Source organism: Hesperophylax consimilis, chromosome 9 (assembly GCF_061612785.1).
Source record: "Hesperophylax consimilis isolate HC1 chromosome 9, BYU_Hcon_1.0, whole genome shotgun sequence".
NCBI lineage: Eukaryota > Metazoa > Arthropoda > Insecta > Trichoptera > Limnephilidae > Hesperophylax > Hesperophylax consimilis.
The window spans coordinates 32,254,114-32,398,292 of record NC_142844.1 but is presented as its reverse complement, the minus strand read 5'-3'; the positions used below and the strand labels follow the sequence as shown (position 1 = coordinate 32,398,292).

General features: G+C 33.6%; 1 protein-coding gene across 1 annotated transcript; it reads right to left on the bottom strand.

The window, feature by feature from the left end:
* Positions 1-43,091: 43,091 nt before the first annotated feature.
* Positions 43,092-46,566, bottom strand: kek1 (leucine-rich repeat, immunoglobulin-like domain-containing kekkon 1 protein). Its single transcript, XM_089635442.1, has one exon. The coding sequence runs from the start codon at positions 46,063-46,065 to the stop codon at positions 44,014-44,016; it is 2,052 nt and encodes a 683-aa protein (XP_089491568.1). The 5' UTR covers positions 46,066-46,566; the 3' UTR covers positions 43,092-44,013.
* Positions 46,567-144,179: the final 97,613 nt, after the last annotated feature.

Here is a 144,179-nt window from a genome sequence, read left to right as displayed (position 1 = left end):
TTGTTTTTTTACATCACATACTCTTTGATTTAGGTAATCCTTTTTTATTTCTATATTTTACACTTAAATTGTTGCAATTATGATAATAATTACATATCCAAGTTGTTTTTTTTACATCACATACTCTCTAATTTATGCAATCTTTATTTTCGTATTTTTTATTTATTGAATTTAAAATTATATCAATTATAATAATAACAGAAACATTTACTTATACATATATGTGTATAGATTTTGTATAATGTACCTATGGTAAGAATAATGTGTACTGTAAATGATTTAAATATTATAGTGTTTCGTGAACATCTCCTTAGGGGAACCGGTGCTGCTGTATTCACGTATTATAATACAAAAAGGTATACGGTGATCAATCTGCATTTAAAAAAAAATATCCTTTCATAATTTTTTAAAAGATCCTCATCCTCCGTAAAAAGTGAGGGAAAAATAGCATTTTACTGGAATAGGCTTTTTTATCGTATTGCATTACTTAAGCATTAACTGATTAGCAAAGGTGGGCGATGTCCACTTAAAGCAGTGGATACAATTTTTTTTTAATGAATATCCGGGTTTTAATGGAATGGGTAAAAGGAATTTTAAAAGACTTGATCTCTCCGCGATATACGGGGGACCCCAGTAACCCCCTTCATTTTTACATTCATGTACAAAAGCTGTAAATAATATTTTAGACGCAGAGAAAGTTTTATTTATATACTGGCTTCATAAAAGCCGTATTTTTTTTAATTGATATAATATAGCCTTGGCTATAAGTTAAAAATATATTCAAGCTGAAACAAATAAACTCTTATTTTGATGAAACCATAAGGTCACACTTCAAAGTGCGTACCTACCTGCTTCTACAAAAATATTAATAAATAAAAGTCGTACACGGGTGTTTTCCTCACAAATTGTAACACGAAATTCATCCTTAACTAAATCAGCAAAAAATCTTATTGCTAAAAACAAGTAGGTACCTGCCATAGGTACAAGCTTTATCGCATTCCTTTACGGACATCCTGTTGAATAGAACTTGGAAATTTGGAAGTATTAATACATTAAGGCATCGTAAAATCCAAGGGACGTGTCTGAAGAAGAACATAAATGTTGATGAAGGGAGATGCTCTCTATTTGTTCGGCTAACGTCTGCTGGAGATGCTGCGTGGAAATATGCATATAACATGAGCTGAAACAGCCAAACTTGGACGTATACTAGGAATGGACATCAATTTGTTCTATTTTTTTAAATCAACTGTGAAAATGAAGTTTTTTTACTATAATACATGTATGTTAAATGCCCATCTCTTGGGCAACTCTTAGTAGCCCAAGTAATTTGAAAGGTTTTTATTTTTTCATTTGACTGAGGATTGAGTCTTCCTTTCCAGGAAGTCAACCGCGCTAACAACCTTGCGAAATGCCGATCAGGCATATTAACTGCTTGGATGTCATACGATTTCAGAGAAATGCTTGTATTTCCGCATATGTGTGGGTGATTGCAACCAAAAGTTGAGTATAGAATGCTATGTCATAGACAATAAGTTTATCTGCCGACTTTCAGCTCAATCGGTTGTAGGGAAGTGGGTTAATTTCCGCTTCCAAGATTTGCATTCGTTCATTTCCTAAAACAAAGGTGAAATTCAAATAAACGTATTGAAAATAAATTATGAAATATTTTTAACCAGCTGTCGTTCCTGGCACAATTTTTTTACTAGTTTAATGTTTAAAAAAATGCATTTGTTGTTGTTTTTTTCTTAAATTAATTGCAGGATAAAATCTAGGTATCTGACAGAACAGTTCCTCAATTTGACGGAAAATGTCAAATATTGTCCTTGTTCATTTTCAAGTCGTGCTGGCATGAGCGCATCATCCAAAATATCACAAGTGTTCTGACGAATGTTCCCGGGTACGAGTAACTTGACAATATTTGAAAATCTGTTACTGCCACTAAGCGGACACATGTTGCTGGTGTCATGATGGAGGACTTTGCCAGCGCGAAGGACCGATCAACCAATGACCGGTCAAAATCAAAATAAAGATTTTGCACTAGTGTAAAAATTTTATAAAATCCTACGAAACTAGATATGCACGCATTATGTTTAGGTTTTAATATTGCCTCGTTGCAAACCCGTCAGTTTGATGTGTCAATGATGTTCAGCGTCGTTTACACAACGAACTCACATTTAAAGCAATTACGTTATGTTATATTTTACTATAATTTGACATGGCACGACCAAATGAATCAGATACTTGAGTCGGGCCATGTCAAGAGTCAGTTGTTTGGCGGTCCGTCTACCTACCCCTGCGGGGAAACGGCTTGATGGATAGTTAGTTATTTAGTTTTATTTTACTAAAAAATCGATGCTGGATAATTATTCGGATATTAAGTAATACGTTTTTTCTTACAATTTTTATATTATGTAAATCTGTAATTTCGGGTATCCTTCAAGTTTAGTTCGTATTGCGAACTCTAAAACTAGAATATACGTACTGTGGCCATCTATCAACCGTAGTACATTTTGCGAATTCACAAAGAATCAACAGTGTGTGGAAAATCTTTCCAAATGCACCGTGTAGGAACCTACCATAAAAATCAAAAAGGAATTGCTTTGAATACTAAATAAACAAACAAAAAACTCAACATTGATGAACAAGTCTAAAAAATGGCCCTAAATACAGAAAATGACCCGATTCGAATAGACGGGACGTTCCAGATGTAAATTTTCTTAGTATCGACCTGTTAACATACTTTTATTTAGAATCAAAACTTTAATTGTGTAGTGGTACGCAACTACTTCATTCGAACAAAATTCTAGAAGTCTCGATTTTTCCAAACAAGCTTCTTGGATGTTCTTTTATTTATTTGTTTGGAAAATTCTACATAGCAACCAAATTGTTCCAGAAGCTTCTTCACATTTTAAAAGCGACAGCATGAAGAATCTAGTTAGTCAGTCAGTCATCAATCTGCCATCAGTTAACAAGGTGCTCAACGAGTGATAATCCGCGCACCTCACTTGTGCGAAGGACATTCTTCCCGGCTCTGCTCATGGACTCCATCGGGACATCATCATAGCGCTTTGGCCCAGATCGCCGTCCCTGGCCAACGCTACATGGATTACAGCGCCCTGGTTCCAGCGTCTCTGACCAGCGCTTCATCCACTTACCATGACCACCACGAAGACACGTAGCATCCTCACTGGTCTACTCAGCTCCCTCTCAACCGCCTACAAGGTCCACCGCACCTTCGGCCTTCCCGTCAGCACTGGAGTACTGATTGCCAAGATCGCCAGTGCCTGACAGTCGACGAGTCCAGTCACCAGCGCCCGGCGTCGACTCACAGACCCGCGCTTGATCAGCCATCACAGCCAGCATCCGGAGAATACTACATCTGTCCTACGTCCACTCTCATCACAGCTACCTGACTCATCAAATAAATCACTGTGACCTTCACAACATCTTTCATTTCGTGCCTCCTCACAAGATCCCCAAACTTGAAATGATCTTATTTGATGACCAGATCTGAATAGCCTAGTACCTCCGCTCTTTTCTTTTCCCACCTTCTTTCCGTTTCCACCACCCTCTAAATCATGCCTAAATAGGGTATTTTCCCAAACTATGAATAACGTTAAAAATGTCTGGAAGACTTAAAGGTCATTTTTTTTTATTAATTTTTTAATTAAAAATACGTAATTTTAATGTTTTCATTCGTAATGATTGATTTCAAAAATAATCTGAAACCGCAGATTCCGGCTACAACGTCATCATGACATAGAAAACACCAATGTCTGGTAAGACGGCTATCACCAACGTCACCCGGCTTGAGGTCAACGCCGCCGAATTCACGAATAAAACATCGTTTCGGCGGCAAATTGAAGATGACTCATTTTAAATCGCTAATTTACTATAGATAATTTATTTTTCAACATGAAAATATCTGCCTGCATCACCGTATTATTTCTTTTATTTCGAAAAGCAATACTCCACCAATATTTTTTTGTACGTCAAATATGTTCCTAATCGATTTTTTATTATATTTACAAAAACATGTACGCAAACAACTGAAATGACCCACTTTAACTATAAATGGAAAGTACCTACGCAATACAAATATCAGTAGCCCAATCTCTGGGGAATGTTTAGGGGTTCGTACGGCGTATAGACCATCCATGTTCGAGTGAATCATTCCAAAAACAATAAAAAATTAAAATGGTTGTCCGCGGAATTTATCGAGTTGGGTCCCTAAACAAAAAAGGCATCGCAACCCTAGAAAGTAATCTCAGCAGGCCAATACATTCAACCGTTTGGCAACCCGTTATTTTACTGTGAATTGCCTTTTTTATTGTTAATTATCTGAGTAAATATGCGGTAATGGATTCCGTGCGCCGATTCGAACTTTTTCGAGTACTTTAATAGGGTGGTTAAAATAATTACATCCCTAAAATGCCGGGAACATTTGAACGCTTTCAAGCTGTTCAACAATCAATATTCTCGAGTTATTTGATTGTGGAGGGAGTGCTGTGCAGAAACGGACTGGCGCGTTCACTTTTTGAAATCTCCTATGGCCCTCAGTTAGATTAGAAACGTTCTGCTCGATGAGAATACTTTGACCTGGGGTTATAGTATCCGGTAAACATTAATATTCATCATTTTCTTCGTTTACATATGAACATGATAGAATACGGATCGGTTGTAAATATTTCATCTTAATTTTATAAAATTCGTATTTAGTTCACCTCTGGATGTTTAAGGATATCAAAAATATAACCAAATTATTATTAGAGGCTAGTACTCCCAGACCCATGAAAAATTACGGGATATTTAACTCAAATTTTGAAAGGAGCGATTGAATTAAGTTTTCTTAAAACATTATATCATAGGTAGGCAACTTACTTTATCGCTTTTCTGCAGTATTATTATTCTTCACACAAGCAGTTTGAATTTTAAAACGACGCTTTAATTCAAAGCAAATTTGAATTCATTGAAAGTAAATAATATTACGCAGGAATTTTTTACATTTCACGCACCGAAAACTGTATTCTTATTATTACATTAGGCAATAGGCATACCTACAGGGAAGTTTTAAATAATAATGGTAATCTTAGTAGGTACCCTTAATGAGCAGTAGGTACTATTGCTAAGCACGGTTACAAATCATATAAAATAAATTTATTCAATAAGTTTAATATTTTGGCCAGTAAATCGGCCCTAAGGAAAATAATTTCCCTAGGAAAAGAAGGTAAAAAGTATGAGGGTTGGGTAGGAATCTATGGATCAGTGTGTCAAGGAGTGACGAACATATAAATATATTTCTACCACTGTGGGGCATGGCGATGGGTCGAGACTCGAGAGACTAGTTGGAGAGATCAAGGGGTCTCACCAAACCAGCCTATAACCTCAACCAGGGTGGGGCAGGCGCATCCTGAACACACCTAACCTGATAAACCCGGGCACCCCTAGTAATTCACCAAATGTAGCGAACCTCTTGGGGTAACATATGGCAGAGGTGTTGGTTATCCAATTAATGGTTTCCGGGGCGGTGGTACAAAAACCCAAATTAGGAAATAATTATTATTTTAAATAATAAATAAAACTAGGTGGGTATATATAGTTATGAAACTAGTAATATTTTTACGATAGCAAGCTCTGGATGTTTATTAAAACATCAATTTGCTATAACCGTCCTGACTTGAGCGCGGGACCACTGTGCGTAATATACTCGTATATACCAAAACTTTATTGAATCCTACAAATTAAAGTAGCGTTCGGAATGTAGTTTTAGTGATTCGTCTTATATGTAGTGGTATTGTTCTAGTTTATATTATATTTTATATATATTTTCATGTATATTTTCTGTTACATGTTTTACTAATATTTAGTTTGTGGGCTTCATATTATTTCATGCTTTAAAAACTTTATGTATAATTGTCGAAATCTCACTAGGTTCTAGGTTTTGTTCTTATAATTAAAGAAAAGGAAATAAAAATAAAATAAAATATTGTAAAAGTATCTTGGAAAAGCTTCAAAATGTTAATCAACAAATATACCGTTTCTAAGTTTAGTTAGCAGTTTTCAACTAACGAATTAGGAAACCACATTTCCAGACTACCCACTATTTCACACAGTTTACCGTGACTTCACGTCGATTTTATCTGATAGGCAGAATTCTCACGTGACTAGTTAAAATATCATGTTTTATTGTCTCTCATATTTACATGCTTGAGACATTCATTTTCAGAATTGAAATATGACATCCTGGCATGATTTCTATTTACAGTAAAAACTATTTTAACAACAAAGGGCAAATGATACTTTCATTATTATTTGTAGCTTTTGTAGAATTGCGAACTTAAAATAAAGTACCTATTCTAAAGGACGATTCGAGGAAATGTGAGTTGAGCAGAACTGTGTTTAGCGTGAGACGAGAAAATAAACGACATGAAATATGAACGCTTCCTCTAATAAAGCAAATAATGCCAACAAGTAACACTTCCACAACTTACAATGTTTGAGCAAACTGGCAATGTTAACGAATCATATTTTAAATTTGTTAAGATACAAACCTAAAATAATAAGTCATTTTCCGACCGTTACATTATAGATATGTTTTCGAGATAAACAAATACTTTGTTAATGAGAATATGAAACGGACAGACACAAAAAACAAGCAACCGTCGCAACTGTGACACGAACGATCTTCTTGTTTTAGTCTCTAGTCTAGTCCAGTGTCGGTAAGACTACAGGATCTAGATTTGTGTCCCAGTTGAGACCATTACATTTTGATTTTATCTGTCTTCATGTTGTTGACTAACCATAATTATTATTAATATTCATTATCTTCGTCAATGACCAAATTTTTGATAATTTTGGTTTATTTATTTCAATATTTGTCGAAAAGTGCATAAAAAGGGAAACTATTTTAATTTTTGTAATCATATTTTTTCCGGCACAGGCAATAAATTGAAGACATTATTTTCGTATTTTTGAAACCATAACCATTTTCGAAAAATTTTAATCCGCAATATCAAACCATTATCGACAAAACCGGATATTATTATGAGTTTGCAAAAAAAAATTAATGTGCCAAAAATTCACACAAATGGCAGTCATACCTTAAAAAGTATATCTCTTAATTATTTTTTTCCTTAATCCATCCATATCGGGACATTATACAGGCTTTTCCAATAAGAGGTGTTATTTTTATATTCAATCGTAAAAGATCAATGGTTTCGTTGCTTGTGTGGCACGTAGCACCGTTTTATTGAAAATAAACGTTGACCAGATCAATACCATCCAATTTCGGCCATAAAAAATCATTAATCATCTCTTGATAGCGATCCATTCACCGTAAATGTTGCTCCAGCCTCATTTTAGAAAAATTAAGGTCCAATGACTCCGCCGGACCATAAACCGCACCAAAGAGTCACACGTTAAAGATAGAGAAGCTTTTCAACAATAATTCTTGGGTTTTCCGAGCCCCAGATGCGACAATTTGGCTTGTTGACGAAGCCACCGAGGTGTAAATGGGCCTCATCACTCAAGATGATTTGCATTTGATTCACTCAAGTGAATTTTCATAATTTTAATGCGTTGTTGAAGCGTGTATCGTTCCATTTTTATTAATGACGTAGTTTCTACTTGTCAAATGTCAAAAAATGACAGCTTTAAAAGTAACATCTACTGAAATAACGGGCTATTTATAATAACACCTCTTATTGGAAAACCCTATAGTTGACCTGGCATCGAAGAAATCTTCACCGCCAACAAAAATATAAATCTCCGTGAATACTCAAAAAAAAAAATCTTTTGCATCTAATCTTAGAAAACACTTCATTCAATCAATTTGCCAACTGAACTTAACTTAACCGACAACTGGCTGGTTAATAGTTTTATTTACCAAACAGGTATATTTATTTTTTCGAAGTATTTAATTTTTTACAAAATATTTCATACTCCACACATCAACACAATTATAATTTTCTTTAAGATGGCGCGTTATGACTTTTTTGTGAAATCTTCTACAATTTATTATAACGTTGTACTCCTTATTCAGACAATCATTAAATAATCCAGATTAAACATATTTATGTATTAATTATAAAGCTTGACTAATATATACTTCTTAAACAAAACTAACGCCACCCCTTAAATATCCAGATTTCCATCGTACTTTATTGTGAAAATAGTGTTTTTAGAATTTTGTTAAGGTACCTCACATAATGAAATTAGTTTAAAAAGTAATAATTAGATTCCTATCTTAGCTTTGATGTCAATTTCATGAACTGTTTTATTTTCTTTTTGTAATCGTATTGTTTTAATGGCTCTTTTTCACACCAATCTCCTTTTACTTTTAATGTTTTCTTTATTTTTATTCACAGCATTAGCAATACACAATACAAATTATTATTGTTTGTAATGATGCTATTTTGAAAAGTCTCCGAGTCTCGTTAAAAGACATTGTTGGCAGAAGATGTCATTAAGATTATCTGTGAAAGCCGAGACCATTTAACGAAATAATTGTTAAGTATGTTAACGACTGTTGTTGTCAGTAAACTGTACATTTCTAGGCTGAGCCAGTTCTTCGCTGACTGTAACTTAAAAGTGTGCATTTTGGTAATGCTCCGGTGTCATGCGCTTCAGAAAACAGTTTTAAATTTTAGTTTAGTACAAATAGTAGTTAAATTTCTAACAATTTAGTTATGTATGTTTGCTAATTGATTTTAAATATTGAAACATTACTGTTTTCAAAAAAATAGCATGACAAAACAGCACGAGAAACAAGGTTATTTATTTTTACATACATTTTTAGAAAAAAAAAATCACTTACGTATAGAATGTAAAACAAAGTCAAGTAAATAACCCACTAAGGTACTTATTGCCTGTGTGTGGATAACGTAACAAAAGTTTACTAATAAAATAAGTAATACTTTTTGAGTATCTGTATCAAAATAAGATACTGAAATAAATCATCTAGCAAGTTATAAAGTAAATTTTCAAGTGACGGTATAATATTTTACCTAATATTGACATTATTTTTTTAAAGTACAACAACAAGTAAATATATAATGTAAATTTTGAAGTTATGTTACCATAACTTACTTTGGTAAAAAAATGAAAAGTTTGCTAAAAATAGAAAAAATGGTGTTTGAAAGTCTTAATTGTTCTGCCATAATTTTAATACTTTTACCTTTTATGATATTTTATTAGTCATTTTCATTTCTTTTAGTAGAATATTAAATGTACCGGGACCAATAAAACTTCTACGTGTATGCAATAATTTTATATCGATTTGGGGGGTGTAAAATACATTATTAGTTCTTCTATTATTAATTTTTGTTTCAAATAAATATTGCATGGTATTTACGAATATAAAATATGTTAGTTTCATTGTATTTCTATTGATAAATGTATCAAGCGCACCAACCCAACCTATAATGCCGTAAATGATTGAAGATTGCTCAAGATTGCCGAAATCGAGATGTGAACGCTGAAATCTTTAGTTTACGGGACGAATGCTTTAAGTCACTAGTTTTAACCCTCTAACGCATACTATTTTTTCTTCACCTATAAAATCGGGTGATTTATCTTACAGAGAGGTAATGAATATTGTTTGCACATAATATTACTATCTGAAGTGAATGTTGTTTTAGTATTTTAAATTTCACCGGCGCGCTGTAAATAAAATAATGATAAAGTTAATTGTAAAAACTTTAATTTTGTTTCTTTGAATAGTTATTTAATTTTCTAACGGTAGGAAACTTAGGAAGATAATAATTTTTTCCCACTCTAGTAAACTACTGTTGCCTGTTTCTACATTAATTTTATGATTTTTGAAAAAATACATGGATAAATATTCTCCATATGAATAATAAAATAAAACGCTTAACTTTGAAGCCTTAGAAATTAAGAAATCTCTTAATAATATTGAGAGTATACGGGACGTGTTTGCCTGTACAAGAAAATACTGAAAATAATAAGCACGGACACACATCAGCCCTCAACCTGGGTAATTGTTTAAGTAAAATACCGTGAAAAAATAAAATTCTATCCAAATTATCATAAAAACACAGACGATTTAAATCAAAATTCACATTTTATTTACATGTATTGTACTGGTATACAGAACGAAAAAAGGGGGTGAAGCTTATAGGTATCATTTCACAAGAAATAGTTATATGTATTTCAATACAACTGTGTTTTAATACACAGATAGTAGAAACTGAGACAATCGGAATGCTTTCAGCGATGATTTCAGATTGGAGCACATTGTGCACCAGCGCGCCATACGATTCAGCAAATGGCGCAAGCGACTGCTACTGCAATTGGCCAGTAGTAGGTGGCCAGCAGCAATGGCCAGCAGTTATTGGTTAGCCTTAGGTGGCAAGCATTGGTGGCCATCAGACGGTAGCCAGTAGGAATTGGCCAGCCTTTAAGTAGTCAGCAGTAGGGGCCAGTGCAGTCGGTAGCCAGAAAGAATTGGCCAGGCTTTAGGTTGTCAGCATCAGTGTCTAGTTCAGTCGGCAGCAACAGGAATTTTTCAACCTTTGGGTGATCAGCAGCAGTGGCCAGTTCAGTCCGTAGCCGGCAGAAATTAGCCAGCAACGGCATGGTCATTTGATTGTAAGGGCCGGCACACGGAGACGCCCCGCTATTGTAATGTCTTGAGAGAAACGCGTCCGGCTCAACTGATGGAGTGCCGACAATAAATAGCTCGTTGCACATAGTTGTAACCTTTAAAATGATTGTGCCGTAATGGAGGAACTGAATCTAATACAGCTTTCGGTATAGAATCAGGAATGGTAATTTTAAGTTATAGAAAAGATCGCGTTGTCACCGGCGATGTTGCTTCAACCATTTGTAAATATTGAATATTACAAAATATTTTGTTTATGTTGTCAACGAATGCCCGCTCTATTCATTCCCCGGCGGGATTTATGAGGTTCACATGGTGACGCCAGAGGTCCCAGAATGGCTCGCAGACCTAGATGTCTCCCTCTGACCCCCCCATCATACGACAGAAGAAGAAGTGTATGATATCTTTTACGAAGGAACGGCTGCTCCGAAGCCGGTCGGCAATGATATTTTAAAAAAATGTTCCCACAAAGTAACTTTTTTCCCTTAATTAAGTTAAACAATTCGCAGCAAGTTTTTTTTTACTCTCACTATTTTTAACCCAACGATCATTTGGGCATCACCATCTTCTTCAATATTGTTCTTAACTACGTTTAATGATGGTCTTTACATTCAATAATTATCCTTATAATATAACTTTGCAGTTCTCTTGGGCAGACTCCATGGGTTTAAGCCCAGCGGACATGTTCGGAAATCCCTTCGCTGTTAATTATTTGTAGACAAGAAGACTTAAACGAGGATTGGGAGTTACCTATAAACCAACAAACAGTATTACATAGGTACTCGTACTTTTAAAGAAATTTCTCTATGGTACATTTACTAAAATGTTCTAATTGTAATCTAACTATTTTTATTCCGTTATGTAGGCATTCTATTAATTTCCTGTTTTAACACGGCTGTTTGCATTTCGTTTCTTTAATTTTTTATTGTACATTCTGTTCCCGCTTTCAATTTTTTTTTTTTTTTTTATTATTTATTAACCAATAAATTAACATACATTTTTTTGGTATAATCCACCTCACTAGGCTGAGCCTGTTCCAAATAAAAATCTTTTTCGAAATGTTAAATTTTTGTGTTTGTCCGAACTTTCTTATTGGCTTTGTATTCAATGCTCTTGATTTAATTTTATTTTATTCATACTTATTTGCGTTAACAGTCTTTTTACGATATTATTTTGTAATGATATTTAAAATTTAAGACAAAATAAAATAAAATATTCATTCATTTTAATCCAAATTTATAAATAGTTTTGATAAATTACAACTACTGAAAATTGCAAAAGTATTTTAAGAAAGCTGACATTTAATCGAGGAATGGGAATCAATAATAACAATTAGAACAGTATTGTTATTTACTTCCAAACTGAAAACAAAAAATCAGCAAAATAATACGTTTTGTGACAAATTCGGATTGTAATTTTTTAAAGAATTTTGTGAGGTTCGTGTTAAACATACCAATGTGTTTGCATAATCAATTAAACGTGTTATTGTTTTTTGTTACGGAATAATTAGTATAATCTTAAGAATACAAAATGTGTCCGGAGATCAATTGAATTCTTAATAATAATAATAATAATAAGTGTTTTATTATATTTTTTTGTGTAACAAATAGATATAATGATATCCTCACTGGGATCTCCCGTGCTGAGGATTTCATTTACATATTATGTATAATTTAATTACAAGAAAATTAATATTACATCAAAGTTACAAATAAATTTAATTATGAACAAATATCATGCAATATAATTTTTTTTTTAATAATTTTAAAATAAGTAAGATGTTTTTTGATATATATATATGAAATGTTTTTTGGTATAGTTATATACATGAAGTGTTTTTTGGTATAGTTCAGTTGATTCTGTTTTAGTCTGTGTTTGATTTCAGTAAATTTTCTATTTCAGATCTCCCTATCCAGCTTTTTATTTCAGATTCAAATGTTAAAGTGTTGAGGTTTTTGAGTGTGAGTGGTATTTTGTTGTAGAGTTTAATACTATGATATAAGAAGCTTTTTTGCCCAAAAGTTGTATTAGTAATTATTTGTTGGATAAGTTTTTGACCATGAGATCTAGTGTTTCTATTGTACGTGTTTGTTGTTATTTCTTGGGTTTTGTACTTATAAATGTAAATGAGTATAGTTTTAGAATATAGTTGTTTAATTGACATGATGTTAAGATTGGTGAAGATTTCGTTAGTGCTAGTTCTTACAGGAACTTTCAGTATAATTTTCATTATGGCTTTAATGGATATCTGAAATTATTTTTTTGTAATAGGTATGGGATATAAATAAAATTATGAACTATCTGATAAAAAAACACTAGTTCTGTAATATCTCGGCGTTTATCAAGAGAGTAGTTTTCTAGAGAGAGAATATATATATATAGAAACAGTATGGAAAAAGTTTTTGAAATATGCGTATCATCTATTATTGGATTTTTTTCTGTGTGGAGGGTCTTTTTTAAGGAAAGCCTGGAGCGGAAGTTCTGGGAAGGTAAAAGGTATTAGGATTGGGTAAGAAGCGAAGGATTAATGTATCCAGGAATGACGGACATCTATCTCTCCCACTGCAGCGCAAGGCGATGGGTCGAGAGACAAGTTGGAGAGGACAAAGGGTCTCCCCAAACCAGCCTCTCCCGATCTGATACGCCACGCAGCTGGTGGGCAGGCGCATCCTGAACACATCTCACCTGATTAACCCGGGCACCCCTACTAAATCACCAAACGTAGCGAACCACTTGGGGTGACTTATGGCAGACGTGTTTGTTGTCCAATAAATGGTTACCGGGGTGGCGGTACCCAAACCCGCCTCCCAAACTGAAGATTATGTTATTTGATTTATGTGTAAAACAATGAGGGTTACACACTGTTGAAGCGTTCTCTATGTGGCTTTTAGCATATGTAGAAAATCTTAAATATTTGTAGAATTTTGAAACTTTAACTAACGCCAAGTATATTCTGGCATTTTCAAAGCTTTAAACATGATACGCCCGACTTGAGATTGAAAAAGAAGCTTAATGTCTAATATAACTCTAAAATCTTTAATTACGTTTACCCTATTTAAAAGGTTGATCTTAATTATGTAGGTATAGAATATTGTGCTTTTCTTTCGAGAATAAGATATGACGCTACATTTATCTGCAATCAAAATAATGTGAATTTTTAAAAAATTTGCATTCACCAGAGAGTTCAAGTCATTTTGGACCTTGATACAATCCGTCTGACTTAATTTTGACAGTCATGTCATCATCATAACCTGAGAATTGTGGATAGTTTTGTTAACATCATTCATAAAAATATTAAATAAGAGAGGGCCATGGTAAGATCCTTGGAGAACTACCGAAGTTACGGTAATTTAACTAGAGCAAAACCCTAGTACAGTTACAGATTGTATACAATTGTCAAGACAAGAGGCTAACCTAGGAAGGAGGTCACCGTATGTACCCATTGCTTCAACTTTTTCAATTAAGATACTGTGTGGAATTTAATCAAAGGCTTCAGGATGGTCGATATAGACGTCATCGACTTGACATCCGTTATCCATGACATCGAAGAGTGTATAAAAAATCTAACACAGATTGATTTCTGTTTATTTTTTGGTCACGAAGCCATTTTGATTCGAAATTATATGTGGTCGTATGCAAGGAAAAATGTTATCAAAAACAATTCTTTCGAAAAGTTTACCCATTACATTTAATTAGAGATCGGTTTATAATTTTCAATGTTGAGTTTGTCTTCTTTTATATTGGCGCAACTATGAACTTTTCCTGCGGAAAAAAATCAGAAAACAATGAAATTCTGAATATTTGACAAAGCGGATGACATAAAACACTAGCGAAATTCTTTAAAAAATACCAGGGGTGTACCGTCAGGCCCACAGTCCTTGGTAGGGTGTAATGATTTAAGATATTTACGAACTAATTCAGTGTCCAAATAATCATTATTAAGATTGAGTACTGAGGTGTTTGTATTATGTATTTGATGGTGAATAGACGAGGTGCGTGGGGCGAGGGATTCAAAGTAGGATTGAAAATGTCTGTTGAATAAGTTCCTTAGAGCTGGTACGTGCTGAGAGTTGAGAAACATATTACAAGGCAGTTCAGAGCTTTTTTCTTATACTGAACACAGGTCCAGAAAAAAGTGTTTGTGATCAGTATTGATCACAGCATATTTTCTCCATACATCTTACAATTACTTAATGATACTTACCTACTTAAAGAAAGTTTGATAACAGAATTGTAATTGCGATAGTGACATTTCTGTGGACAAATATAGTTTCTTCATTGGAATACTTACCTGATCAAGTACAAATTGAAAATATCTCCCGAGTAAAAATAAATGCCACTGACGGGAATTGAACCCACGCCTTCTGACGTCCCGTCAGATGCTCTGGACCACCTACTACTTATATGCTATACCTACTACCTTATACAGTATGCAAGTAAAATACGTAATTTATAAAATTGGCTTCAAAGCTACCATAACTTGATTTGGCCTGGGCTTTATTTACTTAAAGAAAAATTACAAAGAATAACATTTAGAAGCTATGAATAAAACCCGCTCAGTGGTATGTTTACATTCGCACATTTTCACAAATTTTCTCTAAAAATTTACATTTATGCGTTCACTGTAAACGAATAACGCGTTTATCAGGGCGTGAATTGATAACGCCTGCGCTGTGCTCAAAATAGGAGAGTTTCGTCGATTTATTCGTTCAAAGTAATTTATAATCTTTTGTTCATAATTTCACAATAGTTGATTTAGAACAAGAAACTGAAACAACAAAGATAAATTAATAAAATTAATGTTGTGTTTGTAAATTAAGCTGAACAGGAAAACATTATTTTTTATGATTTTTCTTGTGATGATTTTATTCAGTCTTATCGTTCTCCTTTGCGAAAATGTTTAAGAGTGTATTTAAAAATACATACGTTACCGTATAATATATATTAACTCTTTTTTAGTTAATTCTTTGGCAGGTATTTGTTAGTTTGGTTAAATAATATGTTCACATTGGTAGGTAAGTTCATAATCTAAGTCATATGTACTAATTTTTTACTAACAAACTGTAATTTAATTTGAATTACCTCACTTGAAATGCAGTCACGCTCTAAAACTCCCATGTTACGGAGTAAAATGTATTCATTAATTTGTTGTCTTCGTATAACCAATCATTGACTTTGAAGTTTCGAACATTATTTTGTCATTCTTACGGCATTAAAACAAGTAATTAAAAACTAGGTAATAAAGTATCTTAAAATTATAAATTATTTCGTAGAGTTAGATTCTAATTCAAGCTACACCCCTGTACCACCATAAACTGATAGATTCATCGTAGCTAACTAACTAACTAACTATAACAACTCGGTCTTGGAACACACGTCTTGTCTCATTCACATTCATACATCGTCTCATACATGTTCTTCTATTATTCTGACTCATAGCCCTTTTCGAGTATCTGATTAACTTGATCGTGCCAAGTCTTTCTCGGGCGTCCGCAACTTCTGCCACCATCCGTATTCGCGTCTTATATTCTCTTCAGTCTTTTCTTCGCTCATTCGCTCTACATACCCTAACCATCTATGCGTCCCTCACACTAATATTTCTCATTACACTTACATCAGCCTTGCACTGTAGCATCGTAGCCCCTCCCATTTTTCGAATATAAAGCTTGAAAAACACAAGAGCTTTCGGTGACTACAACATATTCTAGAGTGAAACAAAAAAAATAATGTTTTATTTTAAGAATCTTCCACCCCAATTTCAGTTCTCTTAAAAATGTGATACATTAACGTTTATGTAAACTATTCCAACAGCCGCATTCGCCAAAAGCGACCGCTAATTTTACAGAATCGATGAAACCAATAAGGTTCAGCGCAATTTCTGCCACAAATATTTATATAGATTGACCGACTTCCAGTAATATGTTCTTTTTATCTCTAAAATTTAATAGCAAAAGGATGAGGTGATTACCTTCATTCTTAGAGCTGTGCAGTGTAAACAGTTCATTACCTTTCAAACTGCGGTAATTTCGTTTGAATAACATCGGGTGTCGGGGGGATTGAACGAAAGATGCAGAGATTCGATAACCCGGCTATCCATATTAAACGATCGCTGTTAGCGAAGTAATAATGGCCATGGGGAGGGACGGGTGCGGTGGGCGGCATTTCAGGGGGTGGTTACACGGGGAACACCATGACAAAACAGATATTCAACGTCGCTCGGATTGAAACGTTGTGGATATCAAATGACATCGAAACGGGTAAATACTAAAATTTAATTACCCGTTAAGGGCAGTTTTACATGATGTTTTGGTAATAAACAACGTTGTTCACAACCGGGTTTATCATAAGAATCAGAAGATACTGAATACAAAAAAAAAGTACAGTACGTATGTAAAAGTAGTATCACTAAAATTTTATTTTTAAATTTATGTGAAACGGCACAAGGGTCTGCTCCCAACCGTCTGGAGCCAGTGAGACTGTGGCATCCCCAATTGGGGTATATTATGAGGCTGATCGTAGTGGGGAGAGGAAGGAGATGGGTAAGAGGAAGATGGGAAATTACCTGGCTATTCAGATCTTGTCACCAAACACGGCCGAAGCCATTTCGAGCAACGTTTTAATTCTGAATGGTGGTCTTAAACCAAGGCGATACTGAGAGTATCTTCTTCTCAGGAACGTACCGCAAATAAAACAAAACTTTCATGATTTTTTTTCTGAATCGATTCAATTTTGTATAAATAATTTATAATTTTTTTTTATATTATAATGTGCTATATAATATGAATGAATTGAAACCATGAAGTCGTTGCAAACTCTTAATGTCTTCATTCATGTGCAAAGTATAGTTGTTTGATTAGACCGGTCGGTGGCTGAGTTGAAATCGCGCTAGGTTCCACCCAGGCGTAGTGTGTTCAATTCCTCGGCTGGCTAAGTCCTCCATCACAACACAAGCAACATTATGGTGGTAGTAGGAGATTTTAAAATATTGTCAGGTTATTCGTAACCCGGGAATGTTTGTCTTTCTTTTTTTTCAATAAAAAAAAAATTAAATTATGATAATCTTTATGAAATATTTTGTATTTCTTGTTTTTATACTAGGTATTTCAACTTATTATCTCTTACTGAAGTTCTCATTTAACATATTATTGATTTACTTACAATTATGAAAAAAAATGTTATTTCTTGAACCATAAAAAATAACTGGTTATTCGGATAAAAAATAGATAGCTACGCTACGCTAAGTCACCTGTAATTTGATAATTTATATAATTTGGTAATAACGGTTATTTATGGGTTTGTACAGATGGAAAAACAAAATTTCATTACTACGTCATTAAATTATTTTAATTTTAAATTCTCTTTTCTTTTGTATTTCTCTATTTTTAAACTATGTATCTATGTTAATGGCACATGTTGTGTTGTTCTCGACAGAGAAGTTAGAAGCTTTAAGCTTGCGAGAATTAAAATTGAGAGAAGATAAGAGCTTGTCATAAAACACCCTGGACCACTGACGTCAGAATACATAAACATGTCCGAAATGGACCTGTTCGACGGCCTTGAGGCAAACCAGGTGACAACCTATTTAGCACCAGAGGGGTTCGTGTATTTCTTGAATAAACTACGTCATCAATCGTATTTTGACAATGAAGCAATTACCGTTCCCTGTGTATTTCAACGGTGATTCAGAAACCGTAAAGAGTTCAATACTTCATTTTAAGGCAATGCACTACGTCGTGTAATATTTTATACTGAGCCGCTATCAATAACAACCCTTACATAGATGGCGATAAGGTTTAAATTCCAGCTTAACACCATCCGCCTGTTTTGATTTATGCAAGAAAAAAACATGGCCAAAAAGTGCCTTTTATTTTATTTTGTTCAGGCATAATTTTTTTTTTCGATCATTTTATAAATAATTTAATTTTCCACATTATACAATAAAATCATAACCGAAAATGGGTTTGTAAGTAGGAGATTTTGAACTTTTAAGCAGTTTTCATAGGCCTTTACATTATTTTTTTCTGGGCTTATAAAAAGGCTTACGAAAATACTCGATTATTTCAAAGGCCAACATGTATTCTACTCGCAGTATTTAATTAAAGCATCTAAAACATTTTTAGGTCACCGAATTTTCAAACCAAAAACACATGATTTTGAATTACAACGTATGGCATCGCCTTAACGCGACATAAAAGTGTAAATCTGAAAGGGGTTTGCTCGACACTCACATGTTAATTATTTCTGATGAACGTATTACTAAAATCACAAATGTTTCTAGAGGGATCCCTACGGATGAAAGTTATTTATATTTAATATTTATAAAAACAGGACGTTACGATTAAAACATTTTATGTAAAAAGGTTTGAAAATTTTATAAAACGTTTTTCAACTATAAAATTCCCTCTAGAAACATTTCAGATATTAGTAATACGTTCATCAGAAATTATTAAAATAAACCCTACGTCAAAACGATTTTCTAGGCCTGCTAGGGCAAAGTCGGGCCGCGCGCCGAATATATTTTTCACACGAATTCATCACTTATGTCGTTAAGATTCTCATTTTATTTTATAGATTTGACCAACTGCAGGTCTGTCCAATACACGTGCACGGATGCTGCTTATTTAAGGGTATTGTCTCGCCTTAATCTCGTATTCAATATGAAAATTAAAATATTAGTGACAGCAGAATGTATAGCAACGAAAAATACAAAGTGGTCGTAAATAAAATAAGTAAATTGTAAAATGGTAAAATTGAACAGGTACTTTTTAAAGATTTTGTTTTTTTTAAATAAGCCGAACCGTTTTCATCCGATCAGGTATTTGTAGTTACGGCTAGAGACGGATTAATCGTGCACAAGCGTAAAAGAAAAGCAATGAGCCCAAAGATATTAATATCTTTGAATGAGCCCCAACTGACAATTTGGGAGGCGGGTAGGGGTACCGCTGCCCTAGGAACATCTCTGCAATAGGTCACCCCGAGTGGTTCGCTACGTTTGGTGACTTAGTAGTGCCAGGGTTCATGGGGTAAGGATTGTCAAGGTCTTGGCGGTGGAGCATCTACCCACCTGCTGCGGACCGTCAATCTAATTCTGCGCACAGTCAATTTTTTATGTCAAATTATGTCAAATCAAGTCAAACATCAAAAGCTTTTTAATCCACCAAAATTGGTTTCCCATGTGATTTTACTAGTTTCCGGACACCGTGAATATTCGGCTATTTAAATCTTTCAATATGTTGAGTTCTTTCAATGTAAGACTTTCATTGGAATATTTATTGCCAAATAATGAAATAATTAAACATTAAGATAATGGTTACCCTACACTCGATGATTTAGTTGTTTCGAATCTGAAATGCCCGGGTTCCACGAAGAATACCTAAAATATTTGTACCCGCATTATATTCAGGATGATTGTACTGGGTTTATTGAATACAAGACCTGTGTCGAGGTTCTGATAGGGGCATATCGCTGATAGCCTCCCTATAGCCTCTCATAATGAATGTAACAGAAAGAGAAGTTTCAAGGGAGCAGTCGTGGATAGGACCTTAGCAAGGGAAGATTTTAGCCAAGACCTTACTTACCTGAGGGCGCCGTTATATCTTTTTTCTGTGAGTACCGCACAAGAGTCCCAACTGTTCCCATCTGTCTTCTCAGCACCCAGTTAAAGCTACTATTCCGCAAAAAATAACTTTTTGACGACCTCCGTGACCAAGAAGTAAGTCTCTCGACTAGCAAGGCGGATCTCGCGGGTTCATATCCCGGGGTGCGCAGATAAATTCGTAAAAGGTAAATTGATAAATTTCTGTTGTTTCATAATTTACTCATTAAAAATAATACATATACAGTATAATTGAGGCACGTTCCAGAGTGAAAGATACTCTCAGTATCGTGTAAGAATTGAAACGTTGCTTGAAATGGTTTTATCCTTGTTTGGTGACCAGATCTGAATAGCCAGGTACTTCCCCACCTTTTTGTTTCCCATTTTCCATCCTCTCAACACAACCTTCAGGCTCACAACATATCCCAATCGGGAATGACATAGTCTTATTAGCTCCTCTTGAGTAGTTGTCTTAAAATCGTCTTAATGATCCTTATTCCGGGGAGTACTAAATTATAATTATTAAATCCGACATTTCTTTTTGTTAGATGAATATTTTTCGTCGAACGTAGTATCTCGGCAACATTAAATCAAATACGTTTTATCCCTTGTCCGTTGCCCGCCACTAATGAGGAGAAAATGAGAACATGGCACATTGCTTAACCGCTTAAGGTCAGTTGGAGAAACCGAACAGGTGTTTGTAACACGAGCTTTCGGGGGAGAAAAAGAGCTTTGGTGCTACAGCTTTCATTACACTCGGACAGCCTTCGCAAGAAAAGGTAAAGCTTTCCGCATGTCGCAGTTAGTGCAAAAATGAATATTTCGCAGAAGGGCGCACAAAGAACTAGAAGCGAAAAACACGCGAGAAGGGTCTGCCCACTTTTTGCTTTCAGAAGTCCAGTTACGGAAAATTGATCTTTTTGCAGAACTGGAGATATATTATGAAACTTTCTGATATGATATTTTAAACTGCGAAAAGTGGGGAAGAGGTTAGCGTGTTTGGAGAGGAGGTGGGGTGGAATTGTGAGGGCACGTTGACTGAAATTAATCGCTGAAACCACCCACCCTCAGTCTGGGTTTTTGATGAAAATTGTAGCTACGGTTAAACCATTCCATTACTTGGTGATAAATTTTATTGCTTCTTTGCAGAGTTGCGGTTGCTCCATCTTGTTATTTTAATTGAATTGAATTTTAACGTTTAACGAATAAAAGTTGAATAAGTTTTAACGGTTTTCATTCACTAAGGGTTATTATTTTTAATTTTTGGTTACCTTCGACGTGATATTTATTCATAGGATAAACCTGTCTCAAATTTCTATGCCCTATGTGGGATGATTTATATCTACATGGGTACAACATATCGGGAATTAACATAGAGCGAATGAATGAAGAAAGTAACATACAGAGAATAAACGACGCGAATGTGAACGGTGGAAGAAGTCGTGGGCGCCTGAGGAAGATATGGCAAGGTAAAGTGAATAAAAAAATACTTGAATCGGCCCATGTTTAGTGTCAGTGGTATGAAACGATATATGAATTCGAATGAAGCAAGAAGTGTGTCTCAAGATCGAGTTGTTTGGCGATCCACCCTCTCTCCTTGTCCCTGTGAAGAAACGGTGCAATAATTAATAATGGTTAATTACAATGTACCATGTAGTTTTATAAATTTAACCATCAAAATACTAGCAAATCTGTTTTTTTCTTCAAATGTTTCCGACTTTTGCCCTTCAACAATGTTATTGGCCAGCATTTCAAATTATGGAGAGAGGAATGGTGAATTTATATATTAATTTTGTTTAAGTGGGCAATTTTCAAAATTATATGGAAGAGTTGAGTTCTGACTTAGAAGAGATGAGATTGTTACAGTATACTAATTTGTTAGAGAAAATTATGAAGAGCAAAATCGGTATTCTTGCATTGTTTATGAAAAATACATTTGAATTAATAAAGTGTGGAATTAAGCATTGTGATTTTACACAAAAAAACTTTAACGAAGAATTAACTTTGTATGTACTATGTAGGTCAATAATATTTTTAAAATGCAAGGCTGCTCAAAATGTATTTTTTAAAGATATTCGTTCTAAATCGATTAACTGCAGCAACAAATCTGTTGGATATTTAAAAAAGATTAGGCCGTGTAAATTATCAAAATATTTTTAATTACCACATTTCTTTATTTAAATACTTTAACTGCATAACACGCCTACTCACTGAAGAAATATATTTATTAATTACCAAATTTTATTATATAAATACTTTAACTGCATAATTACTGACTCAATGATGAAATATATTTATTAATACCGAATTTCATTGTGTAAATGTTTTCAGTGCATAATATACCTACTCACTGATGAAATATATTTATTAATTACCAACTTTGACTATACAAATACTTTAACTGCATAATATTCCTGCTCACTGATGAAATTTATTTATTAATTACCAAATTTTATTATATAAATACTTTAACTGCATAATTACTGACTCAATGATGAAATATATTTATTAATACCGAATTTCATTGTGTAAATGTTTTCAGTGCATAATATACCTACTCACTGATGAAATATATTTATTAATTACCAAATTTTATTATATAAATACTTAAACTGCATAATTCACCGACTTACTGATGAAACATATGAATTATTTACCACCTTTTAAAATACATATACTTTAACTGCATAATATTCCTACGCACTGATGAAATATATTTATTAATTGACACATTTTATTATATAAATACTTTTACTGCATAATATACCTACTCACTGATGAAATATATTTATTAATTACCACATTTCATTGTGTAAATACAACTACATAATATACCTACTCACTGGTGAAATGTATTTATTTCGAAATCGATAAAATGCGTGTTTCCTTTGGATGGGAAAGTAAAATTTTGAAAAAGAATTCGAAACACATCATTGTAACAGTTCTACAACACTGATAAAGCCACGATTGAAAAAGTTGTCTTTATAAAAATGATCACGTCGAATATTATAAAATTGAAAATAATCTTCCGACGCCAATCAGAAGTTATTAATAAAGTTACCAAACAAATAATTTCACAATCAATCATTTACGTCGATGGAAATGTAAAAAGGGGAGGCAACATTCAAGGAAAACGCAAAGAAATTATTTGTAAAATTTAACATTTCAATTCTTTTCAAGTAAATCGAACTCACTTTTGCAAACTTTTAACAGTAGAAACATAAATGACACAGATTATGAGAGGAATTCATTTTATTTACCTTTATTGGTAATGTCAAAAACACCCTCATGAGATATCACACATTAAAATCGAAAAAAAAGCTCAACATCTAAACACCGGGTGGTCAGAACAAAACTCAAGCAGCTATGATGGGGGTACACACAGACCCACATAAAGAATCCAATCTAAGTGATTTTCATGCAATTTTTATCGATAAATTAAATTTATTTTAATCATGATATGGTACATTTTTTTATGTAACCCACCTATTTCCTATAAGGAAATGCTGTTAAGTTTTAAAAATAAATATTCCAATTTCGTTAAAGCAAGCGAGACAGTGTTTCGACGACTGTTCAAATTCTATAGGGGCATTTTTATACATAATTATACTTATAACTCACTAGAATCTTGTCCAGTTATATTAAGTTTTACATCAAATTGTGGGATAATTTAAAGATAGACCAAAGTAAATTAGCCTCAACGAAATTTGACTTATTAATTAATTATTTTATTTAAATTATTTTTTAATAATTTGTGATCAAATCTGAATAGTCAGGCAATTCTTCATTTTTCTTCTCTTCTACTTGCCCTCTGCCGTTCATGGCATTTCCAAAAATGACGATCCCATAGATCATCTGGCTTCAGAGTCCCAATTATATTACTACAATTTTCTTTTAAAAATGTTTATCATTTATTTATAACGTTGAAAAAAAAGTTAACCCAATTCAGCGTGAAATATTTTGTTAGCGAAGGTCACATCTAGTGAATATTGTATCGTTATTCGTTCGTTGTATTGTATCAGTACACGTACAATATTCTTTGTGTTTAAATGCCTGTCAAAAAGAATTAATTATTTAAAAGCAATTTGGAAATGAAACTGGTTATAAAATGTTTCATTGCGTTACTGTTTTTAATGAGACGAGTAAATCCTTTTCAAGTGCTTTAATGCTTCAATCAATTTTTGCTTATTTTGATTTCAAGAGAATTTATTATATGACTTTTACGTTTCTTTGTCGGATTTACTTCGTTTGATTAAACATTGGTTATTGTTAGATAAACTTTTTTCTGTTAATTAAAAATACGGTAGCCATCACATTTAACGTTTTACGTAATTTGGATAACAACATAATATTTTTTCTTGCGAATAATGTCCTTCCTTTTATGTATATTAATATATTAATATAATATATAAATGTTTTAAATTTTGTGATAGTATTTAATTCGTGTTCACAGCTTTTCGATATGTTTGCAGGTATGTCTGGAACCTCTTTTGACAAAATCAAAATAACTGGCTCACAATTACTGAATATGGTTATATAATTAACTAAAATAATAGCATTTCCACGCAGGGTTAGAGAAAGTGGATTTACTGCCAAAAACACTCGGTCTTAGCACACTCTGATCTTCCTTCTCCCGTCTTTCTCGGGAGTCCCCTACTTTAACTACCATTCACATTCGTGTAATAGATTCTCCATTCGCAAAATGATTAAATCAAACAAACAACGCAAGAAAGCCATCTCGTCCCCATTCTATTCCTTATATAAATGACATCAAAAGTTGTTTACGACGAAGAATTTCTGCTTTTTGCCGATGACATCAAATTATACAAAGAAATATGCAATATTAGCGACTGCCTAATCTTACAGTCAAAAATCGACAAATTACACAATTGGTGTATCGCTAACAACGTATTCCTCAATGTCGTTAAATGAAAGACACTTACATTTTGTCGAATCAAAACCCCGTTATCATTTAACTACAAAACAGACAACAAAATCTTGGAAAAACTTTACGAAATTAGGGATCTTGAAGTTATGTTCGACACTCAATTACAAATGTTAATGACAAAATTAAAATAAAATCTTGAAAAAAACTTTCTGCCTAAAAAACATAAGCACGTCTATTCCGAATTCAAGTAAATAGTTTGGCAAAAAAATATATACTTTGTCGCTTGAGTGGTAATCCCGATAGGATGCGATACGATTGTGCCACCCCATCCGGGATCACTCCTGTCCCGGTTGGACCGTTACACCAGGTGCACTGTTTTCCTAGGACTTGGAGCACGTTTTTTTGGGGATGGTCGGAGAGAAGAATCACAAAAGTCGGAAATTCCATATCCAAGCTTTTATGCACAAGAACTAGATATTATCAGCTTTCTCCTAGATACAACGGTATAATTATCACGAGAACTGAATAAACAGTAAATTCAGGTTTTAAATAACGTTTTATTAAATAATAAATCATAATTTGAATGTGACTGCTTATAAAAAGTATGACATTTGTAATATAACCTGTAAACCTGATAATAATGTATTACCTATACAAGGTAAGTAACGTTTACTTCATGTGTAACTACTAAGGGCTTTTTTAATAGATGTGCTTTAACGTAATATTCAAATAAGATTCCGTCTGTTGATATAAAAATGTCGGGTCAGCATGATTGATGTGTTAGGTTCGCAGGGGTTACCACAATTTGTTAAGCTTTCGACTAAATATTATTCAAATGGAACCGTACTAATTAAGGCAGAATATTCCGGTGCTTTTCGGTGTCTCATTCCATTCGATAAATAGCGGACATCCAGCTTACTGGCATAATGATAAAAATGACCATTTTTTTTAGAAATATATTTGCAGAATTTCAATAGATTCATGACTAAAAGGAAATTAATAAATTTAAATGTCAAGGGATCCGATTTGCGTGGGAGAGATAATAGATTCTTTACAAGTTCAGTAGACGTACTATTGAAAAACGCCCTAAAATTCTGAAGAAAGTATTTGATTCAGATTGATTTATAATTGTTTTGTTCGTTGAGAGGAACCGACATCAGAATTAAGTGTATTATATCGAGTAATACATTTATACTTTGAAGTTGTAATTAGGTAGATTGTTGTGGATCCTAGTTCCAAACTTACAATATAAATCAATGAATTTATACCTAAGCTACATAACTGTGCTTTGTGACTCAGCGAGGAAACTGATACATTAGTATAATTTAATGATAATTTGCTACAAAGTACGTTTAAATTGAATATACAGCATGTTGGTTCTGCCAACATCTTAAAATATGCCTAAAGAGTGAATAGTTAAGAAACATCCTAGTTGTTTTACTGCGTGGTCTAAAATATTTTCGTTTTCTAGTATAATTTTTTGGTGTAGAATTGAAGTACAATGTTTAAAAAAAACTAATTCTTTCCCCGCCGTGAATTCTGGTTGAAAGTGGTATGTGCGCACACTTTGCAACGTAGGAAATAAATGTTTATCTTTTTATATCATTATTCAACTCATTCAAGTCGTAAACCTTCCAGCCGAAGGTAGCGCTTTTACTGTAAATTCCTTCTGAACGCCGGAGCTTGGTTACCCCAGACCCAGGAGGTGGGTGGCCGGCGCCGGCTCAACCCCGGTAACCTATAAAAACTACCCCTGTTTCATATACCCACAAATCGTGATAAAATCGAGCGGCCAAAGCTTGTTAGGTAACACAATATAGCGGGAAACAGATAAAGCCTACCCTCGCGGTACGCAGCCTGAATGCCTACAGCCTATAAGGACATCCCCAATTCCTTATTCCTATTCCTATCTACATGCTTAATTTAAGCCACAACGTGCTTCGAAAAAATCGTCCGTCTAAACACACCAGTAAAGGTAAAAATCGATACAACATTTTGGAATTATTGTATACAATGAAATAACCGTAATGGCATATTTGCTAAGAAAATATCTTCATAATGATCCTTTGTAGAATAAAACAATAATTTCGGTAATAAAAGTAGATTTATTTTTGCTGACGAGTTTTAGTGTTGAAGGCCCAGCTTAAATAATGAAAGTGATCGTGACGACATGCCGCACGTAAATCATTTTTAAATCTGTAATTTTTCATGAGCATATTTAGGAGAAACTTTTCATTAACTATTTGTAATCTTTTATGGTGCTAAACATTATATTTTTAATTATTGTATTCCCTTTCAAGCCCTTGGTCGAAAAACTAATCCTGAAAGCATGAATATTACTGTCTCAGCTAAAATATTTCAAATGGTTTTATCGTTTCTAATCATAAATGTTAACCATCAAAAAATATCTCGATATCATTGTAAATTATTTTACAAAGTTGTAGAAAAAGTGTTCAAATTTAACTGTATTAAATGTAATTATAACCTGTAGCTAATACCAGTACAGTTCTAAGTTTTTAAAAATTCAACAATATTGATGATGTTTAGGCCAATACGATACAATATATACCGCCAATACAGAATTTAAAAAAAAGACTTTTCAGCTACAAAAACATCAATAGTGTCTTTTTTTGTAATATTAGCTCTCTAATACACCCAAAAGTGCCACCATTGGCTAATACCAAATAAGGCGTATGGAAAATGTTATATTACCGTCCATTGAAACCGACTTAAAAGACTCGTAAAATAGAGAGAGGTCGTGAAAATACTCAAATTGGTTAAGCAAGAAAATAACGAACACGTCAAGTAGTTTTCAGTACTGAATGATGAGAATGATTTTTTATGAAAATCGTTGGATTCATCGATTGTAATACTTCATGGTGGTTTTAATACTTCACCCTAAAAATTCATCTAAAAAAAAAGATTAAAAACTATTTTTATAATAATTTGATCTCTGAACGTGAAGCTTAAAACGGTTCCATGATAACTCAACACAGTGACAATTCAACACACTTTTAAAAAGTGATATAAAGTCATTAAAACGATGAAATTTTTTTTTTAACCTAACCTAACCTAAACTAACCTACTTAACCCAGTTTTTTGTTTCATCACTTTCCATGACTTTATATAACTTTTTAAAGATATGATGAATTATTTATCCGGTCACCGCTTAAAACATGTCTTATTTGACTGTTAACAGAAAATGAAGAGGAATTAAAATTATTCACAAAAATCCTACAAACCGCAGAATCCAATTGGAAAATACTGTTCATTTTAAATCCAGTTTGATTCCCAAGTAAAATCTGAAATGTGAAAAACAGTCCGGGAACATGGATTTTCAAAATAAATAATAAATCTCATATAAAGCTAAAAGCTCTGCCTAAATATCTTTGATTTTGGGAGCACGTTGAATTATCTGTATTTTTTCAATATTTTAAGAAATAAATATCTACTTGGTATATTGGATGAGTGGATTTACAAATCTATTTGATTCCACTCTGAGTGCTCACAACTCTGCTAGAGTATGACATAAGTTCATTCTGCAGGATCGTGAATTTCGTTCGGCAAAAAATTACAATTGAATACAAAATGTAAACATGGAGATCGGGAATAGTGAACTTTTGTTTGTGTAATAATTTAACAATTGAATCTAGCATCTCTGTATAATTTCATTAGAAAATATACCTCAAATGTATTTTGTTATGAACATAATCATGTTTTAAGGTCTGTTCTCTGCAAATTGAGATGTATAAAAAGTGATTGCAGAAAAGATAAAAATTAGATTATTGATATTAATTATTAAAAAACAGTTGGTAACTCGTAGATATCGTAACCTAGCGTTTTTAAAACTAACTTAAAATTATAAAAAAAGTACGGAAATAATTAGATATTGTTAGGTGAAAAAGAAGGAGGAATCAAAATACGAAAATATGGTTGGTAATGGTGAGAGTTAGAGGGTGAGGGGTAGAGTGGGAGGAATTAAAATAAGAAAACATGATTAGCAATGGTGATTATAGGGTACTATTATTTTGATTACTTTGTAAATTTTATTTACGTTAATTAAAAAAAAAACATTATGAATATAAAACTCTTCTAAAATAAAATAAAAAAATGTTTTTTAGATTGCAGATAAGAAAGCAACACGAATGAGAGTAAAACCCATATTTAGATATAATTTGTTGGTATACCTTACTAACATATTGTCATGAAGTGTGTTTTTTTGTCTTCATTCGTTCGGCTGCATTTACAGTGCGAACTCTATTCATATATAAATCTTAAAAATGTATAGGTAAAACGCGGTCTTAAATAGGTATTATTTTAGGCAGGTAATTCAATACAAAAACTGTTTTTTTCTAAAACGTTATTATTGAGTCCTCCCGGCTTGTAGTATTTAAGTAAAAAAAATATTAAGAAACTTGATAAGAAAGTTAAAAATAGAGTTAATCTATTCTATCAGCTTCTTTGAATAGAATAATTCTCGGACGAAAATGAAAACAAAATGTTTAACTAGAAAAATTTGTGAACCAAGACTGATTTTTTTTAACATTCAAGACAAGTGAAATAGCAGAAAAAAATATCCTACGACGGCTGTCCTTTATATTCTTGGCAGATAAAATATTTACATTATTGTAATACAATTCATCCAACAGTGTTTTTACTGTATATTTTTACTGTGGAAAAAAAATTAGGATGGAGATATTATTATTATTTTATTTTTATGTTGACGAATAAATTTTCTGTAACGATTTAAAATGTGTCGTTTTCGATTTTCCACCAAAATGGCATGTTCATTTTTATTCATGAATTCGGCGGCTTTGACGTCACGCCAGGCGACGTTGGTGACAGCCGTCTTACCAGGCGTTTTCAATCTCACAATGATATTGTTGCCAGTTAAAACCGTTTCGGAATGTGTGGTTTTAGTTCGTTTTTAAAATAAATAATTCAGCATGAAAATATTGTTATATTTCATTAAATTCGAATTCTGATGGTTGACTTATCCAAACATCCCTAACTTTGTAAGGGTAGTAAAAATATTCAAATTGAACTGTCCACATACATAAATAGCGGCAAATTCATGTGTATTTTTCATAACAAAGTTGAATGATTATGTAAACACGCGAACTCGCTTTTGAAATATTTATAAAAGTTATAGCATAACAAAAGAAAGGGTTTCTCGAGGACATTATAAGGCAATGAAGATATTTCAATGTTCTTTGCCTAACATTGGTTATGAAGCAAATCGATATAATCCAAGAAGACACTGAACATTGAGATTTCTTGGTTCAACCGTGAAGATAACTAACTAACCATCACACACTTTCCCCGCAGGGGTAAGCAGAAATGACGGACCGCCAAACAACTTAGTCTTAGCACACACTTCTTGCCTCATTCACATTCATTCATCGTCTCATACATATTTTTCTGACTCATGACATGACCCGACTCTAGTATCTGATTCACTTGATCGTGACATGTCTTCCTCGGGGTTCCCCGAGTTCTGCTACCATAAGAGGACGGAACCTGATTAATGTCGAATTGGTACTTAGAACCGTGAAGGTTATTTGGTTTATTTAACTGAATTGATTTTACGAAACCCCAAGGCTATAGGAAAACTTTCACACGAAAGAGACGCGTGTATGTTGGATTTGTACACATTAATATTACCAACAGAAAGAGTGTGAGAAAGTGACAAGTTGATAATAATAACTAGAAATTGCTACAATATAAAAACAATTCTAACTGGGAGAACCGTCCGCTTACTAAACCAAAACCATGCGAATAAAGTATTTTTTGTGAGTTTGTTAGGAATTTTAATCAGTTATTATCATTATTTTACTCCGACATTAGAGATTCATGAAATTTTAATAATAGAAGCTCATAAATTTGAAAACCGCGAAGGTGAGATTTTTTCTAAGTGAACTTTTTCCTTTGTGTACGTACTGTCTGTATAAAAGTACCTAACATCTATATATAATATCTGCTATGTATAAACAGTACAATTCAAAAACAGCATCTTTTAATGAGAGCAATTTCAAATATATGAACTGTGATTGCTTTTATTGGGTGATTAGGAAAATGGCATGCTGTCATACAAATAAGATAAAAATGTGTGACTTGTACTTTTAAGAATATTGTGTGGAATGACTTATCCACTCCAGCGATGGATGTTCAGTTTTCGGTTTGGCCATTCGATTTAATCTAATGGCCAAATCAAAATATTAATAAAGAAACATGGTAACTGCTTACTGCGGTTTAAAGCCAATGAATTCACCTAGATTTCACCATAATAATATGGAAACATATGAACTGCTTGCTGCGGTTTAAAGCCAATGATTTCACCTAGATTTCATCATATTAATATGGAAACATATGAACTGCTTAGTGCTTACTGCGGTTTAAAGCCAATGGATTCACCTAGATTTCATCATATTAATATGGAAACATATGAACTGCTTACTGCGGTTGAAAGCCAATGAATTCACCTGGATTTCACCACATTAATAAGGAAACATAAAAACTGCTTACTGCGGTTTAAATCCAATGAATTCACCTAGATTTCACCACATTAATAAGGAAACATATAAACTGCTTACTGCGGCTTAAAACCAATGTATGCAACTCGATATCACCGTTTGTCCAATATTTATTGGGATATAATATGCCATAAATTTGGCATATTATTGCAAGCGATCGTTCAAGACGTTTTACAAATTTGCAATAATATGCCAAAAATAGTTCGGGTACTTAAACTGTGGAGCATAAAACACATACGGTTAGTACTACGTCATTGATGTATTGGTTTATATACTACGTAGATCAAGCCAGTCAAGGATTTTTATACTAAAATTCGATGAAAATGATTTGATTTTCTTTAACATAGTATTTTAGGTTTTATTATGTAGATTTAGTTTTCAATAAATTCTTTCACATCCGAAGATGAACTGTGAGTGCCAGTAGACGTCTTCAATATTTTATGGAAGTCGTGAAATATCAGACTTATCAAAGAATGGAAGTCCAAAATATGTTTTTTCTCTCTTGAAATTGAAAGTGAAAACAACAACAATTAATATGTACTATAGGTTTAGATTTCTTTTTCTTTTTTCTTATGATTGGGAATGGTTAGTGGAGGTCAAAGTGCAAGGAGAAAAAAGACCCTGATAAAATATTTGTCATTCAGAATATATAGAGAACACGTGTTCTTTTCCTAATAGATATCACGACGGAATGTTACATTTTAAGTATGTCTGTATCAATATCAGTATTTGTATGAACACGTTTTTATTTGTATGTTCGCTGTCCTCACAAAACATTTCCTTTTGACAGATACTTTGTTAGGAACATATAACATATATATATTGTTAAGATATTTTGCTAGGAATATATATATTGAATGAGTCTATATAATAAATATATTATCATATAGGCCCGCAGTCCTAATAACTAGGTAACTAATAATTTGACCAGATTTTTAATAATTGAACAGTTTTTCATATCAGAAAATTTTCTCACTTCAAATGGGATGTTGAGATTATTTAGCCCTTGTATATATCATATAAATGCAGTCATAAAATGCAGATTATACTTCTGTTAAAAATACAGTTATGAAGAAGACCAAACAATTGTATTGAAAAGGGATTCTTTCAATACTTATGTAGTAAAAATTCTTTGTGTAAAAACGTATGTTCAGAATGGCAGTCAATCAGGTCTTCCCAGCATGTCGTGATTAACATCTCTAACTAACTAACCATCGCACCGTTGCCCTCCAGAGGTAGGCAGAGAAAATACACCGTCGCATAACTACATATTGCAGAAAGCGTTTTATATATTTATGATATCATGGTGAACTATCATCTTATTTCCGACACAAAATAATAATAAGATAATTTAAATCACCACCAACCCTAAACAATAATAACATTATTTTGATTCCTCTAATACCACTGTATAGCATTAACTCGCCCCACGGGCACTGAATAATGATTTTTTTTAAACATCTGAAACTAAAAATTTTCCTTGATCTAATAATGGAAAGAGATATTATTTTTTTACGAAGGCAGACGGTGCTATTTTTAAGATATTTTATAAAAGAACTATACAAAAGTGGCGTTAGAAGGCAACGTAGTGTTGAGAAGAAAAAAATGAATAGCTTAAAAATATTATTTTGTATTTCAATTTCATCCACGACAAAATACAAAAAAAAACAGTAAATTTGTCCTATTTTCATGCTCGGCACTAGAATCGTTGGAGAGTCCTAATCGCCTTTAGACAATACCCTCACAACTCTTCTTCTCCTTCTAAAACCCAAAGATGTTGTGTAAGCCTCACCACTGTTCAGCTGTCTTAGTCTAGAACTCCCAAAACTCCTTCGTACCCCTTTTGTGGTCGGCATTTTTCCATCCTTCCATCCTACAAGACCTCCCAGAGGAGCCGTTCTATTGCTAAAAATCTTGTTATAGACGGCTCTTACAATTGGTATAACTCGTGCTTTCACCTTGACCACAAGAAACCACAAGTCCAAAAGATATTTTGTTAAGATATTCTTTAAAGATTTCCACTTTTTGCAATTCTTCGTGAGAGAGCCCTCACGGCCGTAACTTATTACCGGATTTGTTGGTAATGGTTGGATTAGTTCCTCTTCAAGAGACATAATTATGATTGCATGGTGTTTCGAATTATTTAATCGTTCCGACACAGACGTGTTAAGTAAAAAAATCGATCCGAATTTTCTCTTAAAAAACATACCACATCGACAATGAAATTTTTGAGATGTTTTAAGACCACACTGTCTCATGGAATATCATGTTCAAAACGATTTATTCGATTGCAACACAGTGGAGAGAATTTAATTTCAATAGATTAAAGATCGAAAACCAACTATTTTAATGGAATCTGCGAAACACACTTCATGTAATATAATGTTTCACATTCCATACTTAATTTTATTATTATGTTCAATGTTTCACTATAACTTAATGTAATTCATAAATAATAAGTTCGTTCGCCATAACACAGGGATATCCCTAGCATGCCGGTGGAAACAATACTATAAAATTGCAGGAACTTCGGATATCATTAAAGTTAAGAAATATATGAAAAAAAATGTTTTTAAAAAGCAACTATTTCGACTATTATAAGAAATTAACATCTCGATTATGACTATCGTACTTATGCTAATTGTATTCACTTCCCATTTTCCTTATGTTCACTTCCTTTTCCCCTACCTCCCTTCCATGCATGTACCAACAGTATACGAATAGGTACATATACCATTTAATTGTCAAGAATACATAATATTGAACAAAAATTTTTGACAAAGGTCTCCACAATAGGTGGCTTAGCGCAAAAATAAACAATCAGGTACTTACGAGAAGCGATGAACATTAAATGTTATTTGTTTTGTTATCTGATATCACAAGAAGACGTAGGAGGAGTTCGAAAATATACACCTAAGAACAGTAGCCACGTTTGACATCACATTATCATATCGTTATTTTTTACGTTGAACATGTAAAACACGGAGTTTTTTTCAATGATTTCAAGTCAGGTTGTTGTGAATATAATCTGCCGAAGAAATAACTGATAAACTTTCGAAAAATCAACTTACAAAAATTTTATGAAATATCTAAATTATTATTGATTTGACAGAGTCAAATGACAATCTCACTGTCTACCCCTGCGGAAACGATGTGATGGTTTATTAGTTGGTAAGCAATCGTTTTTTTATTGCTATTACTATGTGACCTACTTTATCTGTGCTTAGCAATCTGACACTTAAAAAAAACTTTACTTTTGTCTTTTTATTTACATCGCCGAATGAAAATTAATCTAAAAAAATATTTAATATTATTACTTCTCGTAGTAGGTAGTAGGTAAACTTCTTTTCGGAATTGAAATATGGCATATTCTTCTTGTTATTTAAAAGATTTCGTAAATACTTATGTTATCGTAAAATATTTTCCAAATATAACATCTCATTATGGCAAACACGTTGAAGGCTTGAGCATTTATGCGAAGGTAGTATGTAAATATTAATGTTAATATCTCTCATCCATAATGATAATTTAAATGTATTTTTTTAACATATCATACTGTACATATAATGAGATTATAATATCCTTATTAAATTATCTAATGAATCTGTAGAAAATCTGTGAGCTCTGTAGCCAAAATTTATTTTAAAATATTTAGCTACTTATATGAAGGAGATGTAGTAAGTACTTAATAATAGCGACAAGCAGAGGGCAGATGAAGAAAACTCTCCAAGTTTTAATTATCATTTAAAATAGTCATGTTCACAATCTAACGGAAATAAAATTTACGTTAATTGAGCCAATTTAAAAAAAATATATACTTTAGACAGGTAAACTCGATACATGTGTATATTTTTAGGAACTCATTTAACCACACCGTAAAATGCAACTTTAAAAACTTATAGCGGTTTAAGCTGTTCCTGGAATTTTTGATTAAACGTGAATTTAATTCGAAAACCATCTTTGATATAATATTATATAATTACACTTGAAGGCTTTTTTTATGTTCTTTGGATATGTAAGCAGCTACTTTGCAACTGAGCATATAATCTTAACTCAAATTGCAGAACATGTCTGGTAAAAAAAAAAAGTTTCTCAGTCTTAAAATTCACGACCAATGCATTTATCTTCAACTTGGATTTCCATTATGAGCTATGGAACGATCATATATAAATTTAAATTAAAACTTAATTACATTTCCGAAGTTATACGTATAAACATCTCACGAAAGTACCTACACCCCTCCCAAACCCGAGAATTTCTCAATTAGGGAGGCATTCATTAAAAAATCTTTGCATGACTTTTAGATTTTAAAAAATATTTATTTTGTGTGTGCTCACATAACTAGAAGAATATTTCCCTTTTTTTCATAAAAGTCATATTTTTCGGTAAAATAATAATAAAAAAGCATGAAGAGGAGTAATCAAGTAAAATGTATTTCAATTGTGTTGTTTATTTTCAGAAATTGAAAGATTTGAACACTGGCACGCAAAAACCAACTTAAAATGTGACATTGGCAAATCGCAGATAAACTTATTAAATATATACCTGTAGGTATAAAAACATATTTTCACAAATATAGGGTTTTATTTTGCATCGGTATGCAGTCCGATTGTATTTTAAATCGATAAAAAATCGGGAACAATATAATAATGGTGTGTTGTTGTATTATTAGACGCATTGGGTTAGACTCTAAATGAAACTATGAAGATTGCAGTAAAAACAAATTTTAGTATTAATACATATAAATATCTACTACTAATGTCATTTAAGCAATAGGTATTGTTAATTATATAGGCATAATAAAAAATTGTTTTAATTATGAAAAAAACGCAATTGAGTTGATGTTCACGATAATTACTGCCCTAAAACATAAGTTAAAAAATAAGAGGTCATGTCATAGTGTGGTGTGTTTTTGTTCGTCGATTCCGTCAGATTCCGAGATTCCGAATTCTGTCAGATTCCGAGAGAAGAGTGTTGATACTCGGGCGAAGCCGGGTATGAGCTACAAGTAGATGAAAACACGGTATTTTCACGAAAAATGAGTCATTTATAATTAATACTAACGCAATTATTGTTTGTTACGAAATTTAAAGACTTAAGTTTACCGAAGTTAAAATGATTATTTAATTTAACATATTTTAATTGTATAAAAATATTATTTCAACTTAAATGTCTAATGTAGACAACTATTTAAGTCGGGGGTTTAAGTAAACACGCACAAAATAGGTTTTTAGGTAGTTAGGTTGGTTATTTTAATAATTTATGCGTATTTCTTAACCTTCAAACTGAAAAAAAAAATTAACTTTAATGAACCTTTTACCAACTCCCCCAGAATAATTATTTATTTCTTGTAGTAATTAAAATGAAATCAAGGGCTTTGTTTATTTTTTTTGCTTACTAAGCGTGCGGCGGAATTCTTTAAGTTTATCAAAACTTATTTAAAGACTCACATACTCCTGCGTGTGCTTCAAACCAAGTAAATTTGAAAAATTATTATAAAGGTTATATTTATGGTGATACAAATATAAAATTGTTGATTTGACGTTTTTTTATTAACTTTTCAACGACAAAAAAAATTCTAATATTAACATTATTTTTCCGGGTATAAATGAAATTGATGAAAACCAATGTCTACAAGTCTTCATCATAACATCACCAAAATTATTCAATCTGCAAAATAAAAATAAAGAATATTGTAAAAAAATTAAGTAGTAATAGTTTGACGAATGGTTTTAAATTTTTTGACTGAACAATTTTTTACAAATTATTAAACACTAATTCTAAAGTTTGATTCCTGTAATTTATTTATTTTTGAACAAAATATCCCTACGTCAGTCATTTACTACATCATTATTTTGCAATATATATTTGCTGGTTATATATTTTTTGGTAAAGTTATATTGTCGACAAGACGGCGCCATGGTTTTCATCAGAAGTCCATTTATATGCGTAAAGCATAATGTAAATATTAAAAAAATTCTAAAGTTAATAAAAAATGTGAAACCAACAATTTTTATTTTTTCACCATAAAACCTTTAACATAATTTTTAAATTTTCTCGTTTTTCAGCGCGCGCACTGATGTGAGCCCTAAAGCCCCGCATACCAAATTTCTACTGATTTATAACAAGTTTCTCGTAACTCTTTAAGTTTTCAAGTTCCAATAAAAATGAAATTCCCTCGATAGAAAAAATAGCAAAGTAAGTTCCGAAAATTATTAACAACACGTTTTTTCTATTATTTAATATCTCATAGGCATGAAAAAAATCACAGTGTATCTTTATACGCAACTAAAGCATTTGTCAAGAGATTTTTGCTCTATTTCAAACGAGTCGTGTTTTATTAAATATTTTCACCATTTTCGCTTCATTATTATCGTTTTATAATATTAGCACACTCACTCTAATATTCGTATTTACATATCTCCCTTTCGAGCCATCTTTGAACGCTTACTACGGGCCTTAAGTAAAACCTCAAATTGAAATATTTAATCATTGAAGAGAACATTAACCACTCTCAAACAAAAATGTGAAACAGAAAAAGATGCTGTTACATTTTTGTTTAAATTTTTTCCTACTGTCTACAATGATTAGATTTATTTAATACCCAAACTGAAGAAAACCATGTTTACTTGAATCGTGGAATACTGGCTCAATAAAACGATTCTACGAGATTACTTTTTAGGTTTGAATTTGGATTCGCAGCGCCCTAGAGGCGATTTTTGAAGAAAAATCTTGTGATACAAATTATCCAATTTTTGTTATTATTATTACTAATCTGTGAGATGTTTTTTTTATATAAAGATTTATTTAAATTAGAATTAAATTGCTAGTTAAAATTCGCAAAAAAATATTTTTCCATATTCATGGGGAAGAATTAAGGAAAACTTTAAAATGTAAACCCTATTTCTAATTTTTTGGTTAGGTACTCGTAATGTTGTGAAGGTTTGTAATGTGAGCGAAAAAATAGTTTACTTGATACATTCTGAGTGATTCAATGTCTCCAACTATAAACGAATTAATATAGTTATCTTGATGCATTTTATCTGAGTGATTTAATGTCTCCGACTATAATCGCCTTGATACATTTTATACGAGTGATTGAATGCCTCCAACTATAATCGAATAGTTGCCTTGATACGTTTTATCTGAGTAATTCATGTCTCCAACTATAATCGAATAGTTGTTGCCTTGACGGATTTTATCTGAGTGATTGAATGTCTCCAACTATAATCGCATTAAAATAGTTACATTGATACATTTTATGTGAGTGATTGAATGTCTACAACTATAATCGAATTAAAATTGACATCAGAGAAACAAAAAAAAAGCAGTATAATATATGAGAAGCTCTTGTTAATTTAAAAATATGAATACGAAAATGCACATGACGTAAATGTGAGTCGTAGAAGTAGTCGGGGACGCCCGAAAAAGATATGGAACGATCGAGTGAATCAGATACTTGAGTCGGGCCGTGTCAAGTATCGATGTATGAATGCGAATGAGGCAAGGAGTCAAGTGTGTGTCAAGACCGAGATGTTAGTCCGTCCTCTCGGCTTACCTTTGTGGGAAACGGCGTTATTGTTAGTAAGTTAATTTAAAAACATATTGTAGGTACCTACCTATTTTTTGTATAATATGCATTTACAATAGACCTAATTGTGTTGGTTTTACTAATATATGTAACGTAGGTATATATATATTATAACATACGCATATATTTTCACATCGAAACTTTTATTTTTTGACGTACTTTTGTAGGTACATAATATGTTATTTTTTAGTATTTGGTAGAGTGAAAGATACTCCCAGTATCGCTCTGGTGTAAGACCACCTAAATGGGTTTAGCCGTGTTTGGTGACCAGATCTGAATAAACAGATATTTCCCACCATCCAGTTCCCCATCCCCTTCCCCTCCCCACTACATTTAACCACGCAACATACCCTGATTGGGGATGCCATAGTCTCACTGGCTTCAGATGATTGGGAGCATTCACAAAAAAAATGATGAAAAAATATTTTACCCAGTATCTTCATTTTTATCATGTTATTATTTTCTTCAGATCTTTCCAATATTCGTATGATAACGACATTCCATTATTCTTAACCCATTCATGACGAAGGTGCCATATGGACCTCGAAAAAGTGTTGGACCTCAATTAGTCACATCATGCCGATATATTAAAATGGCGATGCGAAATTCAGTTTTATGTAGTCTACAAGCATGTACGAACACGTTTGTCTTAGAGGCGCTCAGTTCGTTTGCATGTGCCGGCGTGGACAGACGTGTATAAACGGAGTTTGAAAAAAAGTGCAAATTTTTCAAAATGTCAAAGCGAGTGAAGTAAGTAATCCAATAAACTTATGTGTAGATTTGATTTTTTTTTTCCAAAACCGTTTATGATCCGTAAAGAATGAAATTTACTAACTATTTATAGACATATTGTTACAAAAATAATCCTTATTGTATCAAAGAGAGTACTTTGAATTGAAGGTTTTGATTTTTGGCTCCATATGGACCTTTCGGCAGATCTCACTATACATAAATAGTAATTTTTCGCAGATTTCATTGTTTTTTCGTGTTTTTTAGGGGTCTGACTGTTGAAGAAGTGATGTTACTGCTTGAAGAACAATCGGATACGAATTTGGAGGATGATGAGGTAGTGGATGTGGATGTGTATGTGGAGCCGCCAAATGAGAGTGATTTGTCCGGAGCAGATTCAGCTGATGAAGATGACGGTGGAATAATTGCCAATATTTCTCGAGCGCAATTGTTTTCTAATTGCCAAATCGTAAATCGCCGTCGACACAAAAAGGGACAAGATACGCCCGATTATGATTCAGATCAAGAGAACCCTAATCTAGAGCATTTCGGAGACGAGCGTTTGGATTCAACTTTCAGTGACTTCGACATAAATTTATTCGACGCTTCAGCATCACACGGTCAAGCGTCTGCAAGCACTTCTTTCGAGCCTCCTTTGAAACGATGCCGTGTTAGTACTGGAGACAGAGTGAATGATCCCGCTGAACCACCTTATCGCATTCCAAAACGTATGCCTGGTCCGAAAACTATGTTTCAATGGAAGTCTAACGATGTGACGCCAATTGTTTCTAGCATATTTCCCGAAGGAAATTATACCGACGTAGCTGCTTTATCACCAGTGGAATTATTTGAACTAAATTTTGACAGCGAAATGTACGAATTCATCGTTACAGAATCCAACAAATATCAGACCAAGCAAGACCCTGAAAATAGTCATAAAGTATCACCTTTAACTGTCGGGGATATCAAAGCGTACATGGGTATACTTATAACATCGGGATTATGCCCGATTCCATCAACTCGATTGTACTGGAGCAGCTCTCGCCCTTTCTACAATAAGCAGATTGAGTCCACCATGTCTCGTGATAGATTTGAACAGATACACAAAATGATACACTTTGCTTCACCAAATCAGTTCAATAGTGCAGACCGGATGTGGAAGTTACGTCCATTTACAGATAGGCTTATTGAACGGTTTATGCGAAACTTCCACCCAGAAGAAAATTTAAGTTATGATGAATCGATGATTCCATACTATGGCCGCCATGGATGTAAGCAATACATAAAAGGCAAACCCATTCGATTCGGATATAAAGTGTGGAGCCTAAATACACCCTCCGGTTACTTGATCAATTTTGAGATCTACCAAGGCAGCAATCCCCGGATTCCAAAGGAGTATGGTGTTGTAGGCTTGAATGCTTCACCACTACTTATGTTGGTCGATCAATTGCCAGTGGAAAAGCGCGAATTGCCATATCACTTCTACTTTGATAATCTTTTTACGGGTATGCCATTGCTGTACTATTTGCATTTTTATGGATACAATGGCACAGGTACAATTCGAGACAATCGGATTCCCAGTTCATCTCCTATCCCCAAGAAGAAGGCAACAATGTCAAAATACAACAAAGGTGTGCTTTCTCGAGGACATACTGAAAGTGCGCAGACATCATTTGGCAAGACCCCCATCTACGTTACTCAATGGGTTGATAACGCTGTTTGTTCTGTAGCTTCAACAAAATACGGAAAGAATCCATTGGATCTAGCAAACCGTTACTCACGGAAGGAGCAAAAAAAGATCAGTATACAGAGGCCATATGGAATTCATCAATATAACACGAATATGGGCGGAACTGACAGAATGGACCAAAACGTTGCATGTTATCGCATTACTGTTCGCCAACAGAAATGGTGGTGGTCCATTTTTACCTGGGCCATTGATGTAACCATTCAGAATTGCTGGCTTCTGAAGCGCAAAGCCACGGGCAATTTTAAATTGGGGCATTTAGAATTCCGTGAATAAATATCAAAGCATTACTGCGAGAAGTATTCTATCAAGAAATACTTCAAGGCACCCGACAAACTCACCAAAATAGGTCAAACGGCGATGCAGTATGATACCTCCGTCCCCCATTATCCTGGGCCAATACCGATAACTGAGACTAATAAGGGAGGAAAACTGTCATGTGCATCTTGTAAAAGCAAGCAGCGCATCCGTTGCATCACATGTAAGGTCGGACTATGCGTGAAATGCTTCGAGGGCTATCACACTAAATAATGTTGTTGAAAATTACACTTTTTGAACAATAAAGATGAAAAAATGAAATTTCTGACTAGTTATTTGCCGAAAGATCCATATGGACCTCATCCTTCTCAAGGCTCCTGGGGGATGAGGAGACGATTTTTTCAAATTCCGAAAAAAACGTTCTTATTCTACTTTCAAAACCAACCACTCTGTGAATTTTCTGCGCGAAATTCGAAAAAAAAATAGTTCGTCATGAATGGGTTAAATTGGACTAGGTAGAACAAAAACAAACATAAACAATAATTTAGTCAGTAGCGAGTACTCGAGTAGTGGCAGGAGATGGAGAGGAGTGACTGCCTCTACGAAGGTTCTGTTAAAACAAACATCAACATCAATAACCTGTATGAAATATCAATTTCCTACAAAACCAAACATAATATAATATTATGTATTTATATTCCATAATATCAACATTTCTTCTTCAAACAAATTATGTAAATTGGCTTACCTGGTGGAGAATTCGGCAGTACGCAAAGAGGCATTCGATTATTTCGATTAAATAATTCTGTTGAACCTTAAACAAACCCTTCAAACTTTTCGGTGTTTCATCTCTTTAGCATTGGTATTATTAGGTATTCACTAAGGTATTCATTTCACCAAACTTTCTTTTATTAAATGCTCATTAAGTGAAATCTATAAATTTATCGGAGAATCCGACTAATCAATCCATCAAGAGAAAGTTCTACAAATGTACCCAGAATTGGATCACCTTGTTGTATCAACCCTGGAGTGTTTGGTAATTGTTGGGTAGACTCGAATCCTCATTTTTGATTGAGATTGACGAGAGTATTAGGAGATAGATTGCACATAAAAATAAGAACAAACATGATTAATTTGGTTCATAATAAAACATTTATTTTAATATTTTCTCCTTCTCTTACAAACATTCAAATGTTAACGAATAAATATATACAGAGCGACATTAGAGAACATCAGATCGTTATATTGTATTATGGTACTTTAAATATAGTTTATATAAATAATATTATTATTTGGCGACCATATTGTTTAAATTGTTTTTAACGTAAATAAATTAATAATCGATATTTATTTACAACTCCAAGCATTCATATACGAAATTTACTATCAGTCGTTTGCGTAAAAGCCTGGCAGGCTTACGTCTGTACCCTAATATTATCCATTACTCCCTTCAACTCATATTTACACTACTCATTAAGGTAACTAGCTACGGTTGTCTAATTAAAGATCATTACGTACAGGAGACTGGGCAAGGGCATCAGCCCTTAGTCCATCAAGGTATCACACCAATATTATTGTTATATTATAGTCCATCTCATCATTTCTACCACCGATCCGAGGAGCAGCGACAACAATTATTTTAAAAAGTATTTTTAACACTCCTTTACCAAATCAAATCACAACTAAACACTTATAGCAACAGAATATAACAGAATTTCAAATATAAAAGTCTCACCAAGATGTAGTTATCAAACGCAGGATGATACATGCAAAGTTCACTTCATTTCCGTACTTTCCAGTTCAAGTAAGCCTGGCAGTCTTACTTGAACTATGGTATTGCTGACTAAGGGAGATAAGACGCGTACACTTAGTTAGGTCGTCGTATCTGATGCTGGTGAATAGTGAATAGGCACCTGAGAGGGCGCCAGTATCTCTTCCTGCTGTAGTACCACCCGAGCGGTGTACGCTGCCTCAGGCACGGCAAACTACCGGCTTTGAAATGTAATTGCTGAATAGCTTCTTTGGTTTCTTATGATGTGTTCAACTTTAATTTACACATCCGTACCGCAACCCTCTTGATAACCTTCGTCTGGTGAATTTCTACTGTTAGCCAAAGCTCTTTTGAGTGCGGTAACTGGAGGCAAGACGGGGACGCCACCCCTCTGCCACACGCGTAGTGTTTTCGCAGGCATCGGGGCGCCCGGCACTCTAGGATCTATGCCGGAAACCATGGGGAGGCCGTAGTCAGGAGGATACCCATTGTGCGTGGTGTGAGCGCGAGGAAACGTTCGGCTAGCGTAGCCGAGCTCTTCTTGAGAGCCATCCACGCTTCCATTACCAATAATGGGAGTCTTGTCATCGTAGTGATAGGGTTGATTGGCCGCACTTCCCGTCCTGCTCAGAAACATTTCAGAGGTAGCATCTCTTATTGTCGATTGCTCCCACAATCCAGAAGGATAAAGAGACTCACTTGTTTCTCGGCTGTACTCTCCACTGCCAGGCCTCAAAGCAGAGTTATTAGAATCACCTGCCAATCCCGGAGGCGCAATTAATTCACCACTGCCCAGTACTTTCGTATCGTTTATCAAATCAGGATTATTCCCTGCAGAGGTGGTTGGCGAAACAAAGCCGTGGGTGGCGGTTACGATACTGCCATGGCCATCATAATGACTTGTCGCATAGGGCATATCAGTTAGACGAGGCGGTTTTTGAACAGGATTACAAAATTTTAGATCATTTGGAGCCCTTCGGTCAATAAAAGGAGGAGGATCCCCATTAGTGGGAGAGGGTGAAGCAGCTTTCACGGTGGATACTGGAGCCGTGCCATTTACTGTTGTCACAACTTCTAGCCTTCCAGGAGTCTTACTCTCGGAAAACGGTACACGTCTCAATCTAACAAGTAGTACTAATATTATCAGGAAGATCAGTAATATGAGCACTATAAGGGCAGCGCTCAAGCCGACGATTTGGCCGCTTCCTAGAGTTGCCATTCCAGCGGTTCTCATAGATACGTGAAGTGTGAAGTTGGCCTCTGCATTCCCAGCTTTGTTCTCTGCTACGCAGTAAAATTCCCCGGAATCGGTTTCTTGAGCATTAGTCAGAACAAGTATGGACTTTTTCTCAAACTTTCCTTCTTCGTATACATATACTTTTTGATACGAACTAAAAGCAGAGTTGTTGACTAAAAGTCGTCCATTCCAATACCAATTAATAGTTGCTGTGGGAACACCACTGGCACGGCATGTGACAGTAGCATTCTCTCCAGTAGTCGCTTCGACATATCTGCTGACATGAAGGATTTCTGGCTTACAAGCGAAATCATCAACGTTTAACTCTGCAAATGTCCTATCCACAGCCCTCGGAGGCCCCGAAGCGCATATCGGCGATACAGGATAAGGAATGTTATTTTCAGTAAGCCATACTTTGGCAGCTCGCAAACGGCAATCACAAGCCCAAGGGTTGTCATGCAGCTCAATTCCGTGTAATTTACTCAAGGTTTCTACCGTACGGGGACGCAATTCTGTTAATTTATTGCCGTTCAATTTGAGTAACTCTAATAGTTCTAGTGCTTCGAAAGCTTTCGGGGCTATCGATTGCAGTTCGCAGTGCGATAGATCTAGTTTTACTAAACTAGGTAATGTTTGCAATGCATGCCCGTCTATTTTCTGGATGGGATTATAAGCCATTGTTAAATCCCTGAGAAAGGGAACATCTCTGAAGGTTCCAGATGGTATTCCGGTGAGCAAGTTATTTGAAAGATCGAGCTCAACCAGATTTGTAAGGCCCTTGAAGGCCTGGTCGTCTATCTGACCGAGTTTACAATTCTTTAGATAGACTTTTTGAAGATTAAGAAGGCCAGCGCGCACGAAGGACTCACGTGGCAGGATCTGCAGATTGTTACCGGACATGTCTAGGACCTGGGTCTCAGGGTCCACCAGCTCCGGCACGGTGATGAGCGCCCTGTCAATGCACTCCACAGTCTGCTTTCCGCCCTTCCACTTGCACATGCACACCGCTGGACAGGAGCCCGCCAGAGTCCGACCGAAGCCGCGGGCTGATCCCAGGGTTCCCACCACCATCACTACCAACAACATTCCGTACATCTCGGAAACTGTACGGATATTATAATATATACCACTTATCTTCGCATGACCGAGCGGCACACGCGGGAACTTGGTTCGGTTTTAAGTTTTAAATTAACATTTAAATGAAACTCGTTAAAAACTACGGCATATCATCGGCAAGTCACTAAGCACACTGCACAGTTTATTTTCACTATTCGTATCACATATTCCAAAACAAAAACAGCGATATCGAGGAAAACTGGACATCCGTCTTAGCACTTTGTGTCGTCGCGCGTTTTCGGCACTTTTTTTATATCGTCTGTCCGCGATTGTTTATCAAAACTTCACACACTATCAGAAGTCAATCCCGGAACACGTTGCGCGAGTGCAAACTTCGGGAAGTGTCTCGTCCTATGCAGCGCATGGCCGAGAGCGGCGGCTGGCTCGGTGTGACCTAAGGCAATAGAGCGTGCGCGAGTGTTAGTGGGGTGACTGCGATGTCCGCAATTGGGAGCAGTGGCGACACATCCACCCTGTACGAGCGCTACAATCGACTGACGAGCGGCGCAGCAGGCAGTCGGAGTGGGCTGCGCAGGCTTCCCGCCCCCCGCTCCCCGCTCTACCGCCGAGCGATCACCCTCCTATTTTTGAATGCGATGGAGGCAGCCGCACAGTTTTGAGTGTTGGGTAACTTTCTGTGGGGTGTATTGTGTATTGTCTCGCGAAGGAATTCCTCGACCGATATTTTTACCTGGAGGAGCGACGCGCTGTTTCATTCACAAAATAACCGCCGGCAAAGGTCCGCAGGGACTCGTGACTGTGTGTAATAACATTGTGTATTGTGTAGGTGTTGTAGGTAGTGCGTGGTGTCCCGGAATACACCTTTTTACGTCAAATCCGTAAAGCTCATTTTATTTTTCGATTCAGTCCACCGCGAGGTGTGCGACTTTACAAAATAAACTCGCATTCCTCGGCTTTTCCTCTGAGAACGAAAATAAATTATTACACATAGCGTAAAATAGTTTCTCAAAAGCAAGTTCACAGAAAAGTTAAATTCTTTTATGCATCGTACGAATTTCTACTGAGAAACTGATTTCCATGCTCTTCCTCAAACGTTTTTTTTTATCAATATTAATTAATGTCCGCCTTGTATAAAGTAATACATGATAGCTTTTCCTCACCAAAGAGACAAGATTATTGTGTTTTCTGTTAAGGCGATTCCATACGTAGTAATGCAAAATCATGTGTTTTTGGTTTCAAAATTTGGTCGCCTAGAAATGTTTCAGATGCTTTAATTAAATACTACGAGTAGAATAAATCTTGGACTTTGAAATATTGGAGTATATTTTAGATAAGTCTTTTTATAAGCCCAGAAAAAAATAATGTGTAAGGCCTATGAAAACTGCTTTAAAGTTCGAAATCTCCTACTTACAAACCCATTTTTGGTTATGATTTTATTGTATAATGTAGCAAATTAAGTTATTTATAAAATGATCGAAAAAAAATTAAATATTTATGCCTGAACATCCACAAAATAAAATAAAAGGCACGTTTTGGCCATGTTTTTTTCGTGCATAAATCAAAACAGGGGGATGGTGTTAAGTGGGAATTTAAACCTTATCACCATCTACGTAAGGGTTGTTATTGATATCGGCTCAATTTAAAATATTCCACGACGTAGTGCATCGCCTTAAGGTAATTTAAGATCAAATATTAAAATAATATAAGTGATCAGACAATAAATAATAAAAACGATTTATTGTATAATAATAATGACTCATATGGTAGTTTAAAATATTTTTCAATTTAAGCTGAAATTTATGAATATTTTCGATATTTTTTAGATTTGTGGGAAGGTTATATTATAAGATTATAACTTAATAGTGATTAACCTTGCATCAAATGCGGAGGTTATGATTTGTTGTTATGTTGTACAAAAAACTGGTTTTTTAATCTTTTTTTCGAAATATTGACCCCACAACTATTAAGTTTTCTATAATTTAAAACTTAATTGTGTTCTCCAAAATTACCCAAACTTTTCATATTCTGTAACTTCTAGTGATTTTAGCGGTTTTAGCATAAAAATTCCATAAATCTTAATCTGGCCTTAAAATAGACCCACTCCGATCATCGATTTAGAAAAAATGAGAAACACGTGCCAAATATATTGAATGCTATTGAATGTGACTAGTCCTATTCCTAGTAGTTACTAGTAATATAAAAACAAGATTAGTGTATTTTAAATTTACTAGTAATTACTAGTCACATGCCTAGTATCATAAAAACAAGATTAGTGTATTTTAAATTTGCTACTATTTGTTTATGTTCAGAATTACTATGAGTTATTGCTGTCAATTTGACAGTTACATATATTCAAGTTAAAACCAATGAAAATGTTAAAAATTCCAAAACTAAGAAAAAAATTGTAATTTTGAACAGCCGTATCTGGAACACAATTACGTTCAAAGAAAAAAATGATATTTGAGAAATTTTAATATCCTTTAAAAAAGTATTGAATATTCTTTGTTTAAAAATGAATAATCCTATTAACACGTAGATCAGAACCACTTTTAAATTTAATACAAAATAAATGCAGTCTATGGAACATACAACATTAGTCACGTGTGACACCAATGAATAATCCTAATTCAAGTACCTACTTATTACTACAACGGCAATACTATTCATTCTGTTGGAACTTTTAAAATGCACCGTGCGGCATCGATGTACTAGATGAGACATGCGAAAATGGTTCCGCTCTTTTACCTCCAGCTGACCTCCAACTCTCCCAACGCTCTAACTAAAACTACCGAATCGGGTCTACGCGCACCGCTTATCGCGTTCTAATAGTGGAACAAGTTATTAGTACGCAGTAACGCCTCTAATTGTAGCTCTATGCCGTGCGGTGATATTTGCATTGTGATTCATCAACACGAACAATTCTTAATTCGTCACCCTGATGCGTGCTAATGTTTAGTCTTACTTACGTTCGGAGAACAATGCATATTATGCTGCGTATACATTTGCAGCCGAAACAAAGCAACAGCTAGCATTTGTGTTGCTTCGTTCCTGTCCCACAATTCGAGGTTCGGCTCACAAATGTATTCACGCCATTATACTATGAGAGAAGAAAATCGCTCGACAAATAAAATAACAGATTATTGCTTGCGTAATATTTAGAAATAATCAGCTTTCAGAATAAAAAAGAAAATGCCCCATGTGCAGAGCTATTATTCAAATTTATTACAAGTAGGTACCTATATGTTTATTATCTTAGTAGTATTTACCATACATTTTTTTTATCTGACAACGCCCAAGAGCCGGAAAAAGTGGAGTTATTTATTTATTAAACTTAGAGTAGTTCCACTTCAAGTGGTTTTATTGACTTATCTTCATACATTTTAATTTACAGATTGCTTTATAATTTGGGAGGCGAGTTTGGGTATTGCAGCCCCGAGGACTATTTATTGGATTACCACCACCTTTTCCATGGGTCACCACAAGTGGTTCACCACGTTTGGTGATTTAGCAGGGGTGCCCAAGTTAATCGGATGAGGTTCAGCATGCACTTGCCCACCAGCTGCGTAGCGTGCCAGATCGGAAGTGGCAAGTTTGGGGAGACCTTTTGACCTCTCCAAGTGGTCTCTCGACAGTCTCGACCCATCGCCTTGCGCAGTGGAAGGGATATATTCATATGTCCATTTCAAATTTTATTACCGTATTCAAATTTACAAAAAACAGTTATTTGTAATCAAGTTCTGCTGTGGAATTATTACTACGTGTGACGTTTGCTGTTTTGCTCTTTCGCCTTCTGAAGGAATTATCAAATTCCTTCAGATGGTTAAAAAGCTGTAATCCGTAATAATTACACAGGAGAATTTGTTTGTAAATAAACCGTTTTTTTTGTAAACTGAATAATAATCTTACTGACTATGTAAAAAATATATTAAATTAAAATGGAGTTCTACAAATTAAACTTGGTAAAATAAAAATATATTTAAAAACTGTAGGTTCCATAAAGTCAAGTACCTTTATAATCATCCGTGTAGGTTGAACAATGGTGAGTTACAATGAAAATAATAACAATCTCTACCATACATCAAATTTATTTTTATAAAAGATAATAAAAAATACAACTCAGTGTACAAAGATCCTAAAATAAATAAAAATAATAATATTTTTTCTTGTTTATTATGACAAAAATATGAGGTTAATTTTGAAGAAAATGTGGTCGTTTATTTTATAAAGGTTATTTTTGTTTCGGCAAAATAAATTCATTTTACGCTTTCCAGCTGTTTTAAAAAATAATAAACTATACAATGGAATGTTTGGAAAGTATTTATTTTTACATTATCGCGTCAATAATTTTTGTTTTAATAAATTTCCATTTAAACCACCTACACCGATTTGGCTGTGTTTTTTTAATTGATGTTGTCAGAAATTTCGGTTAACGAGGCAATACTTGCTATAATATTTTACTCGTATATATGGCGTTATGTTGTATTTACATTTTTTGTACGTATTTAGGAAAGCAGAAGAACTGAGACAGATGCGAATTTCTCGCTAGCGAATAATTGTGGGAGCCTAAAGGGGACACAAACTTTATTTATTTATCAATGATTTATTTACCTGAAACTTAATCGACTATTTTGTGATGCGGGTTAATGGACAGTTTTCAAATACGTCCTTTTGAATTTCTAACTTTTTTTCCTGAATGAATGAATACAAATTCGGATGTTAAAATTAACCCGCTTCCCGGCATCCGATCGATCTAAAACTCGGCTGATAGACTCGTTGTTGATGACGATGTATTATATCATTTAGCATTCACGCACATACACATGCGCTCACATACGCATTTTTATGAAATTGGACGACTTTATATAAAAAATAATAAGTTAAATAAAAATTTACAGCAAATAATATTCGAAATAATCTCGTTACCTTCCAATTTGGCAAAGATATTAGTGGGTTTAAGTGTTCACTCATTTTAATCAGTTCTTGAAGAGGAAGGTTCAATCCCCAGTCGAACCAAAAAAATCTTTGTAATTAGCTACTAGCCGGCCTAAGAGATGACGCAACTAGGACGAATATTGAAAATAAATATTTATTTTTTTTACAAATTTTATAACTAGGTTATACCTCCAAAAATATGATTTATTCAAATGTAACGATTTTAACACACAACGATATTCGTTTCTTCACTCCGTTAAATTTACATTGTTTAAAAATATTTTTCATTTCACCGTTATTTTTTGGGTCAAACATATTTTATTTATTTTTTAAGTAAATCGACTAAGATTATTAGACTTCCTACTACTTAATTATATTTGTATTTTATTTAAAGTAATAATTATTTAAGCCGATGTGGCCAACAAACTTACGACCAATGGCATTATATGCTTGATATATTATTATATGTTGTTTTTGGCAGTTTGATATCAATGGGCATTTAATTTAACCACACCCTATGTTGAATGCGTGTAGATAATCACAAAAAGTAATGATTTAATTTTATCCATCTACTAGACTCAAGAAAAATTACGTGATATTATAATTGTAGGGTGTGTGAAATTAAGAAATGATATAAAATGTATTTATTTAATATCAACTTTATAAATATACCATAAACATTAATTGCACATCAGATAATTACAAGCTACTTAAATACTAAAAGCACATATTTTTAAATTACAATTAATTGGCAGTAGGTCGTAGAATGACATCAGAATGTACTTCATATTTGTATTTATCCATACTTGAAAAGATAGCCATTTTAAGAATTTGTGTTTACACGGAGAAAATGAGTATTGCCGATGCATTAAAATCCTGTTACGGGATAAAAGGCCGTTTCATTATAAAATTTTACTACTTTTCGGATATATTGGAACAAGCGTTCATGCACCTGCTTTGGCCCTGTTAATAAATAATGACGAAATTCAAAAATATTATGATTTTTATGAACACCTGTTCCAACTTCGCGTTAAGACATTCGTTTTTTCCTAAAAGTTTAACATGAAACCTATCAATTCATTGATTTATTGCCTGCAGTCCCGTTTTTAACAGGATTGCGAATAATTTGAATACTGTAATAAATTAGCAATATTTTATATCAGTTTATTTTTTTTCAAGTACCTACGAGTGAAATGATTACATTATTATATTTACCTACTTTTCTTTAGTTATTTTATTTTTTCTTATAATTTATTATTCATACTATCCATGTTGTAATTCTTAGTATGGTTACCCTATGCTTGTGTCTGATAAGCCAGCACAGGTACCTTGTACTTTAGTTAACAGAAGAATATTATTGTTGCCAACTTACTATAAACTTACTGCCTAATGCTTCTTTTGTTGACATTTTTGTTTTATTTTTCGTACATTTGTTACGAAAATTTTGTTTATTTTTGTCTACCGGTCTCGAAACAACTGTGTCATTAAGTTTTCTTTTTTGGGTTTACATTTAATGTTATTATTATATTAAGTTTACATACATATATGTATTTTTTTATATGATGTAATTTTAAAGCTGCACATCTCGATACAGGAATGCCCTAGTGAGATGTGCAGAGTATGTTTTTTTGTTAAAAACTGTTTTTTTGAATAAATAAATAAATAAAAATAAATAAATTAGGACCGCAAAAGCATGTCCATTGAACCCAGTTCTGTGAAAACACGCGCCTTATCTCAGTAACGTATTATCTTCACTCTTCTAATTCATTAATGCATTCATCTGTCAAACATGTACGCAAAAGCAATTGTTGCCTTTACGTCCAACAGATAGCACTGTTTTAAAAAAAAAAATTCTTATCCGTCACAGGTGACATCTATATAATATAGGTATATAAAAACACACGCGTATTAGAATGCAATGTTGTATGAAAAGTTCAAAGCAATCGATGAAGAACTTTTGAAGATTTAAGATTTTGAAGAAACAAGTATTTGCGTTTTTATTTATGTAGAAGAAGATAGATTAAGAGATTAATGTTAAAAAAAACTATATTTACATGATTTTAAGCTCACCAAAAACAAAAACGCCATCTCATAAACCATCGCAACCAGAAGGAAAAAAACCTACAAATTTCAGCTTGTGAAAAATACCTGGAATTACATATCGATTGTCATGTAGGCAGCACATACAAAACTAAAAGAAAAAATTATCCCACTAATTGATATTTAGTAAAATAACTCATATTTTACCAACACAAGTCAAGAGGAGATTATACTTTAGTCGAATACAGTTCCATCTAAATAATCTCTTTGAAATCTGGGGAAACACGTACATAATTATATTTAAACGACCTACAAATAATACAGAATAAATTCATAAAAAAAACTTTAAACTACAACATAAATACCCCCACTAAAAAAGTATACCATGAAACTAACAAAATTACTGAAAATCAGGCAACTATACGAATATAACATAATATACCTATTATTCCACAATATCCAAAATGGATTTATACACCCAAATACAACATTTTTGAAAACATCACAAGTGCATGAATACTACAAAGACAAAATAATAACTAACTTACTAACTAGTAAGTTACCTAACTAACCTAAAGGTAGCCAACAATAATATTTAGATTTCTAAGTTAAGAAAGTGAAATAAGTATATTTCTTTTAACTTGAAATTTAAAAAAATATTTTTTTTTCTATTGGTGCCCTTTTTTACTCATTTAAAGTACGCTCTAGCGTGTTTAAATGGCACTTTATGGAACGCGCGTTTTTTAAAGTTACCATGGCAACATCAACAAATCAACAAAATGTGAAGTCTTAAATGTCAACTTTTAACTATAAATCTGACAGGAATATTTTAAACGTCAAATAAAACATTACAAATGTTGTGACAGATTTCAAATTAATGTTTGTGTTTTTCATTTCCATGACAACAAGATATTGTGATGTCACATCACGAATTCATTAATAGTTCTTATTTCCAAATTTTTAATAATAATATCAATATTTATTTTTTCAAAGTGTACCAATAAAAAAAAATAGCGTAAAGTATTCGTGGATAACTGGTCTTTAAAACACTTGCTTTATTTCGAGCACTCGGCTAGGCCGTCGTGCTCGAAAAATCGCGCGTGTTTTAAAGACCTGTTTATCCACTTATACTTTAATATACTATTATTAAGTAGTCAAATTATTTTGATACGTACTTTATAAACAGCACTTTATAAATTTTCCAATTATTCTCATTATTGAACTTGAATAATTTTACGCACTTTGTAGGAATACAATTTCAAATCACGCATACATGGACCGACAACTGAAATTATTAGTTGTTTAATTAAATCGAGTTTTCTACATTCTCTTTCGGGATGATTTTTAAATGGAACAATAGAAAATGTTTTTTTAATTTACTTTTAAATGCATAGTTCAAATCTCCGTAGCTCGAATAAAATCTTAACAATGTTGCGTGCTGGAAAATGTTTTCCGTTGAAAAGGTGTCCGAATTTCATTACTCATCATTCCAGATTACAAGGATCGAACAGAACAAAAATACTATGCTTTATGAAACTATGGAAAATTAAATAGTGTAGGCACCAATGTAGATATATTGATTGAATATTTGATGTTGGGAATATACCTTAATTGCTTACTTAGGTATACACGCCAGTGGAAAAAAAAACTTGTATATACTACATTAACATTCTTGCAACAATTTTCAACCTCGAAAAAATGAATAAATCTTGCATAACGCAAAATAATTTCTTTTCACGATGTCATAACGGGCACTTACTCTTACATAAACATAGGTTTGAATACATTATTTTGTCAACGCAATTATAAAACCACTATTTTTGTCGGAAAAAATTCTTGGCAAAAGTAATAATACAAAGTTCCGTGTAATTTCTGTACAAATTGGAGGATTTCCTGACTCAATTCCGAACGTTTAACAAAGAAAAATTTCCGTATTTACATGTGCAATGTACACGGTGGAGCTAGATAAAAATAACATATCGACATCGACACACCTGTGTGTGTTTTTAACCGCTTATTATTCATGCAGGAAGATATAAGCCGTCTTGCAAGAACAAACTAGTCCGCCCACTTGACTGTATACTGTATAGAATATAGTGTAGTCTGCACGTTGTTATGGTCTTTCCAGCCAACGCAATGCGGCGGCAGAACGAACTTTTGGTCCGAACAGACTATACGCACAAATTTTATGATACAGTCTTGTTTTTTTTTTATTATTCAGACGATGAATAAAACAAGTCGATGTTTTACGAACTTAATAAATTTCAAACTTTCTGATTTTATTACAGCTGATTAAAAAATTACCTACATTTTGTAAATATCATTTATTAATAACACGCCCACGGGGAGCTCCGGCGTCTTGAAACTTGCACGGAATGCAGTTTTTTGGATCTGGATAGTACTACGTTCAACTAACTCTGGGCAATGGGATTCCTATGTTGTCATGGACATAAGAAACGTGTAAATATGTACAAACATTTTATTTAAAACAGGATGGATTGTATCACAGAATCTGAACAATTCTTCAAATTTAAATATTAATTTTTGGTTTATGTGGAAGTCCTATTCAAGTTCTGTTGTTATATCATTATAGGCTAGGAAATAATAACAAAACTTGAAAAAATCTATCACAGTACTTAAAAATTATTACTTTTTAATTTGAAGTATGAAACAACCCGTCTTTAATTCAAATTAAGTGCAGTGCAGTGAATCACTATTTAGAAATAAATACAATTATTATTATGCATATTATTTTAACCAACCGGTTTCACCCGAGATGTTCTCGAAAACTTTTTTCTTATTAATCATACCTAAAATATGGTACAAAAAAGTAGGTAACTGTTTTATCTCATTTTTAAATGGATATTTCTAAGCTCCATAGCTCATGACGGAAAGGACTATTTAAACTGAAAACATTTATAGTGACTTACGATCAAATAAACATTTGATAATTCAGAACAAATATCATGGCATCAGAGCACACCGTTAGAGAGCTGTTATTGCTGCTTCAGAAAATAGATAACGATAAAAGAGCTACAGGAGTTTATCAGGTGAAACGAATACGTTAATGAAACTATCCTTAAAAAATTATGGTAAGTTATTTTTAGGTTTTCGGTACAAAGAATACGAGTTTGTATTATAAATAAGTACGCAGCTTACTTCCACTTATCAGATTAATCGATTTTGCGTTACTTGAATGCCTCCAAACGTTGCCCTTACGTATTTAGAATCAATGCCTCACGCATCACACCTCACGCCTCACACATAACACCTATGTACTACATAGGCATATATATGTATGTCCCATAACACTTTAGTGAGGGCCGTAAAAAGATGATGGATGGATTTTATTTTCACTTTACGATCAAATCAGTATCGTTGAATGTGGATTGATCGCAATATCGTAATAATAATGTAGATACTACTTTGACAAAATATTGTAAACTAGCTGTCGTGTACCTGGCATTGCTTGGGTTGTGAATGATTTGAAGTCAAATTTTAAAGTCGTGAATTCTACGATAAACATCGACTTTTATTTACTTTCTATATATTATTTTTATGTTTTAATCTAATGTTTTATCTGTTACTTCTCCTTTTTTCTCTCCTTTTTCTTTTTTTTTTACTAACTTTGTGTACTAATTCATCCAGATTTTGATTATCCTAAAACGGGAATTTCTCCTAGTTAAACATCAAAACATTTTACAAATTTAAAATATGTATGGAATGTACTAAATAATTTTTTTTATAAATCTTCTGGAAAAAATTCTCTAAATGATATTGACAACCCTATAAAAATCCGTTGGATTAGTTTAGAAGAACTAAATACACCAAGAGACAGATGCGGATATTTACATTATTTCATACTATTTACAGAAGAGATAATCAATATTAGTTGTCTCGACAAGTACCTACCTACAATAATTAAGGTTTTTTATTTTTTACATTCAATAAAAAAATCACCAATGCTACCATAATACGGGCATGTGCCTAGTATGGTGGCTGTAGAAACAAAAAACTGTAACCATTTAAATTTTTATGAATAAAGAAAAAAAAATGAAACAAAAAAAAGTTTAATTATAAACAAGTTCTGCTGTTCTGCTGCTATTTTAAGCGCGACAGCTGTTTCGCTTTATGAAGGCATCATCAAACTGTGGTCAGGCCACTTACAGAAGAACTATTTAGATTACTCCTACACGGGGTGTAACAGCACGTACCCGAAGGATACGTGCGAGATATTTGAAGTAAAAAACGTGAATGTCATGTTGCTGTCAGATTATTTTTTTTTATTCAATTAAAAAAAACAACAAAAAAATCTATTACTTATTAATTAATATTAATCTACCACTGATTACACGGGACGGAGTGCGTATCACTGTACCCAACTACTCAGTTGTGACGTATGAAGGAAAGTATTTTTTTATTTGTTTTTAATTTTAAAAAATACATATAATAGATCCAGATATAATCGCTTGTTAAAATCCTTCAGGCACCTGCCATTCCATCCTGTATAATACTTATTATGAAAATCATTTGCTTTATATTTCATCACCAATGCTTTTATTGATTTCTGAGTAAATTGTCATTTTTTTTTAATAAATTTAATAATAATATTATTGAATATATAGGGTGTCCGGGGGTACAGTGAACAAAATTCTGGAGATAAAGGACAAAAATATATTAAAATGGTGTTCTACAAATCAAAGATGATAACAATGAATACTATAACATCTTCAGAATGGTTTGAATATGAAAGATGCTCATCACAATTCTTAAGGTGAAACCGGTCCCAAAAGTTATAGGCGTTTCAATTCATAAAAAAGTCATATGAAAATAGAATCTAGCCTTCAATTAAAGGATTCATGATTAGAAATACAGAGGTAAATTAACTTTTTGAGTTATTTTTTTTTAATATGAGTAGGCCCTACACACTATCCGAGTAATTTCTCGATATGTCGGGTCGGATCATGTGTAGGTGTAATCGACGACGGAATAATTGTTATTCCCTTGTCAGGCCGTCGCACGGTGGGCTGAAAATCGCCTTTCATAGACATAGAGACTTGAATTTTCAAGGGTATTTTTTTTGGCTAGAAATGGATTCTGCTGATCATTACTATGCTATAAAATGTCGTACGAAGCAATTGCGTGTACAAATGAAGGAGTTATAATTTTTTTAAGAAAAATTTGTATGGCGCTGACATTAAAAATGAGGCTATCTCTGGAATCATAAGGTTGGCCGTTCTATCTTTACACACAGATAATACTACTATTTATTTGTATTTTTTTGACATACTTCATATTGTGGCGCAAGGTGCGATTTATTTTTTAAAAATCCTAAAGTTGAAAAAAAATCTTTTTTTTGTTGATGAATCATTTTAATGCTTAAATGCTTTACATATGACTATGCTTTGTCTAGTTTACAATATTTTATTTACACTGCAAGCCAAAACACTGTGCACAGTGGGCTGAAAATCGCCTTTCCTAGACATAGAGACTTGTATTTTCAAGTGTATTTTTTTTGGCTAGAAATGGATTCTGCTGATCATTAATATGCTATAAAATTTTGTATGAAGGAATTGCGTGTACAAATGAAGGAGTCATCATTTTTTTAAGAAAAATTTGTATGGAGCTGACATTAAAAATGAGGCTATCTCTGGAATCATAAGGTTGACCATTATATCCTTACACACAAATATACTACTATTTATTTGTATTTTTTTGACATACTTTGTATTGTGGCGAAACTTGTGATTTTTTTTTAAAAAACCCTCAAAGTTGAAAAAAAAACTTTTTTATGTTGAAGATTCATTTTAATGCTTAAATGCTTTACATATGAGTATGCTTTGTCTAGTTGACAATATTTTATTAACACTGCAAGCCTAAAAGCATTTAAGCATTAAAATGAATCATCAACAATAAAAAGGGTTTTTTTCAACTTTGAGGATTTTTAAAAAAATAATCGCACCTTGCGCCACAATATGAAGTATGTCAAAAAAATACAAATAAATAGTAGTATTATCTGTGTGTAAAGATAGAACGGCCAACCTTATGATTCCAGAGAAAGCCTCATTTTTAATGTCAGCGCCATACAAATTTTTCTTAAAAAAATTATAACTCCTTCATTTGTACACGCAATTTCTTCGTACAACATTTTATAGCATAGTAATGATCAGCAAAATCCATTTCTAGCAAAAAAAAAAATACCCTTGAAAATTCAAGTCTCTATGTCTATGAAAGCCGATTTTCAGCCCACTGTGCGTCGCGTCGTCGGAATAATAATAATTTGGTTGGCAGTTCAACATGCTGGGTTCGGCAAGTCGGATCGTTTGTAGGGCCAATTAACTCAACGTGAAAGGTCATCAGGGAAATACTTTCCTTCAGTTACTATGTCATCTTTGTGGATACTGTGTGGAGGGTTTTTGCCCGTCTCAAGTCATTCATAATCAGAACTGATCGGTTACAATTTACATTTTTATTCTGATGATGATGAAATTTTGCATACTTGATCTTCAAAACAAGAGGATGGTCACTATTTACATATGATTTCGAAAAAGTATGATTAAAGCCCGGGCAACACCGGGGATTTGGTCTATAAAAAAAAGTATTATTGAAGCAGTAGAGGCAAATAGTCAAATTGATTTCTTCTCGGTTTCTAAACTTGTTATAATAATAATAATATTTGGCTAATTTATATAGCGCCGTTTTCGTGAGAAATCACCTCAAGGGCGCTAAACAAATATATTTCTTAAATAGTTTTACTTATAAATAGTTTACTTATAAATTTTAAACTTATAACTAAAATTAACATTAATAATCTAATTTTACAAGCACTAGAAAAAGGAGGAAATTCTTTTATACTAGGGTTTTTATAAAATTAGTTTTATTATTAGCTGGAAATATATCTTAAATGGATGAATGAAATTAATCGTCGATCTTTAACGCATTTAAATGATTCATCTGCAAACAATTGAACCGATTGACGTGTTATGTTCCCGCTGATATTATCCATTGTCCATTGGTAGGCAAGTCAATAGCATTTTGAGTTTATCATAAGTAGTTGAACGCAATTGCTTGAGAATGTATGTATATGAATCATCAATTACGATATAACGAAGGGAAAAAATGCAATATTTGGATAGAATGACGGATTTACGGAAATGAGTGTCTGAAAAAGTGAGTTGTTAGTAGAGAAGAAAAACCTTCTATAACCATTTTTACTCATTTGTTTGTATATTTTTTCCAAGCTTTTAAATAAACAAGGTGCCTACAAGTTTTACAGCAATTTCTGGAATTCTTCGTTCCTATTTTATGGATAGCTTGAATTTATCTAAATAAATCATTTTTAAAGTAGTAACAAGATATTTCCATTATATTCATGAAATTGAAGCATTATTTGTAAAATTGCTTTCTAGTTTCCTACGTTACAGTACATATAGTAATAACCTCTTTCTTAAAACAATATATAAATGAATACGTTTATAGATATAGGGTAAACATGATACCGCCGCCCCGGGAACTATTTATTGGGTAACCAACACCTCTGCCATATGTCACCCCGAGTGGTTTGCTACGTTTAGTGATTAAGAGGGGTGCCCGGGTTCATCGGGTGAGGTGTGTTCAGGAGAGGCCCTTTGACCTCTCCAACTGGCCTCTCAACCCATCGCCTAGCCCCGCAGTGGGAGGGATATGTTCATATCCGTCACTCCTGAATTCACTGATCCCTAGATTCCTACCCAACCCTCATACTTTTTACCTTCCTAGAACTTCCTCTACTTCCTTTCCTTAGAAAAAACCCCACCTCATAGCATCGCAAAAGATGACATATTTTTCTTTGTGGGGTTAATGTGAAAATAAGGTCAAAAGAAAGGGAAAAAAAGTAGCTACCTATTACTTTGTATGGATATGGTAATATTCTCTTTTATAAATTCTATCTCCCTTGTTCCACACATAATAAAGACATTATAAAATCGATGTAATATCCTTGAAGTTGAAAACCTTTATGGAAACCAATCACCTAATGTTTTGAAACCAATTTTCCGTAACCCGTAGGTAATTCAATTCAATCTACTCGACAAAATAAACAAAAGATTTTTTTACATTAGCACTCCGCACTAATAACTACATTTTAGACGCATTTATTTTCAAATGTGTCCCCTACAATGCTAATGTAGGTACTTGTTTAATTTCAGTAATGTGCTTGTTATGAAAAGAAACATTTAAACTTTCTGTGAAAATTCCATGTTCCAACAAAATCATGTTTACCTTTGAAGCCATCAGATTTTTTTTCTTGCAGTGAAATAAAAAAAAATCATGCAGATTGATTTTTGGCATTTTAATTAAAAACCGTTGAATTTTATTTGCTAACCAAAGGAGCTGTTTCGTCAGAAAATAAAATAATATCTTTATTTCCTTCGCAATAATATTACGCCATATATTATGGGCCTGTCGTTACATTAAATTTAATAAATAACCGAAATTTGTATGGTCAATTAGCCAGGATCTACTTATTTGCAATTATTATATTCACCTTAAAATTAATTACACCTAAATAATTTTTATTCATGCTTATGTTTTATTTCTGAAATGGGCTAATTTAGATGTACCTATACCTGCTAAATTATCACCGAATTGATCAAATATTTTATTTTGTTTAAATTCTTAACAGAATTTTACATACAATTCATTACATATTTTTTGAAAAAATACAACGAAAAAATAGAAGTAACACAAACTGTGTATAAGAGTTAACAAATACAGGTAACATAAAATATAAATAAGCAACATAAAAATGGATAACCTTCGAATATCCTCCAAATCAACGATTGATGTATTATTTAGATGAGACCTCCAATTGACCTCCAACGCTCTTACTTTAACTATTAAATCCGGTCTACGTGCACAACTTTTCGCGTTTTAACTGTGGAACACGTATAGACGAGATAGTTAATCCAATTGTGTAGCTCTATAAATAATACACATCATCTAACCTAGAGGTGGTCAGTACTCTAAGCTTTCAGCGCCGAAGATGATTTTATTGAGGCAATACACTACTTCGTGTAACATTTTGAATCCAGCCGCTAACAATAACACTCCTCATGTAGATGGCGATAAGGTTTGAATTCCCGCTTAACACCAGCCGCATGTTTTGATTTTTGCAAGAAAGAAACATCGCCAAAAAATGTATTTGATTTTATTTTGTGGACGTTCAGGCACAAATATTTAAATGTTTACCATAATCTTACGAAGAACTTACTTCGCCTTACTATACAATAAAACCGTAACCGAAAATGGGTTCATAAAATCTTAAATTTAAATCTTAAATCAGTTTTCACAGGAATGATTCATCATTTTTTTATGGGCTTGTAAAAAAACTTCAAAATGAAAATGTTAATTATCTGAATTATTTCAATGACCAAGATGTGTTCTACTCGCAGTATTTAATTAAAGCATCTAAAAAATTTTAAGCGATCAAATTTTAAAATCAAAACAAAAGATTTTGCATTACTCCGTAGCGCATCGCCTTAAAATCTGAATCCAAGAAGAAAGAAAAATTCACAAATCAAAAGTAAAAATTTATAGGAATGTGAAATTAGATAATGATGAGTCTTTTGAGAATTTTGATATGGACTTAGTTAAGCTATCAATTAGTTATAGGAGTTACTCTTTATATTCTCCGTAATTTATCCAAAATTGCCCTCAAACACCATTAAGAATTAAAGAGGTACTTAACCCTTAGCGATTAAAGTTAATCCCATTGTGCGATGAACAAACGACTTTTGTGCCGCACGTTTAGTCGAGAATATAAGCAAGTAGAACTTTGTTATTTATAGAAAGATATCTATAAATCTTACGGGAATAATTTAATTGTAATTTCCATTTGAAAACTAAATAATATTTATTAATATGATGTTATCCATTTCGGTTGAATGGTGGAATAACTGAAAAGAAGATAATAACGTATTTTCGTATAAATTACTTAGGTACTGCATATTCAGTAACATAATACGCGCACTTGAGGTGATTGAATCATTAAATGGCGCTATACAAAGATGCCCATTTATATATTACACATTGCATTAAGTAATTTTAGGTTTAGAAAATGATTTACATCTAAAATCAATGAAATAACAGTACAATACCCTCAGTAAGCGCCTCCCTGGCAGAACAAAAAGTGTGTACCTGCATCAGTAGTTAATAGAACCAAATACCCCATGGTAATAATAATACGTCTAACTCCGGGCAATATCAACAACTCTAGTCGGTGGAGGCGCGCTAGTGTAGCGTATTGACGTTGGCATTCCTTTCGGCGGTGTTTTGCGCATCCTAATTTGAATTTTGATCAAGATTATCAAAAAATTAAATTAAAATATGTCTTAAAACGTAAGTTCTTTGTGTGCAGTTTACGAATGTAATAATTACAAACAAAAAACATTTGAAGTCGTTTTTCAGGATGCCAAAAAACGTTAACAGGTTATTATTTTTTTTGATAAATTAATGTTTTTAAAGACAAGATTTTATTTATGCATAGCACAGAGGATAACAATTATTTTTATAAGCAATAATTGTTCGCCTGAAACACTCATCCACATTGAAAAAATCTCCTGATAAAAAATACATGACGCCAACGGGACATGTATTTTGTCCCGTTGGCGTCATGTATTTTTTATCAGGAGATTTTTTCAATGTGGATGTGTGTTTCAGGCGAACAATTATTGCTTATAAAAATAATTGTTAACAGGTTAGTTATTACTGTGGGAATTGAATTGAATTTATAAAATATTTCATTACCATCCTAAACCACAAAAACAGAGTTAATAGCAGCTTTAATATTTTTTTATGGAAATGCAAAAACAGCAGTAAGAACTGTAGGTTACCTATTTTTTTCGATTTCTGTAATTTATCAACGTATAATAAATCATATATTTCATATTGATCGGTCAGTGGCCGACTGATCATCGCGTTTGGGTTCCACCCACTTGTCGTGTGTTAAATTACTCGACAGGGTATAAGTCCTCCATCATAACAGAAGCAAAATTTTCCCGTTACTTTGGTGGTAGTAGAAGATTTTCAAATATTATCAGGTTATTTGTATCCTGGGAATGTTTGTCTTACTTAAAAAAAAAATAAATAGGTATATAAACCAAGGCTAACAACTCATGCTGCTAGGAAGCGCTAGTGTAGCATGTTGTCATCAGAATTTGGGCAATATCAGAAGTTAAAAATAATAATAATATTTGTATGATCTATATGGCGTCGTTTTTGTGCAAAATCACCTTAAGGGCACTAAGGTGATTTTGCACAAATATATAATGCACTTCTACACTGATCTTTGGTAGAGCACCAAACATGAGTTTTGACTTCCCAAATAATCACATACTCGAAATTTTAAATAGCATTTTCAAATATATATTTTTATATAATATTAACTCCTCAGTGAAAAATTTCCCTCAAGGCTTATGGCATTTTGGGAATGATGTGTGGAGGTTAGAGAGAGAGAGAGAGAGAGAGTAGAATAATAACCCACGCACAGGTACTAGGAAAGGATTTGTAGACAGAATTATTTTTAATTTTTGGCATAAATCAATTATTCTGTCAAATTAAATTTATTATATATTTCGGGGAAAGTTGCATTCTTTACATTAGCTCTGTACAGGAGGAGGGGAAAAACCCTCAGGGTCTATATCATCTTTGATGATGCTGTTTGAGGGTCTTTTTAATGAAAGAAAAGAGAGGAACTTCTCGGAAGGAAAAAGGTATGAGAGGTGGATAGGAGTATGTGGATCAATGAATCCAGGTGTGACGTATGAATCCATCCCTCCTACTGCGCTACTCATTTTATGAGGAAAAGCTTTTTTATTTAATTCAGGATTAGGACAGGTTAAAAATACAGTGAAAATCAGACTGATATCGGAGCTGCGCTAAGAGTTGTTCCTAATCCTTTGGCAAATATGAAAGTACTTTAACTGCAATATTTCAGTAAATTTAAATAAAATTCATGGTCGGAGAGCAGAGCAATCCAAATAGAGCAAGAGACACAGCCGAGGAAAGAAAAACAAAAAAAGCAACAATTGCAATTAAAACAAATGAGCTAGTATAGTCGCCGTGTTTAACCGAAATAGTTCATCTAGAACGCTGTAATGAGTTTCTGGCGAGTGAGTACAGAACTACACAACGGTATAATAAGATAGACAGTAGGCAGTAGGCGGACGTAGAACAACACAGCGTTGTACTCAAACATTTGCTTTTTAAGCTTCTCGCTACAGCGTAAGGCGCTAAAACTTTTATCCAGATACACAAAACTTCCTTTGATTGAGTCTTTGTTTTTTTCCTCCTTTTTCATCTCTTTGGTTGCTCAGTGAGAGGATTTACTTTTGCACGGCTTGAAGAAACAATATTTGCGAGACTGGGATTTTCGGCCTCTAAGGAAATTAATTTGAGTATTAACTTAACAAGGTTGACGTTTTTTTCGGGAAATAATATCTGGGGAATGTGATTTTTGGGTATTATTCTTCCGCATTTTAGGCTTTATTTGTTAGACTAATAATAACCTCTTTTTACGGCTATTTGCAGATGGGATTTCTTTGTGAGCCGACAAATATTGGTATTTTTACAGTGGAACGTCGATTAACCAGGCCAATTAATAAAAAAAACCATTCTTATTTTCACTAGCCTAAATGATTGTTAAAACTTAATAATATTAATATGCTATTAAAATTAAATAATTATATGCACATTTAAAATATTCATCAAAGATGACATAAATGTTGGAAGATATCTTTATAGATCTGAAACGGATCATTTGTTATAGAATAAATAAGAACGCTAGAAATTCCTTCCATATAGGTTTGAATAGAAAAAAATTTCGCCAATGACTAGGTAACTTTTTGTTCTAGTCCATTTAGCGTTCGCCCTATCTCTCTCAAACTTAGCTGACATATTATGCCGTCAATATTTTAGCGAGCTGAGCCTCGGATCTTGAGAAAGGAACGAAGCAACAGCAAATGACGCCAAACGCCGCTTCCGGTTGCTTCGTTCCTATCCCAAAATCTTCGTTCCTATCCCAAGGCTCAGCTCGCGTTTCGGCTCACAAATGTGTACGAGAGATTATATCGCCATCCTATTTGAATTTCATAGAGATGGTGATAAACAATTCTGCATGTGAAATTTATGCAAAGAATGGTCGGACTTTTGGATCTCTAAACGCCCACATGGTATTTGTTGTGATCTTAATTAATTATTCTATGATAAGATATTACTTACTAGCTTATATTTCACGACTCACTCACAGTCCATATATATATATATATGGTCAATAAATACATTCTATAAATATTTCAATAAATTCTATTTCTCGATCTTATATTTTTGCTAGAGTTTTTTATCGTCGGTACGCGGCATACACAGTATAATTGCCTCATTTTCATAGAATGAATAACTTTTATAATTCTGTGATCTGTATAAAAATCCTACCTAAAATCCGATATTCATTTCGGTGTCCGCCCAAGCAATGGAAATGAAAATAACGATACATTTTAATTGTGAAGCCCTGAAGCTCGATGTAAACATCAAAGGTCGAAACAGTCAGAGACAATTAGCAAGCATATACACAACACACAACGTACACAAACATGTATCTAAATACACACGGCGGTACACTCAGCGTGGCTCGGCTGTTAAGGATTTTATTGCGGACAATAATAATTAAAGCGGAGATTCCGTTAACGGTAGTGGAATACGACCAACTAAGGTGGCTACAATTTGAGCCACCATCACCGGAATAGGCACCGCGCGGTACAGATTTCCTTGTACTCCGTATTATCTCATTAAACCTTTATCTCCTCTTTTTTCTCATGAATTTATTTTATATTCGTTTCCCTCGCGTTTGCCGATAAAATTATTTCCATATGTGGCACTTGCATTATGGTAATAAAACCAAGGCGAGTGCCAGAACTATTTTTGGCAGCAAAACTAGAAACGGCAACGAATGAGAAATGGCAAAAGAAGGAGAAATGCTGATTGATTACGAAAGAAGTGCGGACACTCGTCGGCCCTTTCGTCTGGGTATTTGCAATTCGGATGTGCCAAAAGGAAAACACACGAACCGAAATAAAATACGGCATAAAGAGAAAATAATTAATTTTCTGGACTTTCTGATTAATTGCGATCTAAATTTTGCTTGTCTATGAATAATAATACTTCTTTTCAGCTTTCGATTGATGTTATGTAACTGTAATCTGCTATGTAATGTGTAATAATATGGGTTTTGATCTTAGTTATTGAGTCTGTGCGGATACAGTTTGTTTTTTTTCCATCTGATTTCACACTATTAAAATAACTTCTATGTGCTTTAAGCTTTAACATTGTTAAGTAATCAATTACGTCCTTCAACGAGAATTTTAAGCAATTTAAACCACATGAAATGAGGCGAATAACATCAAAGAGAAAGACATCTTATTTAGGTTGAAGCAATCTAACGTTTCAAAAAATAAATAACCCTGTCTTTGAAGTGAATTAACTAATCGATGTGTTAATTTATTTTTTGTAGAGTCAAAAGCATATTTTCGTTTTAATTAAGCTCACGGATGAGAAGATTGACACGTTCAAAATGCCAACCTTTCCAGGAAAATTTCCAAAGCTTCTTCTGTCTCAATTAACGAAATTTAAAATAATTAATTACTCAACAAATTAATTAAGACAAAGATAAATAAAATATAACGTGGCCGAGCAATTAAAGCAATAAAGCGAACTTTTGATTAGAAGGAGGAAAATAATTATGGAAAATACAAATATTATTCTTTATTATTTACCTCCTACGTTAATTATTACGTAAATAGGATGTCGGCGATTTTTGTGTAGGTACATATTATAAATATTGAGACCTACTGACTGGGGAATATCCACTTAGATGAATTAAAATAGAAGATTGGTTACTAAGACAGATGACCGGATAAATCATCAAAATTATAATTCATCACAATTTTAAAAAGTAAAAAAAAGTGATGAAACAAAAACTTTATTAACTGGGTTAAATAGATTAGGTTAAAAAATATTTTTTTTTCATCGTTTTTAACGACTTTATATCACTTTTTAAAGGTGTGTTGAATAGTCACTGTGTTGAGTTATCATGGAACCACTAAACAACGTGCGTGGTTGCACTGAACTGGGTCCAGTGGATAAACTGTTTACTATTTTTTTTATTTAAACCATTTACTGCGTTTAGGATCGCACATAAGCCCGTCGGTCAGATACGCTGTCACTGGCTGCCACAAACACGTCGATATATGCTCTTTTTTGTGAAAAAAATGTCTTTATGTGCTTTTTAGCTGTCCACAAATCATTCTCGAGCAAGAACCAAATCTGATGGAGTTTATTTCCATTAGTATGTACTCAAAAATCACTTATTATCAATTTATTATTATTATTTCAATAATTACAATCAATATTCACAATGCTTTTCTAATAAAATAAAGTGAGACATCGAACGTACAAATACACAAGCGTATGAACGATAGACAGTACGTCGCATTCTACTACTTTTCCACTCGTTTGTTCGTCAAGACTGAGGATAGAAGCGGCCCACGAGACGGGCGAGCATGTGCGCGGCGAGCAGTCTGAGAATGTCGTCGATACAAAAATGCTCATCGCTCACCTGTGACGTCATGCTTCCCCGGACATACTCGCCCATCAGTGGACCGCTTTAAGCTCGCAACTTGTGTCTCGAGGAGGCAAGAGTAACGAGAAGCTTTCTTAATAATATAGCCGCTTCACCCATACATACATTATTTTAGTGGCTATCTCTTTACAATGCGTTCCCTTCATTTAGCTATATTTTATGTTATTTTTGCCATTTCATTAATTCACACAAATTCGTTGTGGTTAATCTTTTCCCGTATTTCTTTTTATTCGATTGCAATCTAGAAACAGAAACGTGCCATATTTTTGTTCAATTAAAGATAACGCCTCCTTTTTTGTATTTATGTCAATTTATATCCACCGTTTTCTCGACCTACTTACTGCGTTATAATTTTTATAATTGCCATATCACTTGCTCCCGTCACTCACTTGTTGGCGGCCGACGCGTGTTCACAAACAAATAAAGGGCCACGAAGCGCAGAACAATAGAGAGTAGTTTCTATGATACGGGAAAGGGAATATAAAAATATTATTATTAAAACAAAAACAAATAAAAAATTTCGCCGAGTGGTCACATAAACCAAATTTCCGACATTGTGGAGATCCGCAAAGAGTGTAAGGCTGATGTAAGCGTAATGAGTAAGATCATGAAAGGGACGCTTAGATGGTTTGGCATGTAGAGCGAATGAGCGAAGAAAGGAGTGTAAGGAGAATATGAGATACAAATTTGAATGGTAGCAGAAGTCGGGGACGCCCGAGGAAGATATGGCACGACCAAGGGAATCAGATACTTGAGTCAGGCCATGTCAAGAGTCAGAATAATAGAAGAGTATGTATGAGACGATTTATGAATGTGAATGAGGCAAGAAGTGTGTGCCAAGACCGAGTTGTTTGGCGGTACGTCCTCTCTGCCTACCCCTGCGGAGAAACAAAAAATAAGATTAATATTTATAATCAAAGTTTACCGTTTTAGAGTGTTTTAAGTTGCTTGCCTATGAATCCAAAGGTTTTCAGAAAATGATCGGCAAGTTAATATTAGTAAATGCCAGATTATTAGTTTATGAAGGTAAAAAACATCTTAATTTTATTAATGAGGCAAATCTTCGATTATCGCAGATTCTAAGTCTCAGTGTCTTATGCCACGAGACTCTGCAGTTTACCTTACCTTACACAGTGACCGGATAAATTATCAAAATGATAATTCATCACATCTGTAAAAAGTTGTATAAAGTCATGGAAATTGATGAAACAAAAACTTTATTAACTGGGTTAAGTAGGTTAGGTTAGGTTTAATTTTTTTTTCGTCGTATCTAATGACTTTATATCACTTTTTAAAGGTGTGTTGAATTGTCACTGTGGAATTATAATAACTTACGCACCAATACCAGACTATTTAAACCAGTTTTTTTTTTAAATTATTAAATCTCTAATTGATAGCCCTGAATTATTGAAATTAATTTACATTATATAGAAAACAGGCCAATTTTTTTTTTGTTGATAATTCAGTTTATAATTATTTTTTAACCAATTGAAAAGCAATGTAATGTCATTGTTTATACCCATGTACAAAATTTTATACAATTACAATGACAAGCACATGTAAAATTTTCATATACCAAATGTAAAAGCCCCACGGGCGTATAAAAAGGGTAAATAAATAATAAAAAAAATAATTTTAAAACCAGGCAGATTCGTAACAAAGACACTTTGAAAAGTAACAAATCAAAATTAACTGCTATATGTATTCACTGATTCCAAGAATTCGTCACTTTGCAAACAAACACTGTGAACTTATTAATATATTTGGTGTTAACAATTTTGTGGGTTTCAAAAGGCAAATAATTTCGTATGTCAGCTGTTTTGCCTTCCGAAGGTAATATCAAAGTGTTGACAAAGGCATTATTTAAAGTTTGATAATACCTTTATAAGGCGAAATAACTGTCACGCGTAGTACTTATTACATACCAGGCTTGTTTACAAATAAACTGTTTTTTAAACTGAATAGTTAAATTGTTGGAGATATGATGAAAAGTAAATAAAACTGGCCAATGTGTATTTCAAAATACGGTTATTTTCAAGAATATCTAATTTCAACCAGTTGAGTTGTATGACTGCCTATTGCTGTTTCTTAGACCTTTGCAGAACCTTCAACCGGGTCTGTCACAAAACTCTATGGATAATTTGAAATTGAGACATATTCGAACTATATGTCTCAATACATTATCCCGTTGACACCCTCAGCAGGAAAACGTCGTTCGATTAGTAAGTACATTCTCCGAGCCTTTGTAATTGAGATATTGAGTTGGGCAAGCAGACTTTATGTACACATTCACTTTAATAAGTAAATTCATTCAGCCTAATTGAATAACACCAAAATAGACTGTCGAATGATTAAAAAAGAAATGCGATCATCACCAGAATTCAGAAAAAATAATATTTGTAGAAAAGTGCAAAAAATATCCCAGTGTCACATTAAAACACAAAACTAAAGACAATTTATTTATTTATTTGTGGAACATAAACAGTCTTAGTAATACAATATACATAAGAGGATAACAAAAAAACAGACCAATTATTATTAATGTTCACAGATAGATATTCAGAAACATAAAAATAACCTGTCAACTAGAATATTCAATAAAAAAATTTAAAAAAAACTGATTAAGGCAGCAAATAAGAAAAATAATAATACGAATGTATATTCAACAAACGATAAACCTATAGTATGCCTACCATAAACAGTAAAATAAAAAACAATAACGTTCAAACCACAGATCCCGAGAAGCTGTTACCTGAGCATATTGTCAGGTTTACTGTATTGAAGAAAGTAAAATAAGTTGGCCACATCACCACCGAAGACCTCACGGATGATAAGTACATAAGATTGCAGAGAGGAAGCATCATTAACAACCCTAACAAAAATGTCGTTATCTTTTACCCACAGAATTTTTTTTTGACAAAATGTGTTGCGGTCTAACTACGAATAATTTTAGGACTTTTCATGAAAATTCATCTTAATTTTTTTCATAATCTGCTCGTTCATAGATGGCACCAATTAAATTATTTTTGGAAAAAACACTTTGCATGTTATGCTTCAAATTATTAAGATTTAACTATAAGAATTGTTTGTTTGCGCGTCTACAAACGGTATATGAATATGAATAAATAGTGTGGTCCTTATAAAAACTCAATTCTTTCAAGAAAGGCACCGATCAATTATTATTTTTATGTGCCTTTCTTGAAAGAATTGTTGTTTTTTTAAGGAAAAAACTATTTATTTATACTTCGGTTGAAAATGGGATATTATTAAGGCAAACGCAGATACAAACATGTGTTCCGATGCATGCAAAAGGCCTGCAATCCCGTTTTTAACAGGAATATCAAAAATTTGAACAGATTCTTAATAAATTAAAAAATACTCATATTCTTCGTGGATGTATGGGCGCAAACAAACAATTCATCTTAATATTTTAAAAGATAACCAGCAAAAGTGTGTCGTACTAAAAGTTAGTAAAAATTTATGTAATAGCATTTTCAAAATTCTTTTTAAAAGGGATTCAATATTCAGGAGCAGTAATACGGGATAAATAGTATAAAACTAACGTTTTTTTTCAATCTGGGAAGCGGGCCTGGGTACCGCCGCTCTGGGAACTAATTATTGGATAACCAATACCTCCACCGTAGGTCATCAAGTGGTTCGCTACGTTTGGTTTTTAATTTAAGTGTTTTCAGGTCTTGGTGGCGGAGGCGCCTGCGCACCAGCTACATGGTGGGTCAGATCGAGAGAGGTCTGTTTAGGGAGACCCTTTGACTTCTCCAACTGGTCTCTCTCGACACATCGTCTTGCATCGTAACGGGAGGGATGAATTCATACATCCGGCACTCCTGGACATAATGACCCCTAGATTTCTACCAACTCCTCATACACTTTTCCTTCACAGAACTTCCTTTCTCAATTTCCTTTAAAAGACCCTCCACATAGATTCCCCAAAGATGACATAGGCCCCGTGGGAAATTATTTTGCTCAGGACTTTTTATCGGGGCCAATTCAAAAACAGACAAAAAAACGTGGTTCTGTTGGTAACTGCTGTTAATGTAGATAACATAAATTCAAACCATGTAAGCCTATACAATCTTTGTAGTTAATATTATTAAATTTTTAAGGACTAGAAGTACAGAATCTTACCACTTTAAAGTCCTAGGTCGCACTTGCTCTTGGGAACCGTACGTGACGCTGTGCATAAACGTAGTACCTTTAAAATAAATTAAATCGGATACTTTTTTACACGGCATTTGTCATTTTTGTCGAGTTAAAAAAATATGTTTGCAAAATTATTTATAATTTTACTATTTTTTTTATTTAAGTTTTAATCCATCAGGACTGGGAGGATAGTACAATCCCAGTCTGCCATATTACATGAAATACACTATAACAGGGAAACAATAAAATAAAGTTAAAAAAATATAAAAATGGAAATAAGATAAAACAAAGGGAAAAAAATTAGGCAGGTACCTAAACATAAAATTAAAATATAAAACAAAAATGAAATAGTCATATAAATAGGTAATACAATAAAAAAGTAAGGTAATACAATATAAGTAGGATTGCATTAAATTATACATAAAACTCTAAATAAAAATTGAAATCTTCTGCGCCCCGAGTACAGGCTGATTCGGACAAATTTGGAAATATATGCAGTATGCACACTGAATCTTAGTTTTCAGTTTTTAGTGGAAAAGCTAAAATTATGTTTGCGATATGTGACCGGTGCCTTCAATGTTTAGTGGTTCACCGAGCAATTAATCAAAAACGTAATATATGTATTATTCATATAAGTGTGGGCATCCTTCCTATCTATTTACAGAGATCAATTCTTTGACCCTTTTATTATATGCTCCACACTTATTATTATGTCACTCATTTTATTTTATTTTATTTTTTATTTTTAAAAGATTATACATTTATATACATTATTTAAGAAATGTTTTGACTGCCCAACTAGGAGGATTCCCGTTTTAGGACCGTCAAATTAGGATGAGTATTAACATTTTAATAAGTTGTTTGATAAGTATAGTATTAAAATAATAATGAAATAATAGGTATATTTTAACTGTTGCCTTAGCCTACTAACATTTTTTTATAAATATGAATAACAAAGAGAAGAAATAGAATAAAATAAAATATCCAATTAAACATAAGATTAACTGCTGCTTGTGTATAATTCTAATTTAAAAGTACTAGGTAGGTTCATATATACACATAATGATAAAGATTAGAACATAAAGGTATCTTTTACATGGTTTTTTTTGTTGTTGGAGTTTTTGTTGTTGTTTTTGGTTTGTGTTTGATTTCATTTTTTGTGTAGTAAAAGTTCACTCTCCTTTCTACCTAATTAATGAAACCAATTAGTGGTCAATTTATGAAGAATAGCTGTGTTTTCCTTTTTTCAAGCATCAGGCATGAAGTTGTATAGTTTTGGACCTAAGAATGAGAAGTGTCTTTGAGCGAGAGATGTTTTAGTTGTGAGTGGTACAATTGGATTTCTCCGTGAGTGGCGGGTGTCGTGGGAGTGGTTAATAGATGGGTAGAGGTGGCGTTGTTGATGGGTGTTTAAAATTAATTTTCTCATGTATAGTTGTCTAACATCCAAAACTCGGAACTCTTTAAATGAATAATACAATTATATGAAGAGATATAGAGTCAATACCTCATGGAATGATATAAATTGTTCGTACCGAACAACTACCTCCTGGGTCGACACCGCTATGCTATATATTCCACGTGGTAGAAAAGACGTGCCGGTCCAGCATACTTCACAACAGGTAGGTCTCTTTATACAGGGTGTCCGGTGGTAAAGTGCAGTAACTTCGGGAGGTGATTCTACGTGATCGTAGGAGTAAAAAAGATAAATAACTTTTTCTGAAATTCCAACTTTTATATGTACTTTTAAGCTAATAACGAAAAATTTCTCCGACGTGCCTAGACGGCATTATTTTTTTCGTCGTTGCCAAATCTACATCCCGCGCCCCCCCGGTAACTAATCCCCGCTACCCCCGGCACCCGAATTCAGTCGGTCAGCTGGTAAACTGTCCCCCGCACCCCCTCCTGCACCCCCCGCTATTAGTAAATCGTGCTTTGAATGTAATGTGTCACAAAATTTGACGGGCGGAGTAAACAACTTTGAAAATTTAATTTATCTAAGAATTTTTGAATTCGTTCACTAGATTTACTGTTTGTTCTCTGCGAACTTTTCATTTGGTTTGAATTTTTGACAGATGTGAAGAGAACCCCGTACAATTTAGATGTCGGTACGTGTTTTAGAGGTATAATGGTTATGGTGCTGATTTTATCAAAATCAAATTTTATAATATTCTTATTATTATTATAATTTACAAGTTCAAGTATATTACATTGGATTTATTAATATAGACGTTGTACATTATAATGATTTATGATCAATAAGATGGATCAAGGAAAAAAATATTTATGAGATGTAATATTTTTGGTATGCCTCGTTATTCTGCTGTCATTCGTGTGGAAAACGTTCTTTTTTTTTAAATGATTTTCGGCTATGTAATCATTGTTTTTTTCTCACCTATAAAATTATGTCCCGTCTTTCCGGTTTATAAAAAAAGGTCTGATTTTTCGGATTGAAATTTTCAAAAAATCCCCAGGGTTTCAAAAATACGATTAAAAAAATAATAATAATACATAATATCTAAGAATATTTTCTTTAACCGGAAAAAAAAATTAAAAAATATGATGCAAGTGGCCTATTAGTAAAAAGCGATGAAATTAGTTAAGTGTTCAATGAGTTATTAATATTTTTTATAATAAAAAGTGTAACGTGATTTTAGTGCAGTTCTCTTTTTGAATTTGGTAAAATATCAAAACATACGGCGAACTCTGTGTTGTTATTGTTTACAATTCACATGCGGTTTCCATGGATACGCGCCACTCCCAAATATATCCAATGGTGCCACGTTCACACTTGCGAATTTATCGGGTAAGTTTGCACCTACACTATGGCTTTTTAGCAGGTATGTCTTTTTGTATGAAAAATAAAAAATTGGAATTTCGGAAAAAGTTATTTATCTTTTTTACTCCTACGATCATGTAGAATCCCCCCACAAAGTTACTGCACTTTACCCCCGGACACCCTGTATTTCCAACATCGGCCTCAAAGACACTATAGGAAAGAACTGTAAAATATTTAATTGCTAATTATTATATGCATATTATACTGTATTTATGTATTGTTTCTCAATATCGTTTTTTCCACATTATTCTGAATACTAAAGGACTTTAAGACTAAAATATTTTTTTTAAACATGTGTTAGTAGGTTTTTCAGTTTCCACTCAAAGTACTTTAATGTAAATTTCCGCTGACTTCATGGAGAATATTACATTTCCATTTTATTCTGCAAAGAGTATTTTGTTTTGAAATATAAAAACAGAATATGTGATAATATTCTGAGTAGGTACTTATCTGAATTAGATGATCGGCTCGATAAACGCAGAAGCCGAAGATTTGAAATCGAAAACCATACCTGAGCCACCCCCAAAGTAAAGTTTATTTTTCATTATTGTTTTCCAAGGTTCACAACATACAAAAAATCTATAAAATATTGCAATTACTCAAAAGATAATAACACTCACACCTTCAAATAGAAATGTCTTCCATTAAGATTTGAATACCTCTGACTTGGTATCAGCCCCAAGAGATTTAATGAAAATACAGCGCTCTGTCTCACTTAGACTGCCGTGAATCGTTTCTTCCAATACATTTGAATTTTAATTTTTTCTGTGAAAACGAATTTCCGAATTTGAAATTTAAGCCCCGAATGGCCAGACTTTTGGATCTCGAAACACAGAAATAATTTATAAATATATTTCTACGTTCTAGTTATTGACTCCGTGACTACTCAACTCAAAGGCAATTGCGTAGACGGTAAGGATATCATCGATGACATAAATTTTCTTGACGGGAAAATGTATATAATCTGAATTCCGTCCCATTCGCAATATGACTAGGATGAACACGGAAGGAAGGGAAGAAAAAATATATTAGAAGTGAAGTGGGGGAGGTTGGAAGTACCTGCTCGACTTTTAAGAATTGAAGTAGCTATTCAGTGATATAATTTGCTCTGTTTGAACTTTTATTCCACTCTGTTGTGACCTGCGAAAGAAAGCCATATGGAAGCAACTTTACGAAATTATAATACAAATAACCGCCTGGCTACTATTTACTACGTTCTGTCACTTTACTGAATTTGAAATAATATTTTAATTTTTAAATCAATTTTTTTCAGAGATAAATACAGGAGATCTGGGGGTTAAGTGCGCTAACTTCGGGAGGAGATTCTTTATGATGGTAAAAGTAAAAAATAATTGTAACTTTTTTTCAAATTCCAACGTTTATTTTCCCATACAAAAATATTTTTCAATACTATGATGTAGAAGCGCACTTTACCCCGGACACCCTGTATACAATCTTGTAAAAAGTGCTCTTTGGTGAAGACCGATTTATAAAGGTATATGAGTTTAATAAAAATTCTAGTTATATGTTTTAGACGACTTGTCCAAGAATATATTATTTTCCACTAGTGGATTATCTTGTTCTTTGTTGAACAAATGAAAAACATAAAATAAACTATTCATTGGCATCTTGTCTGTTACTTAAAGCTACCCATTTTATTATGTAATTGACATTGAGAACTGAAAATAGTTACGTTAATAATTTTTTAATAGTTTTTTTACAAAACCCAGCCATAAGGCCCATTTTAATTTTTCGAACGTTTCACTTCTGACTTGAGGTCTTACACCAGGGTGATACTGAGAGTATCTTCCACTCTGGAACCGGCCGCAAATAAAGTATATATTATTTCAATGAATAATTTGTCACATTAATCAAATAAAATTTATTTGTGCACGTCGGGATTCGAACCCACGACCTCTTGCTTGCTTGAGTTTTTATGGAACCGAATTTCTAACATAATAATTAATAACATTATAATATATGGTATGGTGAGACTTAACAATAATAATTTAAGTAGAACGTGATGATAAATTGAAGGGGTTTAAGTTTTTTTTTCAATTTTTTGATTTATCGATATTTATTTTCCTGAAACCGTTTTTATTTTAATGTGAAACCGCACAAGAGTTCCAACTGTCTGAAGCCTGTGAGACTATGTCATCACTAATTGGGGTATGTAGTGAGGCTGGAGGAAGTGGAGAGGGGAAGAAGATGGGAAAGTACTTGGCTATCCAGATCTTGTCACCAAATATGGCCAATGCCATTTCAAGCAACTTTTCAATTCTGTATGGTGGTCTTACACCAGAACGATACTAAGAGTATTTTCCATTCTGGAACGTGCAGTAAATATATTTTATATTATTTTAATGAGTAATATGTGAAATACCACAAATTAATCAAATAAAATTTATTTGTGCACTCCGGGATTCGAAACCGCTGCCTCTTGCTTGCTAAAGCCTTACCCCTCGACCACGGAGGCCTATGGATATGTAAGGAGCTAGTTAAATAATCTAATTGTAAGTAGCTATTTATGCACGTTTAAATTGAACCCACTTAAATTAATACCCTCACTAGTTTTCCGAACTACTAGGAATTTCACATTTTCGATCCTATTGATAAACGAATTCAAAATTAATTCCTTCGAATTCACCCTTTGTCAAAATAATCCTCAAAACATCCCGTAGATTCCAGAACAAAACCTTCTCTCTAGTGAGTTTATTTTGCAGAAACATTCATTTCTCCTTACAAACGGAACTCTATAAGCTATAAAAACACGGCAGTGCCTTCCTTGGCCAGTTGCTCTCAAACTGAGAATTGTGGATTGGAGACTTCCCTGACTGAGGAAAGGCATAGCAACCATATTATGTATTCCAACGAAATAAAATACCCTTTGTCTTTGCCGCTGTCTGTTTCTTCCAGGCCGCTTCAATACGCCTTGTATGTATATGCCAACAGGACAGCGAAGCACTTTAAACATTAAAACAATAAATGCTAAGCAAAACAAGCGTCGCGATCATATTATAAGAGAAAAGTTATTATTTCAGCAAAGAATTTTATTAAGATGCAAAAAGTGAACGCGTGGAGATTAAAAAATATATAAAATATTACATATAATAGATATTAAAATAACATAAGCTACCTGAACTGAACTGAGAGAATTTTTGGAACAATAATTATTATCAGTTCGTTATTCTCTAAGAGAAACTCAAATTTTTACTAACTTACCAACCAACCATCAACGCTTTTCACTAAAGGAGTGGACGGAGAGACTGAAATACCGCACAAGTCGTTCCTGACAATCAGTGTGACAAAATTATACAATAGTTTATTTGTTTCAAAGTGTGACAAAATTATACAATTCAGGTGGGGATCTACCAAGTGTGTCCGGGTATATGCTTTCAGTATTAAATGCGCTTTAAGCTTGCTATGAAATTACATGAAAACAAATTTAATTACCAACACGATGGTAAAATTTTTATTCCCCACGCTTAACTCGACAAAATCTGAACACAACCCTGTCAAAAATGACGTCGAGTGGGTCAATCTCAGCCCCTCGTAATAAGCACGCGGAAGTGTCACAGCGAACAAGGCCAGGGGTGGATCATTTCTCTTTTTCTCTCTCTCCTCGGGGACGCGTACTTGGGGGTCTCAGCCTTGGAGGAAAAATATTATTTAAAGTTCAAACAGTCACAACATTTTGTCACGAATATATAAGTACTTTAATACCTCGAACGACTAAGACCTGAATTATAACGAGTTAAAAAAATGTATCTCTTCGTGCTCTGAATTACCTGGAACAGAGTTATTTTCTATGGTAACAGTGTTTACATTGGGCATTCTGAAATTACTCGCACGTCTCCCCCCCCCGTCCCCCCATAATTTTGTAGGAATGGAATAAAGAAGATATCTAGAAGTGCATTCCTTACAAATTAGAATTGAAACAAATTTTCCATTAATTCCAATAGCCCAGAATTGAGTTTCGTTTTATATTGCAAATTTAAGCCTCGATTAGGCAAATACGTGGATCACGAAACGCGCCCACATGGATTTCTTGTATTCTACTTTATTATATGGCCGTGAGCTGGGAGGTTTCAAGTGAATCATACTTGGCTTAATTGGGCAAATTTTTAGCAGACGAAGCTGCCGAATTCGAGGAATTACTGTTTCGTGTGATGTAATAGGACAGCGCACAACGAGCGGTGGCTGGGAATTAGCCGGAACTTTAATCACGGGAAGCGGAGGGTTGGGAGGTTTTCATCAACGGTCAAAGTTAGATATGGACTCGAAAACTTTTCTACAGCGCTACGGTGATACGGTGTTACGGTGTTACGGTGCTACGGTGCTACGGCGCGACGCTTTCGATGGCATGTTAGATACGCTATGAAATCTCAGGAAATAATATTAACTATGCGCATTGAGAATTATAAAGCAAGGTGAGCACAATTTTTGCTTATATTAATGTTCTTTCAAAGCGACGTACCTATGTGATGGTTTAAATAATAAAGTTTTCATAAGACGTTATTAGTTTACTACATTTTAACTGTGATTTGATGACAAGTGGTGTGCATAATTCTTACTGATACTTTAATAAAACCCTAATTCAAAATTTATACCAATAAAAAATTGATAATAAAAAGAAATTAATGATTTTTTTTATTGTTTGTGTGACGCATTTCACAAAAAATCGCGGACAAATAATACATTGAATTGTAAAATACTTAGTAAATAGTGGGGGTCGCTCCCACTTGTTTCGAGCAATGTATTCCTGGCTGGAAAAAAACAACACAAATAAATAAACTTTAAAAATCGTAATACTTTCCGATAGTATTTCTTACTTTCTTAAAATAGGTAATGTAATTTGCTCAAAGCTCGCCAGACTGGGTTGAGCTTTGACTTCTATTACGGTTGGTTTCCCTACTCGTGCCAAGTTTGCCATCAAGGTTCGCAGCAAATTATGGGACACGATCAAGATAACATCATCTTAACTTCCCCGATAATGGACACTATAACTTGTTTCAAAACTTTGGCCAACACAATCACCTAGCGTTATGAACGCAATGAAGTTTAATTTGGTAGTAGCACAACAAGTTTGTGTGATCCGTGACACAATCACTTCAGTTTTTACCTTTAACTTGTAATGAGTGAGGTGAAAGACCCTTGATTTTTGATTTAGATAATAATTGAAATGCCATCGTGGTTTGTTGGTCGCCTGCAAACGTGCATATATTTTACGCTGAAATAAATAGTTCTTAACCCTTCAGTACTCTCATAACTTTTGGGGTCTTGATATTTCGAAAACATTTGTTTAGGAAATTTTCAAGAAGAAATATAACTTCACTATTATCTATATAAAAATAACAAATAATTTTAAAAGTTAATCTGTTTGATACGATAGCGGCGTGAAATATGAATGATTCATTTTGGCTATTTTTACGATTTTATTAATAAGTGTATATTTGAGGAAAACTGGGAAGAATTATCATTTTTTTTAACGTCAAAAAAAAATTACGTATTTCAGCATGATAGAAAAAAAATACTTTTATGAAATATGGACGCCCGGTCATATATGGCCCTTAAACGCTAGGGGGGTTAATTGATTTATCACGTCATGCGTTTTTTAATGATAAACTGATATTGAATGATGTTCGTATTGAAACATAATTTAATAAATTACTGATAATTTTTCATGCCTGAATATGATTTTTTTCTTAATTAAATGAAATACAATTTTTATTGCATTATTATTCCAAATATTGCTTATACATATTTCATATGATAGGTAACATTGTAAATTGTCTCATCTCTGGATTGTAAATTGATAATTAACTTGCTTATTACACTATATTTACAAACAAAAGATATATTTTGACTTGGATACTGTGTTAAAATGGTTCAAACTAAAATGAAATGTTAATAAGACCAAATACATGAATATAAGCAGAAAAAATAGGCACGACGAACTAAAGCTTTATATTAATGAAAAAATTATAAAAAAAGTGGAAAAAATCAAATATCTAGGCGTCATTATAGACTCATTGCCGAACTTATCAAATAATACGGACTATACAACTAAAAAAATGCTAAAAAAATCATTCCTTGGCAGAATACAAAACAAAGTAAACAAAGAAACTTGTCAGATAATATATAATACAATTATATCACCACATTTTAATTACTGTCCAACTATTATTTTTCTCTGCAACGAAGAGAAAATGAAAAAAATGCAAATACTGCAAAATAAAGCAATGCGAATAATACTCAAGCGCAACATATACACTTATACACATGGATAAGAGACATATTAAATGAGTTAAAGTGTATGACGGTTAAACAAACTATGTATATATTTTAATGTACTTATTTTTATACATAAAATTAAAATAGTAATGATGTCGTAGGAACTGAATAGAAAAATAAATAACAACCACAAGATACCCGTGTATATGAGATGTCAAAAATTTAAAGCACGTTTGTTGGTAAGGGCCGTTTTATATAATTAAATTACCTTTTAACTTGGTCTTAATAAACAACGAATACAATAATCTAGGAGTATTTATCGATACAAATCAGAAGGAATGACCTAATATTATTTCAAGTTGTAAAAAAAATAATAAAACTAATATTCGTAGATACTATATGTTTTTGAGAATCATTTTTTTCCATGAAAAGCTATTATTTAATATAATATGCCTTGGTTCAATCCACAATACAATATTCTATCAATAGTTGGGTATCATCATATAAACCGTACCTAACTGAATTAATAAAAAAATAATAAATAAAAATTACTTATACCTTTTCAAAAATCTTTCCGACTCCCCAACTTTGCCTGTTCGAAAAATTCTATTTCTACAAATCTCTTTAGTAAAAAGTTGCGATTGGAAAACAAGAAACATATTATTTTGCATAACGTATATTACATATGTAGGAAACCCTACCTATACGTAATGGGTGGGTACTATTCCATTGTGATGAAACAAGACGCGTATTATGTTCGTTATGACAGTGACAATTCAACAAACTTTCAAAAAGTGATATAAAGTCATTAGAAACAATAAAAAAAAATTCCTAACCTAACCTAACCTTCTTAACCCAGTTAATAAAGTTTTTGTTTTATCACTTTCCATGACTTTAATATAACTTTTTAAAGATGTGATGAATTATCATTGTGATGAATTATCATTGTGATGATTTATCCGGTCACCGAGTATTATTATGTACATGTACTTGTGCATAGCTAACTTTGTTACCAAACAGTGTTGTTACATAATGGTATAATGTATATATACATAAAAATATGTTCGAGAAATTAGTAGGAATGTTCAGAAAAATATTGTCTCTAACAGAAAAAAATACTTCCACTGTGATCAAGAATAAATGTCAGTGTTTCCATATTTAAATAATTTAATGTTTAATTTGACTATTTATTATTAGCAATACAAAAGGACAATTACACTGTCCATTCGATATTGCGTATCTATGCATCATCATTAAGGACTCAACACGCAGATAAATAGGTTTATCTGATTTATTTTACTTAGAGATATATCTGTTTTTATTCTATAAAAAGATTTATGAATTTAATAATTGTTATATGTGGAATTTTTGTAGTGCGAATTGAATGAGGAACCTCAAACACCACATACATATTGTAATACTCTATATTATAACCTAAATAATGACAATCCACAGCCGTTTAGCTATTCCAATCACAAAGGAAGGGGTGATGGGAAGTGGGGGGTGAGGGTGGTAAAGAAGGGGAGGTAATTATTTATTTTTAAATTTTAATTATTATGTGAAAACCGCTCAAAAGTCCCAACAGATTCCAATGGGGAGAAGTTGGAAATGATTTTTAACATATTTATCTATTCTAAAAAACGGTGAATGTGATTATTATGCAAAATTTTGGAAACTCTCACTTATTAATCCCAAAATTGCGTTTTTATTTCATGAAACGAGCTTTCTGAGTTTCTATTTGAAAATTAAAGCTGCAAATATTGAAACTATCATTAATTACGATCACCACATATTATAATGTACACTTAATACAGGTTTGTTAATCTACCATTAATATAGGTTAGGTAGGTATGTCTAAATTTTAAAATGTACATGACGTCAGACGAATGGACTAATTTCGTTTACCCAGAATAAGTTTATACCAAAAAGACCATTAACAAATTATCTAGGTTCGGCTTTCAAAATCTCGGACGAAAAAATATCTGAAAGTCGAACAATTCAAAAGTCCAGGAAAAATATTTGATTTTTTATTTTTATTTTATTATGTTTTAATATTACATTTAGTTACAATAGTGACGTATTGCCCATCTCACTAGGTGTGTAACGCCTGTGTTGAGATGGCAATTTACAGAGTGGTTGTTAACTAGGTTTTAGTTTACACAATATTGTGAAAATGCCAGATAAAATAAAATCAGTATTTTTTTATACAATTCAAGAATGAATGTAGAATATGAAGGCGTAGCGATAATAATTTTAAGTAATTAATTAATAAAATTTCAGTTTGACCAAAAGGCATACGAACTGTGAAAATAATATGAAAAGAATTCAACAAACTTCATAGTTTATGGAAAAGCATAGAATGTACCTAATCTATAAAATGAGCAAAACTGGATTCAAAAGCTAGTCAATGAATAAAGCCTAAATGTAATACCTGCCTACAAAGTTCCAAAACTTTGAAAGTGCTTAGCAGTGTTAGGATGGCTCCCCAATATGCATTATTAAACTTGCATTATTTAGTTCCTCGATTACTTTACCGACAAGTTCTTCGGGGCTTTAATGACACATCATGTGTGTTGAATTAGAAATTAGACCTTAAATTTAATCTATACTATAAAGCAGAAATTTTGTTTTCACACTCGAACAGTGAGTGAACTCTGACGAATTTTGTTTCAATATTGAAGACAATATTAGTGATTTCTAAACGAAAATCTGGAACAAAAAAATCAGAAAAGGAAACGGTCACATCTGGGACTCGGAGTCCCAGATGTGACCGTTTCCTTTTCTGATTTTTCTGTTTCAGATTTTCGTTTAGAAATCACTAATATTGTCTTCAATATTTAAATATTACAATTTGAGGTTTTACTCAATAAAGTTATTCCGAAAAATAAATTTTGTTTCACTTAAATTTAAAGGTTAACCAAACCTTGTTCTTAACTCGCGTCGTCATGTCAGAATTGAAGATTTAAAACACCCATTTTACTTAAACACGGATTTAAATGTTTTTTTCAAATATCATGGGCTAATAACAGAATTGTCTTTTGCAATATATTTCAATGGCATACGCCCGAATAATGTAAAATAAAGAAAAAAATATGAATCAATGGTAATATATTTAATATTTTTTATGTGACGCCTCACGAGAGCGGCCCTGTCTTGCCCTGTACATTCCAAAGACTGGGGAACTATGTCGCCACCCAGTTGGGCAGCGTTGTGAGGCGGATTAAGCTAGGGGCAGTAAGAATGGATTTATCAATGCGGGTTTTGAATAAGCCCTGATTATATGAAGGAGGAAAAACATATGCCGGTAGCTCGTTCCACATACGAGCCGTCTTACACAAAAACGAGTCGAAGAAGCGGCCCCTTTCAAGAAGCCAACATCAACTGTGAACGGATGTTCTGCTCGTGTACGTCGAGTTTCACGTACGTGCACCAGCGCACCGGGGATCAATGAATGCTGCCATAGAGAAGGCTCCATTAAAATACCTGCAGAAGAGTTTTAGCATGCCCACATTGCGCTGTGCTTTGGATATGGCAATCGATATGTTAACCCTTTCACACCCGCACTATTGTTTCCACATATTTAAAATATGTAATGCTCGATAATACCTCAGATTTTTTTTTGTATTTTTTCTACGTTAATTTGGCTTAAAATTGGACGTAGAGGGCATTTTTTAAATAATAAGGTAAAATAAACATAACACAAAAGTAATACAAATAACTATTTCATGTCAAAATGCACATTTACAATGTAGTGATAATCTCTAAAGTTTGAAACAAATAACATTTTAACTAAAATTCATTCCGTAATAATTTTAAAAGTTCACCATACAATTTCAAAATATATGCGTCCCTACCAGTATTTATTTGAATGAATGTTGAAATTCATTTAAGATATTCTGTCAACTGACTGTAAAAAGAGAATTGAACTGATGTTATTATTATAGAACACATCTTTATGCATTAAAATATTTGTAATTCGAGTAGAAAATGTAGATCTCACCTTAAATTATGTAATCAATAACGGCAGAAATTGTATGAAACTCACAATCAGCACATGTCAAAATATTTATCGATTTTGTGTCGGGAATAAGGATTTCAACCGATCGGAAAAAATAGACGCCACAGAAAAGACTACAAGTTATAAGAAAACATAAACATGGCTTTTCTATATCTCTTACGTTACGGTAAAAAAACACAAAGTTCATTTGAGTTAACCATGGGGATGAAAGGGTTAACAATGGATTGTCAAAAACCCCCCTTGCACATAATCAAGTATTGTGGTACTCCAGCCAAGAGGTCGCTACCAAATGCAATAGGTGGGCGTTAAAACTCGCATTAACATTAACAATTTCGTACATTCTGACTTATCATTTACAAGAACCACAGAACTCTCACAGTTCAAAATATAATGAATTGCTCTAACTGACTGAAACTTAGTTCCTATTAACTGTTTCAGCATTCAGATATATGTTTAGTACGTATATTTACCAAAAGTAGTTATACGCCTGTGCGGGGATGTGGCGACAATTGAACCTTTAGAATTGAATCATCCAATTGTTTGCTCAGAATCAATTTCCTTGACATTGTTGATTTGAATTTTGGTAACCAAGTCACAGGATCAATTCCAATAGGTATATGAGTTTACCCGGCGGATACAAGCAAGGTTGCCACAATAATACGACTAGATGGTTTCGCCGAGTACCTACATTCATCAGTTTGCGAATTAATTGCAAACAGTACCTACCGCTGTGTTTACCTTGCCGAGCTTATTGTGCTCCAAGGTAAAGTAATGAAAATTGTTCATATGTTTGTTTTCAGAGCAAAATTCGTTGCGTATTGGGTACTTTTGTTAAAATATATACCGGATCTAAATAAGGCATTAATTGCCCAAAAAGGTTGCTGTGATACGGGGTTTAAATAGTTTTTTTTTAAGTGTTTTGTACACGTGCCTACATAAACCTTTCATTTTGAATTTAACATTTACAGCAACAGGAAAATTTAGTATTACTTTCGAATTCTACATTTTTACTTTTTTAAGCTTTCAGAGAGTACCAACTCTATTGCTATCGGCATAATTAGAGGTGCGCGGTGCGTTACTGAGGAACCGTATTTATATACTTAAGAGGAAGCTACAAGACAAAAATGTGTATATTCTTGGTATACTTTATATTGTAGGTAATAGGCATTAAAATCGCTTGACAAACGGAGTCTAGAAACGTTCGATTTCAAGCACAAAAATGGTTTTTATTTATTTTGTAAATAATTTTATAAGAAACCAAAAAAGTTAATCAAGTGAAACTGTCACAGTAATCTTAGCTACAGCACTATTTTTTTAAGTTGTTTCCTTTACGCGTTCATGCATTTGTATTGAAAAAAAAAATTACTAGCTTACATTTATTTATATTTTTTATTGAGTAATTTATTGTTTTATTTGTATTCTATTTAAGCGAAAAGATAGAAAAACCTTCAATTTATCTAAAGCATATTTTTTGGTATTCATAATGTAGGTACACCAATTCGTTATAATGATTGATCAAAATAGTGATTTAGCATGAAGCTTCGCCTTAATATATAGTGCTCACTGCTCATTCCCAGCGCCCACAAATAAACCTATTTTCGCTGTCGGCATTTGATGCGTACACCAAAACATTATGGTTGCCCGGTGTTGGTCATATGACGCGCATATATTCAGTTTACACACTTGGCAAAAGTACCTTTTATTAAAATGCTAAAACATACACACAATCATATATGTAACCCAATAAATTATGATACTAACATGCCTAATAATGGAAAAATCATAAATCACAAATAGTAAATTAGTAGTTTTTACACTACTTTACTTCAGTATTCCCATTAGGAGGAATTTTGTAAAGCTGAAAGAAGTGAGGCAGGGAAAGGAAAAATAAAGAAGATACTTGTTCAATTCTAGTACCTACATAATATATTAATGTCTCATACCTATTATTAATTAAATACATATAACTATATTACTAACGCTTCAATCTTAACAGGGGTCTTTTGCTGTGATGCAAAGTGATGTCATCCTGATTTCGCATGGAATATTATACGGGTAGAAGTGTTCACAAGGAAGCTGCCGTTCAGCGATTTTAACGAGCAAATTTTTCCCCTGTTGAGCAGACAAGGATACAGTTTAAGTTTATACGTAAAAATAATATTTTTAAGTAATCTACAAAACTAGATAATATATCGATATCTTTGGTACTGAGATCAAAAATGATTAATACTGATGTCACTATAAAAAAAACTGTAATATTTAGTTGAGTTAGTTAGGCAGCCCTGCACCTGAAGCCGAATCGTTTCTCGGCCGCATCCGGAGCCGTTTCAGAGCGCGCTTCCTCCCTCTGCGGATGGCATCTTCCGGTCATGGGTCAGTCTATTGCTGCGGCCCATCGCAGATATACAGGAGCAGGACCCAGACTGACCCAGTGATCGCGCAATGGCTTCCGATCCGGCGCCGGTCAAATGTACCAACTAATTTGGGGGTGGCTAGCTTGTTACGAAATGCTAAGTAGCCGAATAGATTGTCGTAGTTCAGGTACCTACAGGGATTGGTAATAGGGGAAAGTTTCACCAGAGATATTTAAAAATTAAAATTGACTGTATGGTTACATAGTTTTGGAACAATGCGTCTTTCAGAAACTGTTTTGATTGAAACTAGTAATGTTTCAACAAATACTTAAAAAAAAAATTTTTAAATTTTACTTACAACTTCTTCAACTCAAAGAATGATTTAACAAATTAAATTAATGAGATCTCGTAATTAAATTAAAAGCACTTATCAAAATCATTAGTTTTAGGCACTATTTCTAACCTTTTTTAAGATTACTTAAAAATGTGATTTAAAAACATAATCTATTTCCTTGTCTGCTCAACAGATGCAAAAATTGCTCGACAAAATCGCTGAACTGTGAACACTCCTACCCGCATCATATTCCGGATCAGGATGACAATGATTTTGCAACACAGTAAAAGACTCCCGTTGTGATCGAAGTGTTAGTAATATATCATCTCAAATATCGTATACTTATAGTCCTCTTGCGATATTCGTTATTCGTCATTCGCATAATACATTAATACACAGAAACAATTAAGAATAACAAGGTAACCAATAAAGTGAAACGTCATCGTTGCTATGAGGACGACGTCATCATGAAACTATTTGAAAGTCTATATTTGTATATGTATACAAATATATCAACAACAATTGCACATTAATAAGAAAATAAAAATAAAGAGCAAGTTTGACCCTGGATCTTCAAATCTGTATAAACTCACGGTCAGCTTATTGTACTTTGTACACAGATGTAGGTATCTTAAAACCTGTGTAATCCTGGAAATCTCACATTCCTCGGCTAGGTGCAATCAAGAAGTCCGCTGGCTAAAATGGCTAGAATGGTCAGGGTGAGTCACAATACCCTACAGGGTAGTAGCCAACAACCAACCATCCCAGCCCGGTGGTGGATCGTGTGGGTGGTTGTAGATTGTATTTGTCGCATGCAGGGATGAAACATTTATCTGTCCATTTCCTACCATTTTAGATCCGGCGGGTTCTTCCCCGCCAATAATTCGCCAGTCCGCCAGTTCGCCGACAGCGCTAACTGCAGCTAGTAGTTACTACTAGGTACTACCTTTCTTCGCTCAGTAGTTCGGTGACTCGGTAACGTTCAGGATTTCGTGCTATCTGCCATCGGGCAGTCGAAACAAGCATAAACTTACCTATATATTACATACCTACAGGTATTTGGTTGCATTCAAATTTAGCCGAATGCAAACAGTATGAAACTATGTTTTTATGGGTAACGAGTCATAGTATAGTTTTGGTTAAATGACGTTGTATAATATCCAAAAATGTCTATTTAATACTCAAATAAAACCCTCAAAAGTTTGGATGAATTTCGATTTGAAATAGTAACAATAGTAGCTTTAGCCATTTCACTAGTTTGAAACAGCTGTCACGCGTAAAAATCACGACTCAATATTTAAAGTAGACTATATCTAACTAACTGCCCATCACGCACTTACCCCTATGCAGGTACAGACGACAGACCACTTTACATCTCTGTCTTGGCCCACGCTTCCCGCTTCATACACATTCATGCCTATTCCATTCGTCTGATATAATGATGTACAACTGTACATTTCCTAAATAACACTAAAAACCAAACACAAAAAATTAAAATTTACAAAATAAACACAAAAACAATAAATCACATTGAGTTCACAGTTCATCACAGCGATTCTTTGAAAAATTTACGAATCGTTGAAATTCTAATTTCAAACAAATATATATGTCTACATAATGCATTCAAAACTACAATTCGATAATGTGGATTCTAGAAGAAAATTAAGTTAACCTTTATGAAACTGAAAGTAAAAATCACTTACAAATTAAAGGAGGGAGTCACTATGGTCCCTACAAAATCGCGAAGCGATCATGTCTCTTAGTATTACGTAATATCTAAAAAATAACGGTATATGTTTTTTATATACAGATTCTTTACCAAATACTTTGTAAAGATTACTTAAATTATAGAGATGTAAAAAAACACTTGATATTGCACAAATGTATGTAAATATCGCAAACCTGTTGGGGGGAGTGTATTATCTCCTTCAAAGCGGGAAAGTTACATTCAATTCCTTTTACCTGATAACAAAAAGTTTTTGCTTAAAATAGCACTGTACATCCGCTGAAAGAGTGAGTGAAACAGATCTAAAACTTTAATATTGTTCGGTAAATTTCACCGTACATCTAATTGCAAATAATTATTCAATTTCCAATATTTTGTATTCACCTGACGAGACCATAAACAACTTTTGTGGAATGACAACGATTGCATCTTTGATAAGTTACCGTTACTGTATTCAATATTTTTAAAATTCAACAGATAACGCTCAAAATAGCGGAAAACATTTCCAGTTTTAGATTTAGGTGAATAGAAATATTTTCTGAAATTAGTAGTTAGTGAAATCATTTTAATTTATAAGGAATGATTTTAATTTGGACTGCTCCAAAATGAATACATTAACTAACGTTAAGTTCCTAGGTTAAAGGAAAACAATTAAGTTATGTTTAAACGTCTAATTTCTCTTCCAAATTTCGAAATTAATTCAATTACGCCCATCACTTTGAGATTTTAACATTTTACTCAGTGCACAAACATGCTATAATTATATAAAGAAAGTTCATTAATTGGTTATAAACTATAAGTAGGTACATATATCAAAGATAGATAATAAAAGAGTATAAGGGTATTTTTTGTAGGTATAATTTTTAATTTATGAAGCAAATTTTTTAACAGTATAGAGATAAAAAAGAAAACAAAGTTATTTTATTTTCTACGTAGGTATTAATAAATAACTAAATAACAAAACAATATTCAAATTAGCTCGTTCTACTTCCCACAAAACCAAAATAAGGCTAGTTTATGTAGAATATCGAAAAAATACTCGTATTTAATGATAGAACGTCCAGCGTCCTGCCAGCAGGACTTTACGTACTACCGGTAGGACGTAAGTTTTTTGTTTATATGCGGCTTTGTAGGCCTGCTAGCAGGATGCCGTTAACTGCATTGCATAGTGCGTCTCTTTCTGATTCAGCGAGTTTTTGAATCGTATTTCTGCGATCAGTCTGGCCAAAATGGCGGCGAGTATAAGACGTGGGGTCCGCGTTCGCGTCAAAGCCACGTATTTCGACGAAAATGATGGCCTAAACACATGGAGTCGCAAACATTTTGGTGATAATTACGACATTAGTTATTGTTGGGGCACTGTAAAAAAGTTAGAAAACAATTATGCAAGGGTATATTGGGAAATTGACAAAAAAATATCAACCGTGCCCGTTGGAGTTCTAATTGCTGAAACCGAAAATGACAATTTAGTGGAAGCAAATACAAATGAAGAACATTGTAAGTACAAACTTTCTTATTTTATTCATAGGCTTACGTTTATAGTAAGCCTAGTATATTCCCATAGAAAAAATAGTACTTGGAGGTTGCTTGTTCGTTTCCATTATTTACGTGATTGACAATTTTTTTTTGACAGGCACAACATAAATTAACTTTGCTAAGTTTGACTTGTATGGGTATGTATGCGTATGTATTTGCGTGTCTGTGTGTGTGGGCGCGTGCTTGCCTGTGTGTCTGTGCCTGGGTGTGTGTGTATTAAAAATATTTTTATTATTTTTTAACTGATAAACTTTATTAATGTTTATAAGACAAGGTTTTTATGCATATCACAAAGGATTACAAATTATTATAAGCAATAATTATTAGCCAGAAACACCCATACAAATTGAAAAAATCTTCCGAGAAGATATAATAACTGCCGACGACGAAAAATAATAATATTTGACAATTCTAAGTATTCACCAATAAAATGTAGACATAATTTGTCGCGACGCTATCTAGTGGGGAATTTAGCAAGTAAAATTGCCTTCCCTACTATAATAAAGTATGTTGTTCTTAGGTGAAATAATAAAATAAGCAATAGTTGTTGAACGAAATATTTCTAATACATATTGAATAATTTGACGGGACAGGAGATAGGCCGGCGTAGCTCAATGGATCGATCACCTGACCGGAAATCAGGAGGGTGTGAGTACCGTCGCGACGCGTCGGCGGTTATTATTTCTTCTCGGAAGATTTTTTCAATTTGTATGGGTGTTTCTGGCTAATAATTATTGCTTATATTTATTTGGAAAATAATTTTAAGTTTAAATATATTGAGTACCTACACCCCTTTGCGTCTGTTGATCACTAATAATGGATTTTTTTTCAGCATCGTCTGAATCGGGTTCTTCTTCTTCGAGCGAAGATGACGAGACAAGTATTTCAGTACATCCGAATTCAAGTACAAGCAACGTAAATTCTGCTCGAAATACAACAGTTGCAAAGGGTGTTACCTGGACTTTTCATGAAGCAATACGTGTCGATCAACGACAACAAGGCTATTTCAAAGCTACCTTGCTAGTACCATTGGGGCCCGCACGAAGTATCAAGGATGCATTTTTCATGATATTTCCGAGAGAGAAGCTTAGTTACATAGTCCATTGCACCAACTATTCGTTTCCAGCAAGACAAAAACTGTTGAACGAGAAGGAATTATTAACTGTTTTTGGCATATTATATGCTATGACTCTTCAAGAACTTCCAGATCGACGATCCTATTGGAATACCACCTCTGATGGAATATATCCCCCTGCAAATTTTGGACAAAGATTTGGTATGAGCCGCCAAAGATTTGAGATCATTCTCATGGCATTGCGCTTCACACAATCCTCAGACCTTGATTTTTCTGATAAATGGCGTAACACTAGAACATTAGTAACGATGGTGAATGATAAACTAAAAGATACCATCCATCCTGGGTCAAAAATAACTGTAGATGAATCCATGTTCGCCTGGTATGGAAGGGGTGCGTACTTCAAAAACGGAATGCCAGCAGTTATGAAGATTAAAAGAAAACCAAAAGGAGTCGGTTGTGAAGTAAAAACAGCGTGTGATAGTGACACAAACATTATGATCAGAATGGAAATTAATGAGGGCAAAGAAGCAATGAGTACGAAGAAATGGCAAAGAGAATTTGGCGCAGGAACTGCAACTACTTTGAGATTGACAGAGCCATGGTATGGTTCTGGCAGAGTTATAGTTGGTGACTCTTGGTTTGCTTCAGTCAAAACAGCTGTGGAGTTATTCAAAGTTGGATTGTATTTTATTGGACTGGTAAAGACAGCACATAGTTTCTATCCTGTGTCTGAGATGGCAGCTCAGTGTCCTACGCATAAGGGGGCATCTGTTGTGAGTACAGCAGAAAAAGACTCTGTGCAGCTCACTGCCTGTGCCTGGAGAGACAAAAAGATTCATACATTTGTAGCCACTTGCGAAACGACACTGCCTGGCCTGCCATCACGCAAAAGAAGGTGGGACGATGAAGGAAATTTATTTTACCGAGAAGTCGATCGGCCTAAATTAGTCCAGCAATATTTTGACGGGGCTGCGGCTATCGATATTCACAATCACATTAGGCAGGATGGATTGGCATTGGAGAAAGCTTGGGGCACACAAAAATGGGAACATAGAATATATGCCTCAGTTCTGGGCATTATAGAAACGAATGCGTATTTGGTTTTTAATAATTTCTTTCGCTCCGAACATGATCAGGTGTCTCACAGGTGGTTTACTACCAACCTGGTATTAGCTCTAACTATTAATGACGATGATAACCTACAAGAGAATGAGCCGCCACCACACGAGAACATCGCTCACAGCGGAGAACACATTCTTGAGGCCCTGTCAAAATCAGATGACAGAAAGAGAGTTCAACGCAAATGTATAGTTTGCTCCAGAGTCAACAAAAAACAGCAGAAGGCGAGCTTTTTTTGCAAGACATGTGGTCCGCGATGTGTTTTATGCTCTCCACAGACAGGAAGAAACTGCTTCACCTACCATATCGCGAATGGAATTCCAGCATAATCCTTTTTTTAATTTTCTCAAAGTAAATACAATTTTCACTTACGTTTTTTTTTCTTCATTTTCTTGTTTATTTTCTACCCTGTTATATTAATAAGCGCCCATGTCTTATTTTATTATACCTTTTTTTAATTTTCTCAAAATAAATACAATTTTCACTTTCGTTTTTTTTTTCATTTTCTTGTTTATTTTCTACCCTGTTATGTTAATAAGCGCCCATATCTAATTTTATTAAATAAAATACAGAAAGTTTGTCACCTCTGCCTATTTTTAACATGCATAAAAGTCGAGTACTGCTAGAAGGACAGCCTCTTATATTCATACAAAAACCGCAAAAAATTGCGTACTGCTGGCAGGACGCACACTCGTCGAATTGTCCTTCCGGAAGCTCCTTCCGGCAGGACAAGGGTTTGGACGTTCTATCATTAAGGAGAACGGCTGCGCGGCCGTTTGGTTTTCACATAAAACTTAAATTTGAGGCCTAAATACCTAAAAAAATTGATTTTTTTTCTTATCTATTCATTTAGCAAAAAAATAGCAATTATATTTGCTACTTTATTTATTTGAGTTTTTAATTATTAAATACATGCCAGAATTCACTTTTCAGGATTTTTGAGATGAGCAAAAAAAAAATAAAATTATAATTAAAAATTTAATATTAAATTTATTATTGTCATAATTAAATATATTAACAAAATAATTTTGTTCTCTCTACTTTACGAATGTAACGAAATATAATGTAAAATAAAATAAATTAAATGAAAACGGCATTTTGATCGTAGAAAACTCAAATTACAAAGTACCGATTTACGTTGAAACTAAAATTAGCGAAGATATATGAAATTATTACCAAAAAAAATCGGTTTTATTTGTTTTATTATTTTTCATTATGTATTGTTATACTGTAAGCAGGGAAAGATTTTTATTAATAATTACAATCGACTCACAACATAATATCAAAGTTGACCCTAAAATCATGAAAATTGAATTATTTAAAGGCAAACATTCAAAATTTTAAAACAAAAATAAATAAAGTTGAACATATCCAATTACTCAATTACTCTTAAACTTATTGCAAATTCAGATGTGAGCGCGTCAGCTGAAGCTTCCTGCTTTTTAAATAATAATATCCGTACTAGATATTTTCATTACATTTTTTAATTAAATTATAGTTATTCAGTTTGGTTCGTTTTTTTTGTTTACCTTACTTCAAAATTTAAGTTTTTTGTTCATCTTAAATGAACAACAAAATTAATTTTTAAGCATCTCCTAAATTCTAAAATAATTTATTCACAACGTTCTATACTAAAATATGTTGTTTATTTGACAAATGCCGGTAATTATAGAGCAATGGGACGTCCCGGCGAAAATTCTGTGTTGTGTGATAACAGAGAATCGGATTATAATCACGTCCACCTAATTGATCCCCTGGATGTGTGAAGACACTTTTTTTATAATAACTCCACTCCCAGGAGGCCCTGGGGGAAATTATTTTCTTCAGGGCCTATGTCATCTTTGGGGAGGGTGTGTGGAGGGTGTTTTTGTGGAGAGGAAGGAGTGAACATAAGTCTTGAAGAGTCCCATGTTGTAGGAGGGAGGAAACACAGAGGCCGGCAGTTCATTCCACAGCCGAGCTGTTGAACTTAAGAACGCATCGTAGAAGCGACCCGTTCTCATGTGACAAATGTCAACCGTGTACAAATGATGGGCGCGCGTTTGGCGTGTATCCCGACTACCCATCGGTGCCGAAGGGATCAATGACGCTAGTTCCTCAGAGCATCTTCCATTGTAATACCGATAGAACAAGGACAGCATACCTACCTGACGCCTGTGCTCTAAAGATTGCAGTCCGTTTGTTAAGATTGGGGAATCTATCAAACGGACCGCCCGCTTTTGCACAGAGTCAAGGGTTTTTTTCAGGTATTTAGGGGCTCCGGACCAGAGATGGCTGCCAAATTCGACAGTAGGGCGCAATTGCGATTTGTACAGGGTCAGCAGTTGTGTACTATTAAAGTATCTGCGGGCCCTGTACAGTACTCCCAGATTCTGAGAGGCCAACTTTACTCTGGCTTCGATGGAGCCCCCGTACCTGAGCTGGTCACTTATAGTTACACCAAGCATATCAATGGAAGGCCTGTTCGGAAGATTGCTTCCGTTGAAGGAGAATAGATTATCATTTGGATCCCTTTTAGACGTAATCAGACAGGATTGGGTCTTCGAAACATTAAATTCGACGAGATTATTTTTACCCCAGGAGGAAATACTCTCGAGATAACCGTCCATTCTCTGCTTCAAAGCCCTCCGAGCCGTTGGAGTTTGTGTACCCTTTGGGGGCTTGTCAAACAAAAAGCTATCATGAACTGTACTGTCATCCGCGTAACAATGAATCGGTGCACATGTCAAAAGGTCATTAATGTGCAACAAAAACAAAGTTGGAGACAGAACCGATCTCTGTGGGATGCCAGCATTTATGTACATTTATGTATATTTTCACTGAGAAGATACTTTGTAATAGTGGTATAGTTGGTGTCAGACCACCATTCAGAGTTTAAACATTGCTTGAAATGACTTAGACTATGTTTGGTGACCAGAATTGAATAGCCAGGTACTTTCCCACCTTACTTTTCCCTATCTCCTTCCCATCCCTACTACTTTCAGCCTCATTAAATACCCAAATTTAGGATGACATAGACTCACTGGCTCCAGACGGTTGGGATTAGTTGAGACTTTTTTTAAAATAGAAGCATATATTTTATGCAGAATTTCTACTGCTGTTCTATAGTTTATAGAATAGCAATTTTTATGTTTAAATAAAAAATAATAATTGATTCCGCTCAATAAAACCTCCAAAATAAATCGTTTATTTATAATATAGGTATAATGGTAACCGGATAAATCATCACAATGATAATTCATCACATCTTTAAAAAGTTATATAAAGTCATGTAAAGTGATGAAACAAAAATTTGATTAACTGGGTTTTGTAGGTTAGGTTAGGTTAGGTAAAAAAAAAATTTTCACCGTTTCTAATGACTTTATATCACTTTTTTAAAGTGTGTTGAATTGTCACTGCGTTGAGTTATCATGGAATCAGGTATAATAATCATTACGGAATCGTAGGTACTTATCTATGATTGAAATTTTTTCAAATATTTTATTTATTTAATATGAGAACGCTACCAAATTGAAATGTAGGTTCTTGAATTCTGCATTGGGTCAGCAACTGGTAGCTACTATCTAAGTAAGTCTATACAGAACGACCAGCTTTTTGGAAGTCAGATTTACTGGGGCTTCAATGGAGCCACGATACTTGAGCCGGTTTGAAGTGCTCCCGGTATTTGAATAAAGTGAAAAATGTCTATGGTAAAATATAATATTGGTAATTCACATGCTCTACGTACTTTTTGGGTTTTGTTTATCTTAACAAAATATTTTAACTTCCAATTTTTTTATATTAACAAATTTTTTTCTTAAATTGGAAAATTATCTAAGACTTTATATTTTTAGTTATTTTTTTCTATTATCTACAAATCTCTATTATTTATTTACAATATTTTATTATTACTTAGATAACATGTTTTCATTATTTTGAAATAGAATTCCCTCCCCAAACCCAACTCATAAATAAATTGAAATTATTGTTTCAATTTAAAATACTGTGTAACATGTTAAAAATGTGTATATTTAATTTAAGAAATACAGATATTAAATAAATAAAAAAATAAAACTGGTTATTGGTAGCATATAAGAAATGTGGAACACAATATTAACGACTCTCAAACGAAAAATGTTTATTTATTTATTTAGGCATACCATCAGTTTTCTTTTACATCTATAAATAAAGTATAAACAGTACAAATAAAATCTAATCACAGATTTTCTCATAAACATCAAATTATAACAAAAAACTAAGAGTCCATTACCCGTGGGTTAAACTATTTACAAAAATTCTATATTATAAATATTAGGTAAATAAGAAATAAGAACACAAATAAATGACTATATATAAAAACAAATTATCCTCACAACACTAACAACAGCAATAATTACTAATACACCTACAAGTTGATAGCCTCGGTCACGGAAAGTCACGGGTTCAAACCCCGGCGTAAGTAAATTTTACTGGATTCATTTGTGTTGTTTCACAATTTATTCATGAAAAATAATACATAGTATACTTGCGGCAGGTTTCAGAGTGGAATATACTCTCAGTAGCGCCCACTTATACTGATAAGACCACCCTTCAGAATTAAAACGTTGTTTGAAATGGCTTTGGGAGTGTTTGGTGACTATATTTGAATAGCCAGGTACTCCCCCACCTTCCTCTTCTCCTCCTCAACCTTCAGCCTCACAACATACCCAAATCGGGGATACGGTTGGGAGCAGTTGGGACTCTTGTCCGGTATTCACATAAAAAATATTTTAAAACTAAACTGAACAAAAATTTTTATAAAATTAATGGTTTCCAACTGAACAGGATTCATAACAATAATATGATAACTTGCAGTGAGTTTTTTAAAAATCTAAATTATTCAATGTTTTTAAATGTTTTTTATAGACACGAAAATATATCAATATCATTAAAATTCATAAATAAGTTACACGCTCTGATTATAAAAGCGTTTTGTGTGTTATAAGTAGAGCATTTATAAAGTTGAAAATTGATTTAAATCTATTTTGTACTCTAAAATTAATCTTAGACAAAAGGGGCGATTAATCAATAAAGCCATTGAAAAATATTATTTATTTATTTTACGCCTATTAAAGCGTTTACATATATAACAATATTTAAGAAATTATACTCGTAAATATTGCAGGAAATGACTGTTTAAAACACATTTATAAAAAAAATATTGTTGAATTCGATCCACACAGTATGTGGGTACAAAATATAAATATAAAAATACAAAATAATTTTTATCTTTCAGCCGACAAAATACTGTTAACGTGCAAAATACTGTAATACTGTCAATTTAAAAAGATTTATCAAAATATTCCCCTACTTGATGAAAAAAACTCAATTAGGTATACTTATATAATGAAATTGATGTACTAAATATGAATATACGAGTTATATCTGAGGAGTCTCTACATAACACAGTGATGAAACTATTTTTTTATCTTCGATATTGAAATACGTTAGTCCTAAATGAATTGTACTGTAGGTATCAATTATATTTATTTTTTGGTGTATACAATTTTATGTAAGTAAGTAACATAACAAAATATGTCTAACGAATTTTTCAATAAAAGAATACGTACTTAAAGAGAAAACCAAAAAAGATAGGAAACTAATGATTGACATCTTTTGGGTTGTGTGCTGTATATATCTTGTGGGATGGTGTTTTTAAGGAAAGAAATTTATCTGAAGATAAAAGGTATGAGGGTTGGGTAGGAATGTAATGTGTCTAGGAGTGACGGACGTATGAACATATCCTGCCCACTGCGGCGCAAGGCGATGGGTCGAGAGACCAGTCGGAGAGGTCAAAGGGTCACCCCAAACCAGCCTCTCCCAATCTGGCACGTCACGCAGCTGGTACGCAGGAGCATCGTGAACACACCTCATCCTGAACACACATGAACTCGGGCACCTCCGCTTAGTCACTAAACGTAGCGAATCACTCGTGGTGACCTATGGCAGAGGCGTTAGTTATCCAATAAATATTTGCCCGGGCGGCGGTACCCAAACCCTTCTCACAAATTAAAATTTTCTGTAATTTTGTTTCTGTATTCCGTGTCCGGTCAATCCTGTCAAGATGCTAGGCGTGGATAGTTGGATAGTACCTTTTTACTCGGAAAGATTTTGAATTAACGTTGCGAGCTGTCAAATAGGAATAGTCAATTTTTTTTTCTATAATCAATAATCATTAGCCTGAAACACTCATCCACATTGAAAAATCTCCTGATAAAAGATACATAACGCCAACGGGTACATGATGTATCTTTTATCAGGAGATTTTTCAATGTGGATGAGTGTTTCAGGCTAATAATTAAGGCTTATAAAAAAAAATTGTTACCCTTTGTGCTATGCATAAAAAATCTTGTCTTAAGCATTAGTTTACCAAAAAAATAATAAAGAATAATCAACATTATTCGTCTATCGTTCACGGCTACCCAAATACTAGCGTATTACCTACTTATCAATAAAAGTTTACTGAAACATTTTGGAATAAAAATCTTACTACCCTTTATCAAGATAATATTATATTACTTCAGTTCTTACTTAATTTTGGTAGCACGTAGATTTGCATAAATCTGAATATGGCCTAATTTATCATAACAATAATAACACAGGTCGTGTTTTTCCCTTTTTTTCTACTGTTGCAAAAAGTGTGTATATTATTATGACATATGAACTTTCAAGTGGCAGTCGGCCCAGAGGCGGGGATACGGGAATCACGGATTTTCGAAGTGGAGTGGATGCTTAGTGCTCAGAACTGCTCAGGGTTCTTTGTCAGGAACTAACTGTGATGGACGTCGGTGTTATCGATTAACGATTGGTTTAAAATGTCAAACATGCACTGAATGCATTTCCTAATGTTTTATTAGTGAATCTACGTAGGATATTATACAATAGAAACCCGATTGAAACTAATACCCATATCTCCTGCTTCTACTGCTATATAAATTTAACAGATGCGATATTTGAAAGGATTCCATTTGGTGAGTAGCTTGTAAGAAATGCTGTGTGAAGGGTATTTTTAGCGAAATAAAAGAGTTATCACAGTTGAAGACAACCGTGTTGTAGGCGGGAAGAAACAATATTGTGATGAACAAGAAGTAAGCGCTGTAGTTCTAGTTCTAAACCAATATTCTCGGGTTCAAAATCGGGTAAGGCTAAAATAGGATGAATTGTTATTTTTATTATGTTGCCTTCCCAGCTTTCTATGCTTCAATTATACGTTTATCCCAACGAATAAACTTTTTGATCAAATAGTGGTGTTAACAAAGTTAATAATAATAATAATAACATAACATTTATGTAGCGCAGTTTTGTGTTGTTTCACTTCAAGTGCAAAGTTAATTATTTTATTTAAATTAAAATGACGCCACAAAGTAATTTTGCAATTACTTAAGAAGAAAACCATATTTTTAAATTTTGAACGAGAAATCATCAAAGAGTTATAATTAGAGGTGCTACTGCGCAATAATATCTCGTCGAAACTTATTCCACTATAAGAACGCGATAAGCGGTGCGCGTAGAGAGGAATCAGTACTTTTAGTAGAGCGTTGGGAGAGTTGGAGGTCAGTTGGAGGTCAAAAAGCGGAACCTTTTTTTCGTTTCATGTTTCATCCAAATATAATACATTAATGGAAATCATACAACACGATACAAAAATCGACGACTTCAGACATCACACGTCGATTATGCTATGTTTAATGGCCCACAAATGAAAGAATATCTTTGTTTTAAACCACTTTATTACATTTATATACGTCGACCGGTTTCGGTTGAACTCAACCTTCATCAGGACAGTACAAATATAAACTGTGTACTGTCCTGAAATAAAAACTACAAATAAAAACTTTGTACTGTCCTGATGAAGGTTGAGTTCAACCGAAACCGGTCGACGTATATAAATGTAATAAAGTGATTTAAAACAAAGATATTCTTTCATTTGTGTAATAATGTCAAGCCACAAAGTGTTTGCTTCCTTCGATAATTTAATGGCCCAGTCACTGAGAGTAGGTATCTTCATAACATGTATCTAATTTCACTATTTTGAATGTGTTTTTGGCTACGAGCGGAAGAAGTGCAAAAGTCGTGATAATTCTTGCATTTTGGTCCTCCACGGATTAATATCCCCTCCGAAATATCTACGTGTGTAATAAAAGCGAGGTTATGCGGTGACCCTATTTACGTTAAGTGCTTGAGGCTAATGTTCTACATTAGGTATCTGCCGCGGCAAGGGATGGTCGGGGGTATGGGGTGGGGGGCAATATCTCGGGGCTTGAGAGGCCCTGGCTAATGCATGCAACTTATTATGCAGAATTATCTGAGCGCATAGTACTTCAGTTTATAATTCGGTTTCATTCTGTAATTGAATCTGAAAGTTTTCTTTTAAAAGGCCTGTAGATTGCAGATTTGCATTTATTAATAAACATGATTACATTGGACGCAACTTTACTGTTTCTAACTTTGTATTGCAAGATGATTGGAAAAGTGCACTAGCTTGACGGCCCTTTTCTATGAAACCGTAGGTCGCGGATTCAAATCCCGGCTTGTGCAATCAATCAAGACCACCATTCAGAATTGAAACTATACTTTAAATAGCCTTCACAATAGATATGGGGATGCCATGGTCTTACTGGCTCCAGATAGTTGGCAGCATTTGGAACTCTCGTGCGATATGCTCATAAAATAATGAAGATATCAGAGGTCGTTGTAAACAAGGCGCAAATTGGTCATTTAATTGCAATGAAGATAACTAGTGCCGTCAATTTTCAAAAAGACATATTGACTTCTATGCAGGACTGGCTTTGAGCCAAACTGCGCCTGGCGCTACTAAAAACTTCAAGGTCGTTGCGTAAATGTTAGGTTTTATCAGCGCTTTGGTTCCTTGACTCCTTGGCGTCTTGACACAAGGACTACCCTGCCCTAGGTCATAAGAATTCAAAATTTTAAAATGTTCAAATTAAATATCATCAACGCATAATTGACAGCTCAGCGGAGTCCTGTTTCAACTGGATCCCTATGAATTTAATCTATCTGTAAATTTATTTGTGTGATACGATTCAAGATGGTGGCCGTTTCATGGTTCAGTAACAAACGTGAAGAAAGTTTAAAAAAATAATAAAAAAATAATTTGTTATTTATATATGACGTTTCCTTGGACAATTTTTTTAATAATTTATTTGTAACCTTACATAAAATATATATAAAGTTTATAATTGTAGCAAGATATTTAATTACCTACTCACAAATCTTATGATGTTAGGAAATTTCGGCTTTTATTTGTATAAGAGAAAATTAAAAACATACTTTTTTGGACGCGAGGTGAACTGCTAACAGAACTCCCTATCAATAAGTGTGTATGAACGAAATACAAGTTAGGACCGGGCGGCTTTTTCGTATTTTGAAGTTGGATCGAGTGTGACTAAGATGACAATATACGCTTACTCGCTTACACTAATACGAATATGGAATGCCGTATGAGACGACATACTGTCTTAGGTTGTTTTATTTATATGTTCGCTACCTCATTTGCTCTAATGGCGTTGACAATATTTTTTGAGACTTTTTTGGCTTGACTGTTTTTAACATGTATATATTTATATTTATATTTTATGTATAAGCTGTTTGTCTCTTACCTTTACCAATAAATAAATAAATAATATATTGTAACATTAATTGATGTATGCATCAGTAAAAAAATACAGTGTGGGGAAATTATTAAATTAGTGGTAGTTATTTAGGTACTTCCTATGGCCATAAAACACTTGCAGAGTTTTAACTTCCCTGATGTTACCGTTCTACTTCCGGCTGACACTTTATTTTGGCTCCCAACAGTCGTTCTTCCAAATTATTCAGGTTTTTCTTGAAACACTGTTTTGGACTGCCTAAGGCCTGGTCTCAAATGCCTTGGATTTGAATCGCTTTGTCTTCTTTTGCTCATCTTATATAACCAATTCACGCCAAGTCTCGCGCCCACATTACTAGTAGTTGATGTGAATGAATTCATTTCTTAGTTTCTCGGAGTCTCAACGTTTCTGGGTACATCTAAAAGCTAGATAGAATCACCAAATCAGAAGATATGATGTTACTATTACAGAGAAATCAGAAGATATGATGTTGGTATTATAGAGAAATGACTTCTTGACTTCCAGTGTGATAATGTTATCGTATCTACATTATGTATGTTCGTAGTTCCATATCCCATACATAAACTAGAATACCAAAACATTCTCATGGGGTTTGCGGGTTGTAGACCTTTTAGGTATAGCTTTCTCGGGCACGTGAAACAATATTAGTTTAGAATACTATGGGCATATGCCTTGTTGGATGTTCGTAACACTGAAACAAAGGGTTTTTCAATGTGGGTTGCACGCCCCACCGCAAGGCAATTTGAATGTTTTCGTTGGCAATGCGCGAATCATTAGTTATTAAAAACCGCATCCTGAATTTCTAAGATAAAACAGATGAAAATGTCAAAACGATGCGTGTCGGTAAGGGGTAACATATCAGGGTAAAGACTTTTCCTGAATAGTTTTCCTAAGTTTAATTCGTGTTTTTGTGGGCTTGTATATGATTAGTAATTAATGAAACGCCTGGTGAGTCTACCCTTGCAAATATGCAACTTTAACTTTAAAGATATTTTTTTTCATTTTTACTCCCGTTAACTAGATACAAAATACATATTAATATATTCACAAACATAAACGACAAAAAAAGGTTTTTTTAAAATTTTATGAGACATCAACCTACTTAATTTTGCACATCCAGAGTTAAACAATTTCGTCATATAAATCAGATTTATTTGAAGATAAAGAGCAAAAACCAACTTATGATGTAGCATTGTTGAACTAAATATATATACAGCATCGAAATATATGTTTCCCAAATTTTGGATTCGTCACATGGGTGCGTAAAACTGCGACGTTGAAGAAGAACTGCTACAATAATATGGTAGGTACTATCTTGTAACTGTACTGCCAGGAAGGTGGATCGATATTAACTATAGCTCGGGATATAACTGCACGTAGAAAAATTATCCTGTTAAAAAAGTGACAGAGTGCGAAATTCCTGATAAAATATTAATCATTCAGAATATATTGAGAACACGTGTTCCTTTCCTAATAGATATCACGACAGAAAGGTACAATATTAGTTTTTGTTTTAACACGGGTCCCGCCGTCCTCACGAAATATTTGCTTTTGACTGATACTTTGACAGGAACTCTTTCAATTCTTTCGTTGTAGGCACCCCAGTCCCATTTCAGGAAAACGAATAATTTGATATGATTTTAATAAATTAACAGTATTTCATATCAGTAAGTGTTCTCCGCGTATATATAAGAAAACATTCTTCGAATATGAGCCTAGACTTAAAAAAATAGAAAGTTATAACCAATTTTTGCATGTTTCATACTTTTCACATATTGTATGGAAAATGTTAGTTTTTAGTTGGTAATTTTTTTGAGGAAAAAAGTTACACTTAAAGTATTTGTATACAAGGGTCAAATCTGACCTGGGAGGACGTAACTCTGACAGTAAAAGTTGACACTGGATGCGCGTGTACCTACACTGCAGTGTTCTGTGGCGTAACATGCTACTGAGGAAAAATGGGTGTGTGAATATAGAACGAATGTTGATCAGTAGTCGATCATAGTCTGGGTCTATTTGGACCCATATAATCAGGGATGTGCTTTATTTCAAATAAATCCATTTCAAATGGAAATGCAAAATGCAAAATGAGTATTTAACATTTTGCATTTTAAATGCTTTTCTAAAAACCATTTTGCATTTTAAATGCTTTTCTCAATGCATTTTCCATTTTAAATGCTTTTTTGCAACATTCTTCCTACTATCTCCACTCATCTTTTTTTCATAAGGCCCAAATATCAGTCGGTCCCAAAGATATTAGAAGAACGAGATATGCTATGTTGGCCGCCGGACCGTAGCCGGAGTACTACCTAATTAGGGTACTTTGAACGGTATTGGGACGTGTACGCACAGAAATCTATTCTATGTATTAGTGCGGATACCTTAGCGCAAGCGAAGGTGTGCAGTAGTATTGGTGAACAAAACCGGCGACACTCGGCAAAACAATTCCACTCAGTACGAACTGCTCATAGCACATCTCGTTCTTCTAATATCTTTGGTCGGTCCTCAACCTCGCTATGAGAGATAATTTACATTTGTCAAGTTGCTCCCTGATAGGAGCCCTGGCAATTGAGTGATACCATTACAAAAAATACTGATTCAAATACTGAACACGGGGCCATGACGCTGTAATATTAAATGTTAGATAGCAGTTTCTATGTTTTTACGTTGGCAACATTAGTCCCGCGCAAATTTTTTGTGGTTTCATAATCTGTAGTCGTGGTGTTTTTGGATTTACCATCATGTGTATAATGTTTGTTCTACATTGATGTCCATTATTAAATGACAAAATTGTTTAAAAATTCTATAATTATTTTAATTGTTTGACCTGAGAAACCATTTTGCATTTTCAATGCATTTTGAAAATAGGTATTTTGCATTTTGCATTTGAAAAGCTTTTCTAAAAATCATTTTGCATTTTGCATTTTCAAATGGAAAAGTTTTGACCCATTTCCATTTTGCATTTCAAATGGTTTTGGGTACCCATTTTGCACATCTCTGCATATAATATACCAGTTAAGTGTTAAGCTGAATGCAGTATGCGTCTCCCATGAAAAAGAAAGAGATAAGCTATCTGTGGTTTTACTGTATAAACTCTGTAACTCGATCAATGATATTTAATATTATTATTATTATTACACCCATACCCAGCATTCTACCTGAAATGTTGCAAAATAAACAAGTAATATCTTACCTCTGATTCATGTTCAGACTTGTTTTGATTTGCCGAACCTACCGACACGAATAACTCAAGTGCCTTACAAAATTAAGAAAAAAAAAACTGCGTCCTCAGACAGCGGGGCATTCATAATATTGTTGATATTAAAAATACAAGATACGAGTACTTACGTGAACATCTTTCTTTTATTCAAATAAGATAAGCAATCAAACGTTTGGATAACCTATATCATTTGTGCATTTGCCAAATTATATAAAATCACATGAAATAAAAGGACATTAAGTAGTTATAACTTTATAACCTCAAATACTGAAACATTATTTTTGCAATATAATCGTAAGTTGGAAATGATGGATCACCAAAAAAAAGTATCTGTACCGACTAGAAACACGCGACAAGGCTCACACATCACACACTCGGCATTATACATCGACTGCATCATTTAGAGATTACGAAAATATAACAATACTATTTCTGAAGTGTACCAGTTTGCCACTCCGTAGTGAATTCACATGTTTCACCAGTTTTTTGTCAATATATTTTTTTAAATTTATTTTATATTTTACAGACACTTATTTTTTATTTATATGTGACACCTCACATGAGAGCCATTTCTGACAGGGGAATTATGTTGCAATCTGATTGGGCAGCGTTGGTGAAGGGAGGGGCTGTAGTAAGGGATTTGATGCCGGTCTTGAAGAGATCGGGATTACATGAAGGAGAAAAACAGATACCGGAAGCTTGTTCCACATACGAGCCTACTTACACAAAACGCGTCGAAGAATTCTAGTTAGGAGGCCAACATAAATTGTGAACGGGTGTTTCACACTGGTTGAATATTTGATATACTTTGCTTACCTTATATCTTATTTTAAAAAGTGTGTTTTTTATATTATTCCACGCATGTGTTTAGCCAAAACCTCGTTGTTTTGAAGTTCAAAGTATGAGCTCATGCTCACTTTACATAGATAGATACTTTTTATAAAAATCAATATCGTGTGCTTATTATACCATTGTTACTATACACAATACATAGTTAATACAAATGTATTTTTTACATTAATTTAGGGCGTAAATCTATTTAATAAAAGTGTTTGCGGGCGGTGTGGATTCGATTTTTATACAAATCCCCAGTTTTATTGCTATATTGATGAAATTGTGCACACTTGTCAACTGTGAACATTAGATTTCGAACTACTCTGTGAAAAGGTCTTGCAACGCTGGGGTCTTCAGCTAGTAAATAAATAAATAAAACTTGTGCAAACCGAGAAAATCTTTCAATTACACAGTTTTAATTACTGCCAGACTAAATTTTCCAAGGCCAATCTCGAGAACTCCCAATATTGCACGGTGAGTATAAAAAACAAAAATATTCTACCTCTTTTATTGTAGAGCAATAATCTCCGAAAAGATTTCGAATGAGGTCATGTTTGTTGCGTTTTTGTATATATTTTTTTCCAATCGCCCGAAATTGAGTCGTACGCCTACACGATTCTGATTATTAGTATTAAAAAAGATAAATTTTAGTTGCTACTATTAGGCTACAGATACACATGCTAGTAACTTGCTAAAAAGCATTCCAGTACCTAGCAGGTCGTACGATTGAATGGCATACGAGATACTGGCATGATTTTGAGAGAGTACTAGCATGTGTAGCACAGCCTTACGGTGGCAACTAAAATTCCTGCTTTGAGGCATGCGGTTTGTGGTGGGAGAAGTTGTGGGAGACGCATAGCGTGTCTGAACGTGCTCTGCTAGTTGAACTGCGAGCGAACACGTGCGTGCGTGTTTTGATGTTTTTTTACATGTTGATATTTATGCGAACAAAATGTGGGGCGATGAAAAGATTTCTATTATGCACTATCGTAGCCACCAGTGCTTTTGGAATACAGGTTCACCGCTTTACAAAAATAAAATTGCATTTCTCTTTTTATTTTTTCCGGTACCTCCATATTAGCCAGTCACGCTCACAAAACTAGATATGTGAGTAGTTATCATGCTTGTAGGTAGCGTTAGTATACTGACCTGCAAGGAACTGCTAGCTACTTGCCGAAAGCATGCCTTTTCACTTGCATGTGTATCCGCGGCTTTAAGTAGAGTATAAAACAAAGGCAAACATAACAAAAGCGACCACGGTTTTAAATTAATAGAATGTGTACCGCGGCGCTCCTTCCTTATCTTCCGATTAATTTGCATATTTAAATGGGATGTTGTATTTTATTTCTGACAATATATTATTTGTGGAGGAGGAATTTATCCGGCAAGATGTCGGATCTCGTTTTACCGCCGTTATTTAATTGAATAAGAGGGATTTTATTTTTAATTTGAATTTGGTAACTTATAAATATTGAGTGATTCGAATTCCAACAAAATATAACTCGCTTCTAATAATTAATTACAACGCGGAAAGATGGTTATAGCTACTCTTAAATGATATGGACTATATGAAGGCTATTATTATAATTGATTTTCTGCATTGATTATGAATACTGTAACACTGTCCTAATTATTGGCTAGAGAAGGATGAAGCGCAACACGGCATAATAACCCAAAACTTAATCGCGATAATACTTTTGAACTTAAAAATCTCAATCATAAAGATTCCCAACTGCTCCCATATATTCGAAGCCAATTAGACTATGTCATCCCCAATTTGGATATGTTGTGATGTTGAAGGGAGTAAGGAAGGAAAACATATGTGGAAGAGGAAAATTGAGAACTACCTGACGATTCAGATCTGGTCAACAAACACTGTGGTCTTCCACAAAGGCGATTCTGAGAGTATATTTCCACCTCCTCGTGTCCACTGACAACATTCTCCATATTGAAGATGCCATATCCCACTGGTTCTGGGCAGTTAAGACTAGTTCGAAACTCACATACAAAAAATGGATAGCACATATTAAGATAAATATTATGAAATCTGAAGGTTTCTTGAATTTTCACTTGAAACTGGTTTATCATTTTATTCGCAGAATTGATCTGCAATTTCGATTGATAACGATTCGGGCATGATTCGACTATTCGATTTGATATTGTTTTATTCTTTGCGAGATTTCCTTGATCGTTAGATTCCACTATCTTTTAGCTTCCCGGGAAGATATTGTCTAAACAACAGACCCGAAATAAGAATCGGATTCGCGCGTGGGTGAAAACATTTAAATTTAAATCACTAGGTTGGGCCTTCTCGGGTAAGCGAATCATTTTAAATTGGTACCACACTTACCATTATTCAGGATACATACAAACGAAAGGGTCTTAACACTTTATAACATCCGAAAAGTACTATGCCAAAATACTTATTTGTGTATTTTCCACTTTATTCAAACCAGTTTCAAACAAATCCGAGGCTTCTTTGTGATTCTATTGCCCTTATTTTTTGTTACAATGCAACAAAAGACAATAATAAACATAAATAAAACGTTAAAGGAAAAGATAAAAATGTGAAGAAGGTAATAACTTTGTTCAAGATTTGAATGAGTGTGCCACAACAATCCCTAACATGTATTCAATAAATTTATCAGTACATAATTTGTAATTTGACGAACAAGACGTATCAAAGACTCGTTATTGAGTATAACAGTGTATAACGTATGTATTTCACACCTCCTACAACACGGGTCTCTTCAAGACCCATATTCACTCCTAGTTTAGCTCTAAAAGATTCGTTAAGGTTCGAGCTAAGCTAAACTAAGTTAGTACCAGCTTAGCTGTATTCGCGGTGGATATAGTTCTTTAATGTCAAACGGCAACTGAAAAGTTGAAAAATACTAATAAATTAATAATTTCGAATTGAAATAACTAAAAAGGGAGTTAGTTATTAATTAGGTCTATGAATGTTGAATATGATTCTTTCAACTCTTAGAGCTTAGTTAGTTCACCTCCATTCATTAATAAGCCGGTTATTTTGAATAACAAACGACACTATCTAAAAATTTGTGCACATTGACAGCTTATCTGACACCTTTCGAGCCGCGCTAAAAGCAGCTGTTTTGTCTACAGACTGTCGTAATCATATTCTTACAGTGTTCGCCAAAGATATTAGAAGAACAATATCTTTGGTGTTCGCAAATAGTGCTTGACATAGGGCTTTATCGATCATCCGTACTAGACCTTCTGCTGTATTTGGTAACTTTAAAAACCTTTGGAAAATAAAGAACTACACCTTCTGGAAATTGAATCTGACACAGATGGATAAACTGCTTTTATAGATTAAGAAAAATGATATCACATTTATTATAAGGTATGTTCTGAACATTATCTCGATTTATCTGCCGGTAAGGCTTACCTCGTGTACTCCCTATCAAAGCCTTCTATTAGTTTCTGGCGAAGACGGGCCCAAACCTCTGGACAAGACAGAGCCTGAATCTCCCGGGAAACAAAAAATAAAAAGAGAAAATAATGAGTTTGGAGAGCAGGAACCATTAATTATTCGTCGAACACGTCTCGTTAGGGCGCGTTCGCACGGACGAATTTTATTAACGCCGATAACGATCTTAATTTTGAGAGCCCAGCATCTTTATGCTTTTATCCTCGGCAAACTATTATTCCGCAAAAGATACGGCCGATTGAATTTTATCAAAGTGATCGAAATACGTTTATCTCTATCTGTACAGATGGTGTGATTACGTGGGCTGGACATGAGCAAAATGTTTCTTAATTCGTTTGATCTTTTCGAGATATCTTAAGTAATATAACGTTTCTTCGTAATTTCATCAAATGATATGACCTCTAATGTGTAGTCTGAAGGTTTTGATTGATTCTCTCATAATATGTTTTTTTACAACTGTTTTTATTTGTCTAAATAAAAACAATTGTAGGTAGGTACTCGAATTGTGTGTGCTACATGGTCGTTCATAAACTACAAACCATTTGCAGGTATCTGTATCATTTTAATGTAATTATTTTTCGCGTGAGAATATGTCGTTAATCTGTTTTATCTTCATGCTTTCCATGTCGTTATAAAACGATCTGGCAGCTTTTGTGTATCCTCCCACCTGCATTCCGAGTAATTTCAAGACCCAGGACCAATCTTTCCGCCAATTCTTTTCAACATTTGCATAGCATGAAAAGATATAACACATGTTCTAACTTTGCACGCAGATATTCAGTGGTAATCAAGATGTTTATGGCAGTTTCTATAAACGAATATGTAAGTTTTACTAGTTAAAAACATGAAAAAAAATATGTTCCTAATTTTCTCTTTTCATAACCATAATTTTCATTTAAAAATAATTTTGAGTAGGTACTTCAATACGGTAACAGGACAACTCGAAACGGTTCCATGATAAATCAACAAAATGACAATTCAACACACTTTTATAAAGTGATATAAAATCATTAGAAACCATGAAAAAAAATTAAACCTAACCTAACCTAACCTTACCTAACCTAACCTACGTATTTAGTTAATAAAGTTTTTGTTGTATCACTTTCCATGACTTAATATAACTTTTTAAAGATGTGATGAATTATAATTTTGATTAGTTATCCGGTCACCCTTGGAATAGTGGAGATTCAACTCACTCTTAAAAAGTGATTATAAAAACTAGGTTGAATACGGTTACGTTACATCAGGCCTTTTTTCAAAACTTTGAGTTTTTATTTCTTTTAAGAAGTGTGTTGAATTGCCAGTAGAAATGAGATGCATGAGGAGTATGTGTGGTAAAATCATGTATGGTCGTGTTAGAAATGTGGAATATCTGCAAAGAATGCAAGGCTGATGTAAGCGTAATGAGTAAGATTAAGAAAGGGACGCTTAGATGGTTTGGGCGTTTAGAGCAGATGAGCAAAGAAAGGAGTGTAAGGAGAAAATATGACGAAAATGCGAATGGTAGCAGAAGTCGGGGACGCCTGAGAAAGACATGGCACGATTAAGTGAATCAGAATATTTGTGTCGGGCTATGTCAAGAGTCAGAATAATAGAAGAGAATGTGAATGACGCAAGGAGTGTGTGCCAAGACCGAGTTGTTTGGCGGTGCGTCCTCTCTGCCTACGTGAAACGGCTTAATGGTTAGTAAATTAGTTAGTCCTAATTATAAAGTAAAAATATTTGATTGAATATTTTTATTTCAAAAGGTTTATATAATTTGTCTAAAGAAACGTCAATATTTCAATGACAATTCTGTTTTCAAACTTTCTCCAGGCAGTTAGGTACCAAAATATTGATTATTCCGATTTGACAGCCCGTAGTAGGAAACAAACTTATATGGCATTTCATTCTCGCCCACTCTAGAGGGGAAGTTTGCAGAGATGATTAATTTCATAAACTTTTTAAGTAATTTCAAACAAAATGTGAATAATTCCCGAGGTTAATTTTATAATAAATAAAGGAGGTTAATTTTTTATAAATGTGCATGTCATTCACATGACCTCTAAACTAAATCTCACAATGCGTACAGACAGCAAACAAAGGGTAGACAGTTCGGTATCTAGTATTGATCTAAATATGGGTGTTCATTTCTGTAATTGGATTAAAGTGGTTTGTTGGATTGTAAGGTCGTCACACAGAATAGATTACTTTGGCAAAGAGACTCAGCTACCTGTATAAATGAATACGATTCAAACAAGTTAAGGAAAGACAAATATGTGCAGGTGAACACCTTAACGAAAACGAAAGTCAATAAATTATCTATGTACGATGTTAAAAGGGCAGGTTATATAAAAATAATTGGAAAATAAATGCTGGCTCCTGTAAAATTCATTTTTTACATTAACTCCACATAATAGGGTCATCATATTCATCATTATCATCAACATTAACTTTATATAATACAGTCATCTTTCGGGATACTGTTTGGAGAATCTTTTTGAGGAGAAGAAAGGGTAAACATGGGTCATAAATAGACACATGTTGTAGGAGGGAAGAAACACAGAGGCCGGAAAATCGTTCCACAGCTGAGCTGTTCAACTCAAGAACGAGTCGTAGAAGCTATCCAATCTCATGTAAAAAAAAATCAACCGTATAAATAAAGGGTTTTAAATGACGTACTTGACTTACTTTAACCAGACATTATTACCTAACATTTATTACTCCAGATAATGTGAGAAATAACCAGAGATGTGCTTTATTTCAAATAAATCCATTTCAAATGGAAATGCAAAATGGGTATTTTCCATTTTGCATTTTAAATGCTTTTCTAAATGCATTTTCCATTTTTAATGCTTATTTGCAACATTCTTCCTACTATCTCCATTCATCTTTTTTTCATAAGCCCCAAATATCAGTCGGACCTCAACCTCGCTATGAGAGATAATTTACATTTGTCAAGTTGCTCCCTGGTAGGAGCCCTGGCAATTGAGTGATACCATTACAAAAAATACTGATTCAAATACTAAACATAGAGCCATGACGCTGTAATATTAAATGTTAGATAGCAGTTTCTATGTTTTTACGTTGGCAACATTAGTCCCGCGCAATTTTTTTGTGGTTTCATAATCTTTAGTCGTGGTGTTTTTGGATTTACCATCATGTAACATATTTGTTCTACATTGATGTCCATTATTAAATGACAAAATTGTTTAAAAATTCTATAATTATTTTTAATGGTTTGATCTGAGAAACCATTTCGCATTTTCAATGCATTTTGAAAATAGGTATTTTGCATTTTGCATTTGAAATGCTTTTCAAAAAGCCATTTTGCATTTGAAATGCTTTTCAAAAAGCCATTTGCATTTTGCATTTTCAAATGAAAAAGTTTTAACCCATTTCCGGTTTTGCATTTATAATGGTTTTGGGTACCCATTTTGCACATCTCTGGAAATAACTGATTGAAGTTAGTCAAGTAAATCCCTTAACACCCTGTATGCTGATGGAAAGAGACACTATTAATTTTTTTTAATTTTTGGGATGCCTGAAATAAACATAGATTCTCGTCAAGCTCTGAGAAAGTGTTATTGGAGTTCTTAGAAACATTTGGAGCAAAGATGGCAAAGAAGACGAGGATTACGTTTTGGATGACGATGTTAGAATGGAATATGATAACCTGGAAAATGAATGGTGGAGGTAAATTAACCCCGTGTTTTGAGAAAGTAGCGTATCACAGAAAGAAGTAGACACTACTAGTGTTTCGTGACGCTGAATTGTTTTAACGCTTTTTCCGCTCCAACTAGGGAATGCAATCCCGGTATACCGGGATCCCGAAATACCGGAATCCCGCAGACATTTTGCGGGACTAATCTCAGTCGAAAATTTTGCGGGATCCCGCTTGACTGGCGGGATTACAGAGAAGCGCAGCTCATACATTTAAAAATTCGCCCACAAAGAACGATCTGCTGCAGACTTACATGACAAAAGACATAGGAAAAAATATTGCTTTATTATTGGACTGTAAAAAAAGGTGGTCAAGCCTGTGCGAAATGATATCAATATTTAATAAAGTAAGATTGGGCGTATCGAAAAGTCTGGTTGACTTAGGGCTCGGTGCAAATCTTGACTACTTTTTCACTGAAGAGGAATATGGTGTGCTGAACAATCTGGAAGGAATATTACAGCCGGTGAAATTAGCAGTCGAAGTGTTATGTAGGCGAGAGTCAAACTTGATTACTGCGGAAACCACTTTAAAATTTGTTATTAGCAAACTGAAAAATATTAATAAGCCATTAGCCCAAAAATTTGTTGATTCTTTGAGGAAACGGATTTCAGAGCGGCGAACTAACTTGACAGCGATTTTATTATACTTACATGATCCATATAAGTACGAAGAAAACATAAGTCAATTTATTAATGTTGATGACACATTTAGTCTACCTTCAAAAAGTGTAATACGCAAGGCAATCAAAACTATAGTCGAAAGGGTAAAGTACACGGACACGGGTAACAACGCAGTAGCCACTGCTCCTGCTGACGCTGATGATCCTTACGATGACGATGACGACACTTCTCTCGCTAATCTGGAGACAAACGCAGCAGCAGCAGAAGCACCAATGTCACTTCAAGACGAACTCGAACTTACTTTGATTAGTATGAAGAGTTCGAGATCAACAGCCCATCAACAACCTAGATCTGGCAATATGAGCAACCTTGAAGTTTTGATAAAGAAGGATATGAATTACTTCGAGTCCGGTGGATTAAAAGGCACATACTTTCAATTCACTTACAATGCGCTAATGACTATTGTGCCAACCAGCGTGGAAGCTGAAGGAGCTTTTTCAGCCGCTGGCTACCTTGTGTCCAATATCAGAAGCCGTTTATCAGATGACACAATTAATACTTTAACTTTTTTACGAAACTATTTCCAAAATAATGTTTAATTAAACTTATGATGCTCATTGTACAAGAATATTGTTTATCGTGTGAACGTTATTATTTAAGTTTCAGTTCAGTTTCAGTTTCAGTGCCGGCAATCCGGGCGTTTATTTTATTTTCATTTGCGTACATAGATTTCTTTTACCCACCTCACTAGACAAAGTCTGTTCAGAGGCGGGTATGTTATGTAAATTTATGTCTTATTTTATTCTTTGCCAATTTATGACTTAAACTTTACCTATGTCTAACTAAAGGTATACCTATTAATAAATCATTAAAAATATCCCGAAGAACTTGTTTTATTATAGGTATAAATTTAAAACTCTAAAAACAAGGTTGGTAAATCGATGTCTTTATTATACGATTGATTAGATATCTAAGTCCACTCTGCTGGATCCCGCAAATACATGGATCCAGCGGGACTAAGATTGTTCAATCCCGCAAATGCTGGATTGAAATTTTCTTGCGGGATTGCATTCCCTAGCTCCAACCAATAAGGATGCTAAGATTCAAATTTTACTGGTTTAAATCTGCGCATTGTTGCTTTGAGTTGAATCGAGCCGCCCGCGCCGTAGCTAAAACGTCTGCTAATGACCGTTGACGAAAACACCGTACCGAGAAAACAACCGACGTGTCAATTCGATTTTTAGCAGGAGTTAAAATTAGTTTAATCTTATACGAGTGCCTGTGAATTCCTCCACTATACGAGCGCTGCCAAAATTACCATACCAGCAAATATCACAACCAACTCTTTCGTAAGTTACATTTGCGAATACCTATCTTTTTGGTTCAGCAAACGGAGCCTTAATTTACATAGGCACATACCTGCCGAGATTATAACCATTATAATCTAACCCATGTGTCGATAGTCTACGCGATTATCGCATAACTAGTATTGTACCAGGTCAGTTGAAATACAAAAATATTTTGTGAATCAAAAATATATTAAGAAAGTATGGAATTCAACGAGATTACATTGACGTTCTAAATAAAATAAAATCATCCATACCCAAGGAAACTTGCATTGTAATTGACGAGCTATGCTACATATGCTACAAGGGATCAAAGAATACATGCCGCTGATTCCCAATAGGATTTTCAGAATTAACCTTTATTTTGTCAAAAAACTCAATCTTGTGGAAACATGTGGAAATGTGGTTGTGAGGCTAGGAAGGGTGGTAAAAAGTTGAACATTGTAAATTTTTGTGTGACAATGTGCAGTATATATGGCTTAACTAGGAATATATATTATGTTAGGAACAATACGCAGAAAGCGCTTTAAATATTTTATACTTTTTACATAAAAAAAATAATCATGAAATAAACTTGAAATAATAAACTATAACCAGGGTGTTAGGTAATAGGTAACAGGTAACGACCACACCGCCATCTTATCTCCACTTTATCTGTTGCTTGCGAATACAACATTCGGGCTCGGTATAATGAGCATCATCCGCCAAGATAAGGAGACAATCAATAAGGCGAGTCTGATGCCTCTTCCTGTCCGATGTTCGATGTACATACCTGCTGCTATCTTAATGTCATGCAGGAGCGCATTGGACATGGCGCTCTAAAATTGAAACATACTCATTTCGGTTATTTGTGATGTGAGTAAGACAGAGTAAGTACAGAGTAAGTATCACTAATGAACGTATGTCTGAATGTATAAAGGATACATTCGAGCATGTTAAGGCCGAATAGAATAAATGGATAGGTCTTCTTTTGTCTTTTTACGAGTAGCTTCCTTCTAAGTAACGTGTACCAGAAGTATGTCAATAAACGTGTAAATAGTGTACTTACACTCCAGTATTATTATTGTAAACAACCCATCATTATTATATGAGATCACCAGTGATCTCTACCAGTAGTCCATTACAAAGTGACTCAGTCACCACAAATTAGCGTGGTCGGAAGATCACTACAGTACCTAATTAATAAATTGATAATTCTATATTTGAAATTACTCATTTCTTTTGTGTAAATTTTAAACAGATGATGCTTCATGTTTGCTAGCAGTATTCTTTTTATCAGTTAAATAATAAAATTGACAATATGTGTTTTTTAAATGCAATGGATCTTGAGGCAAATATTCTGCTTCACAAATCCAACGTTGTACCCTGTTTGAAAATAATTTTCAGCTTAATATTGTTTTCTAAACGCGTAAATAAATTTGGTGATGTACATACTATATATGAAATAAATAAAAAAATCTGTTGCCCTCTCCTTTCGAAGGTTGGCTGTCATCGAGACGTTCTTCAACATAGTCCAAAAACTGTGAGAAACTGCAACACTAATACCAACGGAAGCGATGTTCTTCCTAAAAAGCCAACCATTGATAGTGCTTGTGTAACACTAAGCAACCACCTCAGGCACGGGGGCTGCATCGAAGCCAGAGTCAAGATAGTCTCTCAGGAGCTTGACTTACTGTACAGGGTCCGCGGATACTTTAATAGTTCACAACTGCTGACCATGTGCAAATCGGCTAGTGCGCCCCACTGTTAAATTTGGCAGCCACCTCTGGTGTGATGGAGGAGCCGGCCGAGGAATTTAACTCACGACGTCTGGGTGGGATGCTAACTCAGCCACTGACGGGTCTGTTAATGTAGTTCATGTTCGAGCGGTATCTCTACTAGCACCACTGATTATTCCGGTCCCGCTGCATAGCCGGGAAACACGCTAAACGCGCACCCAACATTTGTCACGTGAAAACAAGTTTTTGAGTTGAGTGGATTTGCAGGCCTCTGTGTTTCCCCCCTCCTTTAACCTCCTTTAAATTATTTTCCTCATGAAGTTCATGTATAAAAATTACGTCAGTTTTGATACCTTGAGGTTACATTATAGAAGTTGAAAATATAATGCTGCATTTGCCATTTAAGATTTCACCACCGGGGAACTCCCGATGGCGAGAAAACATCGAAATACAACACGCGATCAAGAAATCACAAAGCTAACCAATATTCGTTAGTTGTCGCTGGGACAGACCGCCATTTTAATACAATGTGCATTTAATTAATTACGTTTGCAACATAATATTCGCATGTCCACTTTATATTCTGAGTGAAAACTACTTTGAGAATGTCATTAATAAAAATAGAACGATACACGCTTCAACAACGCATTGAAATTATTAAAATTCACTTGAGTGAATCAAATGCAAATCATCTTGAGTGATGAGGCCCATTTCCACCTCGGTGGCTTCGTCAACAAGCAAAATTGTCGCAACTGGGGCTCGGAAAACCCAAGAGTTATTGTTGAAAAGCCTCTCTATCCTCAACGTGTGATTGGTGCGGTTTATGGTCCGGCGGAGTAATTGGACCTTACTTTTTTGAAAATGAGGCTGGAGCAACACTTGCGGTTAATGGATTGCGCTATGAGATGATTTTTTATGGCCAGAATTGGATGATATTGATCTGGACAACGTTTACTTTCAACAAGACCCAAGCCACACAAGCAACGAAACCATTGATCTTTTACGATTGAATATCAAAATAACACCTCTTATTAGAAAACCCAACAGTATATCACTGAAGAAGAAGATGATAGTAATATATCTAAACAACAGAAAAATAAAAAGAAATCGGTGAAACAACTGGGAATCGATTCCAGGATATCTGGCTTACCGGGACAACGTCTTTAACCACTTGACCATTGAGACCTAATTATTATACGACATTTTGTTGATCTCATATTTCAAATTCAGAATTTATATTATTATCTTGCAAATATTTTTCCCATATTTTTGGGAGGTACCTTTTTGAATGATTACAAGATTTTAAAGAATTGGTTTCTAACCTTGATATTGTCTTGGATAAACATATCAGATTTTTTTTATTTATTTGGGATACCTTTTGTTAATATGATATTATCGTCCCTATGAGGTATTTACACATTGTGTCGTACTTGTTGTCAGGACGAAATAACTCAGGCGTAAATTTCACAAACCAATATTACACGGCCGCAATTACACGTGGACGGAATTATACACAAAAATAATTACACCCTTTTAAATTACACCTACTGGAATAGGACATATCAACAAATCTGTTAGCTATTGTTTAAATTTTACAATGTAAGTGTGTGCTAAATAGATTTAGAATTTGAAAAAAAAGTTAGTTTAGGTTAGGTAGATTTTGTGAAATGTGTATTTCTAGAAAGTGGTATTTTAGTGAATGGGATTCTCTCAGTATGTAATTAATTCGAGTGCAAATCTGGCAATACAATAATGGTTTATTAAAATTTCGATCACAACATATATGAAATCCACTGCAATAGGATATTTTCAATGTTTTTTATCCATCTAAAAAAAAAATTAAATAAATTACGATAACGAAGGTAATTTTTTTTTATGTTGTCGACTTAACTTTCAGTTAGTCAGACAGTCGTGAGACCTAGTTCACCGGACATTGACGTTTTCTACGTCATAATGACGTTGTAGCCAGTTGGTATCATTTCGGAATGTTCGGTTTTAGATTATTTTTAAAATCAATAACTATAAATGAAGTATAAAACTAAACATATTCAGTACAAAATAAGGTTTAAATCTTCCACACATTTTTGATGGTATTCATAGTTTGTAAAAATACCTCAATGATGGTTATGAGGGAATTCATAGTTTGTGAAAATACCTCAATGACGGTTTTGATAATACCTACTCATGATTTGAAAAATTTTATTATAATTATTGATTTATTTTAGTAAGTAGCTGATTTATCCCAAAGCAATATTAGCCTAAGTTAAAACCACATTCCTTTTCAGAAGGTAAATCAAAAAACGAATTCATATTTACTATTCAACTATCTTGAAACGCAACCTGATTGTGGTCTAATAGATCAACCCATTTCACGAAGGAAACAAATCATAAGCGCATAACATTTCGTGCACGCTCGCATTCCGTCATCAGGTTTTTGCGGCGATCTATCAATAGTATCGTCAATCACCTCTCTCCATACAGTAGCAGTTTTATACAATGCTTTATGAGGGCTATTTAATAATAGCAAGTTTCATAGAATCATCAAATTTATTTCCTTCGTCAATTTACAATCCGTATAGCAAATATAATAATATAGAAAAGATTCATTACGAGAAAAAAAAGACTGATTACTTGTCGTAGTTGTGCATAAATAAGTATTTCAGATATAATTGATAATAATATAAAACTTAACTACAAAGCAAAATCTTAGCAAAATTTTATGCCTCGTGCGATCATATTTTGTCTGAAATGTCAAAAATGATTGTTCCTCTTCTTCAAACGTTCGAAGTGACGAACCTTGGGAAAAGCCGGATAATATAATTATTATCATCGATATATAATGACAACTTTGTCGCTGGCTAGTATCCATATCATAATAAACAGTAATAAGGATATTTAGATGAGACATGAAGCAGAAAAATAGGTTCCGCTTTTTTACCTCCAACTGAACTCTCTTAATGCTCTAACTAAAACTACCGAATCCGTTCTACACGCACCACTTATCGCGTTCTAATAGTAGAACAAGTTTTGACGAGATATTGACACGCAGTAAGCGCCTCTAATTGTACCTCGAAGTTAGCATAGAAATATTTTAAATGCTCTAAAAATACTGCGATTCTGTATACATCTTGGAATTTGAAATATTTTTATCTTTTAATCTGTAAGTAGTTTTACAAGCCCAGAGAAAAGTAATGTATCAGGCCTTTAAAAACTGCTTTATGGTTTAAAATCTCCTTTTTACAAACCCCTTTTTGGTTACGGTGTTATTCTATAAAGCGGCAAATTAAGTTCTTTAGAAAATGATTGAAAAACATTTATGTATTTAAATTATCTAAGAACGCAAACACTTTGTTCATTAACATTATATAAATAAATAATTGACTGTCCTGAAGAAGATTGAATGCAACCGAAACCGGTCTACCTATATAACTCAATATGTGGTTTAAAACAAAGTTTTAAATAAAATCATAAAATCTGAAAATAAAATACAACACACTTTTTGGAGATGTTTTTTTCTTGCATAAATCAAAACAGGGGTCTTCTGATAAGCGGGGATATAAACATTATCACCGTCTACATAAAGGTGCTGCCACACGCAAAGCTCACATCAACAGATAATATAAAGCACAATAGCGCTCGCCATACAATCCCATACTGACCCGACACACGTAAAAAGATAACGCGCTATAAGTGTGGTTCTGAACTTCGCTAACCGAATTTATTTTACGTAACCGCTCCCGACGCGATATTTGAAAAGTTATGCGTCCCCCTCTCCGCCGTAAAAAGGAGAGGGGGTCATTTTAATTACGGAGCTACCAACTAAGTTCCGTGTTCCCTTTGACAGCCATGACATAAGCAGCCTAATAATGCATTTCTTATTTATTATGTTAGCTCATATCGTCATGTGTGCTGGTAAATTTAGAAACATAAAAAAAACCTTATTTGGCAAACATACTTAACATATATTTAAAATATAAATATAATCAATATTTGAATTTGAAGTAAACAAATTTTCGCCCTTTCAAAATTAATCATATTTTTAACTCAGTATGTTTATATGGTAATATCATTCGGTTTTTTGAAAAAGTTGGACGGCCTGATACCTACATAGAGAAGCTTCTAGTTTGTTCGTTTGTTGATTGTTTTCAATTGTTTTCCTGGGTATTCTGGTTTGCTCTCGTCAGCTCTCGTGCTCTCTTCTCGTTCCCTGCCCTGGTGTTGGTCCTTGCCGCCTTTGCCTTCGACATTTTTGGAAATCGACGTGAGCTTATTTTACAATAATTTATTATATGTCGCTTTCGTCGATCGGCGTGCGAACTGCGAATTTCCTGATTCGACGGAGAGGTTATGTCAGGTTATGTGAACATGCGCTATTTACGCGCAGATTGTTTAAAATCTAAAAAGTTTATAAATAGCATTTATAATTATATAGTTGGCGGCATCATCATCTGAGGATGAGCTGTCCAACAGATCCAGCAATAGGCGACAAGTATCATCCATTTCGAAAACGTGCTCAAGCTGTCAGTAAGTAAAGTTGTCACTTTGACAGATGAAATTATGTTCCTCGGCCGCTCTCGAATTCAACTGACCCCCTCTCCTACCATAGGAAGAAATATTTGATAGCGTCGTGTGTCGGTAGAAAAGATGATGCGCTGTACATTAACTTTTGATGTGAGCTTTGCGTGTGGCAGCAGCTTAAGGAGTGTTACACGACGTGGTACATCGTCAAGTACTTGCCTTTTGCCCTGAAAATATTACAGCCGTTTATTTTTATTTATTTATTTATCGTTTCTTTACATTGTATCTTTTTTTTAGGATAGAATTTTTAACCTCACTAGGACAAGCCTGTGTTGAGGTCAATAATTTTACAAAATAACAAAAAAAATAGCACAAAGATTATATATTAAGATAAAAATATTGTTACATGGTACTTATCAGCCTATTCATTACAGTATAATGTTGTAAACATGTAGGGTGACCATGATATAAATTGATATTTAAAAAATATTTTTAAAAATTATATTAAACTATTATTTTTAAAAACAGAGAAAAAAGAAAGAGAGAAAAAATAATTTACATTATAAAAAGAAAAGGATGAAAAAATAAACGTATTCAAAATATTATGCCACAATTTAAAAGGACAAAGATGAAAGAATATGTTGGAAATCCTCGGATGGCAGAAATAATTTAAAATTCTTTTTAAATGTACACAAGGATTTCTACGATTTAATGTGATCTGGAAGGCTATTAAATAGAAGTGGAGCCTGGTACAAATAATGTCTTTGCCCAAATGAGGATTTAGGGTGAATTGCCATAAAGTTCAGACTAGAGCCAATTCTTGTAGTACGAATTTGTTGCGTTATTCATCCACTCGTTCATGTCAAAACCTCTTCAAAAGCGTGCGCAAGTTTTTATCATCAGATTAGGTATCACAAAGTCATACGCTTAACTCGTAATAGATCAACATACAAATTTTTTCTACTATTTGAAAGGCTTTACCTACCATAACATCATTGTAAGTAATGCTAAATGAATATTGTAAGCTCTTGCATTATTATGTATATTTTTTTTTGTTTAACATTTAAGTCACCCGCAGTTTGCCAAAATGAAATTCCTTCCTGGGTGGTCTCCTGAGTTGTTTTCATTGACATAAAACACATTGGCCAGTCATTGAAAATTAGATACATGGGTATAATTAAATACACATAAATCAATGTTTTTGTTTTGACTTACGAACCAGACCACGATATTTATAATTTAAAAAAAAAAAACTCAGCTAAACATATGCATTCTATTATCCGTGCAGATGGGAGCATAGCTACAGTATATATTATAAATAGTGGAAACAAAACAGTTTGATCGTTAGTACCTATATCTTTTGATCTTCAGCTCAGAAAAAATGTAAATTCGTACCCATCAAAAATAATGTGTCACATTATAACATTATGATTTCAATTCAACGAATTTTTCAAAAATAATTTCGGACCGTGTTATCTGTATTTGTAAGGTTTGTACGCATGTCAGAATACCAACAGTGCCTACCTATTTTCATACATCACATTAAAATAAAATAAATTCTCATAAAGTCAGTAAGCTTGCTTCGAGATTAGATAAGTAAAAAAAATTACATATTACAAAAAATTATAGGAATTTCATTTTCGATCAACGCAAATATGTCCGTATGAGGTGTAGAAACAACAGAAGCAAATAGATGAAAGAAAACCTTCCATCAGTTAATTAGTTATCCGTACATATTAATTATTCTGCAGTTGTCTAACTGACAACTAACTGCATGAAGATAGCGGCAGAAATACAGTCAGTCAGATATGGAAGTTAGGGTCTTTGACTCGAGCTGTGCTGCAGGTGAACGACGTTGATAACACAATACGATAGCAAAATATGGTTCAGTATTCAAAGGTTATTCACTAAACGTATCGTATTGTGCGATACATGCAAAAGCTTTTAGAAGATAATGTTTGATATTAAACTATCTTTAATAATCCAGTCTTAATTATTATTCAATCTGTTATATGGTAAGACTGTATCTACCTACTGCGTAGGTATACCCAACATTATTGTAACGTGCCAGTTCTAAATAAACAGCTTTTGCAAGCAACTGCGTGTTTACTTTACCTCCGTACATTACACAATCAATTGTTTCTTTTAGACACATTTACACGACCTATGGGTTACTAACGATATTCTCTTTTCAGATTTATCTTTAAATGACAAAAATGTTCTTAAACTTGTCAAAGTAATTACAACGGAAGATTAAAGAGCAATTTGTGTTCTATTATTTGGATTCAATCAAAACTTTGTTCATTCTTTGACTAGAAATTATCTTCTTTGTGTACATTTTCGTCTTACTTTTCGCATTTTTTTTAGCATTTGCTCCACACAGAAGTCTTGATGGAAATAATTTGTATGCCTAGGAAAGGAAGGAAAGGAAGTTTTGAGAAGGAGCAAGATAGAGGGGGTGGGTATGTATCTGCGAATCAGAGTGAAGGAGTAATGGACGTATGAATCCATCCCTTCCAATGCGGTGTAACGCGAAATGTCAAGAGAGTCCTAGCTGGAGAGGTAAAAAAAATCTCCATCAACAGGTCTCTACCAATCTGGCATGCCACGCAGTAGGTGGAGAGACGTATCCGCCACCAAGACATAGATAAACCTCACTCCTTGAACCCGGGTATCCCTGCTAAGTTATCAAACGTTCAAACCACTTGGGTTGACCTATGGCTACAGGTTGTTTTCTTGCTTATCTGCTTTGTCACAGTGTGATGTTATATTTCTAATAGAAGATAAATTGACATTAGAATAATAGACGTATAATATAAAATTAGATTAAAAAATGTTATTCAAGTGATTGGGCATAAATGTGAAGTGTAGTGTAGTGTAGTACAAAATTATACGAGAAATAAACTATTGGTGTTCTCGTGGATATAGAGTGGATGCTTTTATTATTTTCATTCACAGAGATTATTAAATTGTTGCAGGCTGCAGCGTCATGGTACCAAGTTGATGTTAAACTCCATATCTAAGTTCGTGTCGGGTCTAAACCGGATTTGCATCCGGTGTTAATCAAACCTGTGGCATTATGATCGAGACTGCGATAGTAGAAACAGGTTTCAATTTAATACGTCTTCCATTTACAAAAATTTCTTTGTTATCTATCACTGAATATTCCCAGTATTGAGTCGGAAAACGGAAGTAATAAAAAAGGCATTAAAAATTCATCAATATTTTCTGTGAAATTATGGGTTTAAAGGCCATAACTTCAGTAATTTACTTACGTAATCCCTTTATTGTGACTAAAAGTATCATTACCAATGTAAAATCATTACCAATGTAAAACTATTATTTCTTCAAAAATAGAAAATTACTTTGTGGCGTCATTTTAAATATATGAAAATAAAAGATTTTGGAGGAGCTTTCTTTGTTTCAAATTACATACGAATAGGATGGTTTTTCAATTAGATAACTTTGAAAATAGTAAAAGTGTTAATAGTACGTGAAATTTCATTAATAATTAAACTTTTTTTTAAAAAGTAGCAATCTCTAAAATATATTTTCGTATTGGTAGAACACACATATATTTTTATTTTTTATTATTGGGTTTGTCAACAGTGATCCATACCAAAGCTCTCGCAAATAAAATTACATTTAACATTGTTGATACTATATAGGTATACATTTGTTTTTTTTTTTAGAAATTTTTGTTACTACTCGATCTCGCTGTGTTAATTTATAAAAAAAGTTTTTGATGGACACATAAATGTATTTTTAAGATAATTTAATTAATTTTTTGTTATTTTTTTATTGGTTTCGAATCATGTAGATCTTTTTAGTTTAATAGTATATAAAGTATAATATTTTCATATAATTGGGCATGTGGAGCAAATGAGCGAAGAAAGTAGTGTAAGGAGAATATACGATGCAGATGTGAATGGTAGCAGAAGTCGGGGATGCCCGAGGAAGACATGGCACGACCAAGTGAATCAGATACTTGAGTCGGGCCATGTGAAGAGTCAGAATAATAGAAGAGTATGTATGAGACGATGTATGAATGTGAATGAAGCAAGAAGTGTGTGCCAAGACTGAGTTGTTTGGCGGTCCGTCCTCTCTGCCTACCCCTGCGGGGAAACGGCGTGGTGGTTAGTTATTTAGTTAAAAATATTATTATTGAAATACAAGAGTTCTAAAATTAGTAATTAAGGGAATTATGTAGACATAAAAGAAACATTTAAACGAAGTGTAATGGAAATAAACGTAACAGATAATAATAGTTACACGTTGGTGAACAAAGTTGGCCACAATTAAATCACTTAACACAGTTAAACCATTTAAAAGAACACTAAACAAAGTTAAGCCGTTGTTACTGATAGTTAAAGGTGGCTATTCAAAAAGATTCATCGTTAAACATTAATAAACATGATTCCTAGTTAAACAAAGTTTAAGAAAGTCAAACATATTATTATGTTAATATTAAAAATTGAAACACAAAATACATATACATTCAAACCAAGCAAATAACTTTTATAACCTTACCGTGCGTTGATCTCGTATGTATGAATCTCGAATGTGATTAAAATTGTGTCGTATATATAAATACGTTACCATTTTACTGACGCCTAAGCACGACGTTTTTAGCTAAGTAGTGAATATTAACCAGGTAGGTACTTAATCAATGAAGTCACATCCCAATAAAAGTCCATTTCAAACACATATAATATCTCACGTCTCGTATTGATTGATCCATTTTAGTAAGTACCTACGTTGTTTTTACGTTACTCATACCATACATTGTTTATTTACAAAAATATCAGATGTTTCATTACTCTGTGACGTGTAATAGTTGTAATACCTATCTCAGGCACAACATATTACATGACAGAATGTACTAAATATAAAAACAAGTGGGATTGCTATATATTTTAGCTTGAAACCAGGCTTTTCATCAGTTTGCAAGCCTACATTTTTACGATTTTGATTAAGATTGATGTTCTGGATCGTTTCACGTGTCGAAATCACTATATCCCACATTCCACACCGCCACATTATATTAGCACAAATCCGTATTGAATAAAATGTTAAAATAGCAGTCAGCTTCATAAACTTTAATATTTTACACTTAAGAAAGCGCATTACGAATATCTACCGATTTATAACTTTTTTCCGCTGAACAATTTAAGTGTTTAAGCTCTTAAAAAAGGTGCTATTTTTTTAAGAGAGTCTTTGTACATTTGCTGTAATTTGAGTTGAGAAAGTAATCATAAATTAAATCGATAAAAAAATCGCAAAGTATGCTGCAAAAGAATATTGAAAATAGGTTGTGATCTGTTATATCTTTTGGCTATGAAAAATTTAAGAGTTTTTTTTTTTAATGTTACTTTAGACATATGTCGTGAAATATTTTTGTTTTAAATTTAAGCGTGTTCCCTCTAACATTTGTGTTTACATATCTCCCTTTCCAACCATATTCGTTGTCTGTTTTAACGCTTACTACGGAGCTTTAAGCGCACATAAAAAGAAGCTAGCATACATACAAAAATACTTGTATAAAGTAACAACTCTTCGAATACCAGTATACTCACAATGTAAAGATTTAACTCATTTGTATACCAGTATACTCGCAATGCATTTATGTAACTACTGTTTTATACCAGTATACCCACAATTTAACAACTATGCTTACTATACTATAAGTACTATATTTTACATACTATACGAAAAATATGCTTACCTAGGGGCCGTCTGTTTCAACAGAATGCTAAATCGTGAGCTAAGTTAAAAATTTAACTGTCAGTTAAAGTAACAAGGATGTTAAATCGGACCGCGCGCTGTTTCAAGTGCCTTTATGCAAAAGTAACAGTTACTAGTGTGGCCAGTCTAAAAAGCAGAATATTCCTCGAAATTACGTGGAAAAACGCACGGCATTATTTTTTGGTACGGCCACACCGAAGATTAAATATGATCTCTGGTTAAGTGACTGTCAAATAGTGTCAAAATACAGAAGTTTGTTGTGCGTCATTATAACCTCTTCCGACTTCTTGTTTGTTATTGTGTTCGATTTTTTTATTTCAGAATTTAATTTTTACTTACATGATGAAGATCGATTTATAGTTTTAGGAATAATTTCTTGAGAGTATTGGAGGGGCTAGTTTCCTTTGATTAATAATTCCAACCAAACTTTGTAAAAAAAGTTATATATTTATTACATAGTTTCTTTTCAATTATAATATGTATATTGAAACATTATATACAGGGTTTAATATAATAATAAGTTTTATACCAAAGTTTATGAAAAAAGATATACTTTTATTACATTGTTTTGTTCCTAGAAAAATATTTCTGTGGGTATTTAAAAATAAATGACGACCTGTTATAATATATACGATATTACACGGAAAAAATATAATTTACTTTCCAGTAGTCGTAATATCTCCCTCAATTTGATCCGTCACAAGCTTTTGCAAGCTCTTTCGACATGCGATACCGTGCCAAAAATTCGGAATCATCCCAAATGACCATATTATTAACACGGGGTCGAAATGTTTTTGGCTTTCACTGTAAAACATTTTGCATGACGAATTCATCTTCACTACTGTCATCTTCGATAATATTAATCATGATTAATAATCGTTTCGTAACAACACTCAACAGAAGAACCTTACGTATATAACTGTCAAATATGTCAAAATGGCGGAGTAACTCGAGAATCGCCAATAACTCGCGAGTAACTCTCGGATTTCGGGAAGTTAAAACAAAAGTTAAAAGTGACGTAAAACCAGGAGTTAAATTGATTGAAAAACGCATTTTGGTGAAATTTAACTTTAGCATTTACTTTTACTCTTACTTTTACTATAGCTAGCGTTGAAACAGACAACGTTGAACATTTACTATAGAATATGTACATGTGCATGTCCAGTTACAATTAGTTCTCTTATTTAATTCAGTAGATATGATGTTAAGATTAAAAATTAAATAAATCTTACAATTACCATGAGTTGAACACATAACTTCCAGGCTTGAAGTCAAGTTTGTAGACGACTACGATATAAAGATCATTGTGGTATGGTATATCTAATCTGTATATACAGGGTGTCCGGATTTCCACAAGCTTTTGCAAGCTCTTTCGACATGCGATACCGTGCCAAAAATTCGGAATCATCCCAAATGACCATATTATTAACACGGGGTCGAAATGTTTTTGGCTTTCACTGTAAAACATTTTGCATGACGAATTCATCTTCACTACTGTCATCTTCGATAATATTAATCATGATTAATAATCGTTTCGTAACAACACTCAACAGAAGAACCTTACGTATATAACTGTCAAATATGTCAAAATGGCGGAGTAACTCGAGAATCGCCAATAACTCGCGAGTAACTCTCGGATTTCGGGAAGTTAAAACAAAAGTTAAAAGTGACGTAAAACCAGGAGTTAAATTGATTGAAAAACGCATTTTGGTGAAATTTAACTTTAGCATTTACTTTTACTCTTACTTTTACTATAGCTAGCGTTGAAACAGACAACGTTGAACATTTACTATAGAATATGTACATGTGCATGTCCAGTTACAATTAGTTCTCTTATTTAATTCAGTAGATATGATGTTAAGATTAAAAATTAAATAAATCTTACAATTACCATGAGTTGAACACATAACTTCCAGGCTTGAAGTCAAGTTTGTAGACGACTACGATATAAAGATCATTGTGGTATGGTATATCTAATCTGTATATACAGGGTGTCCGGAAACTCGTAGTACAAGCGGGAAACTGGTGAATCTACATCACATTTGGAGTCGATTTTGTAGTATATATTTTTTTTTATTTGAGCTTTCGTTATCGAGTAAATCGAGTTTGAAGTTGATTTTTTTTTTTTTTTTTTTAATCAAATTCTTATAAATTATTACTGAAGATCAAAGTACCCAACTAATTAAAACTATTTGAGTGTAAAACAAATGAAGAAACTCGGATTTGAAGCATTATTTTGAAATCACCCTTCATTTAACCCGGTGTAATCATAAAATATTTCTGCTCTGCAGGGTTAAAACATCTGTTATTCAACCCTAAACACCGGAAAAAACTTTAACCCTAAAATAGCCGAAAAATATTTTTTTTTGTTTTTTTTTTTTTTTGAAAATGCTCAAATCAAAAAACTTTATGTTTTTTTGGGTTCCCCATGTGGTGTAGATTCTCCAGTTTCCCGCTTGTACTACGAGTTTCCGGACACCGTGTATATGTCCGCCAGAATTCCAACGTGTTAAAAACCCTAAATCGTAAAAAAAATCAGTATCCTGCCGGGCAAACTGTATCGGATTCTCCGTTCTCTGCCCGGTGTTACCATGACGGTATATTTTAATACATCCCACATTCCGTTCTCATGATGGCTTTTGGTTGTAGTGGTTCTCGACCCTCGGCTGCGCCGGACCTCGAACCAGCAACCAGTACAAGGCAGACCGCCAACGCCGCGGACTATCCAACCGAACGCCGGAACATTGTGTTCGTTGGTCAATAATTATTATTACCATCATAATTTTAAGTCTAGGGTGGTATTCTTGTTTCTCTTATAATAATGATTTCATTGCGTTCCGAAATATTTAATCTCGACTGATAATTATGCTTGAGAAAATGGTATTTAATTGCACCCAGATAGGGGTCAAACTTTATTTTTTATTTATTTATTTTATTGAATGAATAGTTAATAAATATCAACAAACAAATCATGCTAATCCAATTGAATTGGCTTGTCAACCGGTGCTTCAAGTTTAGTTACATTATACGTTTTAGAAGTTATAATTTACATCTTATATTATTTACAGATTCAACATTTTTTCATACATATTAAAGTAATTTTTTTTTTCCGATAACCAATTTTTTTACCATATATTTAGACTTACATTACTTCATAGTGTCAGGTAATAAATTTAATATCTTCGGTATGTTGTATTCAAACGTTCTCTGTCTGTGCTTATTATTAAATTTCGGAACTATTAACCCGTCATTGCGCGTGAATCTAGTGCTGTATTTATGTTCTAATTTCTCTTTATGCTGCGGGGTAAATATATGCCGAATTATAATTTTTTGCCATAGTATAGCCTAACAGGTAAAATTTTGGCACTCTGAAACAGCAGCTGTGTATTATGTCTTGGTTTGAAAATATTAGGGACGACTAGTAAATTTATAATAGCGTTTTGTACAACTTGGACATGTTTCAGATTGGTTTCAGTAGTATTTCCATTTAATCCATTCCACTCAAATTATAACAACTTCTATATATTTCTATTCTTCACATAACCGTTCTATATTATTTTCTATTGTTCAATTTGTACATTTATTTATAAACCACTGTACGCCATTTTAATTAAATTAATCTAATATTATTATTATTATAATAGTTGCTATTTTATTACAATACAGACATTATTATATTTCTAGTAGAAATGCATTAGATTTCTTCTACAAGTATAATAAAGTTGTTTACATGCTTTAAAAATGGATCAATATTTTTTTTGGTAAGATTATCGCCAGTAGTCAAAATTACACAAATGGCACTGCCGCGTAAGAGACACGTTTTTTTTTTAATAATAAATAATTCAACTACTTTTCAGATTGAAATATATTCTTAGATTTGCCATGGCTAGGTACCACCATGAAATATTCATGCAATCTATAAGTTTGAAAAACTTGTTATTTTTCAAAACTATAACTAAAATATATCTATGTAAAACATCAAAGGTATTTTTTTTACCCTTCAATCAAAACATTGAATTTAAATTGTATTTAAATTGTATTTAAAAAAATACGAGATATACAACGCAAAGTCTACACTGTCCTACGTAAACTTCCTACGCAAGCAACAGTAATTAAATTAAAATTTCATTTTTGACTCCATCAATCAGTTTACTTTAAAACCCACAGAGATTCCCCCTACGCCACATCGTGTGTCTTGTATCGTGCATTTAGTATCTTACACTCCACCTGCCGTTCAACTTTACTTTTTCAATACCTTTTTTCCTGCTGCAATAACTCAGGCAGTTCTGGATTTACTTTTTGTTTATTACGGCAGACTCATTCGACGGATAGAGATCTGTAATTATGAATGAGAATTCGTGGCTCTCTGTGCGGTATTGAGCATACATTTCGGAAGGTAATTGCCAGGCAGGAAACTTATCAATAATACTCGTAGTATCCCGATAAATTTAAAAGGGGGAAAAGCGTAGTCTCTAAAAACTTACTTGGTGTAATTGTTCATACTTCCGTAGTGGAAACTTGGAAGAAGAACTCCGTCAAACTATGTGATTACCGCATAAAAGTAATTATTCCTTCTTCAAAACACTTTTCGGAGCTGATGACACTATTGCATCTCGAACATTTCTTAGGGTGGAGTGAAGTGGGGAAGGGAAGTAGATGGGAAAGAAAAAAGTTGGGAAGTGCGTGGCTATTAAGAGCAATGAGAATGATACTTGGGCGAAACAGATTTTTAAAATTGAATTGGCAACATTAATTAAACAGTGAAACAGGTGCTGACCTTAACGCGATGATATTTATGCATAAAATAATATATATATTTTTTTTTTTACAGTGAATACCTCACAAGAGTCCCAACTGCTCCCGTCTGGAGCCAGTGAGACTATGGCATCCCCAATTGGGGGATGTTGTGAGGCTGAAGGTAAGTGGGGAAGGGAAAGAGGAAGGTGGGGAAGTACCTGGCTATTCAGATCTAGTCACTAAACACGGCTAAAGCCATTTGGAGCAACTTTTCAATTCTGAATGGTGGTCTTACACCAGGGCGATACTGGTAGTATATTCCACTCTGGAACGTGCCGCAAATATACTATATATTATTTTAATTAATTAATTGTGAAATAACACAAATTAATCAAATAAAATTTATTTGCGCACGCCGGGTTCGAACCCGCGACCTTCGGAATGGCAGTCCAATGCGTTACCACTGGACTATGCCGGCCGTCAATAAATAACCTATTACCAAAATACTTTCCAAAGAAAATTAAATACAGCGAGGACATTGAAAGACATAACATAAGAACGTGCAATTAAATTAAACTACCAAAAAAAAGTCAATTCACAAAATAGTTTACTTTTCAAAGGAATAAATATTATAATGCCCTGTCAGAAACCATAAAATCTGCACCGACTGATAGATTCAAATAGGATTGTAGGATCCATATTAATCAAAAAAAATGTATATATGTAATTAATCCAAGTTTATAAATTAGACATTTATAAATTTGGATGTACAAATGTCTAAAATAAAATTGATAAATAGATACCACGTATGGATCTGGTCACACGACTAACGCTACTTCAAGCAGCAATTCGATGAATGGTCGCCTTTTACCGCCTCGGTAGTTTACTAAAATCGTACATGTTTTAAATACTGTATAAATTAACAAATTCATAACAAAATAATATACAAATAACTACATAGACTATTTTCGAGACTCGTATTTAAACGAAATCATGAATCGCAGTCAACGTTGAAATTGCCTTCATCATTACCAATAAAATTCATCTGAACTTTTATAATTAGAGAACTCAAATATAAGTAGTTTACTTATAAACTTTCTTTCACTGAAACCTAAATGAAATTCTACAGTTGAGTAGTCACCGAACCTCGGTAGTGTGCAGTCGTGTTTACCAGTGCTCTGTGTTTGACGGCTTACTTTGACGGCGGCGCGGCGTACAGATAAGATTTATTTATTGTTACCTTTTCGTATTCATTATTTTTGTTTGTGTTATTGGTTTGCGACGAAGTTGCGTGTATTATTTCTATCATTTATTATTTCTAAAATAATTATTATTGTTTAATTTTTTTTTAATTTGTTGAAATGGAGGAAGATGAAAATCGACCTCCGGACCCTGAGCCCATTTCTAATATTGTAGACGACTACGATACTGATGATACCCAGACTTCTGTAACCCTTCCTTCACGAAAACGACGTCCTCCGCTTTGCCTTGATGTACCTCCTAAAATTAAATCTCTTTCACAATCAAACGAAGCCCCAATCTCTCATGGAAGTTATAATGATACAATTCCTCCAGAAGCAAAAGCCATTGAGCTTATGTATTCTATTTCATCTTCAGCTCCATTTATTGTCAATGTCCAAAGGACTGAACAGGGGAAAATATTTCATCCCCTGGATTTTGGTAAATTTATTTTTAGCTCAAAACTCAATAACCTCGGTATTATAAATGGATCAATAAAACCGGAAGGTCGATACAAACTATCCATAGAATTTAAATCAGCCACATTAGCTAATGATTTTGTTAAAAAAATAGGTTCTCTTTCAAATAATAAATTTAAATCTTTCATACCTACATTCAATTTAACCAGAATGGGCAGAGTAAGAGGTATCCCAACCGATCTATCAGAAACAGAAATAGTAGATGCTCTTAATGACTCTCAATTAACTCCAAAAGTTTTAAAAGCACGTCGTTTGAATTTCAAGGATACTTCCACCGGCACCACTATATGGAAACCTTCACAATCCGTTGTTATTACTTTCGAAGGTCAAACATTACCATCCCGTGTATTTATTTATTATAACGCTCTTCCCGTTGAAATATACAGATTCCCGACTATCCAATGTTTCAACTGTTGCCGTTTTGGCCATTCAAAACCTATTTGTCGTTCCCCTCCTCGTTGTTTTCATTGCGGAGAGGATCATCTCTTTGAACGGTGTCAAAATACAACGAATAACCCTATTTGTATTAATTGTAAGGGCAACCATACTGCTGTTAGTGTGGCCTGTCCAGAGTTATCTAGACAGAGAAATATCAAACAGTCAATGGCTGCAGACAATATTTCTTACTTTCAGGCCTCTAAATTATTCGCTCCTACAAAAAAATCTTTTGCAGAGATAACGTCTAACGCTTCTCTCTTTCATTTTTCTCCCCCTAAATCCCCTCTATCATCTTCCCACAAAGAAACAATTTTCAAACCGATAAAATCTAATCCAAAATTTATTCTTTCTTTCGATAAAAAACTACATAATGAACTTTTACTTAACCCGAATGGGAATAATAAATCCCAGGCTCCCAATGGGACTGCCTTAAAAAACTGTTCCACTTCCGATATCTTCCCTAAAGTCACGATTGAAAATTCTTCTTTTATTCAAACTTTAATTACCCTATTAATTACGATCCTTTCAAATAACAATAAAGTACCGTCCAACGCTGCCGATTATATGAAATCTTTACTCTCTAGCCTTCCCGATGTATCCGCAACTGAGCAAAATATTTCAATGGAATAGTAGAAGTCTATTCGCCAACAAAATTGATCTTGTACAGTTACTTGATGAACATAATATTTCAGTTGCTGCCATCTCCGAAACGTGGTTAAAACCCTCATACCAATTTAATATTCCTGGATATCATTGTCTAAGACATGATAGACTGGATGGCAAAGGTGGCACTGCTCTTATTATACATAATTCTATCCCTTTTAAACAAATTATTTTCCACACTCTCTCCAATAATTTTCAGATAGTAGCTGCTGTTATATCTGATATTACATTACTATCAATATATATCCCTCCCTCTACAATTTTTGTTGAAAACGAATGGTCAACATTTATATCCCAGATTCGTCCCCCGTATATGATACTTGGGGACTTCAATGCTCATTCTCCTTCTTGGGGCAGTGAGTTAACAAACCGTTCTGGCCATAATCTATTAGATTTTATGGATACCTATAATTTATGTATACTAAATGATGGATCTCCAACTCGTTTCACTGCCCCTCAACATCGGAAAAGTGCAGTCGATTTATCTCTTTGCTCATCTTCGGTGATTCCCATATGTTCTTGGAACATTCTTAAAGATCCCCTTTCCAGTGACCATTTTCCTATAATAATTACCTTCCACCATCTATCTTCCACGCATTCCTTTTCGATAAACAATAGTTTTAAATTTAAAACGAAAGACGCGAATTGGAGAAATTTTTCTTCAGAATTAGACTCCATTGTTCAAGAATCTAAGTCTTCCCTTGTTAACACTAGTTTACAATGTGAATTATTTCCTAACATGATAATAAAAGCTGCAGAAAAAACACTTAAAAAACGTAATATTAACATTAAGATAAAACATTCCACCCCATGGTGGGATGAAGAATGCACTAGTGTCGTTAAATCCAGAAGAGAAGCAATTTTCATTTTCCGTAAATGTATGTCTTTCGAAAATTACCTTTCTGTGAAACGCGCCCAGGCAGAAGCGAAACGCGTTTTGAAAAACAAAAAGCGGTCTGGATGGCGAAAATTCTGTGAACGCTTGTCTCCTGAATCTCCCCAGTCATCCGTATGGTCCAATTTAAAAAAATTCGGTTCGTCATATACTCCGCAGCGTTCTAAACATATTCCAGAAGAAATTATTATAGGTTTTGCTGATAAGATAGCTCCTCCGTCAGTTGCCAGATGTGAGGAAATGCCTTCCTTTATTTCTTATCCATCTCACTCTAGCTGGCTGGACTCTCCTTTCTCAATAAGTGAATTAAATCGAGTAATCAATTCCCTTCTAGACTCTTCTCCTGGCCCTGATGGAATCTTATATAGTTTCATTAAAGCATTCTCAGACATGTCGGTTGAATATTTTTTATCCCTAATTAATTACATGTTCGAAACGGGATTTATTCCGGAAGTCTGGAAAGTTCAAAAAATCCTTCCGATTTTAAAACCTGGCAAAAATCCATCTGAAATCTCATCCTATCGTCCTATTGCTCTTTCGTCATGTTTAATGAAAGTAGCAGAACACTTGATAAAGAACAGATTGGAATGGTTTGTTGAAAATCACAGAATTATCTCTCCTAATCAATATGGCTTCCGGAAAAAGAAATCAACCATAGATAATTTAAGTGTGTTAACAACAGACATCCGTATATCTCAGTCCCTTAATTCTTGCACTCTGGCCACATTTCTTGATCTTTCGTCAGCTTACGACGATGTATTAACTAACATTTTGAAAGAAAAATTAATTAAAATAAAAATTCCCTTAAAACTAGTTCAATTTATTATTAATTTACTAACAGACAGATCCATTATTATCCACTTTTCTTCAAAAACTATAAATCGCAAACTATGGAAGGGGTTACCTCAGGGGTCCGTAATCAGTCCATTATTATTTAATATATATATAAGTGATTTAGACAGTGTAATTCCTTCATCTATCAAGCGACTTTATTTTGCTGATGATTTCCTTATATATTTATCACACAAAAATCTATCGCGCGCTGCGAAGGAATTGAATTTGGCTTTACATAATATTAAAGTTTGGTTGTTGACAAATGGGATGAATTTAGCTACGTCTAAAACCAAAGTAGTGGCTTTTACGCGCAAAAGAAAAATACCCCCCTTTTCTGTCTGCTTTGATAATGTTCCTCTTCAAATCGTTAAGCAAATTAAATTTCTTGGACTACTTTTGGATCATAAACTTTCCTGGCTCCCGCATATTCAGAACATTTCGGCTAAGTGTGAAAAGGGTCTAAATATTATGCGAGCTGTTTCCAGAGTGTGGTGGGGATCTCATCCTACTACTCTTAAATTAATGTATGGTGCTCTAGTGCGAAGCCATTTGGATTATGGAACATTTCTTTTTGATCCTCTTCCTAAATATTTGGACAAAAAACTTGAAAGAATTCAGTCCAAAGCGCTCAGAATAATTATTGGAGCGATGAAATCTTCTCCAATTAATTCTCTCCAGGTAGAATGTGTTGATCCCCCCTTAATTTTAAGGAGACAATTCCTAGCTGATAAATATATTTTTAAATCTTTTTCTATATCGCGTCACCCTTTAGAACAAAGCCTTGATTATTTGTTCAATTACTTAAATAACGAAAAAAGATCGACAGATAAAAATCGACTTCCTCTCCTTCTAAAAAGTTTTCTTTCATTCAAATCTCTGTCTTCTTCCCTCCAAAATCTACAAAAAGATCCTATCCTTCCTATTTTCACCATCCCATTTGATTCTATCAATTATATCCCCAACGTTATAACTTCAGACTTCCGAACTGATATTTTAATCTCATCTAATCAAAATGTTGAGGAAAAATTTAAAAACATTACATCTTCTAAATTTCCAGAATTTTCTCTCATTTACACAGATGGTTCTAAGTCTGATAACAAAGATTGTGGAGCTGCGGTACACATTCCCGAATTCGATTTAGATTTGTCTTATAAATTGCCTAAAGAAATTTCCATATTTACTGCAGAATGCTTCGCAATTGAACAAGCTTTGAGCCAAATCCAGCTTTTCAATATTCGACGAGCCTTACTGTGCACTGACTCACTAAGCGCAGTGTTGAAAATTTCCTCAAATATCCATAAACCAGAAGACTATATTATTTATAATATCAGAAACACCCTTAAATCTTTAAATGAATTAAATTTCGAGACAATATTGGTTTGGGTCCCTGGCCATTTAGGAATTGAGGGTAACGAGAAAGCCGATTCTCTAGCCAAACTTGGAACAATTTCTGGCTCTAATCCTTTAGATTTTAGAATTCCTATCTCTGACGTCATCCCAATTCTTAAATCCAACATGATCCGCTCCTGGGAAGAAAATTGGACTAGTACGAAAACCCGAACTGGTGCTTTTTATGCAGGAATACAAAATCATATTCCAAGTAAACCTTGGTTCCACGGCAAGAAAAAATCCAAAAGATTTATATCCTGTATCTCGAGAATGAGAATTGGTCATTGCTCCATTGCATCCCATTTGTTTAAAATCCGGGTCCTAGACAGTCCACTCTGCCAGTGCGGCATGGAAAATGAGACTCTTGATCACGTTTTCTTTAATTGTAAAAATCATTCATCCTTCAAAGGCATTTATCGTTTACTTATAAAAATCACCCACCAATCTCCCCTTAGTATTCCTTATTTACTTTCTCTCAACAATTCTCGCATTTTCTCAGTTCTATACAAGTTCATAGACTTGAATGACTTCAATATTTGAGATTTCCTATTCCCGTATAGATTTCCCCTAAAATTATAACCATCTCCCTTAACTTTAACGGCACATAGCACTCTCTTTAGGGTGAATTGCCTAATACAAAAAAAAAAAAAATTCTACAGTTCATTTATCTATATGTAGCAATTAACTCGATGCCCTTGTATCTTGTAGCCACACGGTATATTTCCGCAAATACCAATTTACGACAGTCAACACTCGGTCAGTGACGTCTTCGGTAATCGGAGGTCGAATGAATCAGAGCACAATCCAAATACGAAGTTCAAAGATGGCATTTTCCAAGTATCAGGTCGAACCCAACTGCGTTTAGCGAGAAGTTTATTAATTGGTACTCGTATGGTTACGTGTTAACATCGAATGTGTACGTTATTTTTTTCAATTCAATTTGATGGAGGATACGGTTGCTTTGACTTATTTTCTATGAATCATTTGTTTTATTTCATTATTATTGTGGGTATCAAGGTACAAGTAGGAATGTACAAAATTTAAAAATACCTACGTATTAAAAATCTACATTACTGTATTACTTTTCAAGCATATGAATTTATAATTATAATAATTATTTATTCAACAAGGTATGCAGCCGTAGTGCAATACAATACTTTCCACATTTAAAAATTTATTTACCAAACTTTTTTTTTATTTACGTCCGTCGGGTTTTTACATAAAAAAGAATAATTTAATAACATTACATAGTGCATTAAAATTAAGGCGATGCCTTACGTAGTAATGCAAAATCATGTGTTTTTGGTTTGAAAATTTGTTCGCCTAGAAATGTTTCAGATGTTTTAATTAAATACTGCGAGTAGAATACATCTTAGCCTTTGAAATATTCGAATATTTTTTATATAAGTCTTTTTATAAGCCCAGAAAAAAATAACGTATAGGCCTATGAAAACTGCTTTAAAGTTCAAAATCTCCTACTTACGAACCCATTTTCGGTTACGATTTTATTGTATAATGTGGCAAATTAAGTTATTTATAAAATGATGGGGAAAAAAATTGAATATTTATGCCTGAACATCCACAAAATAAAGTAAAAGGCACTTTTTGGCCATGTTTTTTTCTAGCATAAATCAAAACAGGCGGATGGTGTTAAGCGAGAATTTAAACCTCATCGCCATCTACGTAAGGGTTGTTATTGATAGCGGCTCAATTTAAAATATAACACAACGTAGTGCATCGCCTTAACATACTAAAATGAAAAATATTATTTTTATTCCCAGCTCCATGAATGGGATTTACAATTCAATTTATCCATAATGTCAGCATGATTAGCAACAAGGTATTGTAAAAAATAACATAGCAATAAAATGATTCAACGTGATACACGTAAGTACAAAAAATACAAAACCAAGAGAAGAAAGAAGAAAGCCAGGAGAAAATAAAAAAAAATGTCAAGAGTAAATTATAAGGTAAATATATAAATAAAAAAGTTACAGATTATGCAATAAAATATTGTTGATAGAAATTTCTGATTTAAATTTTAGCATGGAATAAATGAAACTGATTATATATTGTACATCAACTGAACTGAATTTATTTCCGAGCCTATGCAGCCTTTCGACTGCAGGATTCATAAAATAGTTGGTTTTAGATGAATGAACAAAGAACAACCCAGGACGTCTCGTGTTCGATTTGATACACGGAACGTTACTAGCTTAGTTAAGTCTTAGGTGTATCCATTAAGCTCTAAACTAATTTGTAAAAAAGCACTAAATTGCTGATGGTTCTTCTGAAAGGTAAGACACTTAAATCAAGTAATTTAATTAAGTTTACATTATTAATTTGGTCAATGAGTACCTATGGGGTCTATGGTCAGTTGGTAACATTCCCCAGCACGGTCAACGATTGATAAGAAATTCCGACAAAAATGCCCGCCAAATCTCCTTAGTTGTCAGTTTTATTTGACATTCATTGCAATTTTTTTTATAATTTCGTTCTTTATGCAAAATTACAGACTAGGCAGAGTAACAAAGCCCGCAGTATTGAAAGACGTCATTATGCGATCAATTAAATCCGTTCGAACTTGGAGCTACGAAATTCAGATACTTGTTGCGATATTTCGTATTATGGCTAAATATCTCATTGACCTATTGACTCAGTTGTGAATAAAGACCTCATTAACTAATTGACTCACTTTTCAATACCAAAAAGTAAAAACGGACTGCCAATGCATATTTAGGTTAGTATTTAAATTCAAAATTCCCATTTTATTAATATTTTTACGTAAATGTGTGACGTTTGATGATTATATATCAATAATTTTACAATATCGGATCGATGGGTAGAACGACCGACGATTTGTAGCGATTTAGCTACCATGGTCGAACTATCAATCTTGTTGCTATGTACTTAGTATTTCTTTGACCGAAAGTAGTATGCATTACAGAAATTCGGAGTAAATCTTTGTCATTGTTTCGAGTAGAGCGAGTATTTTTAAAAATTTTGTGTGGTATTTTTGTATGTTTGTAAATAAGTGAGTGATGATCGTTTTTTCGCACATCTGTAATCTGTCGAGTCTGAAATTATAGGTAGCCTAAGGATTATTTTTATTATTGTGTTCTGTGCTTTTATGATTGGGTCTAGTACAGATAAAGTGTCTCCTACTAATGCTATGATTCCCTACTCAATGATAGATTGACAAACAGCAGAGTAAATCATTTTCAAGTAGAGAAAATTTCATTTTGTTCTGAAAAAGTGCTAGGTTTTCTTATTTTTTTGCAATTATTGAGTGAGAATATTCCATTTAAGGTATGGATCAATAGTGAGGCCGAGGTACTTCATCTGTACTTCACTGACAGCGTTCATCGGAATTCAGACATGAGTGTATTCGAATAGAAGCACCGTCATAGTGTTAACCTGTAATATTTATTCCAAATATTTTAGGCTTGAACCAAAATCCATTTTTTTTCGATACTGAAGGTGTTTGCGTGAGTTAATTTTGTACATTTGAAAACCATGACGATTGAAGATTGTGTTTTTTTAATCTTCTACCTATAATATAATAATATTGATATAATTATAACGTATAATAATTATCGGTAATCAATTTAGTTTGGTGCTGCCAAAAAATAAGTAGACATGGTGAATAGAAACATTTTTGAAGAAATATGTTTAGTAATATGGGTTTCTATTATTCGTGAATTTAAAAAAAAAATTATATTCGAATACCTACGTAAATAGTAAAGATTTTTCCTAACATATATAAAAATGTATGTTTTAAAGTCTATAATTTATCTCCAAATGATACATTTTCAAGAGATATTCATTGGTTATCGTAGGCAGATTTATAGGCAAACTGAAATGAAAAGAAACAATGATGCGAGCGAAATGAAGCATTTTCCATTGTTATGATTATTGAAGTGCAGAATAATATCATTCGCATTATGCCGCCACCTTTGTTCAAGGAGAGAGTGTATTTTCAAATGGTTGCTAACGAGAAAAATCATTATTTTTCAAGAATGTAAATCCCGTAAATTTCAATCCGCCTAGTAATTTGCACGCTAGAAAAGTGATAAATTAAAAAAAAAAAGAATAGTATTTAAATGCCTTCTTGAAATAAACGATTATTTATTGCGTTCTGTTATTAGCACGAATTCAGTTCATCAAGGATTTTCGAATTGCTTGTCCGGATTCAGTGAGACTAAGACATTTCCAAATGAGGTATGTTGTAAAGGTAAAAGAAGTGAGGAATGGAAGTAGATGGGGAAGATGGAGGTTGGGAAGTACGTGGCTTTGCAGATATAATCACCAAATGCAGCTAAAAACTCTTCAAATAGCGATTCGATTCTGAATGACTTTCTTTGACCAGGGCGATACTACAGAGTATATATTGTGTATAAGTACATTTAACTGGGTACGGTAAAAACGCATTAAAACTAATATTACACTAAATAATATCAACTTGATATGTTTTTAAGTAGTGTACCGTCTAACCCACTAAACATGTCACCCACTGCCCGGTGCAGTGGAAATATAGCACCGTAATTAAAGAAAGTTTTGAAAGGGGGGAAAATGGCGGAGAGGAAAGAAAAGTGGGAAGAGGAAAGAG

What these genes read in the sequence shown, in the direction of transcription:
- kek1 (XM_089635442.1), bottom strand. Translation starts at nt 46,065, where the DNA reads ATGTACGGAATGTTGTTGGTAGTGATGGTGGTGGGAACCCTGGGATCA.